Source organism: Talpa occidentalis, unplaced genomic scaffold (genome assembly GCF_014898055.3).
Source record: "Talpa occidentalis isolate TD23 unplaced genomic scaffold, MPIMG_talOcc4v2.1 talOcc4.17, whole genome shotgun sequence".
In the NCBI taxonomy this organism is placed as follows: domain Eukaryota; kingdom Metazoa; phylum Chordata; class Mammalia; order Eulipotyphla; family Talpidae; genus Talpa; species Talpa occidentalis.
In genome coordinates this window covers 45,503,929-45,644,432 of record NW_023601754.1, presented here as the reverse complement: position 1 = coordinate 45,644,432, position 140,504 = coordinate 45,503,929, and the positions used below count along the sequence as shown (strand labels likewise).

The 140,504-nt window shown below is 50.3% G+C and overlaps 4 protein-coding genes and 1 long non-coding RNA gene across 9 annotated transcripts; 4 read left to right on the top strand and 1 right to left on the bottom strand.

The window, feature by feature from the left end:
• The first annotated feature begins 31,295 nt into the window (after positions 1-31,295).
• Positions 31,296-68,962, top strand: ZNF541 (zinc finger protein 541). Of its 5 annotated transcripts, XM_037516868.1 has the most exons (18): positions 31,296-31,325; positions 32,354-32,499; positions 41,982-42,081; positions 42,807-43,206; positions 46,278-46,521; positions 48,364-50,221; positions 51,891-51,949; positions 52,211-52,370; positions 52,589-52,756; positions 53,569-53,893; positions 58,743-58,806; positions 59,338-59,480; positions 59,848-59,951; positions 61,089-61,164; positions 61,709-61,797; positions 67,410-67,550; positions 67,702-67,883; positions 67,978-68,962. In XM_037516868.1, the coding sequence occupies exons 4-18, from the start codon at positions 42,900-42,902 to the stop codon at positions 68,144-68,146; spliced, it is 4,089 nt and encodes a 1,362-aa protein (XP_037372765.1). In that variant the 5' UTR covers positions 31,296-31,325; positions 32,354-32,499; positions 41,982-42,081; positions 42,807-42,899; the 3' UTR covers positions 68,147-68,962. The 5 variants fall into 5 exon arrangements, with proteins under 5 accessions (XP_037372765.1, XP_037372762.1, XP_037372766.1 ...); XM_037516865.1 differs by lacking the exon at positions 41,982-42,081; XM_037516867.2 differs by lacking the exons at positions 31,296-31,325; positions 41,982-42,081 and adding an exon at positions 31,579-31,598.
• Positions 68,963-72,752: 3,790 nt separating this feature from the next.
• NAPA (NSF attachment protein alpha) lies at positions 72,753-96,533 on the top strand. The gene is made up of 11 exons (XM_037516864.2): positions 72,753-72,998; positions 82,576-82,655; positions 85,830-85,946; positions 90,822-90,868; positions 92,052-92,129; positions 92,311-92,366; positions 92,444-92,528; positions 93,190-93,294; positions 94,370-94,438; positions 94,944-94,994; positions 95,769-96,533. The coding sequence occupies exons 1-11, from the start codon at positions 72,901-72,903 to the stop codon at positions 95,868-95,870; spliced, it is 888 nt and encodes a 295-aa protein (XP_037372761.1). The 5' UTR covers positions 72,753-72,900; the 3' UTR covers positions 95,871-96,533.
• Positions 96,534-96,966: 433 nt separating this feature from the next.
• LOC119249494 (uncharacterized) lies at positions 96,967-100,402 on the bottom strand. Its single transcript, XR_005126150.2, has 3 exons — positions 100,091-100,402; positions 97,909-98,019; positions 96,967-97,323 (listed from the first exon to the last, which is right to left on the bottom strand). It is a non-coding gene; the product is annotated as an uncharacterized LOC119249494 (long non-coding RNA).
• KPTN (kaptin, actin binding protein) lies at positions 99,352-108,376 on the top strand. The gene is made up of 12 exons (XM_037516863.2): positions 99,352-99,630; positions 99,984-100,066; positions 100,186-100,270; positions 100,356-100,410; positions 101,580-101,655; positions 101,757-101,830; positions 102,142-102,251; positions 102,334-102,411; positions 103,154-103,229; positions 103,925-104,060; positions 104,149-104,310; positions 106,090-108,376. Exons 1-12 carry the CDS (start codon positions 99,408-99,410, stop codon positions 106,216-106,218), a joined length of 1,287 nt encoding a protein of 428 aa, XP_037372760.1. The 5' UTR covers positions 99,352-99,407; the 3' UTR covers positions 106,219-108,376.
• Positions 108,377-108,600: 224 nt separating this feature from the next.
• On the top strand, positions 108,601-137,677 carry SLC8A2 (solute carrier family 8 member A2). Its single transcript, XM_037516862.2, is given in 11 exon segments — positions 108,601-108,779; positions 112,713-113,403; positions 118,012-118,159; positions 118,162-118,675; positions 123,951-124,373; positions 128,625-128,728; positions 128,877-128,894; positions 130,237-130,361; positions 130,637-130,736; positions 134,703-134,981; positions 136,313-137,677. Coding segments are annotated over 10 exon segments (2,763 nt in total). The 5' UTR covers positions 108,601-108,779; positions 112,713-112,728; the 3' UTR covers positions 136,690-137,677.
• The last annotated feature ends 2,827 nt before the right edge of the window (positions 137,678-140,504 follow it).

Sequence of the window (140,504 nt, the reverse complement as noted above, 5' to 3'; positions counted from 1 at the left end):
TTGACAAGGATGTGATGAAATTGGAACATTGGTGCATTTTTGATGGGAATGGGAAATGATGCAGATGCTGTGGGAATCAGTAGATCTGTGCAAAATTAACACAGAATGATCCTCTGACCCAACAATTCCATTCCTAGGTATATACCCAAAAGGGATGAAAGCAGGGGCTCAGACAGATCTGTATACCCTGATTTCCATTCGACCAACATTTACAAAAGCCAAAAGGTGGAAATAAACCCACATCTCTCTCAAAAATGAATGGAGAATCACAAAATGGGGTATATCCAGACTGTGGAATATTATTCAGTCTTTAAAAAGGAAGGAAATGCTGATCTGATTAACAGCATAGATGAACCTTGAAGGCATTATGACATAAGCCAGACACAGGAGGGTACATACTGTGTGATTCCATCCATTTGAGGTCCTTAGAATAGGCAAATTCAGGGACAGAAAGTAAATTAAAGGTTAATAGCCAGTGAGAGAGGGGGACAGATGGTGCCTTATTACTGAATAGTATAGAATTCCTGTTTGAAATGACAAACCCATTCTGAGAACGGGTACATTCCCATTACATCCATGTAAAAATGTATAACATTACAAATATAACATCTTGCCATAGAATGTTGCACTTAAAAAATGGTTAAAACGGTCAAGACTATGTCATGTACACTTTACCATAATTAAAAAGACTGTAAAAGATCTCATTAACAATTTCTATCTTGGTCACCCGTTGAAAGGCCCAGCATTTAGGCAAGAGAAAACATAGTCACATGAATTAGCCCGGCTTCTTCCTATTGCAGATACTAGTTAATTTAAAATCACCTAAGTGGCTAGTATTTTATTTCTATAGGAGAGCAGTGGTCCCCACATTCTTCAGCTCAATTGTCAGACAGAGATGATCAGGCTCTGTGTTATATGCAAGTGACACCCTTGAAGAAAGACATACAGAGGGTCCTAGCAAAAACTGACACTAACGTAAAAGGAGAGCCTCTACTAGGGAGAAGTTACATAAATTATACAGTATAAATAAATGAATGAATGAATGACAGCATATACCCCTCAACTACTATAAGAATGATGATGTGTAAATCATTTGTTCAATTTTATAAGGAAGGCACAGAAAATTCATACTGTGTGCATGACCAAGAGGGGAAGACACACACTTGGTTAAGTAAGTCCACACCCCAAACCTCACACAGAGCTCCCCATCAGAGAGGGGAGACAGCAGAAAGACATTCATAATGTCCCAGCATGTCTTCCCCTGTATCAGCAACCCCAAAAGCTAAGAGCAAAAGAACTGTGTGTTAGCTTCAGCATTCAACGTCTCCATTCCACTTGCAGAACTCACTCTACACCTCACTTCTCAAATGTGTCCCCCGCAGGCCCCACCCTACCTCGAACACCAGCAACAGGCTCATCTGGAAGCTTGTTAGAAATGCAGGATCCAGGGCTAGCCCCAGACCTTCTGAATTGAAACCCACATCTGAGCCAGCTCCCTGAGGAGTTCATGTGCACATTGTAGGTTGAGACACTACTGATCTACAGGCCAATCTGTCTGCACCACTAGGTACAGCTAATGGCTGGTGAGTAACAGTAACAGCAACAGAGACAGGAAAGCCACCAGCATTTGCAAAGTGCTTATTATCTGCCAATCACTGGAGCTGTGTTATCTCAATCAAACTGCACCACAATCCCACCAGGGAGATTTTCTAGATCTATGACCCCATATTTGCAATTTCAACCTCCAAAGTATCTCTAAAAACTATCCTCCCTTCCCCATCAAGGGGGATGTGGGATGGGGGCAAAGCTGACCTGCAAGGACTAACCTTATATGTCCCTTTCAGCATCAACCATCACAGATGTATCAGTAGCAGGAGTATTGCTTGCTGCAGAAATCTTAGCTTATTTGAGGATGGGAGCCCCTGCCCCCACCTTGCTAAGGGTGTGCCCTATCACCCAGTATATCCTCTGGTGTGAGACATTCCTAATTTCAAAACACCTACAATGCTGGTTCCTATGATAAATGTAGCACTTCCATTGACATGGACGTCATTTATTTGACCTTCCGGAGGAAGGCCTTAGATACCCCCTAGCTGATAGGGAAACAGGCTGAGAGAGGTGGGGGTCCCTAGGTCTGAGTCCTACAGCTGGTTCCAAGCCAGGGTGCCTCACAAGTTCTGATCCTGCACTCAGGCCCAGCTGGATCACACAACCTTGTCACCCACCAGGATGGCTCCCAAACTCACAATCACATCCAGTGCAGTCCAAGGAATGGCTATGTTAATGAAGACACAGGGAGGGTAAAAAAGGGGAAGAGGAGGGAGGAACAGCCCCTGCTGAGCCAGGATTCCCAATCTCTCCAATCACTGAGCTGAGTCAAGGAGGATGGTGGTGCCAAAGGGGTGGGGGGTCCTACACTGTGGGCTTGAACAAGGAAGCAGCCAGCCGTTATGGCTAAATGCCTGGGCTCTGGGGCCAGATGGCCCTGGGGAAACCCCACCTGCCCTTCAGCAGCAGTGTAAGTGTGAGCAAGTCACTTAACCACTCTGTGTCTCCTTTTCCTCATCCTTAAAATGGGGGTGCTCTCTGCACCTACCTCCAAAGGTCTTACAGGGAGTAAATGAGTCAGTACTTGTAAAGGGTCTAGACCAGAGCCTGGGGCCATGTTGGCTGTTATTATTGTTGCTATGGTCACGATCTGAGGAAAAACTCAGAGAGCCATATTAACCCCACCCCCACCCCAAAGCCTTGCCCAAAATCTGGGATGCTAAGCCAAGTACGCATTTCTCTGGGGGAAAGGTCTGTGGCCTCTGGAGCAGATTCCCAAAAGGACCTGAGACCTCCTTCCCCCCAATTAAGAACTACCACAGGCTCTTCAGACCTTGGCCTGCAGAAGATAAAAGGCACCTCTCCCAGCAGGGATGGGACTGCCAAAACTCTCCCTCCCACACCAGCTGGCAGCAAGGCAGGCCATGCACCCCTCCCTCCCTCCCCTCCCTTCTCCAAGCAGGTCTGTGCTGGTCTCCTGAGCTCCAACTGCCTTCACACCCCCCTCCTCCTCCCCTCCATACCTGCAGGAAATTGTACTCAGAGCACAATGCGGTCCCTCCTGCCTCTTCTAGAACCTTCTTTCCTTTTCTCTAAGCCTGCTCAGATCCTAAAAAACCCACCCAAGGTGCTGCTCTCCCCACAATCTGTGAAAGGTCACCTGGCGCCTCATGACAGGTTTATTCCCAGGAAAGTGCTGGATAAATCTTTGTGGGGGAAATCAACCCCATAAAGGCAGGGAGCTGGACAGGGTCATCAAGGAAGGCTTCCCTGAGGACAGGGTACAGAAGTGAGGCCTGACAGATGGGAAGGAGCTAGGGAAAATCAGTGCAAGCAGGGGGTACAGCTGGGACAAAGGTGTGTTCGCAGGAATGAGCCTGGTAAAGAAGTGGGTGACATGGGCAGGTCACCAGACCAGTGGAGCTTTGTAAGGGGTCATGAGGGCTAGACTTTTACGAGGGCCTTAGGGAGCCGCAGAGGGTAGCAAGGGATTTTTTTTTTTTAACTTCTGGCTGTCAAGAGCTCAAGTCTGCCTTCCTTCTATCCATCCATCTATTCCATTCATTCATCAACTATCCATCCCTCCACCACATCCATCCATCCGAGATCAATTCATCCAACCACCCACCCACCCATCCAGCATTCACCACCATCCACCCAGCCTGCCAGCCTTTCCTCTCCCTCTCCTCTCAAGACTCCTCCTCATCAAATCCAGGAAGCCCAACCTTGAGTCCATTTAAACTAAGACTTTTCTGGAAACCCCTCCTACCCCATTTTGTCTGACTGCTGACCACACTTGATCCTGATCCTCCTCCCTCTCTTTGTTCCAACCAAAGAAGCTTCTGGCACTATGTATGATCAGCCACCTAACTGGTTCTCTGTCCTCCCCTGCACTGGAGTTCAGTTCTCACTCAGGGATATGGCCTCTCACTCTTGAGCCCTAAAGTCATTCATTCATTCTCTATCTTTCTCCTCTCTGCACTACTCCAGCAGCCCAGAGAGGGCTAGAGCTTGACTCTCTGGGGTCTGTGTCCCCTAAACCACAGTTACCAAGAAACAGCACCTGCATCTGCCCATTGCTCAGGCCAATGAGCCTGGATTATCCTGACTCCTTTCTCTTACATTCCAACAATAAAATCAAAGCATGGTCCCCAAAGTACCAGCTACTCCCTCCCCATGAAGCTTCAAATAGTTTTTGGGCAAAGCATCCTAGGTTTCCCTCTGCTGGGAATGGCATTGATCCCAAAGCCTGCACCCAGAAGCCCCCTCCTCCAGGAAAGCCTGCCCTGATGCCCCAACCTATCTCAAAAGTAAAACCTCTTCCTGGACTTCTGAGCTTGGCTGGCACTCCTAAGATACAGATCTCATCCTGCAGGGGGACTGGGTATGTTCTCAGGGGATCTTCCATACCCCATCCTTGAGGGCAGAGCTCTGAGTCCAGGCACAGAAGCCATTATGTAGGTCTGGATTAAAAGCCCTGCTGGGCCAGCAACCAGCTGTGTGACCTTGCGCCAGTCATTTCTCTTCTTGCTGTCTCTGTGACAGGGAGATCGTGGCAACTCAGGGGTCTGGTCCTGTGATGACTGCAGCCCATAGAGCACACACCACAGCCAGAAGCAATAGCCAAGACAGACAAGTAGCCACAGGGGTGGGAGGACAAAAAAGCATGGCACTGGGCAAAAACCAAAAACAACCAACCAAAAAAAAAAACCCAGCAGAAGTACAGCAGGGTCCTCTATACAAGTCAGCACGCACACACAAAGCATACAATGGGCCAGGGCACAGACCCCAAAGACACACATCAAATATGTGAGCAAGGGGAAGGGGATGGAAAGAAAAGGGAATTTTATATAAATAAATAAGCAAATAAAGAAATGTGTGTACATACGGATGTTATAAATGCTCCTATTTGTATTATAGTATCAAGTTATTATATAACTCATTTCTTTACAGGCACATCTATGTCAGGAGTTGAGTTCAATAAAACTCTCTATCCTGCCACAGCGTCTGACCAGGGGGTCTTTTTTTTTTTTTTTTTAAAGATTTATTTATTTTTATACAAGAACTTCAGTACAGGCCAGAGGTGTGGGGAGGTGAGAAGATTCACCAGAGACAGAGTGGGGAACAGAACAGGCAGACGGACCTAAGTACACTGCTGAGGGGAGCAGCAGGTGAGACAGGAGAGGTCTGCCCCGCCATGTGGGTATCTCCCTGGTAGGCCGGGAATCGAACAGGCACTGCAGAGGCTGTGACAGCTTCACAGCGCTGCACTCAACCCACTGCACCACCGGGGAGGCCCTGACCAGGGATTCTTTAGGCCCCAGAAGTTGGGCCAGGGTTCCCCCTGTGACAAATGATAACACACCTTCCTGCTTCTTAAAGGTCTGAAAGAGAATGCAGGACAGAGGAAGGGATGGGGGGTAGGTTAGGGAAGGGCAAAGGGCCAGCAGATGGGAGGGAACTTCATTCACCCACATGAGAAATGTGACAAAGAAAAACTGCCCTTCAAGAACAGTTTTGAGACTTGGGTGGCAAACCATGGGGAGCCAAGAAGGCCTCGGAAGCCAGAAGACCAGGATGGAGGCGGGCCATTCCCGCCTTTTTTATCAACTTCAAAACACATTTCCCCCCCAATTTCCTATCTCTGAAAAGGGGGCACATCTTACAACTGACAGCCTTGTAGATTCGACCAGCTACAATGCATCTGGCTTTCACCCCCAGCCAAACTGTGGGGGCCAACCCCTGTACTCCATCGAGCCTCAGTTTCCCCAATGAACAGTGGGCAGCCACAGGGGTGACCTCCACACAGGTTCCCATTCACTCATTCATTCCCCCTCTGAGGAGCACTCGGAGAGAGTCTAGGCTGCTGGTGAGGCTTCTAGGGCAAGAGGACAGGATGGGCCAGTTCATGGGGCAAGGGTCAAGTGCAGTGGGAAGACCTGTCCTTCTGGTCCATGGCTGCCTGTCCTGGGCAAAGGGCCTGCAAGAGGAGCTTTGCTGCTGAAGGCAGAGCCCATGAACTTCGGGGGAGGTGTGCTTTCGGAGCTAAGGAACAACTCAGGGATGGGGCTTGAGGAAATGCTGAGGAAAAGAGCCCACGGGAGCAGATGAGGGCAGCTGAGCCTGGCTGGGCTCAGGGGATTCTTAGGAGTCAGGTCTGGGTGTGGCCTTGGGATGGCATTTTTAACAAACACCTCTGGTGAACGGGAAGCAGGTGGGGCACGTTTTGAAAAACACAGTAGGGACTCCAAACCCTGGCTCCCTGCTCCCCTTTCTCCCCCCTGTGATATGTCCATCAGTCAGTCAGTCAACAAGTACGTACAGAATTCCTACTGTTCCCAAAGAGCTAAGAACAAGGGGCAGATCATTTCTCTCCTTCAGAAGTTAAGCAAGAAAGCCAGGCTTGAACAAAAGCTCAAGGAAGACCTAGGACCTCCCCTCAGGGCCATGAGGCAGTGAAGAGGGAGGCAGTCCCTAGACCAGGGGCCAGAAGGCTGGAAAGAGGATGAAGGGCAGGGGCCTAAGGATGATGAGACTTCATGGGGGCTGGGAGGAGGTGGACGATTTCTCGTTCCTGAGAGAAAGAGGTAAAACCCTTGCACCACTTCTGTCTGGCAAAAAGCCCTCCTGAGCCTCACAGCACAGCGGGATCTCAAAAATGATACTGCGGAGATGCTTGGCCCAAAGGACAACACACAGTAGGAGACCAAGTCTAGAAAACTCGCGGAAGGGCGAGGCCAGTCCACAACATCAGGGGGCAGCCAGTGGCTGCTTCTGGGAGCAGGTGTCGGCTGGGAAGGGGGTGCAGGGAACCATGTGGGTCTTGGTAGGGGTATGGGCTCCATGGTGCCCATGTTTGCCAAGACTCATGGAGATGCAAGCTTAAACTGGTGCCTCCGCTTTTTGTAGATTACAGCTCATGGTATACAGAAGTGTGAACACAAGTACATGTCCATGGACACACTCTGGAGGAGACAGATGAGAGTGGAGGGGCTAGAGCCGGCCCTTGCGGACAGGAGGGAGGTGACAGTCTAGCAAAGTGAGCTGTCATAAAGCAGGACTGTGTGTATCTGCCTACCCAGAGCCACAGGTGGACAAGAGGGAGCATCACTCTCTGGAAAGGGACCCCAGGAGCTTCAATCTGTGGGTGTCCTGAGGGAGTGACCAGCCTTGCCCTCCAGGCTGCGGAGCCCCCCCAAGTCCTAAGGGCCATTAACGAGGGTCACATAGGCACAGACAGACATCCCCCCCTCACTCTCTTCCCAGGCTGCCAGGCTGGGACACAGATGGCCGGGGTGGAGGGAGGGGTGTCACCTAAAAGTCAGCAGTCCCTTCCAGACCCTTCAAGTACAAGAAGTACTTTAAAGGGGAAGTATAGAGGAATGGAAGAGGAGGAGATAAAGGCAGCCCAGCCTGACTAGGGGCTCCAAGAGGGTCCACCCTTCCTCTGATTCTTAACTCTAGGAAGAGAATTTGGTTATACCCCCTGGGAGTACACACAGAAGAAATAACTAACAGCCAAAACAATAGGAGTGCTCCCTTCCGCTGGCCACTTATTCTGAGCCAGGCACTTGCCAAACACTTTTCCAGGCAGGACCTTATTTAACTGGGGAAAGAAACATCTATTATTATTCCTGTCCTTAACCTGGACTTCGAGAAGAGGGACGTCACTGGCCCCCAGGTAACAAGGTGAGAAGGGGCAGTTGACCCCGTCACCCCTCACCTCCAGGGTCAATCTGTCCACCCCCCTTCTACGGTCCAACCTCTCCAACTCCTCCTTTACTTCTGCACTGGACAATGTGACCTGCAGTCACATTCACACAGCCAGATGTGACTCCCCAAACCCTCAGCATGCGAAGCCTGGAGTGGGACCCACCCACGTCCCCAAAGGTAACACAGGAAAAGGATCTTGCCAGAACCTTGCTGCTCACTTTCCCCCACCAGTGAAATAAGCTCCACGCGCCTCCTGGACAGATCTGGTAGTGGTGAAATAGTCTCGATCCCCCAAATCAGAACAGCATCGATACCAACAAAGTAGCTGAAATTATATGATGTCTGCAATTGACCTAAAAATACTCTAGCAAAAAAAAAAAAGCAAAATTGAAAATGCGCAGTAAGGGAAGGTGGGGTGAGAGACAAAAAAAGATGAGCAGAAAATTGTCAAAGCTGGTGACAGGGACATGGGGGTTGATTATGCACCTTGCATGTCGTAAAAACCTTTGGAATCTTTACTCATTTAAGCCTCACGATAACCCCACTAGGAAAGTTCTTTTACAGATAAGGAAACGAAGATAGTCAAAGAGGTGAGATATGGGGGCAAAAGTTGGGTGACTTCAACAGGAAGGGAAGGATTTCCACAAGCGTGGACCTTCATCTGTTTGAAATAACATTGGGGCCTCCCTTGTGGCGCAAGGGGTTAAGACGCAACCCATGAAGCTTGCTGCAGCCACTGCAGCACGAGTTCAATCCCTGGCCAGGGATCTACCCACAAGGAGCAGCAGACCTCCCCTGTCTCCCCGCTGCTCCCCTCAGCAGTGTATTTCAGTCGATCTGCCTGTTCTGCTCCCCACTCTGTCTCTGGTGAACCCTCTTACCCTCCATAACTCTGGCCTATACCCCAGTTCTTGTACGTATAAATAAATAAATAAAAAATGTATTGACCTCTGAGGTTCCAAATTTAAAAAATAATAAAATAAAATAAAATAATGTTGACTGCCTAGGGGTGGGAAGGGGAGGATAAAAAGTCTTGGATGTCTGGTCCCTTCTTCTTCATCATCATCCCATAGGCGTTATCCACTCAACCTCCTTAGGCCTGCCCGAAGGGGTATCCTGACTGGTCATTCTCATTCCTTCAGTTGAGGAAACAGAGGCACAGAGCAGGGAAGCCCTGCCTGTGCCCTGGGTCACACCGCCTGGGCAAGACCAGTGTGGTCTACTCTGTGCCCTCTGCTGCCGGCCTCTCAACTTAGAATGCCAACATTGTTCCCTGTGTGCCTTTCAGGAAAACAAAGGGGACCTTTCAGAGTGCAGAAGTCAGCATGCGTTTCATGGGAGAACAGTAATCATAGTGAAAATAACAGCAACCTCGGTGGCTAGTTCCTGAAGGTACACTCCATGCCGGGCAGGGGACAGCATTGCCTCGTTTGACGCTCACCTGGGAGACCCCTCCAGTGGCATCATGTGACCCATTTACCAGCAAGGAAACTGAGACCCAGAAAAGAGATCACATGCCCAGGCACATGTGGCAATAAGTGGAGCAGCCAGCATTCCCACCCATGCTCACCAATGAGGGGGCTCATGACCCAGAATTAGGGCACTCCTGGCCCCAAGAGAATGAAATACCAAACAATAATAAGACTGGCACTGACCACCTCTACACTTTGTGGATGTTGAAGAACAACTCACTACAACCTTCTAAAAGGACGTTCTGAGATGAACTCATTTAACAGGGGAAAACCGAGGACCACAGCAAGTAGGGCTAGAGCTTGGATTTGAATCAACAGATAGTTGGCTTCCAGAGCCCAGGCTCTTGTGTGGTGGTACATGATGCCAGCCACAGGCAAGAGGAAGAGCGAGGCAGTTAGTCAAAGAGGTGAGATATGGGGGCAAAAGTTGGGTGACTTCAACAGGAAGGGAAGGATTTCCTTCAAGAAAGAGCTGCAAAGATGCCTCCTAAAAAGGATCAGGAGACTGATCCAGCAATTTCCATTTCCAGGAGCTTATCCCACAGGCATATCTATTTCCAAATAACACATGTCAACTTCTAGTTCTGCAGGTAGAAACATCTGGGAATGTGTCCACATCCATGTTAGCTAAAGAAACACAGTTTTACCCACACTGAGGAGTATCATGCAGCCAAGAAGGTTGAGGAAACCCTCATGTACAGTGCTCTCCCAAGGGATACAGTGAAAGAAGCAAGGTGCAAAAAAATGAGAAGAATACACTATAATCTGTGTAAAATAAGTGTGTTTAACAACAGACACATGTCTATTAATGTTTATGCAGAGAAGAGCAGGGGTGAGGAGCTAGCCCTGGGGGCCCAGCTGGGGAACTAGGGACGTCAGGGTGGCCAAAGGGTGAAACTTTATTCTCGGTATTTTGAATTTGTCCCATCTGCCTGTATCCCCTAGAAAAAAAGATGAAAAACAAGTTGCTTCTTCCTGGTGCCTTCTCAGACCACCCAGACAGAATCAGTCAAATCCCCTAGCAGCTATTCTAGCCCTAAAGGCGACATTTCTCTGCCCTCCTCTTGGGGGGGTTGCAGGGGTGTCGCAACAACAAAAGGAAGCCCGGGGTACTGGCACACAGTAGGTCTTCAAGAAGTTTAACTGGGAACAATTAAAGAAACAAAGGCATCCTCTCTTGCCAACAGCTCCCCCTCCACAAACTTGTACACAAAACTAATTGTCACCAAACTAGTGTGCCTTGGAAATATTCTCTCCTTGGGGGAACTTGCTTGTCACAGACACAAAGGCTGCAGTCAATGGGGACAAGGCTCTGATGGTGGTACCCTAGGCAGGGAAGAATCCTCAGGAAGGAATGAGGAGGGAATCCTTGGGGACAACTCAACCAAACATTTCCCCAGGGGTGTCCCTGATGTGATAGATCTGAGGCTGGGGAGTCAATTCAAGCAGGCCCTGTACCCTGGGGGTTGGGGGGAAGAGGACAAATTCAGATAGGAAAGGGGGGAAGATGTGGGGGGCATTCATTCTGAGGGGGGTTGCAGGGTGCATGTCTAGTCCCGATAGAGGGAGGCTGCCTGGTAAGGGAAGACCCTAAAGAGATCAGGGCAAGATCACCATGCCCCCATCCCTCTCCCCTGCAGGGGCAGGAGGGGGAAGAAGGCAGCCCCTCGCTGCTTTCCCAGCCCAAGCTGGCTGGAAAGGAATGCCTGCTTTCCTGTTTCCAATTAACTCCCCCCCCCCTCCCCACAAGGCAGCCCTCTGCATTCTTGAGAGCAGGAGTCAAGAGAGAGCAGGGGGAGCTGGGAAGGCTGGCGGGAAGTCTGCTGGTGGCTGGACCTGGGGCTAAAAGGTGGCCCCCAGGAAGTGGGAAACCCCACATCACCTCTGGACAGGCCTCAGGGCCTGGTGTTGACCCACTAGGCCCTTCCATAGAGTCTTGGAGGGGCAGGAGAGAAGCCCCCCACTTCCTGAGGGAAGGCCCCGGAGGCCTCTGGGAAGGAAGTCAGCAGGGAGGGGCGGGGCATGGGCCTGTCCCTCTAGGGCCTTACTCATGCTTCCCCTTCAAAAAAAATCAGTTCCTACTTTCAGGAAAACAGTACAGAGAGACCTGTCCTCCTGGCTCCCCACCCCAGGATTATTATGAGTTATACCTCTCATCCCAGGAAGGCAAGGAGAGGACAGCTGTGGGAGGGGGAAGGGGCTCCCTCAAAGTCTTGTCTCCCCAGTTCTGCTGATAAATAAGAGGCTTCCTGCCCACTATCCTGAGTCCCTGCAGTGTAGGCTATAGTCCCATCTCAGTTAAGGAACAGGCTTCCCTGGTCTGGACTCAGTTCCCTATTCTGTAAAATGGCAAGATCACCTATCTCAGCTAACACTCTGCGAGAGCTACCCCACCCCAGCTCAGCCTCTCTCCATCAGTACCCCACCCCACATTTACTCAGTAAGCACGAAAGAGGTAGTAGAGTCCCAGTTCAGAGACCTAGGGGAGGGGGGGGGGGCACGCCACTGAAGTTTATTTACAATTTATTAATAACACAAGGGGAATTTCTCCAGAGTAGATGCCTTCTGCTATTCACACTAGCCCAGGACCCACCTCCCATTCCACCCCACCCCAATAGGACTGTCATAGTCCTGTCTGCTGACTAGGAAATATAACTAACGCGTCTAAATAACACTTTCACCCACCTGAAGGTCAGTGAAGGGAACTTATCATTATACCCATCTGCAGATGAGGAAACTGAGGATTAAAAAGTTCAATGACCCGCTTAAGGTGACAGAGCAGGACAGTGGATCTGATACCCAGGTCACAGGGAGACAGGCCTTGGAGGGTCATAGAGCAGAGTGATGGCGAAGGTCCCCAACACCCAGTCTCTCCCAACAGGACTGAGTAGCAGCAAGCCAGCTCAGGGGAAGAATTAGGATATCAGTGTGGACTACTGCTGGGCCTGGGCCTGGACCCACCTTCCCCTGCTCCACACACCTTCAACTGTCTGCTCCAGCCTCAGAGAAAATGTTCTTTTCTCAACCCAGGTGCTCCTTACCCCTTCACAAAACCACCATGGTTCAGGTTTTAACCATATTTGAGACCCAGGTTAACTGAAGTCAAAAGGCCAAAGTGCCAACGCGCAGTTCTGAGTAGAGTTGGAGAAACTTAATTACGGATCAGGGCTGTGTGGTCCTGGGAAAGTCTCTTAACCTCTCTGAGCTTCCATGAGCCTAACTGCAAAATAGGAATAATATCATCCCCTACTTCCTCCCCCAGTTGTGACCAGTGAGTAAGGCACTCAGCAGTAGCCAAACCCTGATACTTCCTACATAGGGAGATGTTATTTCCTGCCTCTAGAAGACAGGGAGTTAATGGGGGGAGGGTGCAAGATGTAAGTATGTCCTAAAGTCCCACTGGATACAGGGCGATGGGAGGAGGGGTGATCCCTGACCTGTCCATCTCCTGATTTCCCACCATCTCTGTTGGTCAAAGTTGATGGAACCCCCCCATTCCACCCCAGAGGTGAGGGGACAGGCGAAAAGCAGCACAGAAGGAGCTTATCCTAAATCCCAAGCCTTGCATCTTCGGTGTTTCTACAGACCATGAAAGGGAGGTGTGAGGGTAATGTAAACAGTCAATACATCCCGGGCTTGTTATTGCACTGTGGGAGGGCTGGATGACAAGCGAGGCCGACGGGCCAGACCTGAGGTTGGGCACTGTCTGGGAACACCCGCGGACTGGGACCTGTCACCCGGGGCCTCCCCGGGAGAGCTGACACTGCGGCCTCTGACCCCACCTCCCGGGAAGTTCAGCAGCTCAGAACCACAAAGCAAAACAAAGGGGCGCGGAGAGGAAGGAGCCGCGGTGCCTTCCAATCACCGCCCGCGCCCCAGCCCAAGCCGAGCCCTCCCGCGGCTCCTCGCCCCGTTCTCCGCTGGCCGCCGACCAAGGCCTGGGCAGCCCCAGGTCCCTTGTCTCTCCGCGGCCGCCCATGACAGGAGCCGGGGAAGTGGCCCAGGGACAGCCAGGGATGGGAAAACCAGATGGCTCCATCCCTCCTCCTCCATCCCTCCCTCCGGGTGCCCGCGGCCAGGCCGCCCTCCGCAGGGGCCCGGGGAGGCCGCGGGCCCGGCTCGTCCGGGCTCACCCCTGGGAAAGGGTTGCCTTTGTCTAAAGGTCACCACCCGAGCGCCGTGCCCGGGCTGGGCCTGGTGCCTCCCATTCCCAGGCCGAGGGGGTGGAGATGGGGGGCCGCCCCAAATCTCGGGAGGTGACAGGGGTAAGGCTCAGCGCCCTCCTCCCCCGGCCTCGCCGCGGCCCCCTCCCGGCCAGGCAGCCCGCGGGGGAGGGGGTCAACTGCTTTCGTCGCGGGGGGGTGGGGGGCCCGAGTCAACTCCTTTCATTGTTTAGGGGCAGCGAGGAGGGGGAACCCCAGTGGCCTCCTTCCGCATCCCTCCCTCCCCAGCTGGCCCGAGGCCCCGGTCCTCCCCGGCACCCCGGGAGGGATTTGGGGAGGGGGCGCTGGGGACGGGGGAGAGCGGAGATGAAGGCTCGCCGCCTCCGGCCAGGAAACCACCATCCGCTGCCCCACTGCCCTCTTCTTCCCCGAAAGGCGGGGAGTACGGAGAGAGGAGGGGGGCCCGGGCCGGGGGAGGGGGGGTCTCTCCGCCCCTCCCCCCGTGGAACGTTAGGTCTCGTTTTTCCACCGCTCCATTGTATCCCCGGCAGCCGGCGGGAGGGCCAGGGAGGCACCGGGCGCCGGGTTTGGGCAGGGGAGCCAGGGGATGGGGGTCCCCGCAGGATCGGGGCGGCGGTAATGGTGGGAGAGACGCGGGGGTGGGGGGGCTGGTGGTGGTGGTGGGCGCCGAGCAAAAAAAGAGGCAGCGGGCGCTGCGCCCCGGTTGGGGGGCTGAGTGTGTGAGTGTCGGGGGGGTGGGTTCGGCCCCGGCTCCGGCTCCCCCCACACACACCCTCGCCGCCAACCCCCACTCCCCCTCGCTTTTGCGCCCTGTCACAGCCCCGACTCGCAGGTAGAGAGAGTTAAGAGATTTAAAGAGAAATTGCTACATTGTGAGAAACTCACCCTGATGTTTGAGCAGCCGTCGGCGCGGGGTCTCCGAGACGGCCCCGCACGGGCTGCAAAGGGAGGACCCAGAAGGGGCCGACCGGCCGGGCCGGTCAGCGCACTGCCTGATCGCATGGCGGCCGCCCGGCAGCCTCCGCCGGGCCCCTGCCGCCGCCCCGCGCCGCGGCCCGGGCGCCCCGGACCCGCGCCCGCTCCGGGGAGGACCCCTCGGGTTTGCAAAAAAAAAAAAAAAATTTTTTTTTTTTTTAATTAAATGCAAAAGGAAAAAAAACCTTGCAGGTTTTGTGTTCCGCCCCCCCTCTTCCTCCTCCTCCTCCCTCCGCCCTGGCCGGGGGACGGGCTTGGGGGACGCCCCGCCCCGCGCTCGGCAAACCAGCCCTGGCTGGGCCGCGCCGAGCGGCGGGCGAGGGAGCGAATGGGAAGCTGCGAGCGTCCCGGGAGAGGGCCCTCCGCGGCGGCGCCGCCCCCCTTCCCAGCCCCGGCCCCGGCTCCTCGGGTTTGGGGGCGCGCCCGCCCCGGCTCGCGGGGAAGTCAGCCGATTGCTGTGAACGAGGTGCCGGGTGGCCCGAGAGGCTAAAGGGATCCGCGCGCCCAGATCCCCTGCGCCTGGCCCGGCTGGGGACTCGGGCGCCGTGCGCCCTGGGCGCGACCCAGCGCGGGGGACGGTAGCTGGGCGGGAGGATGCGCCCGAGGCAAGCGCCCAGGGTTTGAAAAGGTAGCGGGAGTTGAGGAGGGAGGGGAGAGGAGCCTCTGCAGGTGGAATCGCGAAGGAGCTGGAAAGCCGGAGCTAAAAGGGTGGACGGCGTCGGGGGTTTTGGGGGGACGACCGGCCGGACCTCGGGCACGGCTGGGTCACTCACCCCAGGAGGTCTTTGCCAAGCTGCCACCACCCCGGGGAGGGCTCCGGAGACGCGGGGCGGCCCTGCCTCGGAACCTTCGCGAGGCTTCTCCGGCGGCGCTGATGGGATTCCCAGAAGCCCCAGAACGCATCGGTAGTGTCGGTCCGTTTCCGCCCCACCAGGCCGTGAACGCCTTGCAGGCGGCACACTTGGGTCCAGAAGTTCTTTGAGGGAATTCCTAGTGGGAAGCTACTGTGTGGCCTGTGCCGAGATGGGGGCCCAACCCGGAAACATACAACCCGGAACTGTCCCCCTCGGGGCGCACCGGCCAACGGGATTCATTCAGGTGTCTCCAAGCTCGGAGCATACAGAAGGTGCTTAATACATGTGTGGAATAAATGAGTGCTCAAATAGACATACCTGTGTTTTGTAAGCCTTAGCATTTACCCTGGCGTCTTGGTGATACTACCCAAATTACTTAAACACAGTTTTTCTTCCTTGTCCTTTCCATTTGTGAAAGACTATAGCGTTATAGCGGTTAAGAACCCTGAGTAGAATCATTTGGCACCAGCTCACTTCCGGCTTCTCCCACTTCCCTGCTGTGTGGCCTTGGGCAAATTACTTCCCCTCTCTGTGCTTCCATTTCCTCCTCTAAAACGCAGGCAATACTAGGCCTCAGGAGGAAATGAACTCCAGCACCAAACGAGAGGTACCGGATTGGTACTGGCTGCTATGATTATTTTTTATTATTATTATATATAAAAGGAAACATCTATTCCAGAAGTGCATCTGGGTTACCCCAAATAAGACAGTGGTAAACCTAGAACTCATACAGTCATCATCCACAGCCCCCTGGAGGTGTGTGCCGTTCCCTTCAGAGAACAATGCAAGCACAGACTTTATTTTGTGTAGCTTCCTCTTCCATTTCCTACCACGGAGTTAAACCTGCAGTCTTCATGAACTGGGAGCCCAGCACCCTGTTTCACATTCCCAGTACTGCCCACAGGGAAGAGATACACTAAACCCCCACCACATACACACCTCTTTGGTTTTCTCCCATCTTTGTACAAAACTAAATAGGTTCAGGGAGAATTGTTTTCTGTCCAGGGTGATGCAACCAGGAAGTGGGACCTGATCAGAGCTAGGTTCACTTACATCTCTGTTGCTAGCCCCTGGGACTCAGACTTGGGGATTGACTGGCTCAAATTTAGCAGACTTCAGGCACTGGGGGAAAAGAGGGAATGTACCAAATTTATTTATTCACAGGAAATATTGTTGGAGCAGTGGGTGCCAGAGCACCTTGGTTGTTGCCCCACCCCACATGCCATACAGTTCCCCATCCATTAGGGGGCACAGATAATGTATAAGGAAGCAAATAAGTCCCTGAGCCTCAGTTCCCTCCCTTCCACTCCCCCCATGGAGGACCCCACCCCTAGAAAGACACCTGGGTATTTAGCAAGTCCCAGAGAGAAGTTTGCTGAATTAAGAGATATACAATATTCACCCTCCCCCACGCACCCCTGATCTCTGGAGGAGAGGTTCTTGAGACCATGCCGCTTGAAACAGGTCTGGCTAGCTGCAAAGGAAGCTAGCAAAAGGCCAGCCCCCAACCTACCCCTATCTGGCAAAGCCCTGGGAGATCAAATGTCCAAGATCAGCACAGGGCTAGATATGGGCCCAAATGGAAAAACTTTCTGTCCTTTGGGGGTTACTCACCCCTTCTCTTTGAGAATCAGATGCAAGTCCAATGTTTGAGGTTAAGAGCCAACCTGGCAGTGAGACTTGCCCCAGGGGTACTGAGATAGTGTGGGGACTAAACCCAGGTACTGTCACCAACATGTGTGAATCACCAGATGAACCTGGGGCAAGCTACTTCTCCAACTCCTCCATTTGCTCTGTCTGTCTGATGGAAGAACAGAGTCGACACCGAAATCCAGTCTATCCCCCAACATTATAAAATTTCAGACCTATGGAAAAGCAGAATAAATATTATAGTGAGTTCATAAATACCCACCACTTTGCTTTAACCATCAACGTGTTACTCTACTTGCTTTATCACACATCTGTTCATCTAGCTACCCATGAAACTCATCTTAATTTTTGACAGGTTGCAGAATCTGTTTACTTCCCCTGACCATCATTAACCAGACAATCCTAACTAACTCCCCACTCCGATAAAGGTCCTGACATTGGTTCTCCATTAAACTCTCTCTCTGTCTCTCTCTCTCTGTCTCTCTCTCTCATTCTCTCTCTAAGGAGAAATTAGGCTCAGAGAAGAACCTGAGTCAAGGTCCCATAGCTGGAGATTCAAAACCAGTTCTGTCTGCAGAGGTCAGGCTTTTTTTTTTTTTTTTTAAAGATTTTCTTTATTTATGCATACAAGAATTGGGGTACCGGCCAGAGGTGCTGGGGGTGAGAGGATTCACCAGAGACATAGTGGGGAACAGAACAGGAGGATCGACTGAAATACACAGTTAAGGGGAGCAGCGGGTGAGTCAGGAGAGGTCTGTTGTGCCATATGGGTACCTCCCTGGACAGGGATCAAACTTGTGCTGCAGTGGCTGCGGACTGCCCCATACATTGCATCCCAACCCCTTGTGCCACCAGGGAGACCCTGCAGAGTTCAGACTTTATGAGGACTGTGGAGAGAATGAAATAGAAAAATGGACATAGTTCTTTGGGGACAGGGACAAAGCACACGTAGATGTGAGAGATAAGGACCAAATGTATCCCTAGACCCTGGACCAGAGGTAATTATGAAAACTCCAGGGCCCCAACGTGAACTTGGATTTCTGGACCCGATATCTCAGTGTTGACTGGACTGTTTGAATTTTAATTGTGTGGTTGGACAGGAACAGCAAGAGGGCCTCCCTGGTGGCACAAGGGGTTAAGCACCACAAGCCTCTGCAGCATGAGTTCAATCCCCTGCTGGAAGGCTAGGGAGCAACCCACATGGCACAGCAGACCTCTCTAGTATCCCCGGCTGCTCCCCTCAGCAGTGTACTTCAGTCAGTCGGCCTGTTTTGTTCCCCACTCTGTCTGGTGAATCCTCTCACCCTCCACACCTCTGGCCTGTACCCAGTTCTTGTATGCATAAATAAATAAATCTTTACAAAAAAAAAAAAAGAAAGAAAAGGAACAGCAAGAAACTTTCCGTTGGCTGCCGAAGGGTCCAGTACATTGGAGAATAAGCTGTCCTTGACCCTACGCCTTTTCCTCACTAACCCGGGGTGGGGGGGGACCCAATTCCCCCACCTCGCTCCCAGCCCGAAGAGCGCCCCTCCTCCCCAGAACCACTGCATTTTCTGTCTACTGACATTTCTACCTCTTCCCGTTCTCCCTGCTCCTATTAGCACGGTAGCCCCAGCTCTTACTCCGACCTATGCCATCACCCTAGGCAAAGGGGTGTCTTTCTTTTTCATTTTTCCCTTTTAAAATGAGTGGTGTGTGCCTTTGCACGTTCAAGTAATGGCCATCGCAGCTCCTCCCTCGCACTGGCAGCTGCGGGGTTGAAAACTTTGACAATCCAACTTGCTTCATGATCTGGGAAGACCTTGGAGCCACGGGTGTTTTTAGTTTTCGGTGGAGCCACAAACTCCTGATCCGTGCCATTTTCTGTACGTAGCATATAAATAGCCAGGGTAAACTAAAGAGAAAAAACAAAACAACCTTGCCCCATCCTAAAACATCCACGCGGCCCCTCCAGGTTTCGTTCAACCAGACAGGAAGGGATTGAATTTCCATTTAAGACCTGGATTTCCAGCGTCTGGGTTTTAGCTGCCAGGCAGGGGAAGGAAGGGGGGGATCAGAGGGCTCTAATTGCGGGGCGACCCCCGCCTTCTGGCTGCGCGCTTTCAACACGGCTGGCACAGCCGGCGTGCACTGCCCGGGTTCCCGGCCCGGCCCGCAGCCCCGCAGCGCGCAGCCCGCTGGCAGCGACCAAAACAGGCAGCTGCGAGCCCAGCCCGACCTCGGGTCCTCCGCGCGGCAAGTGCGCGGGGCGGGGCCTGGCAGCCCATTGGCTGCAGCATGAGGGCGTGGTCACAACCCCGTCCCGCCCCCAACCCCCGCTGGCTTAAATAGCCCTGGCGCCGGCCTGGGGAATTATTCATCGAAGGGCGGGGCTGGGTTTGTTTACACGCCGCCATTGGCTGGATTTGAATCGGGCCGGCTGCGGGCCGGCCGCGGGGCGGAGCTCCGGGGGGCCCTGGCCCGCGCCTGACAGCTTCGCCCGGGCTGCGCCCGAGCTGTGCGCGCAGGAGGAGCCCTGGGACCCTGGGGACTGGGGTACCCTTGGCTGATGCGAAAGGCGAGAGACTTCCGCTGGCTTCTTAATAAACGCGCCCCAAAGGATGGGGAACGTTGGTTTTTGTTTACCTAAAAATACGTGAAAGTAAAACAAACCCGGAAACAGCCTAACTGTCCATGGGTGGGGGACCCATTAAGTAAGATGGGATCCGATGCGCCACGAGACACGAAGTGACCATAAAATGAGAAACAATGCGTGAACCGACATGGAATGTCACATGCTTCCCAGTCAAGGGGGAAAGCTAAGAAGGAAGAAGGAAAATGTACAAGAATTTGAAAGAGAGGGGGTGTCCAATAATACAAATTGTTGCTCATTCAATGCACAGAAAAAAGCAGGAAAAAACTGGAGAGGGAGACTGGGGCAGGTGGAGGGCAGATCTTTTCGTAGTTTTTTAAAGTTTGGCTCTTGTACCAACCACTCAATGCGCAAACACTGAGTTCTGAGAATTCCTCCTTGGCACCCCCCTAACTCACAGCCGTGCGACACTGAGAAAACTCTAGAATTGGCTCTTAGACGTCATGGATCCCCAACCTGCTCACCCTGCGCTCTGCAATGGCGTTGGAGGAACGGGGACAGGGGCGGGGGCACACGCTGGGAATGAGTTTCTGTGCCTCTTAACGCGCCACCAGGTATCCAAACCCAACGAAGAAAGTAGCTTTTATTTATTTGTTGCTTTAAGGGAACTAATAATCACCGCTGATTTAAGACTCCAACTGCGGGTGGGGCCACTTCCTGGGCGTTGCTTTGGAGGATGAAGAGGAGAAACAGGAAAAGAAAAGAGACAGCCAAAACCAGAAGAGGCTCCTTTAAGAATTTGGGAGGACACCACCAGGCTGGCAGAGTGGATGGGCAGAGAAGCCTTTTCCAAGTTCGCACTTTTATTATTTCCGTTCAGGGCGATCTGGGGAAGAGAATGAGGACGACTCTCTGCAGCTAATGAGCTTTGGTCTGTTCGGGATCTTACTTGCAAAGCCCTCTGGATAAATTCCAGGGTTTGTGCAACATTGTTTAGATGACTGGAAAGTCACCCCCTCCTGGAGTGAACATTTGTCAGGCTACAAGATGTTGTGGTTGTCAGTAAGGCCTTCTGGAGCTGCTGCTGCTTCAGTACACAGTAAATACCCAAAGAGTCCGGTGCCTAGGAGATCCTGGTATCATCCCAGTTTACAGATGTAGAAACTGAGTCACAGAGAGGTTACAGAATTGCCCAAATCAGGCACCACCGGGATCGGCGGGGTCCAGACAGCCCTGCTCCAGAGTTCAGACTTCTAACCATCATGTTACACCTACCCCTCAAAACTTTACTGGCTTCTGATGGTTGCTTTACACATTGTTTTAGCAGTAGGAATGGAGATTCTTTTTTCAAAAAAGATTTATTTTTATACAAGAACTGGGGTACAGGCCAAAGGCACGTGAGGGTGAGAGGATTCACCAGAGACAGAGCAGGGAGCAGCACAAGCAGACAGACCAAAGTATTCTGCTGGGGGGAGCAGCGGGCGAGACAGGAGAGGTCTGCTGTGCCATGTGGGTCAGCTCCTTGGCCAGAGATCGAACCCCCATCGCAGTGGCTGGCAACAGCTTGAGAGTGCTGTCCATTCAACCCCTGTGCCAACAGAGAGACCCATCACAGAAGAAGTTTTGCTCCTGGTATCCCTTCCCCTCTCTGCTTTAACGTATAGTTGAGGCTTACCGTGTGATGGGCACAATCTTTTATATAGCTCATTTACTTAAAAAAGCACCCTGTAGTGAAAGTTATTATCATTCTGAATTTTTAAAAAGATTTTATTTATTTTTATTTTTGCATAGAACTGGGGCATAGGCCAGACATGTGGGAGTGGTGAGAGGATTCATCAGAGACAGAGGGGAACAGAACAAAGGGATCCACTGAAATATACTGTTGATAGCTCCCTGGCTAGGGATAGAACCCAGCCTCTGCCGGCTGACAAGGTGGGTGGCCTTGGTGATAGAGCTGTTTGCAGAGTACTGCCTCTACAGTTTTGTATCTTGGTAATAGCGTTGAGACTTAACCCCCAGGCCACAAGGGAGGTCCTCGTTCTGAATTTGACAGATGATGAAACTGAGGTACATACAGGAAGCCTTCTTGGAAGAGGAGAAAGTAAAAGGAGTTTTATAGGAACGGGGCATGTGAGAAGGGGTGTTGGTTTTCCAGAGTCTGGAGTTTCTAAAGCACAGAGAAACTGTGCTGTCACTCCCTAACTGAAATCCTTTCATGGCTCCCGAGTGCCCCCCGGGGGTTTGGGATGTGTGTGTGTGTTGGGGGGGGGGCAGTCTACCTCTGTAACTAGGCTTCAATTCACTCAATGACTCCTCCTCCTTGAGTGCCAGTCTGTGCCCCACCCTTCATAAGTGCCTGTTCAGTGCGCTACCCTGGGCAAGCAATGCTGGGGACTGGGCATGACAAGGACAAGGCCACACCCTGCCCTCCAGCGGCTCACACCCCAGCGTAGGGACAGACATAAAACAGACCATTTCCCATATTATAGTCCAAAGTCTGCTGTGGGAGGTCAGGTGGAGTTTGCCCAGTCCCTGGGAACTTCCCAACTCCTATTATTCCTAAGGGAGGATCTCACAATGTTTGCAGAACACTGACTCTACAGTTTTGTATCTTTAATTCATTCTTTCAATCTTTTATCTTTTTTTTTCCTTAAATGGGTTCACATGGGGCTACTTTGGGATCACTCTCAGCAACAATCATCATGAAATCACAAGTGTGATGGCTGATTACTTTCTCTTTTTTTCTAACATGCATGAAAGGAAGAAATGCATACCTATTAAAATAAGTCACCAAGAAGTCATCTCAAACACTACTCTGGGAATCCATAACTTAGACTCTAGGGAGCAGGGGAAACCTTCCTGAAGGATGCCAATTGTTAACTAAGACTTGCAAGGTGAATAAAGTTAGTCAGACAAGGGTGGGGAGAGAGCAGGTGCAAAGGCCCTGAGGTAGCAGTGATCGGGAATGAAGAAAAACCAGACTGCCAGGGTGTCTGGGAGCTTGGCAGAGAGCAGCCTAGAGGCCTGGCTGCTTAGTAAGTACATCAGGGATTTGGGGTGTGATCCCAGAGGTGACAGATACACAGTCATTGAAGGTTGTGTTGTTCTTATTATTTTTAATTGTTATACAATTCACATACCATCAAATAAAACTCACCTATTTAAAGTGAGTTCATTGGTTTTTCATATATTCACAACACCTTGCAACTCTTACCACCATCTAGTTCCAGAGTATTCTTATCACCCCAACAGGAAAACCTGTACCCATTAGTCACTCCCCATGATCCCTTCTCTATCAACCCTAGGCAAGCACAAATTTGCTTTCTGTCTCTGTGGATTTGCCTGTTCTGGATATTTCACAGATATGAAATTGTACCCGGTGGTATTGTGGCTAGGATTCAGTGCTTTCGTATAAGTGAAATTATACAATATGTGAACTTTTATGTCTGGTTCCTTGTTTTCAAAGTTCATCCAAGTTGTAGCCAGGATCAGTACCTCATTTCTTTTCATGACCAAGTAATATTCCATTGACTAGACTACATTTGGTTTCTCCATTCATCTGTTGGACATTTGGGTTGCTTACTTTTTGATAATTAGAATCATGCTGCTAGTTTTTGTGTGGATATATGTTTCCATTTCTCTTGGGCACATTCCTAGGGATGAAATGAAGTGTTTGCTTTGGTTGTTTAGTTTTACACCTGAAATAAGTCCAAGGCTATAAAAAACTAGCAAGAAGAGTAAAAAGCACTCCCCTTGCTTAGATTCACCAGTCACTGACATCCCACATCTCACCATATTGGTTTTCTCTCCCTCTATTCTGAACATTGGTGAGGTGGCTGCTGACATGGTATCACTCGATTGCTAGAAATATCTCAGTAGGAGGCTACGGTGCAAAGACATTCTCTTTAAAAATCCCAGGACAATTATTTAAGTCCAGAAACCATATCCTGATATAGCAGTACGACTGTTTAATTCACCAATTCAAATGTTTCTGTTCAGCTCAATCACATCCTTTGTTGCAGGTCTTTCCCCAGACAGGGATCCTGTGCTGAGCCAAATTGCCTAAGGCTCTTAGGAAGAGGGAGACTTGATCAGCATTATCCCCTTCCTTGCATCCCTTCAGTTTGTGTGGGGAGAGGAGACTGGATAGGGGAGAAGAAGGAAGCAGAGAGATCAGTAAGAGAAACTTAATGAAGCTGCTTCAGTCAGAAAGAGAAACTTGGGCATCTGGGGGACCTTGGTTCAAGTTGTGGCCCAGTCATTCAGCAACTGTGGCCTTGGGCAAGTGACCGAAGCACTTTGAGGTTTGGTGGTTTCATCAGAAAATGGGACTGGCTCACAGGTTGCTGAGAGGTCCAGTGGCGTGCTGAGCACAGATCTGGCACACATCTTCGTCCATTATTCCCATCAATCACTGGACCCTGAATGGTCCCAAGGGTTTCAGATGTTTACAGGGGGGTGTTTTTTGGAGCCTCACAATAAAAAACCTTATAAGCTGATAATATTATCATCTCTACTTCGTAGAGGAGGTGTTTCAGTCTGTTTGGGCTGCTATAACAAATACCATAAACAGGGTGGCTTAAAAATAACAGAAACTTATTCTCACAGTTCTGGAGGCTGAAAGTCCAAGGTCAAGGCACTGGCAGATTCATGTCTGGTGAGTGCCCACTTCCTGGCTCACAGATGTCATCTTCTGGCTGCGCCCTCATGGCGGGAGGGAGAGGGACCTCAAGACCAGATCACCTCCTAGGGACCCCATCTCTTAATACCATGAGGTTGAGCATTAGATTTTAACATGGATTTGGGGAGGACAAGCAGGGGAGACACACATTTAGTAATTAGTGACCCAGGTAGCAACTTGAGGCCCTGGCCTCACGTCCAGGCTGCAGCCCTGTCTGATATATCAGCTGTAATGAAACTTTGTTCCACAGGTGCTGGGAAAGGCTGGCAGGAGCAGGTCATTCACACGCTCAGCATCACCTCTCAGATGGCTGGGGCAAAGGAGGAGAGAATCCCTCACAGGCTGGGGCAGCTGAGTCTGTCCACCACTTTTTAGCCCCTCTTGCCACTGAGAGATAAAGGGTTTCCATTTGCCCTTTAGAAAGACCCCACTGGTGGAGCGTGGCCAGATGTGCAGGGAGGATGGGGGAGGAGGAAGAAGAGGAGGAGAGGAAGGAGAAGAAAGAGGAAGAGGGAGTGAGGAAGGGGGAAGGGAAAAGAGAAGAGAATGGGGAAGAGTGGGAAGAGAAGAGGAGCCGGAGGAGAAGAGGAAGGGAAGAGGGAGGGGGATGAGGAAGAAAAGGGGGAAAAATGAAAAAAGAAGGGAGAGGGGATGGAATCTGGGGGAGGGGGTAATTGAAAGGGCCTCTCTGCAGATGGCCAACCAGGCGCTTCCCATGTGATGGCTTGAGTTTGCCCAGGGAAGTTTGGGACGTGGTCATCAGCTGGAGGGCAGGCCTGGAAAGAAGTAGCAGAAAAGCAAGACCAGAGCCATCCGTGATTTCTCTGTTTCGGGCAAAACCTGTCTGTCTGGCTGGGTGGTTTCCTCCTGCTGCTTTCAGCCAGCACCTAAGAGCCAGACCTCTGGAGCTTGGCCAAGTATGACTCCAGAGGACCCAGAGAGGTGATGAGTTTAAGGGTGCTTGAAAGAAGTGACTCAAAAGATGAATCATGGAAGGTAGGATGGAGCAACGTGAAAACGTGGAGACGACAGGGAAGGCCAGAGGAGAGGAGAGGCCCGTGACCAGGGTTGCCAGTGCCTTGACCTTGGACTTCCAGACCCTCACTCCTGGAGTGTCTCTTTCCCCTTCACTCCAATAGGTCTTCACTTTCCATGTTTTTTCTTCCACTTCTCTGGTTCTTCTTTTTCTGTGTCCTTCCTGATTGTCTTCTTTCCAAATGCCTGCTATTTTCCGAGTTGAATCTGGAACTCCTGGCCTCTTCTTCTCTGGCTGGCCCTCCTGTGCATTCTCATATTTTCCAGGGTTCCCCAACCATAGAGAACCTTCTTGATCCCAATGGGAGAAGCACCGTCCCAATCTGCTGAAAGGATCTAGTGTTCTGTGTGCAGGAGAGCCAGGGAGGTGGCAGCTTCATTCCTCACTGGCCCAGGAGAACACTGGGAGGATATGAGTCTGAGTTTCTTGAGATTCCTATGGTCACAAGATTCCCAAACCTGGCTGCACACAAGGATCTCCCAGGAGCTTTCAAACAAAGAAATCTCTGGTCACAAACCTGCTCAACTAATTCATCAGCTTGGGGCTCGAGACTGCATTGGCTTGGGAAAGTGCACTTGCCCATACCATTCCTTTGGGGGCTGGGCTTTCTGGAAGTCTTTCCATTTTTACTTCGTGATCTTCCAGTCGGATGGATCGCTGTCCCTGATCTGTGGTGCAGAAACTCAGGATCCCCCGCAGACCACACAGCTGCTGGGTCCTGGACTTGGCTTCAGACGCAGATCTTTTCATCCTGACTTCTTTATTTATAAATTTTCTCATGGCCTCAGTTTACTCATCTGGAAAATGGAGATAATGCTAGCATCTGTCTCAGGTTGCTTGCAAAGATTCAGTGTGTTACTATAGGCAAAGCCCTAAAGATAATTTGGCACCTTTATCTACATGCTGTATGAATTCTTTTCATTGGAGAATGATGATTATAGGACATAATCTGCAGAAAATTTAAATTTAATCTAATAATTTCATTTTCATGACTAAGTTTTAATTTAAGTTCATTCTTAATTGAAGTCTAAACACTAAATTTTATGTCAAATTTAATTAATAAATTTTAATTTCAATCATAAAATTTTAACTTAATTTTAATCAACAGATTTTGATTTAATTTTAAAGAGCATTTCAATGAACCGATTTTAAATTAATTTTAAGAAACTTTAATATGATTTTAATTTATAAATTTTCTTTTCATTAATAACTTTCCATGCAATCTTAGTTAATGTTTTAATTTAAGCAAGTTTTTACCTTAATTGATGCATTTTAATTACTTAACGCATTTTTAGATAAATCTGAAAATTTTGTAGAAATGAAAATCTTTCTAATAATGCTAAAGTCCTCCTTGATCCATCTCCCACCTCAGTGCCCTTTCCAAAAGAAACCATCATTACTCCCAGGGCCTCTGAGATTCTTTTACCATTTGCAGGCATTTAGCCCCTTTCCTGCTCTTCTCCCACCTCACTCCCCCACCAGTACATCAACAGAAACTCCAGTCATCCTCAGGCCTTATCTTTGCTTAACAGAACCTTAGTTTTGTTTGGAGGACAATGGAACCATTCCCAATTGGTTGGCCCAAGTCAATCCACCCCATTTCTCATGCCAGTTACTTCCTTTCACAGACTTCCTTGCAGGTGCGGTTGGACATGTGCCCTACCTCCACTCTATCCAAGGCTGCTTGAGAAAAGGAATCCACTCTCTACTGCCACAATAATGCTGGCTATCAAATCACTACCAAACCTTCCTGGAGTTTGATGTGTTTGTTGTTCATACACCTGGAGTCAGGGATGGGTGGTTCCATGGCTCTGCTGATCTTGGTGGGGCTCACTTCCATGTCTGGTGGCCAGTGGCTGTTGAGTGATCAACATCAGTGCTCAGGTGACTAAGAACCTTGACTGTGTTCCGTGTGTCTCTACCTTATCCTCTTGGCAGGCCTGTCTGGGCATGTTCTCTTGGTGATGGAAGAGGCTCAGAAATGAGTGAGCGCAATCCCACAAACCCAAATTAAGATTTCGCTGATGTCACATCTCTTGATATCCCTGGTCAAGGCAAGCCCCATGACTAGGCCCAGAATCAGAGTGGGAGGGTACCAAAAGGTTATAAAGTCAAGGCCATGGATGAATATAGGGAGGAAAGAGAATAGGGCAGCTTTTGTGTCTTTCCACAGGAAACAATCCTCATAAAAATGCTCTTGAAAATGCTCTTGAAAAAAAGACTCTTGAAAATCTTATTATTTTCTGTCTTTCCCACTTGGGACAATGGCGTGAACATGTCATGCGAGGCATGATAGCTGCCATCTTGTGACCACAAGGAAATAGCAATGAGGCATACTGACATATTCAGTTATATACAATTCCAGTACCCAGTTTATTGGGTCCAAGCATGTCTCCCACTCTACTCTCTATTCCCCCCCCCCCTTGCTGGTGTTCCCATCTCTGTGAATAGCTCCACCATTCATTCACCCACATTCTTGACTCAAAAATTCTGGAATAGGCTTTGACTCATTTCATTCTTGAGCCCCAGCAAATCCCCTACCTTCAAAATCAGTCTTCCTCAACAAGTTAAACATAAAATTACTATGTGAGGGCTTCCCTGGTGGCGCAAGGAATGAAGCACAGCACTATGAAGCTATCTGCAGCCTCTGCAGCATAAGTTTGATCCCTGGCCTGCCAGGGAGCTACCCATAGGCTGCAGCAGACCTCTCCTGTCTCTCCCTCTGCTCCCCTCAGCAGTGCATTTCAGTTAATCTGCCTGTTCTGTTCCCCACTCTGTCTCTGGTGAATCCTCTCACCCCCCACACCTCTGGCCTATACCCCAGTTCTTGTATGCATAAATAAATAAATCTTAAAAAAAATAAAATTACTTCATGACCCAGTAATTCCAATTCTAGATAACCTAAGAATGGTTATAGGTAAGGCCTCCCCAGTGGCGCAGCGGTTGAAGCTGCGTGCAGCTTCTGCAGTGCAGGTTCGATCCCTGGCTGCTCCCCGGCCACCAGAGGAGGGTCCCACATATGGCATGCAGTCCTCTCCTGCCGCCCGCTGCTCCCCTCAGCAGTGTACTTCGGTCCTTCTGCCTGCTCTGTTCCCCGCTCTGGCTCTGGTGAATTCTCTCACCCTCCCGCGCTTCTGACTGTACCCAGTGCTTGTATAAATAAATAAATAAATAAATAAATAAATAAATAAATAAATAAATAAATAAATAAATCTATCTTTAAAAAAAAAAAGAATGCTTATAGGTATTCAAGCTGAATGTTTGCACATGAATGTTCACAGCAGCATTATCGTCATAGTCAAAAGGTAGTAGCAACACTTGGTTTTCAAGAGTCACCCATATTGTTGCATGCATGAGAAGCGCCATACAGCTTCGGTGTGTAGAAGGCTATGTAACAGAGGCAGCTCCACGTTCCTGCCCCCGTTGACTTGCAGCCACCTTAGACTAGCCACTGGGAACTAGGGAAGGGAGCTAAGCAGCCCAGTGAAACCATATAACAAGTGGGCTCAGAGTGAGAGACTAGAAGAGAAGGGTGCTTGTTTCTTGGCTTTGGACTTGGGGAACTTGGAGGAGTCAGTGGAGGAGAGACATGTAGAGACACTTGAAAGAGACATGTGGGGAGGCTGACAATGGCAGCCATTGTCTTGATTTGTAGTTTGAGTTTTCTCTTTGGTTCCAGCGTTCTGGGACCAGCTTCAGAAGCCCTTTCATATGGTTTTCTGCCAGAAGGTGGCTTATACTCGAGACAAGTTTTCAGGCCTCCGCAGCCCCACTTTGAGCCAACCCTATCTGGCTGGACATTTGCCCAGGAGGGGATGGATAATTTGGGATGTTTTATTTAGAATACCCTTTCTTCTTCTCATCTTTCTCCATGAACACTAATTCTACTAAAATTCTTTCACATTAAGCGTCTCCTTTGTCTTTATGTACAAGGATGGCTGGACCCCTTTAGAGTGTGCAAGTTAGGGGCTCCCGGGGTACCCCTCATTTGTGCATTAACAGCTATACCATCTAGGTTTGTGTAATTACATATACTCTGCGATGTTTGCACAGTGACTAAATAACCTAATGATACATTTCTCAGAATGTAGCCCCATTAGGGAACTCATGATGTTTCTCCAGAAACTGTATTTCAGCGTTAAGTCCTACTGCCCCTAAGAAGAATTTCACTGTTCAAGGTTCTGTCCCCTTAGCTACTTGTCTGCCCAGTTCAGGTGTGGCAGATGGGGAAAAGCTCAGTATTTAATATTTGCTAAATGATAGAAGGAATGAAATCTTTTAAAACTGTTCCTGGGATTTAAATCCTGCCTAAGGAGCACAGGGCTATATTTACCTTTTTGAATTAGTGTTTGCATATTCGATAGAATCCTTGAAGTGGAATTGCTGGATGATAAGGTAATTGTATTTTCATTTCCTTGAGGACCCTCCAGGCTGTTTTTCATAGTGAGTGCACCATTTCCATCCCCACCAACAGTGGATGAGGGTTCCTTTTTCACCACCCTTGCCAACATTTGCCTTTGTTACAGGACATTCTCACAGGTGAGAGATGCTATCTTACGCTCCTGATTTGCATTTCCCCACATCAAACTTCATAACTTCTGCACAGTGAAAGAGTGGGGAGCAGAACAGGTTGACCTACTAAAATATACTGCTAATGGGAGCAGCGGATGAGACAGGTGAGATCTGCTGCCCCAAGTGGGTCAGCTCCCTGGCTGGGGATGGAACTCAGGCCATAGTGGCTGGCAATAGCTTGAAAGCACTGAGACTCTAACCCCTGTGCCACCAGGGAGGACTCCCCCCAAAAAAACCCCACCCAGATTTTAAAGCTCCCCCACAGGGTAAATTATCTCATTAAAAAGGTTGTATTGGTTGTATGTTGAAATAACATAACACAATCAGGCACCTTATCCAGTTAATTTCACGTGTTTAAAAAAAGTCATTTTGGGCCTCCCCTGGTGGCGCAGCGGTTGAGTGCTGGGTTGCGAGGCTGCCCGCAGCTTCTGCAGCGCAGGTTCGTTCCCCGGCCGCTGGCAAGGGGCCCACACACACAATAAAAAAGTCCTTTTTTTTCACTTAAACACACACACAAAATGATATAGCTACTGGGAAATGTAAAATTCGATAGCATAGCTGGCATATTTTTATTTGACAGTGCTGCCCTAGATCGTAAGCTGCGGCAAGGATGTTTGCCGTGGGCTCTGCTCCATCTCAGAACAGACAATAAATAATATTTACCGAACAAAGGAATCTAAATGGACAATGCCTTCTCTCCCCTCCTGTCTGTGTCTCCCAGGGATGCATTAAAAAAAAAAAAAAAGTAAAATACACATCAAAGTCACCCCCATTTTTAGCACTTGCGCTGTGCCATCGCCACAGCAACCCAGTTTTGCCATCTGTTTCCGTCAGCCCAAGCCCCGGCGCGGGGGTCAGCGATGCCCCTTCCCGCCCCCCAAACCACCGCTCCCGACTATCTCCACAGGTTGTACGGGGTCAAGGGCCAAGGGCCAAGGAGGGGAATCCCCGTCGACTGGACCCGGGGTCAGTGCCCCGGAGGCTCAGTGCTCGCCGAGCAAGGGCAGCACTGTCCCCATCCCAGCACCTGCCCCACGCGCCGCCGCCGCCCCTCGGCACCCCAGACCCGAGACGGCGGCCCCGCTGCGTTCCGACGCAGCCCGGCTGAAACAATGACCCCAGGGCCTCCCGGCGGGTCGTGGGCGCCCCTCCCCACCGCGCCCGCCCCTTCTGGGCTCCGCCTTCACGCCGTCCCGCCCCCAACCGCCCTCTTCCCAAAATGGCGACCAACCGCCTCCCTTCCCGCCGGCCGCCGGTCACCTGACTGCGTCAAGCCCCGCCCCCTAGCGGCTCCGCCCCGCCGCGCTCGTCTGATTGCTGCCGAGCCTGCGCGGCCGGGAGGCACGCGCTGAGAGCCCGGGCGGCTCGAGGAGCGCTCGAGGCCTCTCTGGGCCGCCCGCGGCCACGCCCGCGCGCCCGCGCCGCGGGTGAGCCGGGCGCTCCGGGAGCAGAAGGGGCTGCTCGTGCGCGTGCGCGCCGGGCCGGCAAGCGGTGCGGGCCGGCAGAGGACCGCTGGGAGGCCCGCGAGGCGCGAGGCTCGAGGCCCGGCGCGCGAGCCCCCGGGGCGGGTAAAACCCGGTTGCTGCTGCCCCTGCCCCCTCCCCTTCCTCCCTACCCCCCCTTTCCTGCCCCTTCCTCATTTTCAACCCCTCCCCCCTTAAAAAAATCTAATTCGTTTATATATTTGCCTTTTAGGGTGCCCATCTCCCTTTCCGAGGGGCGCAGCAGGCGCGGCGGGCGCCCCTCACCCTGCGTCACGCACGCACCTTCTGCACCCCAACAGTTCCGGGCCCCACTGCACCCCCGCAACCCCTTCCCCCTTGGAGAAGACGCTCCCTGGGGTTCGCTGCACCCCTTTTTCTTTCCTACCCCCCCCCCAGGCCCCAACTGCCCCCTCGCAGCTCCCCAGCTCGCGCGCCGTGGGCCCTACCCGACCTCCGCACTTTCTGCATCTCGGCCTTGCATTCCCCTTCCAGGCTCCTTCTGCTAAAAATCCTCTTTCCTCCTGAATTGTTGTATTTTAGGGGACCCAGTTTTGTCTCTTTTTCGGATATTCGAGCAAAACCAACGTCTCTCCTATTTTCCTTGATTACCCCCTCGCCCCCTCCTTTTAGGTACTTCCTCTAGCAAGAAACTTTTTTCTTTCCCCGATTTTTTTTTTCTCTGTTCTCGATCACATTCCAGCAAAAATCCTTTCTTCTCACCTCGAAGTCCCCCTTTTTGGAAAATCTTTCCACTCAGGACAAACCAACTTAGTCCTTCCAGTTTCTCTCTGGTCTAATACTTAATGTTCCAACCCTAACCCCTTACTCGCCAACAAAAATCCCATTTCATCACCAGTTCCACCCCAACGAGGCTTCTCCCAGCAAAACCCTCCTCCAGATCCCTTAGGGAGGGGTGGTCGAAAATAAGGCAAGAAAAATAGTAACTTTCCCCTAACAACAAAACCCTTTGCTCCACCTTGATTCCTCCAGTTTAGGATTGCTTTTTTCCTTCTTCCAGAAATTGCCCATCTCCCCCAATTTCACACCCGTGTCCTTCCTTTTGGGGGGACCCAAGTTCTGACTGCCCCTTCCTTTCCACCACCTGCTTTCAGGGCAGAAGAAGTTGGATGAGTGTCTTGAATTTACCATCACGTCTTCCAAGAGGAAATACCCAATGATCTGTCACCTGAACCCCCCTCTTTGTGGGGCCTAAATTGAACCCTCTTCTTCCCGGGAGATTTATTCACTTGCTTTTCTGGTGAGTTTTGCCCCTTTGCACTGTCCCAAGACATCTCCTTTGTCAGAGGGTTTCTAATCTATCTAAGAATATCTGTCCCAATAGTGAGACTATACCTGTAGCTGCTTTGGGAAGTAAAGGCAAGAAGAGCATTATTTATGGTCTCTGTTGACCTCTCTGGAGGAATGTGGACATTTACTAGGTTGGTGTATATTTTATCGTTTATTGCAAAGACTTTTTCATTCTTTGGTTCAGGGTAGCAACTTAGATACCCACGGGAGATGGGCAGGAAAAGGAGGAGAGTATGATCAAAGATCGTGTGCCCCAGCTAGGTGAAGCCAACAATTGCAAGCATCTACAGGGAAATGCAAAACTAGTCTTGCCAGAACTGAAGTTATTTTTGAAAAGACACCAGAACACTGTTTCATGTAAACCTTTTCAAATGCTGACAAGGAATTTAATTTTTAAAGGCAATGTATAAAGTAATCATTATGTCTGCTGGTCCCCAGCTTGGAATTTTTGATTGAGGCTTAGTTCTGTGTTAGACACACACACACACTTGGGCATGTGGGACTATTTCCTTTTAGAGCAGCAGTTCTTAAACTTTGATCTTGGGAAACGCTTTACACTTAAGCATGCTTGAAGATCACAGAGTTTGTGTATGTAAACTCTACCGAGATATTTGCTGTGTTACAAGTTTAATATACTTTAAATATATTTATTAGTTCATTTAAAAAGAGCAATCATTGATTTGTTCTATATTAATAGCATTGATACTGTTATTAAAAAACTGTATTTCAGAAAACAAAAGTTTCAGTGAGAATAGTGGCATTGTTTTATGTTCTCAACATTAACCTGGATTCTCATACCTGCAAGCCTCTTGAGATATACCCTGTAACCTCTCGAAAGTTTTGCTGAGAATGAAAAAGGCAGATAAGATCTGAGTAGTAGCATGAAAATAACTTTGACCTTGAAGGATCCCTGAATGACTCTTGAGTACCCCAGGGTTTTCCTCCCTCCCCGTCCACTTCATTGTGAAAACTGCTTTTCTAGATTTTAATGCTTTTTTTTTTTTTTTTTGCATTTTCTGCCAGGATCACCTTTTAGAGTGAGAAACTTGGTGTCTCTTTTTCCTTCTTTAGATAATTCCATGTAAGAATTTTCTCTGGAAATTGCAATCCCAGCCTTCTCATTCCTCTATGTCTTTCTTTTTACCAATGTAAGCTTTAAATCTGTTTTGATGTATGATTAGAAATGAGTTAATTTTCTGGCTAAAATTATATCTTGGTTATATGGCTAGAGAAGGGTGTCTTCCTTCATTGTTCTACTTAAGAATGTAGGTGCAGAGTGGTGGCAGGAGTCTCTATCAGAAAGGTAGAATCATGGCAGGTGGAGTGCTTAAATGTGAGTCTCTGACATTAGTCTCATTGGGGCTTGGGCAAGTAATTTAACTTTTCTGGACTGTCTTTACCTCTTAGCAAAATAAGCTTGATCATATAATTTGGGAATTAAATGAGATCATTTCTAAGTGACTATGGTGGTGACTGGCATAGAATAAAGCCTCCATAAATGTTGGCTGCTATTGTTATTTTTATAATGATAATTAGAGGAGTCAGGCAGGAAGATAAGTGAGGTCTTTGAGAACTGGAGGCCATGGCCCTATCTAGACATGGCAGGAGTGTCTGTAGTTTCCAATACCATTTGGAGTGGGAAAATAAGGAAAGAATTTGCCTGGCTAGGGTAGCAGCTATAAGTCTCTCTTAGCTCCCAGCACCCAACAACCTGATACTAGTGAGAAGTGATCACACTCTCTCCCCAGCAACACGGGTGCTAAAAGGGAAAGTTTGAGCATGTGGTACTTATAGTTAAAAAAAAAAAAAAGCTGGCAGGACAGGACAACAGGTTGGGGACTTTTCAAAGAGAAAAAAGGTGGCACAATGGAATCCTGTCACTCATGGATGACAGGGAAGCTGAGAGCTTTCTTTGATCAAAGTCTGTGCCAGGAAAGATGCTGTGTGGAGCACTGACACAAAAGGCAGAGTTGCAGCCACTCTACAGCTTGTAGACTGGGAGAAATACAAGAACCTGAAAGACAGTTAAATCGTGAAGACAGTTGAAACAGGTGTCAAGTGCTTTGTCAGACAAGTGCTGATCTGAGTTCAGAGGTAATATCAAACTTTGTTGTGTTGAGAATATTCTCCATAGGGTAGGGGTATTCAGGCTCCATTTTATTTTTATTTATTTATTTATTTATTTTTTAAATTTTATTTATGCATACAAGAGCTGGGGTACAGGCCAGAGATGCGGGGGGTGGGGGTGAGAGGATTCACCAGAGACAGAGTGGGGAACAGAACAGGCAGACTGACTGAAGTAAGTATACACTGCTGAGGGGAGCAGCGGGCGAGACAGGAGAGGTCTGCCACGCCATGTGGGTTGCTCCCTGGCTGGCCGGGGATCGAACTCGTGCTGTAGAGGCTGTGGTTTGCTTCATAGTGTGGTGCTTAGCCCCTTGCACCACCAAGGAGGCCCTCAGGCTCCATTTTAAAGGGTTTCATTTGGTGAAACTGAGTGAAGACGTGAAGACAGGTCAACCAAGGGGAACAGTACAAATCACCATTATAAACTCAAATGTGTCCAGGATGGGCGGGGGGTGGGGGGGCGAAGCGGGGAGATTAGGGAGTAGTGGGGACTGTGACAAACTGGAGAATATAAACTCTGTCTAAAGGCAGCTTCAGCTGCTCAGCTCCAGCCAGTTGTTGCTTTGCAAGAATGTGAACTAGATGTTGACAGATTTCAAGGTTTTATTTTTCTCCCTGATTTTAAAATAGAGGTTGGAAAGCCTTAAGTTAGTGAGAAATTGGTATATCTGTGGTGTCCTGTGTGGCAGCCATGGGCTACTTGCAGTTGTGTGAATTTGAATTGAATTAAAATTTTAAAAAATGAAGAGTTTAGTTTTTCATATGTGTCCATTGCATTGTTAGGTACTCCTTAGCACTTGTAGTTAGAAGTTTGTACTGATCTAGACCATTTCCATTAGTACAGAAAGTTCTTTTGGACACGGATGCTCTGTCAAAATGCGCTCTGACAGATTTTTCAACTTGATAAAAAAGGAATTGAAAAATATTTACAAATGCCACTGTCTGAAAACACCACCTTTGTAGACCAGGTAGACTTTGAGATTGTTCTGGGCCTTTCCTCCAAACAGTGGCACAGTTGACAGTTTATCTCATTGTAGACTCACTGCTGTGGTCTAGAACTACATGGCAGGTGACTTTCTGAACAGGTTGTAGCATTTCAAAGGAGAATGCCTTTTTCCTCATACCTCCATAGAACGATGGGTCTTTTTGAAAAGAAAAAATTAAAATTGCTTTGGATCCCCCAGCACTGACAAATCATTCTTTATTAAACCAGGCATAAATGATGGTAAAATAAGGCATCCTTTCCTAAAATTTACAGCTTTTGTGCCACTGAAGAGACAGAATCTATTTGCAAATTAAATACACACAAAGCAACAAAGCCCATGAAATTCAAATTACAAACATTAATTTAATGAGAGGGATGCTATTTTGCTGAAACTTAACTGTTCCTTGGAACTCTTCGCCCACTGTACCACACTGTACCATTTTAGGGCTGGCAGGCCCGGTGATGTTTCCATTCTCTCATCCATTCTCTCAGTGGTGAACTACAGCAAAATCACTTGTGTGTTGGCTTTTTTTTTTTTCCTTAAGATTTATTTATTTATGCAAGAACTGGGGTACAGGTCAGAGGTGCGGGAAGGTGAGAGAATCCACCAGAGAGAGCAGGGAGCAGAACAGGCAGACAGACGGAAGACACTGCTGAGGGGACCAGCGGGCGAGGCAGGAGAGGTCTGCCACGCTCTGTGGGTTTCTCCCTGGCCGGCCTGGAATTGAACCCACTCTACAGAGGCTTTGCACAGCTTCACAGCGCAGCGCTCAACCCGCTGTGCCGCCGCTGGTGGCGGAGGTCAGCTTTTTTTAAAAAAAAAAAGATTTATTTATTTATTTATTTATGCATACAAGAACTGGTATGCATGCCAGATATGTGTTGGGGGGGGGGTGAGAGGATTTACCAGACTGACAGATTGACAACATTCAGATTGACTGAAATACACTGCTGAGGGGAGCAGCGGGCAAGTCAGGAGAGGTCTGCTGTGCCATGTGGGTCAGCTCCCTGGCCGGGGACTGAACTCGTGCTGTAGCGGCTGCAGATAGCTTCATAGATTGCATCTTAACCCCTTGTGCTGCCAGGGAGGCCCAGTATTGGCTTTTATTTGAGCCCATAGATTTTATCATGAGCTAAATCTGCCTCTGTTCTCTTCTCATTATCCTATGGCAGAAAGTGGTGTTCTCTGACAACCATGCATTTATGAACTTACCCTTGGCTTTGGAACCAAACAGTAATGGTAGGTTATAGGGTGGTGATCTAGTAATCCAGATAGTCTGCTTTTCTTCTTCCAGGCTATTTTTACAGTAAAAACACAAACTTGGAAAGAGTATTTTGGATCCTTGGGAATGTCCCCAAGGTCCTAGGGGACCACAAACTCCGACCTACAGGGAGCTCTGTACATAGAGGGTGCTAAATTTTGTTGAATTAAATTTATTTGTTGACACAAGACCAAGTTCAATATTGGTTAAGGGGGTTGCTTGCTTATCTGGGAAAAGATGTGAACATCAAAGCATGGCCTTTGGACTTTTTGGCTGGTCTGCCTGAGGTGGTAACAGGAGCAGTTTGTTCCCTGGGCTATGGGAGTACATCGGAAAGCAGGTGATTGGCATTTTGGGACTCTGGAGACATTCTGTGTCCCTCCTGGACCCCACTGAGCTCCTTCTGTGTTTTCTGTTTTAATTGGTGCAGTTCAACCTGCAATTTAATTCCTAGGGAACCAGTTCTGTGTGGTGGGTAAGAGTGCCAGCTCTGAAGTCAAGGTATCTGGGTTTAAGATCAGGCTCAGCTATTTGTTAGGCAGGCAGCGCTGTGAACCACTATACCACCAACGCAAAGCTACTTGTTTAGATATGTGACTTTGGACAAGGAAGCCTCCTGAAGTCTTTTTGCTGTAAAATGGAAATAACAATAGAACCTGTCTTTGGGTTGTTGCATTCACATGCGAGTGAATTAGCGCATGTGAAACACTCAGTATCGTACCTCTCAAGCAGAAAATCCTTAGTATTTTACATTATAAAATATTGTATTATATTTATTTTATTTTATTTTTAATGATTAAAGGGTCAATTTATAAAACATTCTAAGTGTGTTTGCATCTAATGACAAAACCTCCAGATACACCAAAAATAAAAGTATCAAGTTATAAGGAGAACTAGAGAAATCTACAACCAAGTGGGAAAATTTCACATTCCTTTCTTATGAACTGATAGAACCAGCCGCTTAAAACTATTAGTGAAGAACGATAATTTGCAAACTTGATCTCGTTAACACAGGAGGAAAATGGTACCTATCAACTGCACATACTCATCCTTTTAAGGAACACATGGAAATTGTTCCAAATATGATGCTGTGCAGAGGCATTATATTTATTTTGTTTTATTTTATTTTATTTTTTAAAAAATAATTGGCTTTTTTTTTTAAAGATTTATTTATTTATTTATACAAGCACTGGGCACAGTCAGAAGCGCGGGAGGGTGAGAGAATTCACCAGAGCCAGAGCGGGGAGCAGAGCAGGCAGAAGGACCAAAGTACACTGCTGAGGGGAGTAGCGGGCGGCAGGAGACGTCTGCGCACCATGTGGGACCCTCGCCTAGCGGCCGGGGATCGAACTGGTGCTGCAGAAGCTGCGGGCAGCTTTGCAACCCAGCGCTCAACCACTGCACCACCGGGGAGGCCCATATTTATTTTAAATAGTGCTTTCTACTTTATTTGCTTCTTTTTATTATTGGTAGATAAAGAAGATATAGGTACTTTCTCAACAGCATGGGGGAAGAAATTTTGGAATTGGTGGAGAAACTAATTTTGCCTCAGAATACAAATCCACATTCCCTTCTGTGCAGTTTAGAAACCCAGAAAGTTCTGAGGATGTGAAGGTGTCTCAAGCATGCTTTGGTGGTCAAACCTGACTGTACATGTTGCTGTTTGCAGTCTTATCACACTTATTCTAAGTAGGGATAGGTGTCAACACAGAACTGACGTTTAATCAGAATGTTATATGCATTGATTCATCTCCCTAAATCCCTCCAATTCTGAATTCTGAAAACTCACTTGCATCTCAGAATTGTACAGGATCTTGAAACCTGTCATCACCTTTAACTTGAGTTCCCTTGCTAGGCTACGTACAGAGACACTCAATGTGAGAATCAGACATGGAAGGGAAAGCTGTTCTAATATGTCTCAACACGAAGTATAAAACCAGTAGAAACTGATCACCTAGAAGTTGAGGCCCAAACTCCACAGTTATTCAAGGATAACTAGGATAATATCAAGCATTATCAAAAGTCTAGGTGTTGACAAAATTATTCACAGAAGTCTCCCAAATGGAAGCAACACAAGTGTCCTTCAATGGCTGAATGGATGACAGTGGCATCTTACTCATCCATGAAAAAGGAATACGGTAAAGGATACCCTACTACAGGGTTAATCTTGAAAATACTGTGTGTTTCCAGACATACAAAGCCACATGTTGTTTGATTCCATTTGTATCAATGGATGACCCTGTGAACAGGTCATGCTTTGCTGCCTCATAATTTTTTGTTGAAAAACTGGACATTCTGAATATTATAATATGGCGACTCCAGCAATTAGATGCCTCCCCCACCTCCACCCCTCACTTTGTTGTTGCTGCTTTTTATGAATTGTAATTGTTTAGTGGCTTTTCTAAGCTTTTTAAAAAAAATCAAGATGGTATTCTTTGTCAGGTGTGGTCAGTATAGTCTCATTCTGTTAGTTTTGTGGTAAGCTAGTGTATTGACAGATGCCTTAAATGCCTGGAGCAAAAAATAAAAGCCAAAACCAAAACACAACACACCAATCTCCCAGTCTTTGCAGTTGGGTTCTGAGCACTGGGACTGGCCTTTAGCACTCAGACCCTGCCTTCCTTTTCACTTCCTACTTGCACAGAATGAAGGTCGGTCAGGGGTGAGAACTGTGTCTTATCAGGTCTTGTCTGAGCATGTGGCTGCCCTGGGCCCATGGCTTTCTAGATTCCCTGAACTATGCAGGTTTCTCTTTTTCTCTCTGTAATTGACCAAAGTCCACAGTTTACTTTAGGGTTCACTCTTTGTGTTGTATAGTTCTGTGGTTTTCGACTATTGTATGATTTCATGTAACTGTTGTTAGAATATCTTACATAAGAGCTTCACTCTCCTGCCCCAAACCCTTCCTATATTTACCTCATTATCCCTTCTCCCTTCCCCAGAACCTTGACAACCACTGGTCTTTTTACAATCTCTAAGTTTTGCCTTTTCCAGAATTTCATAGAGTGACAAATCATATAATAGACAGCCTTTTCAGACTGGCTTTTTTCACTTAGCAATATGCATTTAAAGGTCCTCAATGTCTTTCTGTGGCTTGATAGCTCCTTTTGATCATTGAATGATATTCCATTGTATGGATGTACCACAGTTACAGCTTGTTTATCCATTCTTCCGTTGACACTCATTTGCTTCCAGCAGTTAGGAGTAAACTGCTGTAAACGACTTGTGTGCAGGTTTTGTGGAGACAGGTCTTCAACTCATTGCTGCAATAAATGTTAACATGTTGTTAAGCTTTGTGAGAAATACCAGTGTGAAAGCTTTTCAAAACCCCTGTTCCCCAAAGCACCTCACTCTCCAGCTATTCCTCCCCAGCTTTCCTGCCTGTTTTTGCCCCAGTTAATATTTTCTGTCCAAGCAGCAATGACTGGTTTATGCCCTTTGATATTTTCAGCAGATGCCCTCCCTACAGCTACTTTTCCCCATGAGAGAATTTTAAGTTAGGCAAAATAGAGGCAGGACCTTTGTATTAGACTTCAGGAATCATCTGGCTCAATGTCAAGACAAACCCCTGTTCCTGAGAACAGGATCCTATCCCTGTTCTCTCCTCCACCAGGAACCCACAGGGTTCCTGCTGTCTTCCAACCCACTGAGGAGCTGAGGAGGTAGTGGGGAACAGGGCAGGGGTAAGCTACAAGACCTCTGAGCTCTCCTATCAAATTTCATTCACCTTTTTCTTGATAAGCTTTCACTTGGTTGGTGTGAGCCTTTAGCACCTTTCCAGAGTTCTGATAAAGTTGACATTTTCAGTATTTCTGTGGTGCACAGATGGGACGTTTTCTAATTCAGGGCCTCCCCGGTGGTGCAAGAGGTTAAGTCTCAGCACTGTGAAGCTATTGGCAGCCACTGCAGCAGCAGCATGAGCTGGAGTTCAATCCTGGCCAGGGACCTGACCCACATGGCATAGCAGACCTCTCCTGTTATGCCTGCTGCTCCCCTCAGCAGTGTATTTCAGTCAGTCTGTCTGTTCTGCTCCCCACTCTGTCTCTGGTGAATCCTTTAACCCCCCTGCACCTCTGGCCTACACCCCAGCTCTTATACATAAATAATTTAAAAAATTTTTTAAAAATTACTAATCCAACCTTTATTCTTTTTATAGGTGTATTTCAGATAGTCTGTTTCCTTTTCTGTCAATTTTTTGGTGTTTTTTTATTCCCTCCTTTGGTATCTTTCTCAGAATTTGTATCTAAGTTATCTAATTTCTTGGCACCAGTAATCTCTTTAGGCCTTGCCAACATCTGTATTGCTCCTTCTGGAATACTAGTTTTCCTGAGTGTTGAGTTTTGTGTTGATTCCTGCCTTTCCTTCATCTGCTGCTGGTGTTATTCTGCTCTTCTAACCTCATTTCTGTGAGATGTTTGCCATCAGGCTAGTTATCATTTCTTTGTATACCATCTCCCTCTTCTTTCTAGAGGTTTTTAGGGTTTTCTCTTTGTCTTCAGTGTTCTGCAGTTGTCTGATTGTATCGGGGGGTGAATTCATTTTTATTTATCCCTGTCTGGTCTTGTAGAGCTTGGTCTTATTAACCATGTGTCTTTAAGGCCCACATCTTTATATCTGGGCTCATGTGTTTCTGCAGTTGGAAATTTCTCCACCACTGTCTCTTTAGATACCATCTCTTATGTTCTTTCCTTTTTCTCACAAGCTGTATCTTAGACTTTTGCATTTGCTCCTCCATTTGTATTTTCTCAACTTTTCGTTCATATTTTCCATTTCTTTATCTCTGTACTGAATTCTGGGGGGATTTCCTCAGCTTGTTCTGCCAGTTCATTTTCTTCCTCTTCAGCACTGTTTAATATTTAACCCTTCCCATGGGTTTTAATTAATTTAAATGTCTTTCATTTCTAGAGGTTCTCTGTGTTTCTGTTGTTAGAAACATATTTTTATCTCACAGTGATCTAGTCTTTTAAGTTTTGTTATCTCATTGTCCTATATATTTTTTTTTCTAGTGCTGGGATGCTTCTGTAGGTTTATGTGCAGTTTTTCTCTCCATTTATTTAGTTTTCCTGCAGATGACATGGTTCTTCCAGAGTCCCAGGTCTCCATTTCCTGTGAACACCTGGCCATATTCCCTTGATGGCCCCAGACCCCAGACTCCAGGGTAATGCTCTTTAATGGAAATATGATATGAGCCACTATATATGTTAGAATTTTCTAGTTGTTTAATTAAAAAGGAAAGTGGCAGATGCCAATAATTTTAATATATTTAATCTACTCTATCTGAAATATTAATATTATCATTTCAACATGTAATCAATGTAAAAACATATTCTTACTGTCCATAGTCCTCCAAATCCAGCATGCACTTCACACTCACAGCACATCTCACTTGGGGACCAGTCGCATGTGCTTCATGACCACACAGGACTAGCGGCCATCATATTGGATGACAGCTCCAGACTCTGCATCTGAATCTGACTCTCCCATTGGGACTACTTGAGTTCATAGGCCTGGCTTTGAGTTTTCTCAGTGTTGCTGGCACTTGGGGTCTTACCGCTGTTTTGAGCTTGGCTATGTATTAGAAATGTTCTTTTGTCATAAGTCTATGTGTTTATGGCTGGGAAAAGAGGTCAGTCCACCTCTTCCCACTGTTGTGGGAAATCCTTTAATTCCTTCCTTAGAAGTCTAATGATGGAGGTACCCTGATGCCCAGTTTACAGATGAGGAGGTAGGCTACTGGAGCTTAAGTGACTTACCATGGTCACATGGCTGCTGAGCGGCAGAGAACTGTCTCAGGAACAGATCTGCTTGATTCCAGGCCACTGTTTTTGTCCTTCATGCTGTATTCCCATCTCATAATTTTGATTCCTCATCATTGCTTTTCAGGAGTTCTAAACCTCAAGAGCACTTTCCTCGACTCCTTACCCAGCCTAGCTCCACGGGAGAGAGCTCTTGGTTACAACCTGGCAGTAGAAAGCCATGGACCAGTACAGCTTGGGGGATGAGGGCACCCTTCCATCAGAGATGCATCTCCCTTCGTTTTCTGAGAGCCAGGGGCTCAACTGCAGCGACACCCTCAACCGGGACCTGGGTCCCAGCACGCGAGACCTGCTGTACTCTGGCCTGGGTAGTTTGGACCTGGATCCCAGCCTTCCAACACCCGACGTGCCTAGTGAGGCACTGGAGGACAACTTAGATGCCCTGTCCCTGTACTCAGGAAAGGACAGTGACTCCGTGAAGCTGCTGGAGGAGTATGCAGATCCGGAGTCTCAGACTTCCTTACATGGTGAGCCTGTCTCCCTGAGCCCGAGGGCCTGGAGGGTTGAGAGGGAGTTCTGTGGTCACCAGGGGTGGAATCTGTTTGGACCGATTAAGGAAAAGTTTCTCTTACACAGGTGAATAGGGACCAGTCACTTTTTTCCTACTTGGGAATTGTTCCCAACTTACTAGTTCAGGAAACTGAACCCTGAGCCTCGGGGAAAATGTTGGGAAACTTGGATGTTTGGGGATATTCTAATCTTTTGTGGGATGTGGGTAGGCCTTTGAGTTGATGGAGGTATTGTTATTACCCACACCTCACAATCTCTTCACATTTCCAGCACTGGGCAAACGAGGAGTTTTTAAACAAAATTGTTAGAATTAATCTCAGATGTTGCGTTGATTCAGTGCCAGGTCTTTCTCTTCAGCAGTAGAGGAGCGAGGGGACAAAGGGTGGAGCAGGTGAAGAACTTGATATCCGTTTAGTTTGCCTTCAGACTTCCCACACACAATAAATTTTTTTCTTTTTTCTTTTTTTCTTTTTACTTTCTCCTTACATTGTCTGGTAAGTTGTTTAAGGGGGTTGACTGAGCCAGAACAGTCTGGTATTTATAACCACACCACGTGCATGGAAAGCCACATGTGAAACAACCCTGCAAAACAGATATTAACCTTAATTGGTACAGGCAGCTCAAGAAACATCCTGAGCACTTGCTAGAAAGAAAAACCTTCGACGACTCCCCCACTCCACACAAGATGTACTAGAAAAGTCATTAGCCGGGTGGGAAAAGGAGGGCTTGGGGTCAAAATAAGAGGGTTGTAATTGTATGGGGAATATAACAATAAAATTTATAATTTAAAAAAAATAATAAAAGTCATTAGCCTTGTCGCCTTGTGGGGGTAATAGCTAATCTGACACCCTGGAATCAGTGGGTGTGTCCAGAGCTTCTGTGCTGTCCTAAGCACTGGGCCAGGCCTCGGGGTACAGAAGTCAGGATGCTCAACCCAGGCCAAAAGAACTGCCTGAAAATTGCTGGTAATGTGCATATGTGCGTATTTTGACGGGAAGAGAAATTCATAGGAATTTCAATATTATGTATGATTCGTTAATCTAGTTCACTTTCTCCTAATTTGTTTTCAACTTAAATTGTTTATCTTATAAGAGAAAGGAATCAACTGAACATTATATTTTGTCACTTTATACTTCTCTAACTTAATTCAGATTCATATAGATGCATATGTTTATGTTGGTTTTTCAAATTAGAAGGGTAAATTAGAAAATAAAAGTAATTAACAAGAAAAATCCCTCTCTTGGCTCCCACACAGAGGTTTTTAAAAACATGGGTGAAACCACACAAAGGTTGTTTTGCAGAGATGTGTTAGTGCTATTCGAAGTTTTAAAAACCTATTTGCTTTCTTTACAAGGGTAGACCATTCAGCTTTACAATAAAAGCTGCTCCACTGTATTGTCAAGACACACTTACCCTGTTCACCAGGGAGCCTGCCCTGGTGGAGAGTGTACACACACTTACACACTCATATGTGTTAGAACTCTGTTTTCAGGGGACGATCTAGTGGCTTTTTGGGACAACTCTGTTTGCCTATTTTCAGTGTCCTTTCCAATTTTTGGAAAACATTTTGTTTTCTGGTTACTTTAATGAGCATTTTTAGAGTAACTTAGCAAGACTAGGACTTGCTCCCTGAGGGAGTTCTGTTTTTCCTCATTTAAAGCTTTTGGCATCATTCCACCACTTGTCACTGTCATTTCAAGCTGCTGAAGAACAGGCAAGTGACAGAATGCCCCAGGTCAGAGACACAGTTGGGATGAGGGTCGGGCCTCTGAACTGCCAGTCCAGCTTCCTCACTCAATGTCTCTCACACCACCTCGAAGCCACAGAGAATTAGAATGCTGGGCCCGGTGTTGCTTCCCTTCCCAGACCCTGGCCTGTTGGGTTCTTGGATGCCACTTCTGCAGCATCTTGGTTAAATGGTGGTTTGTAAACTGGCCCATGAGGCAGTAAACTCATGAGGCAGTATCAGCCATCATGAAGACCCACCAAGTGGCTGGGAAAAACCTGCTGTGACTCATTCACCCAACTATCCAATATTGAGTGCTCCTGAGTGTCAGCATGGGGTTCTAGGAGCCAGGAACCCTGCGGCGAGCGTGCAGCATCCTCCTGTCCATGGCCCTCGTTGTTTTACATAGCTCCCCTTTAGTCACCAAACCCTACTGTGTCTCTAGGAGCAAAACAGAAGAATCTGTCCCCTCTACACACTGGCCCTGCAGGCATGAGATCATCTCCCCTGTCCTGCCTGTGCACTCCCACATCCTTCACCTGTTCCTCAGGTGACATCATTTGAAGGAACACCTGTGAAACAGAAAACATGGAAACTTCCAGATACACAGGAAAAGGAAAATAAAAATGACCCAGAGTCTGAACTGTCAGTCCCATTCTCTCATTTTGTTTTCTTTCAAATTCATTTTTTGTTTCAAAGACTGGGGTCATTTTGTCTTGCAACAGATTTTTTTTCTTTAGTACTACATGAATATCCTTTCATGTCACCAGATATTTTTCTCCAGTTTTATCTAAAATGTTTATGTCCATGACCATTTACTATATAGTAACCTTCTTGTGGGATGCTAGGTGGTCTCCCATATCTCACCAGGAAAAGCAGTGCTGCCTTTAAAACTCCCTTGCAATGAACTCTTATTGCAAATTGACATTTCCTTCCTTAACTTAGAAACCCCAAAGTGGAAAGAATTGCTCGCAGAAAGGATTAGGCTTTTCTAAAGTCTTGGGTTGCATATTCCTGGATCACCCTTCTGGAAGTGTCCCTTGGATGCTGGAATCCAAGGGGTCACCTTGTCCTAGAATGTCTCAGACTGCTGCTGCTCCCTGACTGTTCCCCAAATGGGGTGCCATCCTGCAAGTGTTGCCTGGTCCTCCCAAGTCATGTTTTCTGTGCAGGACGAGCTGTCAACGTGGGAAGACACGCACTGTTCTTGGCCTCCCCTTCCCAAGTGTGAGCTAGTAGTGAGTGTCATGTGATAGCTCAGCGACTTCCCGCCCTTAACCTGTGCCTTTTCCTTCTGTTTAGAACTGGGACTAGGCTCGCTTAAGATGCCTAAAGAGGCTGATGAAGGAGGCAGGGCTGCCTCTGGGAGTGCGAGGAAAGGAAAGCGGCAGCACAGCTCCCCTCAGAACCCACTTCTGGACTGCAGCCTCTGTGGGAAGGTGTTCAGCAGCGCCAGCTCTCTTAGCAAACACTACTTGACGCACAGCCAGGAAAGGAAACACGTTTGCAAAATCTGCAGCAAGGCCTTTAAACGTCAGGACCACCTGTATGTAGGAGTCTGTTCAGAAACTGCCTGTTCAGGGGGTTGGGGGGGGCGTGGGTGTGTCCCTGTGCCTATCCCTCCCCCTGTGCCCCCATATGGGTCAGGTTTCCCACTTCCTCAGTCTCCAGATGTGTGTAGACACACTTGGCTGTGGACTCCATTCTTGCACTGCCAGGCCCCCAAATTCACTCCATCGAGGGAATCGCTGTTGGTCTTGTGGTTCAGCTGTACATCATGGCTCGCTCCCCCAGCAATTAATCATGGAGAGAATTGGGCTAATTTTCTGGAGAAACAGTTCCTGGCGCAGGTCTGAGGAGAACAGATCGGCATCCAGGAGGACCCTGTACTGAGATGATGGGACAGGGAAGATTCTGAGATGCCTGGCGCTAGACTTGGTGGTGGAACTTTTTTTTTTTTTAATTCTTCATTTTAGAAAGAAAACCCATCATAAGAAATAGGAAAAGAGTTCCATTTGTTCTTAATGTCTTGGGGAATAAGCTTTTTTGCTAGTGATGAAGGAAAGACAGCGTTTTATCAAACCTAGAGACTTGCAGGTGGGACATGGCACGGCTTGCATTCCACCATGCTTCTAGCCTTTCCAGAGAGCTTTGGTGAATCTGACTTCATCTTCTCTTCTGACCTCCCACTACCCAGGGCAGGAAAGTCATTTGCTCAAGTAACAGTTGGGAGATTATAAATTAGGTCTCATGATTCCTCCTCTGTTGCTTTCCTCAGATGGAAGCCAAGGGCCAACCTTTAGTGACAGGCTTTGTTAAATGGAACATGCCCCAAGTGTCACGTTTATTAGAACCATCCAGAAAAGGACAATAGGCAACTTAGGGATTGGTTTACTCACTTATAGCATACTAATGTAGGTATAAGCATGCTATGCATATGAAACGTATTTGTGCTCATTTGTATTTTCAGAAATTATGGGCACATTTAACGTTTAGTAGAAAGTTTTTGCTGATTAGGCATCTGTCAATTTTGTTTTCTTTCCCTGCTGTGGGGATCCCAGATAGCTTTCCCCGTAGAGGACTCTTAAAAAAAAAAAGATTTATTTATTTATACAAGAACTGGGGTACAGGTCAGAGGCGCGGGAGGGTGAGAGAATTCACCAGAGACAGAGTGGGGAGCAGAACAGGCAGACGGACCGAAGACACTGCTGAGTGGAGCAGCGGGCAAGACAGGAGAGGTCTGCTGCGCCATGTGGGTTTCTCCCTGACCGGCGGGGAATCGAACCTGTGCTGCAGAAGCTGCGGACAGCTTCACAGCGTGGCGCGCCACCAGGGAGGCCCCCCTTAGAGGACTGTTATGGAAAGGTGAAGACTCCTTTGTTCAAGGATGGGTCATCCCCAGGCTCGCCTTTCCTCAAGTGCATTCTGTAGATCTTTGGTTGTCAGGGATGCTGAGCAGAGCTTTTTGCAAAAATCTGTTCCATGGGCAAGTAAGTTTGAGAGACGTGGAGAGTCAAACAGAGTTCTGTCTATTCACTCTATGAGGCTTTGCAATTTGTTGTGTAACCCTCCAAGGAGCAAATGGTGTTTTCAACCTTATTTGCCAACTGAGCCCAAGTCCTCAGGGAGCAGCCCTGGAGGACTAGTGTTCCTTGGAAACCCACTTTGGAGAACTGTGGTCTGGCTTCCATAGATTTTGTTTTTCTCGCATGAGGGGTCTGCCTAAAAGTGAGGGAGAGGAGTCCGCCTTCTAGATTGCCCCAGCAGGGCCTTTTGGGGGGTAGAGCCCTGTTTCTGAATGGTGCTACTGAGGCATCGCTGCCCTGTGGTGTTGGGGAGCCTTGTGCTGGGGGGTGCCTGCTAACTTCCTTCTTGTGTGTGACTTCAGGACCGGGCACATGCTCACCCACCAGAAGACCAAGCCCTTCGTGTGCATCGAGCAAGGCTGCAGCAAGAGTTACTGCGACTACCGCTCTCTGCGCCGCCACTACGAGGTCCAGCATGGCCTGTGCATCCTGAAGGAGGCCCCCTCAGAGGAAGAAGCCTGCGGGGACTCCCCCCACACCCATGAAGCGGCTGGTCAAGCAGCAACTGGTGGTGTACGGGCCCTGGTCTCCCCGGAAGCCAGGTCGCCCGGCTCCCTATTACCCAACCGAGACCTACTTCGCTGTATCGTGAGCAGCATCGTCCACCAGAAGATTCCTTCTCCTGGCCCAGCCCTGGCAGGGCCTTCAGACAGCAGTGAAGGGAGGAACGTGGCCTGTCCCTGCCCACCCTCATCAGGGTCCTGCACCCCAGCCAGTGTTCCCATGGCCTCAGGAACCCTGGGCCCTGAAGTTCCTGAGGAACCCCATCCCCTGTGGAAGGAGTCAGCAGCTGATGGGCTCACCACTGTCCACTCCAGGGCAGCAGAGAATGGCGGCCCTGAGCGAGCAGAGTCGGAGCCTCCCCTGCTCCAGCTCCCATCCACCCTGGAAGGCTGGCCCGAGGGCAGCCCTCTGCCTGCCTGTCTGCCTCTGTTCCGAGGCCAGACAGTTCCTACTGGTCCACAGTCTTCTGGCCACAACTTCCAGTGGCTCCGAAACCTGCCAGGCTGCCCCAAGAGCAAAGGGAGCAATGTGTTCGTGGTCCACAAGGCCCCTGGCGTGCCACCCCGTGAGGGCTCTGAGTCTGGCCCCGCGCCCAGCAGCGCCTCTCCTGAGGGGCAGCTCTCACCCAGGTCCGGCCCCAGTCTGGAGGACTCCCTTCTCTTACCCCCCACACACCTGAAGGCACCCGGGGAGGCCTTGGGAGACCCTAGATATGCAGGTGGGGAAGACGCCATGTGGGCTTCTAAGAAAAGCAAGTTTGACTGCGACTCCTTCTCCTGGCAGAACCCGGGGGAGCCAGGGCTCCAGGATGCCCAGAAGTCCAGTGGGCTCCCATCGGATGCCACACCGCTCTTCCGGCAGCTGTTCTTGAAGTCTCAGGAGTCTCTGATGAGCCATGAGCAAATGCAAGTGTTCCAGATGATCACCAAGTCCCAGCGAATCTTCTCCCATGCCCAGGTGGCTGCGGCTTCCTCCCAGCTGCCTGGGCCGGAGGGCAAGCAGGCCACCTTGAAGCCACTGCAGGGGCCGTGGCCTCCGCAGCCCCTGCCACTGACTTCTTTGGCTGATTCTCTTCATGCTGATCCTGGAAACCCAGAGCTTGAGGGATCCCCGGCCCGCCGGAGGAAAACCACATCTGCGTTTCCCAAAGAGGCTTCTCCTGGCAGCAGCTGGCGTGATGCTAAGGGAGGACCAAAAGTGGGCCCTGCTCCACCATCCCTCTCAGCGTCAGCTCTGGACCCTCCCGGGAATCCCAACATCTCCTCTCTGGCCAAGCAGTTGAGATCCATGAAAGGGACCTTGGACCTGGGGGACATCTTCCCCTCCGGGGGCCCACGGCAGGCCTTGTTGGGTGGGGATGAGCCACCAGGCACCCAGCTCCCTGGGAAGCAGGCCCAGGCTGAGAATGGCTTGGCCTCTGGAACCATGAAAGGTGAAAAAGGCACAGCATGCTCCCGGGGAGGAGGTTACAGGCTCTTCTCCGGCAACCCCAGGGCTCAGCGTTTCTCAGGCTTCCGTAAGGAGAAGGTGAAGATGGACATGTGCTGTGCGGCTTCTCCCAGCCAGGTAGCCATGGCTTCCTTCTCCTCTGCCGGGCCCCCAGTGGATGCCCCCCGGGACTCCAAGTCCAAGTTGACGATACTCAACAGAATCCAGGTATCTGCCCTCCTGGGACCCAGCCCAAGTGAAGCCAGGCCCTCCTCGTTTCTAATGTCACCATTTACTGGTGGTCCAGGTGCTTCAGTTAAATCTCAGTGAACCCTCAGGTGCATTTTTATAGAGGAGGAAATGAGGGTTCAGAGAGATGGTGGAGTGGCCTTCTGGGTCTGGCTTCTTCCCCTAGCATCATGCTGTCATGGTGCATCTTCCGTGGGGCCAGGATCACAAATTTGTGCTTTTTTATTGTCGGATCATAGTCCTGAACATGCATCATGTTCTGTTTCTTCATCCAGAGGTCACAGACATTGGGGTGGTTTCCAGTTTTGGGCCATCACATATAAAACTGCTGAGAACATTGTGTTCTGAGGTTTTTGTGATGATGTGTGTTTTAATTTCTCCTGAGAAATACCTAGGAGAGGAAGCTCTCCTCCGCCCATTTTAGGCTGTTACACTGTTTTCCAGCACAGCAGCATTGGGTCACCTCCCCACCCACTGTGTGTGAGGCCCCACAGTGTCCTCAGTACTTGTTACTGTCCTTTTTAAATTCTAGCCACCTGGAGGGAGTGATGTGTCCTGTTCATGCTGGTTTGATTTGCATTTCCCTGGTAACTGGTGATGCCGAGCATCTTTTTATGTGCTTATTGGCCATCAGTCTGTGGGGAAGTATCTGTTCAGATCTTTTGTCCTTTAAATTGGGTTGTCGGGGCCTCCCCGGTGGCGCAGCGGTTGAGCGCTGGGTTGCGAAACTGCGCGCGGCCTCTGCGGCGCCGGTTCGATCCCCGGCTGCTCCCCGGCCACCGGAGGAGGATCCCACATGGCGTGCAGACCTCTCCTGCCGCCCACTGCTCCCCTCAGCAGTGTACTTCGGTCCTTCTGCCTGCTCTGCTCCCCGCTCTGGCTCTGGTGAATTCTCTCACCCTCCCTCCCGCACTTCGGACTGTACCCAGTGCTTGTATAAACAAAACAAACAAACAAACCAGCAAACAAATAAATAAAGCATGCCTCTATTAAAAAAAAAAAAATAAAAAATAAATTGGGTTGTCTTTTTTTTTTTTCCAAAAAATTTTTTAAAGGTTTATTTATTTATTTATACAAGCACTGGGTACAGTCAGAAGCGCAGGAGGGTAAGAGGATTCACCAGAGCCAGAGCTGGGAGCAGAGCAGGCAGAAGGACCGAAGTACACTGCTAAGGGGAGCAGTGGGTGCGCCATGCAGGACCCTCCTCTGGTGGCCAGGGAGCAGCCGGGGATCAAACCAGCGCTGCAGAGGCTGCGGGCAGCTTTGCAACCCAGCGCTTAACCACTGCGCCACCGGGGAGGCCCTAAATTGGGTTGTCTTTTAATTAGTGAGCTGTTGACATTTTTTAGGTATTTGTAAATAAATCTTTTGCCAGATATAAACCTTATAACTTTTTTCCCTCATTCTATGACCACTTTTCTTGTCATGTCTTTTGAAGTACAAAAGTTTTAAATTTGGATGAATCCAGTTTGTTCTGTCTTATGTTTGGTTTTGGTGTCAAGCAAGAAACTATGGCCAAATCCAGTATTGTAAGGTGATGTTAGCTTTTTTGTATTTTGTGTTTTTTTTTTTCTTTGACAGTCTTACAGTTTTAGCTTTTGCACACCTCATTTCCAATACATTTGCTCAGATGTGTTTTCATCTTCAGGGTGGAAGTATCTACAGGCTTCCCCATCAGATGAAGGAGGAGAGCGTGGCAGGAGGATGGTGAGTTCAGAAGCCCCTACCCAGCAACCTGGCAGCTCACCCCTCGGGAGTCCTCTGGTGGCTGTTCTCTGCTGGCCCTGAGTGCTTCGAGTCCTAAAGAGGCCTGCACCAGGCCATGAAGAACTGGGATATCATCTTCATGTCCTGGGGTTCATCAAGAGTTGTCAGTAAATCAGATTTAAAAAGGTAGAAGCAAGGCAACAGTGATTGGGGACGGGTTCCAACTTACCACTTCTTCCTTTCTGCCTTGTCTCCCTGCAGTAGCCAGCAAAATGGGGTCCCTCCAGACTGGGTGGAGTCAAGGAGCACTTTTGTCTGCAAGAACTGTAGCCAGATGTTCTATACGGAGAAAGGACTGGGCAGCCACATGTGTTTTCACAGCGACCAGTGGCCATCACCCCGAGGGAAGCAGGAGCAGCAGGTGAAGGGGGTGCACGCAATAGGTTCTCTGCTTACAGGGTTGCTGACAGGCTTTGGGGAGTACACAGCTGGTGGTTGTCGTGATGGGGCCGTTCTCCCAGGGGAACTTGGGGAGGGGTCCAGGGGTCAGGGCTATTCTGGCCCGGGCTCAGGCTGCAGAGGCCCTTCTGCTCCCTGCCTGCTGTTTCTCTTAAAGAGCAGTCTGTTCTCTGTGTTTAGGTGTTTGGCACAGAGTTTTGCAGGCCAGCAAGACAGGTACTGCAGCCAGAGGGGGATGGGCAGAGCCCCCTAGGAGCCAAGAAGGCCTTGGACAGCACAGCCACAGCCTCAGCCTCTTTGGTGATCCCTGTGGCTCCAGCCAGCCGGCCCCTGGGGAACTCGGCCAAGGTGGGTGCTCACCAGCCTGAGGAAGCTGTGGGAGAAGCTCAAACCCAGCACCATGGAGAATCCTGACTGCAGAAGAGCTTGCTTTGCATGTTTGTTCAGTTATTTGACATTCACTGAGTCACCTCTGTAGCTGGCCCTGTGCTGGGGACACAGTAACAGATATGCCAGCCCCAGCCTTAACTCCTGGGGCTCGCAAAGAACCAGGAGAGGACTGAGCCAGCCGAGGAAGTCAGAAAGGTATTCCTGGAGGAGGGATATTGGAGCTGAGACCTGGAGGGTGAGGAGTAGGATTGGCAGAATGGAGGGGAGCATGTGTAGAGGTGAAACAGAGGGTTGTCATTTATAGTGCTCAGTCTGTTCTCCTATGCTAAAAGATCCCACCCGGAGAAGGATGTGCTGACTCCAGGACAGGAGGCATGAATCCAAAGGGCTCTGTTGGTCTCACAGGAGCTGTTGTCATTTTGAGAACAGTTTTTAATTTTTTCACGTGGTGATTCTGCGTCTCTAACAGATGCTCTGTCAGTGCCAGGCAGTTTAACTATGGAAGCTGTCCTCATACTGTTCTAAAACCCCAACTCTCGGTCTCCGAGGGGGTGCGAGTGCATGAGAAGGCTTCAGGCTCGGTATCTTGGGTCTGGCAAAGGCCTCTGTGCTGAGGGCTTGGGGCACACACAGGCTGGGGATGCATGTCATGCATCCTTCCGCCTCTGAGGTCAAGACACTGGTCCTGTTCTGGTCCATCTTGAAGACTGGCCTGGGCGATCGGGGACCTCAAGTGAGCCCTGGTGGTTCTGAAAGCCCCTCTTCTCCAGGGACAAGAGAAAGACAGGGAGGAGAGAGACATCAAGGACAGCAACCAACATAGAAAGCGGAAGAAGCGGTCCCAGCCCAAGTCACTGTTCCTTCCTCCGGCACCAGTGACGATTGGGGAGCCAGGTCCGGGAGGATGCCACCAGAGCTGCCTGCGGTCCCCAGTGTTCCTAGTGGACCACCTCCTGAAGGGATTGTTCCAGTGCTCTCCTTACACACCACCCCCCATGCTGAGCCCCATCCGGGAGGGGTCTGGGCTGTACTTCAACACTCTGTGTTCCACATCTGCGCAGGCTGGGCCTGACCAGCTCATCAGCACCGTGCTTGGTGAGTGAGGCTGGGCTGGCACACTGATCTGTCACACAGTGGCCTGTTGGGAACCACCACCAGTTCTCTAGCCTATGACTGTGCTTGGTCTAGGGGTCCTTTTGCCATCTAGAAGTATCCCAGGACAGTCTTGGCACCTAGAATTTTACAGTCAGAATGTGCCTACCACCCTTCTACCTGTTCTGTAGAATTTTCAAAAAACCTCATTATTATTCACATACCTTAGGAGTCACTCATGTAAAGCATACAGTGCAACTACCACACAATCTTATTTTAGTGCATTTTCTTCACCTAGCAGAACCCCATAGCCATTACACTCACACCCCCCACCACCACCCCCACACCATGGCCCCATAGCTCCCATTCTGCCAACCCTGGGAACCATCATCTACTTCCTCGCTATGGAGTTTCCTGTTCTACACTTTTCATGTAACTAGAATCATACCACACATGATGTTTTATTTATGTCTCACGCTTCATCCAGCATTCTGGTTTCAAGCTTCAGCCTGGATCAGTGCCTGAGTCCTTGTCATGGTTTGGCCTTGACCTGTTGTTTGGACAGACCGTGTTTGTATTTACCCATTAATCAGAGGATGGACATTTGTCTCTGCTTATTGCCTTTTGTGAATAATACTGCTGTGACTACTCATCTACAGGTGTTTGTTGGACAGATGTTTTCCTTCCTCTTGGGTAAATACTTAAGAGTGGAATTGCTGGATCATACGGCAACTACTTTTAACTGTTTAAGGAACTGCCAAACTGTTTTCCAAAAAGACTGAGTCATTTTAAATTCCCATCAGCATTTGTGTGAAAGTTCTGATTTTACCAGTCTTGCCAATATTTAAATGGTCTTTATTACAACCCTTCTAGTAGAGTGAAATGGTGTCTCATGGTGATTTTGATTTGCATTTCTCTGATGGCTAATGATGTTAAGCATCTTTCTATTTGTACCTCTAAGAAAAAAGATCTCTTCAGGTCCTTGGCCCATTAAAAAAATTGAGTTATCTTTTTATCGTATTGTGAAAGTTTCTTATAATTCTGGATGCAAATCCCTGATCAGATACATGATTTACAACCATTCTCTCCTACGTTGTCTGTTGTCTTTTCATTTTATTTATGGTATTTTTTTATAGTAGAAAGATTTTTCATTTTGATGAAGTCCAGTTTACTGATCCTTTCATCAGTTGTGCTTTTGATGTTGTATCTAAGTCTTTACATGACCACGGGTTGCAAAGATTTACTTCTCTGTTTTCTTCTAAGAGTTTTACAATTTTTCACATTTAAGTTTTGACCTATCTCAACTTTTGTATGTTGTGTAAAGTAGGGGTTCATTCTTTTGCATATGGATATACAGTTATTGTAGCACCATTTGTTGAAAAAATTTTTTTTCCATTGAATTGTCTTGGAATCACCATATGTGATTTAAGATCTTTCTTTTCAGATACATTTACAGCAACAGATTGCTCTCTGAGTACTACATTAGCGGCAGCTCATAAATTTTATTATTTTGCATTCTTTTATTTACTCATCTCAAATTATTTTCTAACTTACTTGATTTCTTTGATACATTGATTATAAAGGAATGTGTTGTTTAATTTCCACATATTTGTGAATTTTCCAAATTGCCTTCTTATATTGGTTTGTTATTCGATTATGGTCAGGGAACATACTTTATGTGTATTCAGTCCTTTTTAAATTTATTGAGGTAGGTTTTATGGACTAGAATGTGTTCTGCCCTGGACAGTGTTCCATGTGCTGTTGAGAAGAAGGTGTTTACCTGGTGTTGAATAGAATGCTCTAGAGATGTCTGTTATGTCTAATTAGTTCATAGTGTTGTTCAAGTCTTTTATTTTCTTGTTGGCCTTCTACCTGCTTTTGTCTTATCCGTTATTGAAAGTCTTGAAATCTTCAACCATTACTTTTTGTTTATTTCATCCTTCAGTTCTGCCAGCTATTATTTCATGTATTTTTGGACTCTTTTCAGTTACATTTATATTTATAATTGTCTTATCTTTCCAATACCTTGATCTTTTATTACTTTGACATGATTATTATAACATTTATCATTATGATAATTTTAGTTTTAGTTATTTCTAGTAACTAGGGTAACTAGTTATCTCTAGCCTCAAAATGACCCATCTCTGTTATGGTGGTGGTTTGCTTAGTATATATTTCTTTGCTCTTACCGTCAGCCTATTTGTGCTTTAAAAATAAGTGCATCGGGGGCCTCCCTGGTGGTGCAGTGGGTTAAGTCTCAGCACAGGGAAGCTATCAGCAGCCAGGGTGGGGGACTGACCCACATGGCAAGGCAGACCTCTCCTGTCTCCCTACTGTTCCCCTCAGCAGTGTATTTCATTCGATCCGCCTGTTTTGCTCTCCATTCTGTCTCTGGTGAATCCTCCTAGCCCACCACCCAACACCTCTGGCCTCTACCCCAGTTCTTGGATGCATAAATAAAATAAATCTTTTAAAAAAAATAAAGTGTGTCACTTATAGACGCATTAATTGGGTTTATTTTTTATACACTCTGACAAGCTCTGCCTTATGATTGGTTTGTTAAGTACATTTCCATTTAATGTTATATTAATATAGCATAATATATTATAAAAAATATAATGATGTGGTTGGACTTACAATTACCATTTTTTTACCATTTTGCTTTTTATTTTTGTATGTCTCATCTTTTTCTCCCTTGTGTTCCTCCTTCCCTCCTTTTTTTTAAGTGAAAAATTATTTTATGTTCATCCGCATAATTTGTTCCTCAAGTAAATATCCATGGGTCAGTCACCCAGTGCCAGCAATGAACTGGTGAAATTTCCTGTGAGCAATATTTAATTTTTTCTGGTTGTACTTTGGGGAGAGGTTTATTAAAACCTCCCTATTCTACCATGTTGTAGGTGAGTGCATATTTTTAATTGTAATATTTCAATTATTTCCATTTCCCATTCTCCCCCTCCCCCACTGGCAACCACTTTTCCATTCTTTGATGATATGAATTTGACTGTTTCAGATACTTTACCTAAGTGGAATCATGCAATATTTCTCTCCTCTGTGAAAGGCTCCTTTCATTTCACATGATGTTCTTTAGCCTGATTTTGTCCCATGATGCAGAATTACCTTTTATTGTTTCCAATTTTCTACTACTGCTTCTAGAATAAATCCTGGATGCTATTCAGGGGCCTTGCAGCTCCTTGTCCTGACATGTCTTTTCCTCCACCATGCTTTTATCTTTCCTGCATGCCCTAGCTTCCCCTCACAAAGTTACTTCTCCCCCAAAATGCAATGACACTTTACATCTCCACAATTTTTATCCCATACCTCCCCCTTCATCCCTGCTTTAAAAATCTCATTCCAAACTGCATCTTACATAAAGTGTCTTGCCCTCTGTGGAGTTCATGTTCATTGTCCTCACTCTTTTTATTTTTTATTTGATGAAGTGACTTTTTAAATTTCTTTCCCCACTACCCATCCCAGCCTTTCTCCCTCCTCCCTTATTCTTAGCGTCAGCAACCTCACACTTTGGTCATCAATGTCCACTGGTTTATTATTATTTTGCTTTGTTGGTTCATCCACTTTGCCTCCTTATTGTGAAATCATACAGTATTTGCCTTTATGTTTTGTTTTACTTTGCTGCACCTCCTACTCCTTTGCTACTTTGCTACTCCTTCCATTTTGCTGTAAGTGGTAACATTTCATCTTTCTTTATAGCGGGACAGTATTCTGTTGTGTATAGACCACATCTTGATTCAGTCCTCTATCTAGTTGTATCCTCACTATTATTTGTAAATAATGCTGCAGTTAACACTGTGGAACAAGAATTTCCCTTTTTATTTTAAAAGGCTAAGTTGTATTCCGTGGAGTGTATATATCATATTTCCTTTATCTTTTCATCTGTCAGTGGACATTGAGTGGGTTTCCGTGTCTTGGCCATTGTGAATAGTGCTGTAATGAACAGAGGAGAACAGGGGTGTCTTCAAGATTTTGATTTTAGTGCTCTTGGGATAAATGCCCAGGGGTGGAATTAATTGATCATATGGTAGTTCTGTTTTTCATTTTTTAAGGGCCTGCATACTATGTGATCTTTTTTTTCAATTTTTTTTTCATTTTATATATTTTTACATCTTTTTTCATTTTTGAAAAATGTATGCCTTTTCATCTTGGTTATAGTCCCCATACAACCCCCCCACCCCCGCCGTTTTTAATCATACTCTCTCCTCCCTCCCCCCACCCATAGTGTGTCTCTGGTTTATAGTTGCTTGTTGATTTTGATTTTTGCTTTATTATAATTAGTCTTTTTCCTGGTCCCTTATTTAGGTTTTCTAAATTCCTGCTATGAGTGAGACCATCTGGTATTTTTCTTTTTCTTTCTGGCTTATTTCGCTGAGCATGAGCCCTTCCAGCTCCATCCATGTTGCTGCAAATGGCATGAGCACATTTTTTTTGATTGCTGAGTAATATTCCATTGTGTATATGTACCACATCTTCTTGATCAGGTCATCTGTTTTTGGGCATTTGGGTTGTTTCCATAGCTTAGCTCTTGTAAATAGTGCTGCTGTAAACATAGGGGTGCAGGTGCTCTTTTGAATTGATGTCTCTATGTCCTTTGGGTAAATACTTAGGAGTGGAATTGCTGGATCATATGGATGCTCATCTTTAGCAGGTTGAGGAGTCTCCACACAGCTTTCCATAGTGGCTGAACCAGTTTGCACTCCCTCCAGCAGTGCAGGAGAGTTCCTCCTATGTGATCTCAAGGAGGCAACTTTCAGCTGCCCTGTGAAGGTAGGCAGAAGGGGCTGTGTGGACCATTTCAGATCAGTCTCCTTGAGGCTTTTTGCTGTGTGTTTTCTAGACCAAGTGGATGGCGCTTTTGGCATCTGTGTGGTGAAGGATGACACCAAGATCAGCATTGAACCGTAAGTTGGAACAGACTTAGAACTGAGGGCTCTTCCACAGTGGGGGTGCTTTCCAGGATCAGTTTTTTCCCCAGGGCTCCTTCACAGAGGGGTCAGGTCTAATTACAGAACCTCCCAGGAGGAAAGGACTGCATTTCTCCTGGTATATGTGGGATGATTTCTTCTGTCCCGATGTACCATGGAGGGACAGAGTGTGCAGGACCTTGGGGTGCTGGGTGAGACTGGCTGTGTACGGTGTGAGACTCATGCATCTCTGTGAAATGTGGTTGGTTGGGTGTGGCCGTGGAGGTATCAGCTGCTCCCCTGTCCTAGCCCCTAGGACAGATACTTGAGGCAGAAACCTGGAAATAAAGGAAATCAGAACCTTAGAGAGGGTTCTGAAATGCCTGCCCATATCCGTCAAGGGTGAAAGCCTGAGGTACCTGAGAGATGGCAGTTTTCCCCAAAACAGTGCTGTGGCCTAACAGCAGGTTCACAGCTCACCTCTATTTTATTTCTCATCTTGGTCATGCGTGTGTGGCCTCATTTCAGACACATCAACATAGGAAGCCGGTTTCAGGCAGAGATCCCAGAGCTTCGGGAGAGGTCGCTGGCCGGAATCGAGGAGCATATAGCATCTCTGGTCTGGAAGCCGTGGGGAGATGTGATGACTAACCCAGAAACACAGGATCGAGGTGGCTGAGACTTGGGGGGCAAGTTCCCCAGCTCCCTCCTACCCCCATTTCTGCTCCCCCATCTCCAAGGAGTCTCTACTCCCAGTTTTCACTGTGACCCAGATCTGCCTCCCTGGGGGAAGTTAGCCCATCTGCTTTCTGCTCCTCCTCTCCTGTCACACAGTGGCTGGTCAGGTCATCCATAGCAGGTGCCAGGAGCAGGGGGTCTGCCCTTCTCCCTGTCTCTCAAACCTCACACAGTCTGTAACTGAGATGGGAGGGAAAAGGAGCCCCTCTCTGTGTTTTTGGGGAGCCCCCCTCCCAGTCCTTGCTGACTCTGTGTGTCCTCTCCCTCGCACTCTGCCTGGGCTGCTTGCTGGAAGCACAGTGACCGAGCTCTGCAATGTGGCCTGCTCTAGTGTGATGCCGGGTGGGGGCACCAACCTGGAGCTCGCTCTGCACTGTCTGCACGAAGCCAAGGGCGACATCCAGGTGAGTGAATGGGCAAGGGCAGGCTCAGAGGAGCCTGGGGATCTCTCTGCTCCCCTGGGGACATCTGCATGGGGTTCAGCAGCTTGTGAAAACCAAAGGCAGGCTGCCTACTTCTCCCCAGTGGCTTTAGGGTTAGTGGTGTCCTGGTGAGCTGCAGGGGAAATGCACAACTGTGGGCTTGATGAATCAGCTATCTCTCTGGCGTGCATGCTTCCTCCCGAGGTGTATCCAGGCACTGTGGCAGGTGGCCTTGGAGACTGGATTCAGGTTCTGCATTAATCCACTTTATTTATGGAGCTCGATCTTTCTGATAAGGATTCCATGTATGAAAACCTCTGATGCATCAGAGACGTTCCTGCCTCCTTCCCGGACCCCCTCTATCCTGAGGTCTAGAAAGGAAATAAAAAGTCTAGCCCTGAATCTCAGCACTTGAGACAGGGACCTAGGACTGTTTTCTTAAGCTGAGAGGCAGTGATTAGCACATAGTAGGTGTTCAGTAGAATGATCAGCACATAGGGTCCTACCTGGACCTGGTCACTGGTGCTGGGCCATGGCTGACTTAGGAGCATCTCTGCATTTCATGATCTGTGGCTGCTGTCTTGAAATTGTTAATTTCTGAACAAGAGGTCCCAGGTTTTCATTTTGCATCAGCCGCCGATCCCGTAGGTTACACAGCTGGCTCTGACTAGGCTTATGCTGGTGAGCAGGACCAAACCCCTCTCTTTGGCAGGCTTCTTTCATAGGAAAGTCAAAGCAGATGATGGTTAAAATGGTTAAAAATAGGTAACGATGGTTAAAAATAGTTAACGATGAGTGTCCTGAAGGAAGTGAAATGGGCCACTGACAGGAGGTGGTACTCTTTTAAAACACTAGTCCTTGATGAAATAATAAGGGGCTTATGACAGGATGAATCCCCACACATACAGAACCCCCATCAAGAAATCTAACTCTGAAGAAGATAATGTCAGCTGTGCTCCACAGCTGGCTTAGTGACCAGCACTCCCAGTGGGGCCAGGCCCTGCACTGGCCAGTAGCCTGGGGTAGTAAAGGCTTAGGCGCCGTTAGTGGTTTTCTAATGAGAGGGTGAATGCAAGTGTCTCCCCAACCTCCTCTCTCTGTGAGTACCTGCCGTTCCAGGTTGCCCTGGAGACCCTCTTACTCAGAGGACCCCAGAAGCCTCGGACTCACCCCCTGGCTGACTACCGCTACACGGGTGAGCAGGAGAGGGCTGCCAGGTGGGGACTGTCTGTGAGACTCCAGGGAGCCCATCAGCCCACATGGGCTTGTGCCTCTGGGCATGCTCCTGGGGGTTTCATGCTTTTTCCAGGAGGGGCCTGTCCTCTCCAGGGGGACCCAGTGGGCATTGTGTTTTTCTCATTGGTTCCTACTGTGCCCTTTTTTCCAATGGTTTCTGGGCTCTTTTTAGCCTGGCCACAGAGAGGTGGAGGCGGGCCCAGGGCAGTGCTTGAGCACAGCAGCCCTAGAGTCAGGCAGCTGGACCCTACACCCTTGGCAAGATACTTAACACCAGCAGAAGCCTCACTTGCTGTGTCTGTAAAGTGAGGTCTTTACCTGCTAATGTTTTGTGGGGGTTGTGTGAGACAAAGCAAGTGAATGGCTGAGCAAAACACTTGTCACATAATGGGTAATGCTGGGTGCTCAGGGTGATCTGCATTTCAGCCACAGCTGAAGTAGCAATGTCCTGCACCCTCCCCACCTGCCTCCCCCCCCCCACCCCCTGGGCTATTTCTACACAGGTTCAGACATCTGGTCGCCCATGGAGAAGAGGCTATTTAAGAAGGCATTCTGTGCCCACAAGAAGGACTTTTACTTAATACACAAGACGGTAAGGTGGACACAGGAGGGCTGATTGGATATGGCCTTGCCTTGCACGGCTCAGGCTGAGGGGCCTGGTGCTGCTGGCACCATGGGCAGTGTATAATTTAGAAGGCCTTTGTGGTGAACAGCTCCAAACAGCACCAAAATGCATCACATACTCAAAATAAAGCCCTCGTCCCCTCCCACAGCCTGCTTGTACTCATGACCTCTGAGTGCTTGGTGGTAGACATAGAGGCATTTACTGCTCGTGTCGATCTCAGACGTAAATGCCTGTGCTTTAAAGAGATGAGATCATACGACCCTGCTGAGTTTTTTGCTCTTTTTTGTTTTTGACTGGATGTGCACAAAAACGCACATAATCGGGCCTCCTCTGGTGCAGCGGTTGAGCACTGGGCTGCGAGGCTGCGCGCGGCCTCAGCAGCGCCAGTTCGATCCCCAGCCACGGGGCGAGGGTCCCACATGGCGCGCAGATAGCAGTGTATTTCGTCAGTCTGCCTGTTCTGCTCCCTGCTCTGGCTCTGGTGAATTCTCTCACCCTCCCGCGCTTCTGACTGTACCCAGTGCTTGTATGAATAAATAAATCTTAAAAAAAAAAAAAAAAAAAAAATTCTTAAAAAAAAAAAAAAAAACGCACATAATCAACGTATGAGAGTCAGTGTTTTAACATATTGGTGCACTGGTAAGACCTTTACCATGATCAAGAGAAAAGAAGCCCCCAAAGTAATAATTACCATGTTAAATACTTTAAATGAATATATTAAAAGTTAATATAAACTCAAATGAGAATGGTTCCTCCCCAAAGGTTCCTCCCCACCCCACAGTAATCCTTCCTTCCTGCACCCTGGTCCTTAGTCAATTCCTTACCTGCTTTCTGTCACTGTAAATGTGTTTGTATTTTCCAGCATTTTCCAGATAGTATTCCCTCTTTATCCACAGTTCACTCTCTGCAGTTTCAGTTACTTGTGGTCAACTATGGTTTGAAAATACTAAATGGAAAATTCCAGAAATAAAGTATCCTTTATGCTCCATTTTGAGTAGCACAACAAAATCTTGAGCATCTTGCTGCCTTCTGTCCTGGATGCGAATCATCCGTTAGTCCATCCTGTACACCCTACCTTCCCCTTAGTCACTCAGTCCTAGTTGTTTTCACTTTTTATACTTTTCTGTAGTGTCTTTATAATTGTGCTATTCTATTATTAGTTATTGTTGTTAACCTCTTTCTGGGCCTAATTCATAAGTTAAATTTCATTGTAGGTGTGTATGTAGAGAAGAAAGCGTTTATGTAGGGTTAGGTACTCTGCAGTTTCAGGATCCACTGGGCTTCTTAGAACATGTGCCCCTTAGGGTATCTTAGAACCTGAGGGGGACTGCCGTAAATGGAATAATCAAACAGGATGTGCCCTGCTTTTGGCTGGCTTCTTACACTCAGCATTAATTTGAGACTTAACCAACAGGCTGTGTCTACCAGATTTTTTTTTTTTTTTAACTGAGGAGTATTCCTTTGTCTGAGTATACTGCCGTCTGTTCAGCCATTCACCTGCTGAGGGACTTGCAGTTGATTTACAGTTATTGGCGATTATAAATAAAGCTGCTGTGAATTTATACATCTTTGTACGTGTACTGCTTTTAGGGAAGTAAATGACTAGATCTTATGATAGGTATATTTTTTAATTTTTTAAGACACTACCCAGTTGTTTTCCAAAGTGATTGTACAATTTCACATCCTACCAGCAGGAGAAGAGTTCCAGTTGCTCCACAGGCTTAACAATACTTAGTGTGGTCAGTTTATTTTTTGTTGTTGTTTTAAAGATTTTTTTTTGTTTGTTTGTTTGTTTTTTTGTTTTAAAGATTTATTTTTATTCATTTATGCATACAAGAACTTGGGTGTAGGCCAGAGGTGCAGGGGGGTGAGAGGATTCACCAAAGACAGAGTGGGGGATCTACTGAAATACACTGCTGAGGGGAGCAGCGGGAAAGACAGGAGTGGTCCGCTTCACCATGTGGGTCAGCTCCCTGGCCAGGGAGTGAACTCATGTTGCAGTGGCTGGCGGTAGCTTGATAGTGCTGAAACTTAACCCCTTGCGCCACCAGGGAGGCCCTGGTCAGTCTTTTTGACTAGACTTGTAATGGGCACTGCATTTTCCTAATGACTGATAATACTGAGTACATCTTTTCTGTGTCTATAGGTAGGCTGTATCTAGAGGTGACCATGATGTCACCTCTTGCATTCCTGATACTAGTAAAAAAGGGATGGCTCTTTATTCTCAGCAATCTGTCTCAGCAATTTCATTGTTTTTCTCAAAAGCTTTTGCGTTTTTTGATTTTTTTCTATTTAATTGATTTCTGCTCTGCTATTTATTATTTTTATTCATCTGCTTATGTTGGGTTTCATTGCTCTTCTCTTCTCAGTTTCTGAAAATGGAAGCTGAGGCCATTCATTTGAAATACTTCTTTTTCCCTAAGAATATCACTTAGTGTTACAAATTTCCCTCAAAAATACTGCTTTGATAAGTCTTGGTATCTTGGGTTTGCATGTTTATTCAGGTCAAGATACTTTTTAAATTTCCCTTTTGATTTCCCTTTTGACCCATGAGTTATCTAGAAATGTGTTTTTTTATCTCCAGATATTTGTGGATCCTCCAGAGTTGTTTGGTTATGACTTTTTAATTTACTGTCATTGTGGTCAGAGAAAAAGTTTTTGGGAATACTTTCAACTTAGTGACCTTCGTTAATGGCCCAGAACATGGCTCATCTACATCTTGGTAGATACTCTGAGTATGCTTAAAGAAGTTTGCTGTGCTGTTGGATGGCATTCTATAAACATCAGTCCAAGATGTTTAGTGGTGTGGTTGTAGTTTTCTCTGCATTACTGTCTACTTGTCCAATTATTGAGAATGGGGTTGGGGTCTTAAAACATTTGACACTAGCTATGGGTCTGCCTGTTTTTCCTGCCATTCAGGTTTTGCTACCTGTGTTTTGGAGCTCAAATTTAGATGCATAAACATTTAGGATTCTTATGTCATATTGATTATTTTTTTTAATAGAGGCATGTTTTATTTATTTACTTATTTGTTTGTTTTGCTTGTTCATACATGCACTGGGTACAGTCAGAAGCGCGGGAGGGTGAGAGAATTCACCAGAGCCAGAGCGGAGAGCAGAGCAGGCAGAAGGACCGAAGTACACTGCTGAGGGGAGCAGCGGGCGGCAGGAGAGGTCTGCGCGCCATGTGGGACCCGCCTCCGGCGGCAGGGGGCAGCCGGGGATCGAACCAGCGCCGCAGAGGCCTCGGGCAGCTTCGCAACCCAGCACTCAACTGCTGCGCCACCGGGGAGGCCCCATTATGTCATATTGATTAATTGACTCTTATCATTACGAAATAGTTTCTTTTTCCATGGTATTATTTTCTTCTCTGAAACACACTTTTCCTAATTGTGTTATTTATTTATTTTTTTAAAAATTTATTTATTAATGCGTACAAGAACTGGGGTACAGGCCAGAGGTGTAGGAGGTGAGAGGATTCACCAGACACAGAGGGGGGAACAGAACAGGCAGATTGACTGAAATACACTGCTGAGGGGAGCAGCAGGGAGACATGAGAGGTCTCCTGTGCCATGTGGGTAGCTCCCTGGCCAGGGATCGAACTCATGCTGCAGTGGCTGCAGATAGCTTCATAGGTTGCGTCTTAACCCCTCATGCCACCAGAGAGGCCCACTTTTTCTAATTTTAACAGAGCCAGCCACTCTAGCTTTCTTATGATGGGTGTTAGCACAGAATATCCTTTTTTCATTTTCTTAGTTTTGACCTATTTGTGTCTTTATATTTGAAGTACATTCTTATAGGTAGCATGTGTTGGGTGTTGCTTTTTTATTCCATGTGAAATATTCAGTCTTTTCATTGAGATGGTTAGAACATTTATTTTTAATGTGATTACGGATTTGGTTGGCTTTAAGTCCTTCATTTTGCTGTTGGTTTTCTATTTGACCCATCTGTTCTTTGTTTCTCCTTTCTACTTTTTCCTGCCTTCTTCTAGATTAACATAATTAATTGTTGGTTTAGTAGCTATTGCTCTGTATGTTTTTGGTGGTTGCTTTGGGTTATAGCCTGCATCTATAAGTGATGCTGGTCTACCTTCAAGGGGTTTGCTAACACTCCACATGTATACTCCCATTCTCCTCCCTTTATACATACTGCTATTGTGCATTTTATTTTATATCATGAAGCCCAGCTATACATTGTTATATTTATTTGAACAGTTATTGTTAAAATATAGTAACAAGAAATCTTACCTGTTTACCCACAGGATTACTGTTCACACTGCTCTGCATTCTTTTGTGGAGATCTGTGTTTCTAGCTGGTATCATTTTTCCAAAAGGAAACAATATAAACCCTTTAACACTTTTGATAATGAAGGTTTGTTAGTGACTGAATTCTCTCAGCTCTTTCATTTTTAACCTTTTTTTTCAAGAAAGATACCTTTGCTAAGGATAGAGTTCTAGCTTGACAGGGTTTTCCCCCTTCAGTAATTTAAAGATGTTCTACTTTCTTGTTTTTCTTTCCAACAGCAAATATACTGAATTCTTTGTCTTTGATGGTCTGTACATGATGTGTCTTTTTTTTCTCTGGCTAGCAGATTTTAGGAATTTCTCTTTATCATTGGCTTTGAGCAATTTTATAATGTGCATCTAGTCTTTTGGTGTGCTTTTTTCTTTCTTTCTTTTTTTTAAAAAAGATTTTATTTTATTTATACAAGAACCAGGGTACAGGTCAGAGGTGAGGAGGGGTGAGAGAATTCACCAGAGATAGAGTGGGGAAAAGAACAAGCAGATTGACTGAAATACACTGCTGAGGAGAATAGTGGGCGAGACAGGAGAGGTCTGCCGCGCCATGTGGATATCTCCGTGGCTGGTGGGGATTGAATCAGCACTGCAGAAGCTGCGGACAGCTCCACAGTGCTGCACTCAGCTGCCTGCGCCAACAGGGAAGCCCTGGTGTGCTTTTCTTAATGCTGTTGTGGGCTTGGGTTCTGGTGAGCTACTTAGATCTGTGGGTTTATATTTATAGTTTTTATTAAATTTAGGGAATTTTTTCAAACATTTCTTCTAACTGTCCCCCTACCCAGGATTCCACTTAATGTGTTTTCAACTTCTCATGTGGTTTTTACAGAGGCTGTCATTAATGGGTTCACTTTTTAGTGACGGGAGGAACAAATAGCCAGACTGTGAAGCCCTAGGATTATATGGTGACCTTGACACTTCCTCCTCCTCTTCTGGGTCTCTTTCCCCATACTGTGGGGCTCTTCCCAGCTCCTGCAAAGGTGGTCATTAGTCCTGCTTGGTTAGGCCTAGCTTGCACCAGTGTTCCTTCATGCACGTCTTCCCTTAGGGAGGGGCTTGCTGCTCAGAGCCTGTAGGACTTGGATTTGTTGCCTACAGTGGCTTCACTCCAAAGCCCTCTGGAAGATATTTCTGCCCCTTGTGGCAAAGGGACATGTCCAAAGGGACTGATGTAGGGACTGATGTTTTGGTGGCTTGGCCTCATGTGGAGGGAATTTAAGGCTCCATGACCTCCTTACAGCTGCTCCTGAGGTTGCCCTTCGCCCCTTTTGTTTTCTTTCACTAGATCCAGACAAAGACTGTAGCCCAGTGTATTGAGTATTATTATATCTGGAAGAAAATGATCAAGTTCGACTGTGGCCGAGCCCTGGGGCTAGAAAAGAGGGTCAAGAGAGAGCCAGATGAGGCAGACAGGACAGAAGCGAAGGTAGAAGTCCCGGATCTGGAGTTCCCAATGGGGGAGGAGGGTGGAGGGCAGAGGGAAGGCTTCCTTGCAGAGGACATTTGTGCCCTGGATCTCTACCTCCCCCTTACACGGATGAAAGATCATCCTAATGTCATTTTCGTCTCCTCTGCAGGTCACTTGCAGCCCTCGAGAGAGACCCAGCCACCGACCAACTCCTGAGTTAAAGATAAAGACCAAGAATTACAGGAGGGAGTCGATCCTCAACTCCAGCCCAAACTCAGGCCCCAAGAGGACCCCTGAGCCACCCGGGAGTGTGGAGGGCCAGGGTGTTTTTCCCTGCAGAGAGTGTGAAAGGTACTAGCCCTTTACCTAGACATGCTCCCACCTCCCCTCCCTCAGGACCCCATGCCTCCCCTTTGCTGACCTGTGTCCTCTGATGACTCCTCAGGGTATTTGACAAGATCAAAAGTCGAAATGCCCACATGAAGCGGCATCGGCTCCAGGACCATGTGGAGCCCATTGTCAGGGTGAAGTGGCCTGTGAAGCCCTTTCAACTGAAGGAGGAGGAAGAGGATGAGGAGGAGATAGGGTCAGACATTGGCCCCCTGCAGTGGTGATTCCCTAGTGGGAGCAGAAACAAAACAAGTCTCTCTTCATCCTCTCCAGAGTACCTAGGGTACCCCTCTGCTTCCCCCCTTCCCATACCCCATTGGGCAGCTTACTTTGCAGATAAAGCGGCATTTGACTGTGAAACAGGCAGGAGAAGAACACGGTTATGGGATCCCCATTCCGGGACCACCGAGGCCCATTACCAGCACCAGAGGCTCTGTTCTCTTAGTTAATAGTCTTTCATCTGTCCCAGTTCCACTCCTCAATGGGCAGGGAGGCTGGAGAGGGAACAGGTTAGATCTGGATAGCTCTTAAATCTTCGTCTAGGTTTGGGGGTTTGGTTACATGTGTTAGATAAGGCCAAGACATAGAGAATCAGTGGGAAGATACCTTCAGATCTCCAGCATTTGGGGGGGGGTTCCTCCCTAGGGGTCTCTCTGCATTCCAGTTTCAGTCCCTAGTCTTGCAAAGACTTGTACATTGTTAGGTTTTTTTGTACACCTCTACTTGTAAATCTTATTAAATTGGGTTCTTGAGCCGCTGTCCTCTGGTTTCCCTGACCCATTGATCCAGCTGAGTAGCTCTGACCAGTTGCTGGAGCCATGGAGATGAGTAAGCTCTGGAGGAGCTAGGGGCCTGGTACATTTGTTCAGCCATCATTTATGAAGCATCTACTATAGCCTGTGCCAGACAGTGCCCCCTTCTTGCCACAGGGATCAGTGATCTGTGATGGGCAAGCCCTCTCCTCCCAGGACTTACATGTTAGGAGTAGAAATAAGTGAACGTGATTTAGATACTGAATGTGGGTATGCTTTTGGCCATAACAAAAGAGTCAATACAGTTAAACCATCAGATTCTATGGTGGTTCCAGTGGCTCCACCCTGAACAAGGCCCACCAGCAGCAGTAGGAATCCCCTCTTAACCAAAACCCAAATATGCGTGCAGGCCAGGAGGTGGGCAGAGAGTGCATCCCTCCCTCCCTAGTGTCCCTTTTCATAGTGAGGACAACTTGTAAGCCATCTCCCACGCCTCCAGCCCCCACAGACTGTCCTTCGTATCTCATCAGCCAGAACGCTAGCCCATGCTCACCTCTAGACCAATCCCTGCTGGTGGGAAGGCAAATGGCCACCATCATCCTGGATGCTCAAGATTTGTCTCCAGAATTTGGGGGAAAACCAGTATGTCACCCCAAGTTTGTTGCAGTTTGGCCGAAACTACAATTCTTGGCAGGAAGAGAAGGGGGAGCAGAAATGGCTACTGAGTACACCTTGCATCCAACACAAAGTGATATGAAGGAGATAAAGCAGGGGAGGGGACCAGGTGCTAGGATGTGATCAGGGTGTGGCCAACAGGGAGGGCCTCCCTGAGGGAACTGTTCAGGCTGAGGTCTGGACTCCAGACTGTAGAAAGTAGTAAAGGGTGCCTGGCTGCTGTGTGGACTGCATGGGAGGCAAGCTGTGCAGCCTGGAGAGCAGAGTTTTTATAGGGCAGCCCCGATATAAAACGGGTTGCCTGGCTGTGGGTCCTCACCCGTGTGCTTAAAAGGGACTTATTAATACTCTATTGCAGGCACACACAAAAGGTTAATAAAAGGTTTATTTACAAGGGAAGGGGAAATGAGGAAATGTACAACTCAGGGAGAATATAGGGAAATAAAGTCTTAAATGTGTCCTACCCGTTCTGCCGATCTGGAAACCCAATGGCACTCTGAGAGCTGGCCGTGAGCCAAGAGCCGTGAAGCCAATAAGCACCCCCAAGACCCACATGTCTGGTTTTTATACCAAACCTGGCTGCTTAACTCCACCCTCAGGTTCCAGCAATCTTCCCTTTGGTGGTGATGGGATTTGTCTTTTCCAATGTCCTCATGGCTTTGGTCTGGAGTGGGGGTGGAGTCCACAAAGCCTGTATGGAGTTAACTTAGGATATCCTTTTCCCCCTAACAGAGTGACGGCCCTAAGGTCAAGTGATGGTGGCCTGGACTGGGGTAGCAGAGCGGAAAGGCGGAGATGCAGATGCATCTTGGAAGTAGATACCACAGACCAGTTGATGGGTCACACGTGGGAAGGGAAAAAGACAGGTCAGGGTCGACCTAGTAGGTTTGTGGCTTTAGCAGCAACTAGGAACCATGAACTCAGATGGGATATGGCAGAAGACTTGATGATCTCTGTGATTGTGTCTGTACTAGTGCCTACTGGATTCTGGGGTGGGGCAGGAAGGGATCTGAGTGGAAGGTAGTGTCAGAAGGTTTCACACAGGGGCCACATTTCGAATCTTAAAGACTGGGAGGGAGTCTGGAAGGGAGGAGGAGCAGAGGGGGAAGTTGAGCTTGAAGCCCTTTGGACCTTGTGGTTAAGGGAAAGTGACCAGGTATCAAAACAACCAGAATTTACATACTGGCTCCTCATCCTCTGGTGTGACCTTGAGTCACTTTCAGGTTTGTAAAATAGTGTGGAAAATACCTGTATTTTCATATTCTGTAAAATATTTTCATATTCTGTAAAGTAGTGTGGAAAATACCTTCTTTTCAGTGAGAAATTAAGAACTTGCCTGACTGCACTATAGGAGAGACAACTACTTGAAAGCTCTCCTGCCACTACAGTTAGGGGTAGGTCGCACCCTAAATAACAAGTTAAGCTCAGTGACCCTGAAGATGAACGATTGTCTCAAAGGGTTGGATATATATTCATTTTCTGTTGCTGCATAACAAATAACTCTGAAATTTAACTAAACAAACTTTGATAATAATGCTTACATGGTCAGGGAACTGAAACTGCTTGTGGTAGTCCAGACTCATCTCCACCCAATCTGTGGTAAGAATACAGTGGCAACCACAAGTGGGTGGTCCAGGAAGTCTTTGGATCTAAGAAGAGAGTAGGGCAAAGATTTCCTGTGCCTCATTCCACCCCCCAGCCAAACTCTACCTCACCCCCACACAACAGTGTTTTTTACAACCAGTGGTCTCTAAATTGCCTACATCAGAATCAGCTGTTAGCTCCTATAAATGCAGATCCCTGTGGCCCTCCCCTCAACTTTCAGAGTCAGAATTATTGGGGGTAGTGACCCAGAATCCAAAATTTTAAAAGCTTTTTTTTTAATAGAATAGCTTTTAGATTTACAGAGAAATTGGGAAGATTGCAGGGAACCTCCCCCACCACACACACATACCCAATACCCTTCGTTAAGAACATCTTAGATGGCACATTTGTTAGAATTAACCAACCACTGTTACAGGTTATCAAACCCATACTTTATTCAGAGTTCTTTAGTTTCTATGTCATGTCCCTCTTCTGTTTCAGGGTTTCACGTTACTTTTAGTAATCATGTCTCCTTAAAGATCCTTCTGGCTGTGACAGTTTCTCAGACTTTGTTTTTGGTCGTTTGACGGTTTTGAGGAGCCCTGGTCAGCTGTCTTGGAAACTGTATCTCATTGGGATTTATCTGGTGTTTTCCTCATAATTAGCTTGGAAAACCACAAAGATGAAATGCCATTTTCATCACATGTTATGAAGGGTACATACAATCAACATGACTAATCACTGTTGATAATGACCTCAGTCACCTAGCTGACAGTGTCAGGTTCCTTCCTGTTCTGTACTCACTGGAAGGAAGTCCCCAGTGTACAATCAGTGTACACACTTGACGAGTGAGAAGCGTCATGCTCCACCTTCTTGAGGGCAAAGTATCTAAACAAAGTTATTTGGAATATTTAATCTATCCTATTTATTTGCCAAATCATTCATTTATATCAGTGTGGCTTGTGGATATTGTAAACGTTGGATTATCATTGTTTCAACTTTTTGGCCGTTGGGAGCTCTTTCAGTTGGTTCCTTTATCCCTTTGTCATACTCCCAGTGTGTGTGTGTGTGTGTGTGTGTGTGTGTGTGTGTGTGTGTATGAGGGAGAGAGAGAGAACGAGAGGGCAAGAGCCGTAGATCCTTTCTGGCACAAGATGCTGACCGCTCACAATTTCTGCCCTGTTGTAGAACCAGCCATTTATCTAAGGAGAATGGTATTAAAATCCAAGGTCTGAAATTTTAGCATTCCAACTTTTTTTATGAAGCCAGAATTGGAAAACCCCTGTTCTCATTTTTGTTTCCAGTCTCTCAAGTACTTCGCGTGTCTTCCCAAACCAGTTTCACCAACAGAGGGCGCAAAAAAAAAAAAAAAAAGAAGGGCTGGTTTTCTTAACTCCTTTATTTTCCGGGAGGCGGAGATCAGGCGAAGAGGCAGAGACTAATCCTTACAGGCGAACTGTCAAATCCAGGCGTGGGCGAGGCGTGCCTTCCGGCAAAGGACTGGAGCTGTCACGTGAGGGTCTGCGGTCAGCTGACTAGCTTCCCAGTTCCGCAGGGAGGGACAGACCAGCCGGCGACTGCTGCTGATTGGTGGAAGAGGATGCAGAAAGGGGACACTTTGAGGGTTAATCCTTGACGGTGTCACGTGGGCTACAGTGAGGACGCACCCGGAAGAGAGTGGCGAGCCCAACACTTCTGTATGCGCATGCGCTGAGGCTTCGGGTCGGCTATTGGAAGCCGTGAGTCACAGGGCGGCTGGCGGAGGCGTGTCCGGAGGGGCGCGCGCCGCTCTCTGAGGCCGCTGGTTGGCTAGCTCCGATCACGTGGTGCGGGCAGCGGGCGGCGCGCGCGGGTGCGACGTCAACGCAATCCGCTGAGCTTCCCCGACCCGTCTACCGCGGCCCGGCCGCCGCTGAGTCCTTCGAGGGCCCGGGTCAGGCGGTTTGCTGGTTGCCTTCGCGGTCGCCATGGACAACTCCGGGAAGGAGGCGGAGGCGATGGCGCTGCTGGCCGAGGCGGAGCGCAAAGTGAAGAACTCGCAGTCCTTCTTCTCGGGCCTCTTTGGGTAACATACGCGCCGAGGGCCAGCGGGCACCTAGGCTGAGAGGACGAAGGGGTGGCGGGGTGGGCGCCAAGGGCTGGGCCCACGTGGACGGGGGGGTTCCGGCATGAGATGACCTGGTGACCTGGCGTTAGAGGGGACACAGGCTGAGGCCCCGGGGCCCCCGCCAGACCATGGCGACGCGGTTTTAGAAAAGACACCCGGAGATGGTGGAAGGGCGAGGAGATCCTGGCCGAGGCGATCCTGGGGCCGGAAAGGGGACCTAGGCTGAAGACAGCCCGGGAGCCGGAGAACATGGCCTGAGGCCTTTAAGGAACCCCCGGGCCCGAGCCATAGAGCTGAAGGCCCCTGGGCGAACAGCCAAGGTGAGAAGCGGTTGGAGCCCTAGGAGAAGCCGTGTGGAGGCTCCCAGAGGGGCGCCACGGGGCCTGCCACACAGGACACCTGCCCGAGGCATCGACCTTTTCAAGGACCAAGGCGGCGGGTTTTCGAGAGTGTTGGATGATGGGGATGAGGGGGTCAGGGTTCATGCCGTCCTGGGAGGGGTGAGCCGGAGCCTGAGTGTGAGTTTTGCCTTGGTTAATGGGGACCTCAATCCCCAGTGAGAACTGAGCAGAGGAATCCGGAGGTAATGAAGTGAAGATTGAGCAGGCCTGAGATGAGAAACTAGAGATTGATGTGGGGCGTGGGAATGAGGGATGCTGGCTTGTTTAGGATTGGAGGGTCGGAAGAGAGAGATGAAGGAGAGGAGAAAACCCAAAGGGTGCTGTTGACCTGTGTGTTCCTGGAATCACGACTGGGAAGTGTGAGAAGAGGACCTGAACAGGGATGGGAGACACAACCGAGGCAATGTGACAGACATTTCACATTAAGTTCACCTTAAGCTCTTAAAAGTAGCTTTGATGACCATCCTTTGAGGAATTTCAGTGGCTGGGCGTGTCAAAAGCCCAGGTTTGAAATGTGGCTCTGTCCCCTACTTCTTGATCTTGTTAAATAGGCCTCACTATTAATACTTGCCTCAGCAGTTTGTTACTAGCATTGAAGAAGAGTGCTTAGAATTGAGTCTGACACGTGCTGAATGCTTTGAAAGTGTTAGGTATTATCAACGTTACTTTTGTCAAGGAATTTCCAGCCTGTAAGAAGCTGAGCGGGAGCCTGAGGGAGAGGTCTGGAAGGGTACAGAAGAGGGAGAGACTGAGCCATCAGGGGGAGAGGAACAGAGTGGAAGGAGTCTGGAAAGAGGGCCTTGGGACTGGGAAATAGTATACGGAAACCAGTTGGTGAGAAATGAAGGGGAGGTTCTTTCCTGGAGAGGAGATGGATCCACCCATTTTTATTTAAGGTTAATGTTTAGCAAAAGAACTTGAAAAACACCACTGAGAATGGAGAAACATGCATCAAAGGATTGGATGGATTGGGTTGATTAGGTGATTAATGTTTTATTGTAGAGGCTGAGAGTACTGGAAGGATGTGTATTTCTTCACAAGGGGAGAAGTTCAAGCACAGAGTTTTGGGGGTACGGCTGAGAGCTCAATTTTTGGGAGTAGTTTTTTTTTCCTGGTGGTTTTTGGTGGCCCTTTGGACTGGGCATTAGTGTACTGTTGTGTACCCCATTTAGCATACTGTTGAGTGTGCTTGAAGGGGCCAGTTAAGGCAGACCCTGGGACACTTGCCACCTATTTGGGAAGGCAGGATTAACACTCGCCCAATGCTAGTAAGGAGAATTGTCAAATGCTTCTAAAGCTAGGTTATGTTTTTCATGTGAAATTCCTGCCATCACCATGATCTTGGATACCTTGAGAGGAAACTGCATGAACTGGAGGCTTTTCATGGAGGAGTTGAGATGGGACCCCAGAACTCTAGGACTTATTAAGGGGTGGGGAACTAGGAGGGTATTCTAGGCAATGGGAATTATACAAGCAGGGGTGTGGCATCAGGGGAGATTCTTCCCAGAACAATGGGAAATGAGATCCAGAGGGTCCAGAGATGGGTGCCCTGGAGGAGAGGCGTCCCCCTGGAAGATGAACTGGGAGTTGTGCCCTCTGGTTGCTCCAGGCAGAGGGACAGCTTGAAGATGTGTGAAGCTCGGGATCTAAGGTTCCTTGTTAGCATATAACGTTAGAATGTGAAGAAGGCAGAGGTGAAGATGAACAAGGGTGAGGGCCTTTCAAAAAAGGACTTGGACTTAAGGAGGGGGGAGGCAAGCATTGAGTTTTTTTATGAGCGCTTGTCTTAGCTTGGGCTGCTATAAGAAAATTCCATAGCAGAATTTTGTTTTCATAGTTTGAAGGCTGGGAATCTAAGATCATGGTGTTGGCAGATGTTTGGTGTGGACCTTCTTCATGGTGAAGAGGCCAGGGATCTCTCTGGCCCCTCCTCCTCCCTTTCCAAGGACTCACTGAATACCAGTCACATGAGTTCTCCACTCCTGACCTGATCACCTCCCAACTGCCCCACCTCCTAATACACATCATCTTGGAGGAAGAATTTCAACATGTGCCTTTGGGGGCCAGGACCACACACACATTCATGCATAGCAGACCCAGTCCTAGAGGTCCCCACTTGCCTTTAGAAAGGACTGCAACAGCTGGTGTGGGGAGGGTGAAGGAAGTGCCAAGAATCTTAGCAGATCATGTTTATTAAGTGCTCACTTTGACTCCAAGTCAGGCCTGGGCCAAGCACTTTACCTGTGTCCTTGCATCCAGTCCTCAAAAAATCCCTGTGGAAGTAGACAAAGGAACGCTTAGAAGAGTTGATGGATTGCAGTTTCCCAGTAAGTGGGAGATTGGCGTTCTGACCTGGCCTGTCCCAAAGCCCTCATGGGCACTGTGTTTAGGAAGGCTCTTGGCCATCTAGGGAGCACCCCCATCCTCCCTCCCTCCACATGGCAGGGTCTCCAGACATTTGAAAGAAACAGCAGGTGTATTCATCCCAGGCCCTTCTGGCTCCAAGAGATGTTGCTGGTGCCCAGGGGATAAACAAGGCCAGAGCAAGAGGACAGGGGAGACCACAGACACAGATGGGGCCTGTCTGCGGGCTGGCATGTTGTGTGAGGTCAGCCCAGGACTGAGGACTCAACTCAGCCAGTGTCACCACTCCTAGCGCCTCCTCCCCTTGGAGCTGGGGTTCCCTGTGTTCAATGTCACACCTTTTTTCAAAGGCCTTGTGGCATCCGGAGACTGGGAGAGGGAGTGTGAGAGGGAGTGTTGGGGCTCAGCTCTGAGTCCCACGCCTTTCAGGGACCTCAATGTGGCCTACATTCCAAATTGAGAGGTCTCTATCAAGGCAAGAGTCAAGTGGGACCCCCGCTCTCCCCTAATTGGGGCAGCCCCACATCCTTGGGTATTACTGCTGCCTCCTCTGCTTGTCATGAGTTCTGGCCTGCCTGACACTAGGGGGCTTTGGAGTGTCAGTCACCTTCCTGGGAGCCCAGACCAGCTTGGTAGCAGCTCAGAGCCTATTCTGTGACTTCCCTCCTGCTCTCTCCTCCCCCTCAACTCCCCAGCCTTTTCTCTGGCCCGCGGGTGGGGAGCTGTGGGGGAGTGGGGGCGCAGCCCGACTGCTGCTTTGGAAACAAGAAGGTGGCACTCTCCCAAGTGAAGCGCTGTGATGCTGCAGAGAGGGCAGAGACAGGCACACTTTATTTCTCCTTCCTGCTCCTTCCTGCTCCAGATGATTTGGCACACCTGTGCTTGTGCCCCTTTGGGGTGGAATGGGGTCTAAGCAGTGGTTGCGTTCTGGGCTTTTCCTCACCCCTTATTTCTTCCTCCCTCCCCCTCCTCCAAATCCAAAATAAAAACTACTTTCCACTTGAATGCCAGCACTTGTAGAAGTTTCCTGATCTAGGAAATGACTGTCATGGTAATACCCACTGAGCAGATGAGTTTGCTCTGTCAGGTGGTGAGTGCACAGGGCTCCACTCGGTCCCTACTGCTTCACTCCCCACGTTAGTTGTAGGCATTGTTGTTGGAAGTTGAGCTAGAGGTGCTAGAGAAATAGCGATGACCGGCTGTTCTGTGTGCAAACAGCACGTTCCTGAAGAGCAAATATTGACAAATCAGTTCTTGCTTGAGTCACTCAAAGGCACCAGCAGCGCCCCCCATACCCCCACACTTCCCCAGACCTCTGGGGCTTTCGTGAGGGAAGAATTACTGCTACCATCTACCAGGGTGGAAGGCCCTTAGCTTGGTCAGGTGTAGGAACCACAGCTCCAGCTTTGCTTTAGGACTACCGCCACCTGCAGTGCTCTAAGTCCCTGGCACGGTCTTCAGTGGGACCAGAATGACTCAGTGTCCTGCCAGCTGCCAAGACCCATAGTTGAAAACTTGACTTCTCTTGCCCCTCGTCAGAGTGGAGTTTCTCCTGAGGGGACACTAGAGGGCGATGGCCCTATCAGTCTAAATTGCTAAGGGGTGGGATTGGGATGGGAGAGCCAAGCCCTGTGGAAACCGAAGGGGCAACACTTAGCTCATCTGGGGGTGGAGATTTGGAAATAGGTGAGCATTTCTAGAATCTGCTCTCTGTGAGCCTGATAAGAGCTGAGAGCGAGACTCAGGCTTGCCGAGCACTTGCTGTGTGCAGGCCCCTCCCTGCCGCCTGCTCCTGCTCATCGAGCAGCCCTGCTGGTGGAGGTCTTACCCGCCATTGCTGAGGAAACTGACGCTGTGAGCCACATGTGAGCCCAAGCCAGTCTGACTCCATCCCCACCCCCTTTCCACCTCTGTGACTCAAGAATCCCCATTGCCAGCTGACTGGTACCTTTTGGCGCCTATTTCTCCTCCTTCAGACAGTAGCAACCATTTGAGCACCTGCTCTGAGGCATGTTTTGTGCCAGGTACTATCTCTCCTCTTCAGGGGACTTCTCCCAGGTGGACTTCATGGTTTCCATTTCGCTTGCATCTTATCCTCACGGAACTCCTCCCAGATGGGCTTCATGGTCTCCATTTTACTGAAGCTCAGAGATACACAGCCCATAGCAGGCTGGGACCTTGTCCACTTCCTTGTATTAATGGGATGGAAGCTTTTCACATCACTGAGGGAGTGAGAGTCCCAGCAGGAGTGGGTGGCCCAGCCTTCAGCTTCCTGGCAATGTAAATGTGTACAAGCCCCTCCGCCTCTCTGAGCCCCAGCTTCCTTCTCTGTGAGGCAGGGATGATGCCCAAGGGGTTGAGTGAGGAGCTCTGTGCTCCTTCCACAGAGGGCTAGGAGGCCGTCATTGTGAGGGATGGAGATGATCACATGTGGAGAGCTGCGCTGCATCTGCAGACGGGAAGCGGCTAGGCTGCTGGGTCCGATCTCCCTGGTGCCTTATGTACTGACTGAAAATAGCGCAGGGCCTTCAAGTCTGAGGAGAGGACCAAGGGCTTGTGGCTATGGCCCGGCAGAAGGACGGGAGGCACAGGGATTGTAAGAACCAAAAATGTCCATCCGCCCATCCGCCCAGTCTCTTGAGGTGCTTAGGAACTACAGGTGGGGTGGGTGGGTGGGTGTTGCTGGGAGCCAGGAAGTGCCCGGGGGACGGAGGAAGGAAGGAGGGAAGCTGAGACTGCCCTGCAGAAGCCCCTGGCCCTGGTCCCACATTCCTGGCATGCTTACTTTTCTCCATATGGTTGTTGCTGGAGGTTTGGTGAATTGTGCCTGGGAAGACCTGAGACTTTCCTCCACCAGAGGGGGAGAGCAAAGCTGAGCTGGTAATTATAGACAGCCCTGTACCAGGCCAGCCGAAACCAGTTCCCTCTATTCCCGGCTCTGAAGCACCCGCTGCCTGTGGGATGGAAGAGCTAAGCAGAGGCAGCTTGGGGGAGGTCAGTGGGGGAGGGACAGTCAGCTGTCACATGAGCTGTCACCCAGCTCTTCAGAAGAGCCGGGCTCAACTAGCTTTTCTGGATCCTGTGCAGGAGGCAGAGGGAGGAGGCCTGGTTTCTCCCCCTCAGAGAGGCCACCCTTACAGCTTGACCCAACCTGACCTAGGTGAGAACTGATACAGTAAACTACGCAGGTTGTCAGTGTGGGGAGACAACTGGTAGAACAGGGAGGCTAGGGGCTTTTTCCATCCGATCATTCTTTCCCTGGCAGAATCCCTCCTTTTTCATCACAATAGGGCCTAAATCCTACTCTTGGTCTCCAGCATGGGCTGCCCCCACTCTTGCCTGCCTTATGGATGCCAGCCCCTGTGCTATAGCCACCCTGGCCCACTGCTGGTCCTTGAACTGGCCAAATTTATTGCTGTTGCAGGACCTTTGCACCTGCTATGACAGCTGCCTGGGTGGCTTCTCTCTCCATGGATGGCTCCTCCATCATCCTTGAGGACCAACCTCCCTCAAGAGCAGCTTTCCTGACCCTTCCACTCCAAGAGCCCTCCATTCCCCTGGTCTCTCCAGTGCTTCATCTCCCTGAAACTAACTTGCTGATTATCTGTTCACTGAGCACTAGGTCCTTCTCCTTTGTTTACTCCTTTGTCTCCAGCGCTGGGTACATAATAAATGCCCAGAAATTTGTTTACTTAATGAATAAATGGCCTTGTGAGTGGCTTCTCTTTCCAGATCTGTCACTGACCTTAGGCAAGTCACTTTCCCCCTTTTAGATGTCCACTTCCCTCTATGAGTGAAGAGGGTGGAACTCCAGAGAGTCCCCTGTCAGTGCCAGCAAGGAAATGGGAGTATTGAGGGGAAGGAGGAGGCAGACCCAGAGACTTGAACAGCTGTTAATTCCTTTCTGGCTTTTCTGCCTAACAGTTAATCGCTCACTGAGCTCCAAGTTGGCCCTGCCTAGTCTGGGATCAGTCCTGGCAGCTGACAGACTTGTGTTCTGAGTCTGCGCTTTCCCACTGAGCTGAAACAAAGCAGCCGGACCAGCTCTATTCATTGTCCATCCCCTGACTCTGGGCCTCTCTGTGGGCTGAACTGGCCTGGGCCATTTCTGTTCATAAGGGAGCTGATATATTTTCAGAGAATGGGGCCAGATAAAGGATTCAGTCACACCCACAAAGAAGAGAAGGATGTGCTAGGGGATCCATGGGATAGGTAGAACTGTGAATGGTCTGTGGATGCACCCGTCCCCTTTAAGAGAACATTCCAGAGGGAGTTCCCCAAGGATTTTTGCAGCCAGACCCCAAGGCTCTGTTATGAAACTACTTTAGCCAGAAGCTTGTGAAAGTTCCTTACCTCTCCAAGGTCGGAAGTGGGCTCTAGAGAAGTCCCTCCAAACAGAGGCCCTAAGCCCAAGGTGTGCTGGGCCAGCTGGGTGAGAACCCAACAGGCTGTGTGGGGAGGAGCTTATTCCTCAGAACCTCTTTCTGGGAGACAGCAGAGTCCCAGAAGGCAGGTGGTGGGTTTTTCATCTGAAGAAGAACCTCACCCAGTAGCTTTGGATTCATGAGGCATGATTCCAGTCCCAGCAGCTCACCCTGGGGGTAGTTGCCAGCTGACCTTGTGCAGCTTGGGACAGGTGTCTCTGGTGGTGGTTTTCTAAGTGAAGGCAGATCAGCTTTTTTCTTCCCAAATACACCTCATCTTCTGCATCGCCTGGGACCATTCAAAAACCTGGTTGGGGCTGGGGATAGGAGTGGGGCAGACATACTGAGTGCAATCTCCAGGAGAGCGCTCTAGGGCTCTGGCTAGATGTTTATAAGAAGCACCACTTGTGTGTCAAAGAAAGGGGAAGGTTGGCCCCCCCTGCACTTAGGCACAGGTGCTCCTTCAGGCCGAATGACACTTGAATGGGGGTGGTGACAATGATTCACGTGGTTTTTAATTGGAAAATACTTCCTCCCCCTTCATTCCTTCAAAACACTGTGGATGTCAGTGAAGAGAATCTGAAATCGTGTGTTGGGCTCCTGAATGTGGCACCAACTCACTGGTCAGGAGGGCAGTGGGAGCTTGAATAGTACCAGGTACCCAGCCCTGTGGGTACCGCCTAGTTGGCTTATTGGCGGTTGAAGGACTCAAAGTCTGAGGTGGTGACTCAGATGAGGTACTCAGGAGGGGTGCCTGATTCAGGAAGAGGCTTGGTTACATCACTCAAAGATTGGGACGGGCGCCCCACCCAACCGAACCATACCCCTCTCTGTCTCGCAGGCCTTTACTGTTTCTTTTTTTTTTTTTTAATTAGAGGCATGTTTTTATTTATTTATTTATTTATTATATTTGTTTGTTTTGTTTATACATGCACTGGGTATAGTCAGAAGCGCGGGAGGGTGAGAGAATTCACCAGAGCCAGAGCGGGGAGCAGAGCAGGCAGAAGGACCGAAGTACACTGCTGAGGGGAGCAGCGGGTGGCAGGAGAGGTCTGCGCACCATGTGGGATCCTCCTCCGGTGGCCGGGGAGCAGCCGGGGATTGAACCGGCGCCGCAGAGGCCGCGGGCAGCTTCGCAACCCAGCGCTCAACCGCTGCGCCACCGGGGAGGCCCAGGCCTTTACTGTTTCACGGCAAGTGTTTTGAGAGTTGCTTTGCCGTTTGAAATTATGTTGTGCTGGACAACCTTGTAACTTCTTCCGTGAGTTTTTGAGGGTAAATTGCTAGAAATGTAATTCATTCCTGAACCACAGGGCCAAGTATAAATCATATATGCTTATTTTCTTTTCTTGGATAAAATAGACAAGTGGTTAAAAAAAGGAAAGTACATAAGAGGGCTGTGTAGAAAACTATCTTCAACACCCATTTCTCCACCTTGGAGACAAATGCTGTAACTGGCTTTTTGTGTAACCTCTCAGGCTTATTTTCTGTCTGCATGACATAGCCTTTATATATATACGTGTATGTTTCTCTACTTCTTCCTCTCTTTTTTGTTTTAACCAAAATTGGGGACATTTTTTGTACACATTTGAAAATAGCAATTCTTTGGCTGTACCACAGTATAGGCATACCTCAAAGATAACATGGGTTTAGGGCCAGACTATGGCCATAAAGTCACACAAATCGTTTAGTTTCCTGGCACATATGAAAATTACATTTACACTGTACCGTAGTCTATGAAGTGTGCAATAGCATCGTGCCTGCAGAAAAACACGTATCTTATTTAAGCTGGGGGAAAATGGCGTCAACCAACTTGCTGGACTCTGGGTTGCCACACACCTGCAACTTGGGAATTCCCTGCGAGGTACACTGAGGCAGTAAAGTGAGGCGTGCCTGGGTACCTTCCCAGCCCTGAATTGGTGATGACCTACTTTTGGGGTGGAAAGGTCTTCCTTGAACAACTGCAATGTGCCGGCATGAGAGGAGATAAGGGGTCCAGAGCTAGGCCCCTCCCCTAGACTGCTTTGCTGTCTCCTGGGGAAAGGGAGTTTGCAAAGAGCCTGGGCACAAAGCAGCCCAAACAGGAAGTGGAAGAGGCTGTGGGGAGAGTGCCCACCAAGTCTTCCCCAGGGAGGACTCAGGCAGCCTTTGTGTGGTGGGTGGGGGTCCCCTGAGCCTGTTGTGAAGGCCTGGGCTGCATCTGGCCTTGGGAAACCTGACTTCACAGGGAAATGGTGGGTGACGGGGCCAGGGACACCTCCACTGTCACGGCTGGGGTGAAATGCTTGCTTGCTTTCTGAACCAGGCTAGATCATCTCATCTTCTTCCCCCTTTTTCTCTCCCCAGAGGCTCATCCAAAATAGAGGAAGCATGCGAAATCTATGCCAGAGCAGCGAACATGTTCAAAATGGCCAAAAACTGGAGTGGTACGTGATCTTTCCAAGAGCCCTTCCATGGCTCGCTCTTTTCTCTCCCCTCAGCTTCCAGGCCTAAGAGCTGGCCAAGAGGTCATCCTAATAGTCCTCTCCTTTTATAGCATCTCTGGCATCGGAAACCTCTTGGCCCATTGCCCGGTCATTTTGAACCCACAGGCTGATTTTACAACTTGCGCCAACAGGGCCTTTGAGAAGGATAGAAGAGATAAGGATAAATAGATTATCGAATCCAGATGAGTGGATGGATGAGCTCCTTGAGGGGGTTTCTCCTTAAAATCAGGATGTCATGTTTCCCAAAACCGTTCCCGCCTGCTACCCTCTGAGTTCTGGGCTGGGGGAAGGCAGGGGGTCATTTGGATGGTCACAGCTACCATTCAGTGCTCACTCAGTTAAGCCTGGAGCTTGTGTTGTTAACCAATCAGAAATTGAGGCTTGGGGCCTCCTGGTGGCGCAGGGGTTAGAGACAGCACTATCAGGCTATTGCCAGTTGCTGCAGGCCAGGAAGCAACCCACATGGCACAGCAGACCTCTCCCTCTCCTGCCTTGCCCGCTGCTCCCCTCAGCAGTGTTTTTCAGTAGATCTGCCTGTTCTGCTCCCCACTCTCTCTGGTAAATCCTCTCACACACACCCCCCCCCACACACACCTCTGGCTTACACCCCAGTTCTTGTATGCATAAATAAATAAATCTTAAAAAAAAATAAAGCCGCAGCTTGTCCCAACCCCTGGCCCAAGAGGATAGAACTATTAAGTCACAACCTTGAGAAACCAGAGCTCTGACTCAGGATCCCCGAATGCTTAACCTGCTGTGCTAGTGGCTTCATTACATCATCAAAGCCAGAGTGACTTGGGTTTGTTTGTGTCAGAGCTCAGGCTGGCCGGGTGACTCTGGGGAAATCATGTGGCCTCTTCTAATGTGTTTCCTCCTTAGCACAACAGGGACAGTAAGACTTCTGAACCCTGGGAGCCCTGGAGGTCAGCCCACTTGGCCAAGGGCGATTCCTCAACGGCTGTGAGCACCATTCCTTGTGTCTGTCAGCAAGGTCGCCTCCTGCTTTGTGGTGGGAGGAGAAGCTCTTAGTGGCCTGGGTCACCAGATCCGCTAACTGGAGGAGTGCCTCCCTGGTGCCCAGCCCCACCTTCTGGTGCTCTCAGCCTGAGAGAGAACACGCATGGAAGCTCACACAACTCCCACAGTACCTCCACCCAGCCACTCATATGCCGCCTGAGACTCCGACCTCTACTGATGGGCAGCTGTTTGGTGGCCTTTCTGACTTGACCATAGGGGTGTGGTTAGACTCTGGCAAGGCTGGAGCTGGGTGGGCAAGGAAAGAGAGAGGTGGCCTGGGTGGTGGGCCTGCAGGGAAGGGCACAGAGGCAAGAAATCTGTTTGGCAGCCACCTGAGGGCTTGGAAGAGAGGACTAACCCACAGGGCTGGTTTCTCAGCAGGGCTATTAAACATCAGCTGGAAGGATTAAGGATGTGTGATTATTAGTGGTTGTCAGATAAACATAAGTAATTTCATCTGTCAGTTTGTCTTATATGAGCAGTGTTTGACATGTTGAACTTTGACCATTAAATCATTTGAATGTATTTTTGTTTTTATTTATATTCAATTTTTATTTGTAATTGACAAAGTTAAGTGGGAATTCTCAGTGTTTTTGAACCAATGTCATGCTTTGGAAAATTCTGAATATTAGTTTTAATTTACTAAACGTTGAAAGAACTGATGGTTGAAAAATGATTAATATATGGTAAGATCTATAGTTCTATTGAACAATAAAAATGTACTCTTCTTTCATTTAAAAAAAAAAAAAAATAAGCCAAGACATGGCTGGGACCTGGGCAGGACTTTCTGACCAAGAAGTAGATGAGAGGTGGGATGGGACAGTGGGGGCACAGGGTAAAATCCGTTTGCATCTTTCTCAGGGAATATTTGAGCTTTCACAGCATATATTGTGCAGCAAGCCAAATGCTGTGTGTATTTTTATACTCCCACCCTGAAAAAATTGCTTTAGAGAGAAAAATAAATAATTTAAATCACATGAATGTTGCTTTTTCCACAAGATTTGTGCCCCCCCCCACACACACACCTATTCACACAAAAGTCCTAGTCTTTTTTCCCCAATGATACTACCTTTCTTGAAAATTTTTAACTCAAGTATGGAGGCCTTAAAAATTATAAAGAAATGCTACGTGATGAAAACCCAGGTGTACTGCCTTATAGTCATGGATGCAGCTCCCTTTGAGTTGGAGGTGGCTGTCAGTGCTCCCTGAGAGAAGCAGAGACAACACGTATGATCAGAATAACTGGGGACTCGGGGAAGGTGGTGGGGCTCAGCCGCTTTCAGGACAGACTGGATGTTAGGCCTGGTCTCCACTCCGTCAGCCCATGGGCACTTGACCCCCCCCCCCACTAGAATTCATGATGTCCCCATCCTGCGTCCCTTTCTGGAAGTGAAACTTCTGGAGGGAGCAGATCTTTTGTCCCTCCTTCCTCTTCCCCTAACCCCCACCTCCCTCCCCTACCACTCCTCACATGCCTGTGGTTAGTATGGCTCCTTGACTGGAATGCAGAGAGAGAAGTCAGGAGAATTAGACAGGAAAACCTTCTGGAGACCAAGGAGAGAGACACCAGACTTGGAGGGGGCGCATAAGAGGGGAGTGTTGTGTAGTTGAATCCTGAATGACCCTCTTCCTCCATGATTCATCCTGTGCAGGCACTCTGCAGTTCCATATTCCACCCTGGCCAGGACATGCTCAGCCTCCTCAGCTGATGCACATAATATGCTCTGTGGTTCTTGGCCTTGTCTGCCTTCTCCTTCAATCTTTAGATGTGGTGGCCCTGGAGATGTTGGCAAAGACTTTGATCAGGGACATGGGACTAGCTGGGCTTACTCTGACCCACTTTCTGTACAGCTGGGGCTCAGGAGATTTCCCTGAGGCGGCGGCCTCCTCCATCAGAGACCCCCGTATGGACCACCAGAGCCTCAGTGCAGGGGCCAGGCAGGGGCCAGCCTCTACCTGGACCTACCCAGTCCCACCCCTTCCTCTTTCCAGGACTCCTTCCACACACTTGAGAGCTCGCCCTCCTCCAGGCCTTATCTGTGGCTGTAAAGCATGAAGCCCAGCTAAGGCCAGGATCCCTTTTTCTTTATTTTCCAGCTGCCGGAAATGCTTTCTGCCAGGCAGCCCAGCTGCACCTGCAGCTCCAGAGCAAGCACGATGCAGCCACCTGCTTTGTGGATGCCGGCAACGCCTTCAAGAAAGCCGACCCCCAAGGTGAGGGCCCTGGGCCACTGGGCTAGCTGCCCAGGGCACCTGCTGAACATCGTGTGGGGCTGTCCTCAGGTGTCCGAGTGGCTGTTTCTCTGGTGGCTGACACTCGATAGGCTGGCGGGCAGGGCTGGTGATCTCACTTCAGCATTGGCTCCCTTCCGCTGGCATTTGCATCCCGCCCAGAGCCTCCCCCTTCTTCGTGCGCTGCTGATGGCTCCCCTCCCAAAACCCAGGAGCATTTGGGAGTAGGAGTTAGATTTCAGACCCACCGCGTGCCAAGGAGAGAGGAAAATCTGTTCTGTAGTCGGAATTAACATGCAGAAGGGGGGTGTAAGGGGCTCTAAGACCAGCCAGGTAGGAGTGCAAAAGGAGCGGAAATGATCCTCACCTGACCCCCAGTCCCCGAAATCTGAGAGCAGAGTCCAAGAGGCAGTTTTCAGAAAACAGTTCCTTCCAGTGAGAGAGCAGTGGGGACAGAAGCCCAGTTGGGCACAGACTCCATGAGAAAGCTCTCTCAGGGCCTGAGATGGAAGCCCAGTGGTTCAGTGGGTTTGGAAGAGCTGGGCTTCTAGTTGACATTTTCATCTTGGTGCAAGATAAATAGGTACCTTCTATTTTAGCAAGCAGTTTCTTAAGAGTGGCCTTCTGCAGTCACTGTTCTCCCACACCATGATGGGAAATAAGTGAATAGTAATTTTTTTAAAAAAAGAAATGCCTGGGCCTCCCCAGTGGCACAGCGGGTTGAACACAGCTCTGTGAAGCTGTCCACAGCCTCTGCAGTGCAGGTTCGATTCCCGGCTGGCCAGGGAGATACCCACATGGCGCGGGAGACCTCTCCTGTCTCGCCCACTGCTCCCCTCAGCAGTGCTTTCAGTCTGCCTGCCTGTTCTGCTCCTAGCTCTGTCTCTGGTGAATCCTCTCACCATCCCGCGCCTCTGGCCTGTACCCCAGCTCTTGTATAAATACATAAATCTTAAAAAAAAAAAAAATGCCTAGTCTTGGAATAATGGCCTGCCCTTCCTGAGCAAGGCCAGTGTCCCAGGCACATTGAGGCCTTCGAGAACCACCAGCCCCTCATGTGCCGGCACTAGGCCTTACTGTCATGGGCATGTCATTGCTGCTGTCGAGGACCTCGTGTCCACAAAGATTTGATCTCCACATAGACTGAGCAGCCAGGGTGACTCACAGATACAGCCTAAGTGGTCACATGGTAGGCTTGGCCAGCCTTCTGCTGCGGCATTTGGCTGTGGCCCAGCACAGAGTGGAGCACCCCTGAGTGCTCCTGGGCCTTGGGCTACAGTTGGCTGTGTGGGAAACATGATGATGACCCAGGTCAACCCTGGGTCTTTTCAGTGCAAATTACCCAGAGGAGTCAGCCTCCCTCATGGAACCCTGTCCCCCAACCTTCCCTCTGTTCCTGGGGGATCTGGTTGGCCTGGAGATGCTGCCCTAGCACCTGTGACATTCAGTGGCTGCTCCAGAGGGACTGGCAGGACTTGTTTCTGGGCTGGGAGTTGAGTAGCAGGCTGTGTGACAAGTGCCCAGTGCCACTTGCTGTCAACAGCCCCTGGATGTCCCTCAGACAGGCCCACCTAGTATCATGATGCGGTCAGGCGGTGAATCTCTGCAGGGTGCATGTTGGGTGCTAGAGTCAGGGATGTTGCCCAGTGCCTGTCCTTCGGAAATACCGAAGGTGGGGAAGTCTAGGAATTAGATGCGGTGATGTGCCATTGCGGGCACAGACCAGCTGTTTCCTCTGGGGATCAGTATCCATTGGTGGGGAGGGGCTGTATGTGATAGGGGTGACCTTTCAGGAAACAGGAGGAGAGCCTCATTTGGGTTGAGCCAGGAGGGGTATTCAGTCTCCCAGCTTTGTAGCCTCACACCTGCTTGCCCCAGTTGTCATCTGGGGTCTAGGAAGTGGCACATTTGCACTGTGGAGCTGACAACAACTTTGTTTTGGGATCAGGCTAGCCTCACAAAGGCCCTTGGCAGTCTCAATGTGGTCTGGAGGATACAGTCTCAAGCGCTTGACCCTTGGGACTTCCTTTCCTGTGGGTGAAGCACACACTAAGTGAGACAAAGCACAGCCATGCCCAGTGCAGCCCAGGCCTGTGGTAACTGCCCAGGAAGGGATGGCCCTTGGCTCCCATAAGAGGGAGTCCTGGCCCCAGGTTCCCCCTTGGCCTTGTGCCTTGTGAAACAACTTGGGGTGATTTGGAGCCAAGCCTAATTTCCCCCAAGCAGGTGGCCAGCTCTCTGGCACCTTGGCTGGTAGCCTCACCTAGCACAAAGGCCTCTATCTGATGTCAGCACTGCCTACTGGATTCCTGGGGGGTCCTCCCCTCAAGAGGCAGCTGTTGCTGACTTACCTGGAGGCCTGCCAGATCCAGCAGGGGCGGAATGAAAGGATTTGGCTCTCCTCAAGGAATCAGCCTTGATTGAAGAAGGTGGAGCCTGTGGCCATCAGTGTCCCCTGGGGTTTCCCAGTCGCTGCAGGCTGTTCTGTGGACTCAAACCAGGGAGGTCTCTTACCTGCCTGCCTGATAGCTGGACCCAGGTACCTGCAAGTGCGTGTGAGTATGAGGCCCCCCTTCATGCCCCACCCCATGTTACCATTCTTAGAGGCCCACTGTATACCAGACTTGTGACCTCTTCTCTCATCCATTCCACTTCCATGTGGAATTCTGTAATTTGCCCCTATGTTACTGAGGACCGACTCCTGGGAAGTGGTGGGGACCCCTGCAGTGGGATGGGGAGGCAGCTGAAGCCCAGAAGGTAGGTCGAGGCTCCTGGGACACCCAGTCTCCCTAGGTTGGCACTTTCCCCTTCCTGGGCCTCCCCCTCAACCTGGGCTGGATCTTTCCCAGAGCTTCTTCCTGACTCCAGCTTTCTGTGGGTGAATAGAGGAGGAGGCAAGTGCACTGGGTTTTGCTCTGCTTGACCTGAGGTGACCAGGGAGTGTACCTGCTGCTGAGCCCTTGGTCCTGGTGACTGGAGGAGATAAGCTTGGTGGTAAACAGTGTGTCAGCAGCTCGTTTGCTAGTGTGCTTGCTGAGGTGGTATCTGGCAGCCTGCCACTTTCAGGGACAGCTGTCCAGGACTGAGGAGCAGGTGTGAAGGGAGTGTAACCCATGAATCCGTGTTGTTGCTGCCTGGGGTAAACAACCCCCCCCAACCCCCACCGCTGCCCCTGCCTCAGCCTTGCTAACAACCCTCCAACCAGGGTCTATGCCAGCAGGCCTGGGGCAGCAGCTGCTCAGAGCTTGTCCTGGCAGGGATCTTCCAGCCTCTTCCCCCTGCGGAGCTCTAATGTCCCTGGGATCAACCTTTGCTGTCTCTGCCTGCAGCTGCCAGGGCCAGGCTGGGTGTCCCAGGCCTTCCTGCCAGAGAGGGAGCCGCAAAGTCACTTGGGTGGAGCTGGATAGGTGTGGGAGCTCACTCCTCATCCTTATCATCCTGTGGCAACCCTACTGGCTCATCAGTCACTTCTAGAAATGCTGTTACAAAACGTGTGTGTGTGTGTGTGTGTGTGTGTGTGTGTGTGTGTGTGTGTGTGTGTGTGTGTGTGTGTGTGAGAGAGAGAGAGAGAGGGAGAGAGAGAGAGAAAGTAACTGTTTTCTGATTGTTCTTTGGCCTCCTTTTTTTCCTTCCTTTCCTCTTCCTACTGTCTCAGGCTTCCAGCTGCAACCTTAGAACCTTAACTGACTGAAAAAAAAAAAAAAGAACCTTAACTGACTGATGTGCAGTCTCCAAGTCTTCGGGGGATTCCCAGAGACCTTTCAGAATTGTCCAAAACCTACAGATTCCCCTCCCCCAGAGTAGCACTCACAGACACCCACTTTTTGCATCAAATCTAGGGCACTGGTGGACTCCCAGTCTAAGACTAAGCACCTCTGTTCACATGTTTCCTGGGAAGCTCCTGGAGTGCAGGCTGACTAGGGACCCCGGTGTTGGGCCAGCAGCCTTGCCATGCCCTGGACTGCCTCTTCCTAGCTCCAGCTCCACATCCTGCAGTCTGTCCAGTCTCTCTCTGCAGCCCCCCTTATCTCCCCCAACAACCTTCTTCTCTCCTGAGATGTATTAAAACAGTGTTAAAAAAATTCCGCCCCAAGAGCTCATCTCTATCTGCTAGAAAATGCCTCCCACTCGTGCTTCTCTCTCCTCCAAATAACTTGTCAAAAAAAAAAAAAAAATGCCATTCCCAAATTTAAAATCTTGCTAGAGATAGTACAACAAAGGTAGCCCAGTTCTTCTCAGGTGCCATCTGGGGCAGGGAAGTGGGAACAAAACCTATGGTTTGAGGGCCAGGGTCACAGTGCCATGTGGAGGAGGGCATAGGGGCTCTGCAGTGCCGAGGTGTGGCAGGAGAGAATGTGTTGATGCCAGCTGAAGGGGCCACAGTGTCAGGGCATCAGCCTCCTCCTGCCCTAGATGGAGGCCAGACATGCAGGGAGCAAGGGCTGACTCGGGTCTCACAATGGAAAGGGTGGCAGTGGTGTAGCTGGCCAGCAGCTCTGTCCTTTGATGACAGTCCCTGGGTGATGCCATAAGCCTGCCCTGTCACTGGCTACACTCTCTGGGATGGCTGGGAAGGGGGTCGTATAGTGGAGTCTGAGGGTGAGGACCACCACATTGGCAGGGCTGGCGCCTAAAGCACGTACCCAGTAAGCCACAGTCTGACCAGGTCTCCTGGATTTCAGGGCTTCCTGCACCTTCCCCGCCCAGCACCAGAGAGGGTAGCCTGGGTAGCCTGGCAACTCTGAGTGCCTATTGATCTCCCTGCAGGCAGCCTCGACAGCCTCTTCCTCTCCTGGGCTTCCGCAGAAATGACTTCACTCTCTCATTTCTCCTTCCACCCCCCTTTTCTCTCCCCAGAGGCCATTAACTGTTTGATGAGAGCAATCGAGATCTACACAGACATGGTGAGGCTCCCTGCTTACCCTGGCTCTCAGCTGAGGCCCCTATTGTCTCCCAGCCTCTCCTTTCATCCCCCCGAGTACCAAGGGCAGGTGGGGAGAGGGCGGGTGGGGGTGCTGGGAAATTTGGGTCCTCATCCAGCACCCCATCTGCCTGACTCCAGGTGGCAGCTCCTAGCACAGCACAGATCTGAGGCTCCCCCAGGTTCCTGCCTCTGGCCTTCCAGGGCCATCACCAATCTTATTTGTAACAATTCAGTTATTGCCTTGCCGCACTGTCTCATTTGATCAGCAGCTCACAGCAGGGAGCTGGGACTACGGACCCTACTCACTGGCAGGGCAACGCTGCAGTGCTGTTGTACAGTAGTGACAGCAGCTCCTTCTGTTGAACCAGGCCCATCAAGCAGAGTGCTTCTGTCCTCTGGCAGAGCCCTGTGAGGGCTCTCACTGCCCGCTTTGACAGTTAGGAAGGGGGCTTGGACCTCTGGTGGCTTGCCTGGGACAGATGACTGTATGCAGAGTTAATGAGGCCCAAACTGGGTCTGGCTGAGCCCAGGGCCCTGGGGGGGTGGGGGTGGGGAACAGAACTGTGGGCCTGGACCCCCGCTGGGTGGAGGCAGGTTGGGGATACCCAGCCCTCAGAGCTGGAGGCTTCCTTGGGAGAAGCTGTGGGGAGGTGTGGACAACGGGCGGTGTGGAGAGTGGGACATGGCCTGGGAGAAGGGTCTCCTACAGGGCCACACTGGGGAAGGGGGAGCGAGAGGGAGGCTATTTCTGGGGCGGAGGGGGGCCTTCAGGCCCTTGGCCTGGTTTCTCCAGAGCTCCTGCCAGGTGATGGTGGGCTTGTCCATGCTTCTCAGAGCCATCTGTCAAATGCTTCCTGAAGGCCAGGGCTTCTGCCAAGCACCTCCATACACATTGGCTATGGTGACTCCCCAGCAGCCTGAGCCCTGGGAGCAGGAGGGAAGTGGAGACAGGAGGTGGGGGGGAGACTGGCCTAGGGGCAGCAGTCAGACCCTCCTTGTTGGAAGTCCTGCATCCCTCTGTCCCTGTTCTCTGCCCCCCATCTTCTGTATATCTCACCTCCAGGTGCAGCTAGGGAGCTGGGAGGCCACCAGCTTCGGGGCGGGATGGGGCAGTGCACTCAGGTGTCACTGGTCACAAGCGACCCCTTCCCATGTCCCACCAGGGCCGATTCACCATCGCGGCCAAGCACCACATCTCCATCGCTGAGATCTATGAGACGGAGCTGGTGGACATCGAGAAGGTGGGTGGCTGGAGGGGGTCCTGCCTGGCCGAAAACAGGAAGGGCTGCAGTGACCAGTGCCCTGGGACCGGTGCTCCTCTGTTCCTTCCCCTTGGAGCTTCTGAGTACTGGACCAGGGGTGTGCGGCCCATGGCTGCCTTGGTGCTGCCGCCTCACCCTCCTCCTTCCTGGTGTCTCCCAGGCCATCGCCCACTATGAGCAGTCTGCAGACTACTACAAAGGCGAGGAGTCCAACAGGTACCCAGGCGCCCTGCTCCCCTCTTGCCTTCCCAGCCAGCATGAGCCCCACCCACCTCCCTCTCTACCCCACACAGCTCAGCCAACAAGTGTTTGCTGAAGGTGGCTGGCTATGCGGCACAGCTGGAGCAGTATCAGAAGGCCATTGACATCTATGAGCAGGTGAGGAAGTCCCCGTCCCTGTCCCCCCCACCCCACCAGCCCTGCCCTGCAGGGGCACAGTGCTCCAGAGTTTGGGAGGGAGTAGGGAGAGTGGTTGAGGCCTAAAGTAGCCATAGGCAGTTGAAGATCCCATCAGAGGGGGTAGGGCCGCAGGGTCCCAAGCCACAATGGGAGGGAGGGAGGATCACATGGGTATGCAGGCCCCCCTCTGCTATGTGCAGTGGGCTGGGTGGGCCCTGGCTTCTCCGTGGGCTCAGCCTGGCCAGGAGAAAGGCAGGCAGCTGGCCTTGGAGGAGAGTGGGGCGGGTCTTGCCTCTCATGTTCCCACAACCTGCCACCCCTCTGCCCACTGAAGAGCCAGCCTGCTGTTGGGCCTGACAGCGGGGCCGCCTACTCCCTTCGTCTCAGGCACATCAGGAGGCCCACAGACACCTGGCCCTGTGGCAACACCCCCCACATTCCCTGACCCTTGATTACTTACGCAGAAGTTACCCACTTTTCCAAGGCTGTGTTCTGGCTTCTCTGGCCTCGGAGCCCTGGGTAGCAGGACCCTGCTATGGCCCCAGACTCAGTTCCCAGCTCACCCCCAAGTGTCTGGCAGTGACCTAGACCCTCTGGCTGCCAGCTCTGAGCTCATAGTGCCACTTCCCTGTGCCAACAGGTGGGAACCAATGCCATGGACAGCCCCCTCCTCAAGTACAGCGCTAAGGACTACTTCTTTAAGGCAGCCCTCTGCCACTTCTGCATCGATATGCTCAATGCAAAGGTGAGCCCACTGAGATCTTCCCACCAGCCAGTGACCACCCTAGAGTACCATCAGCACCTGCCACCTGCCTTCTGGCCCCTTCGAGGGCCAGCACTCTCACCCTCTGGCTGCTGACAGTCAGCTTCTAGAGCAGAATGGCTGTTCTCACTGGGACCTTTCTGTCCCTGTTGTCACCTGCCTTCCAGCATTTGAGTTTCCAGCTCCCAGCTAGTGCACCCGCTGTGGGCTCTTTACTATGTGGGGGTGCTTTTTTAATCCTTTACACCATAAGGTTAGCACTGCTGTCACCCTGTTTTGACACTGAGGTGAAGACACCAAGGCTGAGATGAGTCCCTTGTTCAAGGCTACATGGCTAGTAAACTGCAGCCTCGGGATCCCAGAGCTTTCTGACTCCCCACCCACCCCACCTCCACTTTCAGATCTTCTAGGCAAGAGAGGGAGGGTTTAGCAACGAAGTGGGAGAGTTAAAGGGCTGATGCCGCAGCCTGCATTGGCCAGAGTTCCCTCACTGGTCCGGTCTGGCCCACAGCCATGGGACTCTGCTCACTGGGATTTCTGGGCTCTCCAGCTGCCACCCCCAATCTATAGATTATCTGAACCATAGATCCCCTCCCCCTTTGTGCAGGCTTCTGGCAGGCAGGTGAGAGCAGGGACTCTGGTGCCAAGCTGGTTCAGATTGCCACCCAACTGTGCCCTGGGCAGGCCACTGCTCTCTCTGGGTCTGTGTCCCATTTTCAAAAGGGGTCATCGTCATTGGACCCTCCCCCGGGATCTGTAAGAGTCAGGTGTGACTGCATGTAGGATATACTTCTGTGGGGCCCTTGTTTTTTGTCCCCCACCCTGGAAGACCAGGCGGGGGGGGGGGTGTCACTACCCCGCATCCACCTTGCACCCCCTCCCTCCCTATAGCTGTCCCTGCAACCATTCTGGTGCTCAGCTCCCTGAGGTGAGCCAGGCACTGAGGCTGGGGGTGGGGCACAGAGCTGACTCAGGGCCCAGTCCCCTCGTCTGCCAGACCAGCGGCTCCCAGGTTGCCTAATTGCTTCTCCCCTTCTTCCACCCTCCCCTTGCTCAGCTGGCTGTGCAGAAGTATGAGGAGCTGTTCCCTGCCTTCTCGGATTCCCGGGAGTGCAAGCTGATGAAAGTGAGTGTATCACCCAGGCCCCTTCCCTCCCGGGGTTGGGGTGGGGGGTGTTTGAGGTGGGGGGTTTGAGGTGGGAGGGGTGGAGGTCTGGAGATTTGGGCTCCAATTCGGATGATCACCAAGGTGTGTACAGAGTAGTTCTCAGGGGTCTTGTTTTGTCTTCCCTCTTCCACACTCGGTCTCAGTTTTCTATATGAGACCTAAGATTTCATAGATCTGGCACTGCTGGGCCTGGGGGCAGAGCTGGGAGACCATGTGATCTCTCTCTCTCTCTCATACACACACACACACACAAACACAGACACACACGTGTGCACACATGCGCACAGTGTTGTCAGTGAGCTTGAGAGTGACTTCTGATGCAGACACGTCCCTTTCTCATTCTTTCTCAGTCTGGTTCCCACCCTCCCCCTTCACTTCCACTCACCCAGACAGTGTATGCCTGCATCTCATCCGGGTCCTCAGCCAGCCTGAGCCCTGAGCCCTTTCTGCCACTATCTTGCAGAAATTGTTAGAAGCCCATGAGGAGCAGAATGTGGACAGCTTCACTGAGGCGGTGAGTGACTGGCTGTCTCAGATACTTTCCCTGTGAATCTCACTCTTCATTTCTGGCCCCAGCCCCTAAATGATTGTCTTCCTCCACTCACCCAAGAATCCTCACAAGAAGAAGTGCAGGGAGTATTCTCCCCGTTTTAGAGATGATGGCACTCTAAAGGAGGCTTGTCTTGGGCCTGCCTTTGGGGGCAGAGCTGGGATTCAGACCCACACCAGATGCTCCCGAGGCCAAGGTCATATTCCACTGGAAGCAGCAGTTGAGGGCTGTCCCCCCTCCTCAGGCACTTGGGGTCACCCAGAAGATATTGGGGAGGAGAGAGGGAAATGTGTTGTGTCATCTCTGCTGGAATCATAGGTCCTTAAATAATGGCAGACCCCCAGCTCCCTCCTACCTGGACCTTGGGTGTGGAAGGGAGCAGTGGGCTTGCTCTGGCCTCCCTCTCCCTAGGGCACTTGGGACAGGCCTTTTCACCTCTCCAGGCCTCTCTTTCCCATCACACAAGGAAGTGGACCTCTTGTCTTTTGGCTACAAAATCCTTTTACTCCCCCCAAGGAAGCCTTATATCCAGCCTAGTAAAGACAAAAGGGAGCCACACACATAGAGCACACCCCACCCCCACCCCCGCCTGGCTTCTTTCTCAGGATGTGCCTGAGACATATCTAGAGAATGCTAAGGCCAGAAATCCTGGCTTCAGGGTGGGGACAGTGAAGGAACCAGGCCAGGTGTGGGACACCACCCCTCTTGTCCCCGCCACCACCACCGTGTGGGCTGCAGGTAAAGGAGTACGACTCTATCTCGCGGCTGGACCAGTGGCTCACCACCATGCTGCTGCGGGTCAAGAAGACTGTCCAGGGTGAAGAGGAGGACCTGCGCTAAGCCCTGCTCTTGGTTTTCCTGCCCATCTGCCCTCCCCTGGCAGGCCCCTCCAGCGAGGATCTCAGGCGGAAGCCGGGGCAAGGTGGGGGCCTGAGACCTTGGCTGTGAGCCCTTCCTTCCTTCCCACCTGAGGAGGCTCAGGAGCCACCGTGTGGGCTCATCTTGGCTTCGGGGACACCCTAGGCCAGGGCCTGCTGGCCAGTCACCTCTGTTCTTGCTATGTCCCTCACCCCCACCCATTTATTTAAGCTCCCAGAGGTGCCCTTCCCCACCCAAAGAACAGAATCCTTGACACAGACATACCTGCTGTGGGTGCTGTCGGGGTCTGGGTCAGCTTCTGGCCCCCATCTCCCGACCAGCTGAGTCTTGAACTGGATTCTCTCCCCCACTCTTGTCTCCCAGCCCAGCTCTGAGCACATGTAGCCACTGAGATTTGCTCTCACCACTGGGGGTGGCCTCCTTCCCCCCAGCCTCCCGCAGCCCCAACCTCTCAGGATAGACCCCAGACCCTGGAGCTCCAAGGGTGGTTCTGCACCCGCCCATATCACCTTCCCCAGTGCTTTGAGGTTTGTCAGTCAGAAGCTGCAGCTGGCCCAAGAAAGAAAATTAAAAAACAAAACAAAACACTTTTGCATGAGTCTCTTCCTCTTTGCCTCTGCTCCCCACTTCATCCTTAAGGGCTGTTGTCTATCTTCCTGTCCTTCCTAATCCATGTCTCCTTGGGCTCTGGGTACACTGTGTGGGGAGTGGAGACTTGGCTGGGTCAAAGCAACTAGGGGAGGGGATGCCTAGGGATGGTGGGAGTCCAGGATGTCAGATTTGATTTGACTCTGGGCCCTTGGGCTGTATGGCCTGGTTTTCTCAGCAACCCCAGGAATGCTGGAGAGGACAGGCCTCAGTGGTGTAAGCATGACTGGAAGAAGCCCACGGATCTCCCAGCCTCACACCATGCCCACATTTCCCTGAAAGCTGGGCTGGAAGCCCTAGTGGCGTTTGTTCCATCTGTTGCAGGACGGGGGAGGAAGCGGCTGGAGGGGGGCGCAGAGCATGAGGACCAGCGGGAATGGGGAGTGGGAGAGGAGATGAAAGGTGCCCTTTCTCCAGAAAAGGCAGGCAAGAACCACCCACCATTCCATGGTCCACCCTGTAGATCTGTATTGCAGGTGAATGGACTGATGGGTGCTGGAGGGGGGCACAGGGCTGAAGAAGGCTCAGCACCTAAGGCAGGCAGTATCAGGAAGTAGATGGCCAGTGATGCAGAGGAGGGGTGGCTCCTTGAGGCATGTCCCAGCCTAGAGCCAGGGATTTGAAAAGTTCTGGTTCTTCAGGTAGAAAGTGACCACATAGGACTCCGTGACCTGCTCTTCTGTCTCCTTCGGCTCCTTCCACAGCCTAGTCAATTGTGCTGAGAGCTTGGTTAAGACTCCAAAGACCTGAAACGGATTACCAATGCCTGCATTGGCACAGGTGGGAGGATAAATAGTGTGAAAATCTTTCTTTGCCATGGTGACCTTAAAACAGTGATTTTCATCGCTGCCTGTGCTCTCAAATCATGAAAAGCACTCAGGCTTGGGCCATGCCGTAAGTGGTGCTTTGATGGATGTTCTTCACTCTTTTGGATTCAAGTGCACAGTGGGAGTTGGAAACCAGTGCACAGTGCAATTCTTTTCCATTCTAACCCACAACTTCCTTCACTCAACAAACATGAAGTGAATATGGTTTAGTGGTTACCGCATCAGGTAGAGGAAGCCTGAAGAAAACATGGTTCAGAAGTGGCAGATCAGACCCCACTTCTGGAAGAGTCAGTGAATGCTAAACACCTCCTGTGTGCTGTGCCCTGGTCTAGACCCTGAGAGTACAGTATTGAACAGCTTAGCCAGACCCTGCCCTGGAGCTTTTTCTTCCAATAACTCCAGAAATGAAGATGTGACACACAAACTCCTTCCTTTCCACCCGCCTCCAGGTCCAATCTGCCCTTGAGTATGTCCCTCTTAAACAGTGTCCTAGCTGTTTGGCAAAGAGTCTAGCACATACTTACTAAATGTTTGCTTTATGTCAGGCCTCATGGTCCAGGTGCTGGGTATCTGACCAAGGGAGATCCAGTCACTGCCTTCTGGGATTCTAGGTGCATGCACGTATTTTGTTCTGCCTGGAAGGGAGTGACACCTTATGGCTGGAACAGTTGACCAACTCATGTTGGAAACAATAGGTTTAGAGACCCCAAGCCCCTCATGCCCTTTTGAGGACAAAAAAAGGCCAAAACATTATAACCCCTACATAACTCGAAGTCAGAAACGTGCCTCTCTCTACCCGTCACTATGGTATCAGTCCAGAGACTTGATCTTCCTGAGTCTCAATTTCATCTATAATTGGGATCATCTCTTTGCACGGTTGTTGTAAGGGTGTACTGACAAATGTGTCAGGGTGGACCTGCGCATTGTGCTCAATCAATGCAGAACAAATGAATTTGGGGTAACGACGGAGTGACTGAGAATTTGATGAGATAATCTAGTCAACACAACCCTAGTTTTTACCAAAATGTAGGTGATAAAGAAGGTGGTTTTTATTACTATTAATATTTTTGGCCAGGACAAATAGCTAGATCTTTTTATTTGGGGGCAAGAAAAATGGATTTCACTGTTTTTAAGGGGTGCACTTAAACTATGGAGCTATCTCGTTTGGATCCCAATACTGACAGCTCCTGATTAGCTGTGCGATTTTAGACAAATTACCTCTCTATGTCTCGATTTTTTATTTATTTTTATTTATTTATTTTTTCTTTTGAGTGGCTCATAGCCACCATTTTTATTTTTATTTATTTATTTATTTTTAAAGATTTATTTCTATTTATTTATACAAGCACTGGGTACAGTCAGAAGCGCGGGAGGGTGAGAGAATTCACCGAACCAGAGCGGAGAGCAGAGTAGGCAGAAGGACCGAAGGACACTGCTGAGGGGAGCAGTGGGTGGCAGGAGAGGTCTGCGCGCCATGTGGGACCCTCCGCTGGTGGCTGGGGAGCAGCCGGGGATCGAACCGGCGCTGCAGAGGCTGCGGGCAGCTTTGCAACCCAGCGCTCAACCGCTGCGCCACTGGGGAGGCCCTCGATTTTTTAATCCAAAGAACATTACTGGAATACTTACAGCTCCCTATCCCCACCCCCGCTGTTGTGACTTTTTGATAAATTGATAGGTGGAAAGCGCTTAGAACAGTACCTGGGCAGTATTAAGAGTATTAAGTTGTGTGCTTCTTATTACTCTTCCACACAGCCCACAGCGAGGGCCACCACCTCCCATCTTCATGCCACAATCCTTTCAGGGCCCTGACAAGGACCAGGGAAGTGGGGCGCAGGCGCATTGGGGCAAAAGCGCCTGACTGCCCGACTGGCCGCCATATTGGTTAAGGGCATGGGCAGCAGCTTCCGAAAGTCATCAATCCGCGCGACAGGCAGGCAGCCGGAGATCCAGGTCGCTTCAGTAGCTGTGGCTGGGTAGGCCAGGCCGTGGCGGGGGTTGCAGGGGTGAGTGGTTGAGGGGCTTGATGGGGGAGGCGGCCGTGGCCGCGGGGCCCTGCCCGTTGCGCGAGGACAGCTTCACGCGCTTCTCGTCGCAGAGCAATGTGTACGGGCTAGCGGGAGGCGCGGGCGGGCGCGGGGAGCTGCTGGCCGCCACCCTTAAAGGCAAGGTGCTGGGCTTCCGCTACCAAGACCTCCGACAGAAAATCCGACCCGTGGCCAAGGAGCTGCAGTTCAACTACATTCCCGGTGCGTGTCGCCACGGCGCTGGGGGGCGGGGGCTGAACTGTGTTGAGAAGGATTCTGAGGTTCTGAGTCGCAGCACCGTGATGGGAGAAGGGGGTCAAGGTGATGAAGGGGATCAAGACTCATCATCAGGAGGCTTCGGGGTCAGGGGCCAGGGATTATAGGATTCAAGATCCGCCCCCCCCCCCAACCACCCCCACCACGGTGGTGCTGATCAGGGCTCACTGGAATGCAGAGGTTGTGTGATAACTGTAGGGGTCAGAGGTTACAGACTCCTAGAGGTCAAGGCTCACTATCATTGGGGATACTGGATTCAGCGCTTCCCTGAATGAACATTTTGAACTATCCCCTCCCAGTGGATGCTGAGATTGTCTCCATCGACACCTTCAACAAGTCACCCCCAAAGCGGGGCCTGGTTGTGGGGATCACATTCATCAAGGTACCCAGAGCCCCCTCCACCTACCTTTATCCCTGTTCCCTGCTCTCTTCATGCACATGGTGCCACCCAGATCCCTTTGGCAGCCCCTCCTCTCCCCTGAGGCCACTTTCCTTCCCCAGGATTCAGGGGACAAGGGCAGCCCCTTCCTCAACATTTACTGTGACTACGAGCCTGGCTCTGAGTACAACCTTGACTCCATTGCCCGTGAGTGTGGCCTGGAAAAGAGGAGTGGGGAGGGCAGGGGAGGACCTCTAGTCGCCAGATCCATCCACCTGTGCTCTCCCTACAGAGAGCTGCCTGAACCTGGAGCTCCAGTTCACTCCCTTCCAGCTGTGCCATGCAGAGTAAGTAAACATGGGTGTGATGCAATAATGGAGTATATATAAAAGGCAGGGGATGTGTCAGTGGGTCTGAGTGTAGCGAAATGGGCATCACAAACCTGCTCCATAGACAGATCATAGTGGGGTTTTGTTTTTGTTTTCGTTTTTAAGCACTGTTAAAGTGGCCATTGACTGATTGGCTACCATTTTGTTTTCCCTGAACCATATAAATCATTTGAGAGTTAATTGAGTACTAAAGTTCCAAACGTCTGACTTCTCACTTCCCAGATCCAAAAATGTTAAAGTTGTGAACTCTGAGATTCCAAGATTTAGAAGTCCCACAGTTTGATGATTCTGAGATCCTATAGTAGTGATGTCCTAACATTCTCATATTTTAAGGATATAGAATATAGACTGTATGGAATGCTGAGGTTCTAGAATCCCCATGTATGTGAATTCCATTTTAGAGCTTTGAATTAAATTCTCAAACATCAGTGTTCTGACACAGGGTTTGGAAGTCCAGACAGTCTCTGTCACAACCACTCAAGTCTTCCATTGTAACAAGAAGGCAGCCATTTACACCATGTAAATGAGCGGACGTGTCTGCATTTCAAATTTTTACTTACAAAAACAGGTGGTGGGTCAGATTTGACTTGTGGGTGATAGTTTGACAAACTCTGATCTAGCAGGGAAATGTTCTAGAAACTGATGTTCCGGATTCTAGGAATTAGATTTTCTACCATGCTAAGTCTGGATATCCATGATTACAAATTTCTAAAATTTCAGATTTCTAGTTTTGTCCAACAAAGGAGAAGATGGAGCTTCTAGAATACTAGGGTTCTAAATTGGAGAGGGTCTGGTATTCTGAGGTTCTGCAGTCTGTTCTAGAGCTCCATGTTCCATTCCCAAATTCACATCCAGACTGGAGAACTTAGCAGGTAAGGGCTCTGGAAATGGAAGGTTCTAGCATGTCAAATTTCTGCAGTTCTGAGATTGGAAGGCTCTATAGTCTGTGAGTCCCAGAGGCTAGAGGACTTGTTTCTACAACTCTGCACTCTGCAGTTCTAGCTCTGGATCCAAGAACTTTAGCACACTTGTAGGCAAGGGTTTTTGCGGAAAGGTCTTAAAACACATGGACTCCCTCCCACACTTGGGTTCTGCCACACTGGGATTCTAGATTTCTCTGTTTGTAGGGTCCAGGTTGAGGATCAACTGGAGACCGTGTTTCTCCTGAGTGGGAATGACCCGGCCATTCATCTCTACAAGGAGGTGAGGCAGGGAGAGGCTGGGTGGGCAGAGCCAGACTGGGGTCGCCAAAGGCTGGCTGCTGACTTCAAGTGGGGTTGGGGGGTGGGTCTTGATTCCACCAGAATGAGGGACTGCATCAGTTTGAGGAACAGCCCGTGGAAAACCTCTTCCCAGAGCTCACGAACCTGACCAGTAGGTAGGAGAGCCCCTACAAGTGGCCAGCAGGGCCCAGTCTAGTGGCCGCCAAGAGATCATGTGGTGGGAATAACCTCCAGTACTGTGGGGAGTAGCAATCACCTTGAGAGAATTGGAAGACTCGAGAAATTGGTCCACAGTGGTGATCCCAGAGAAAATGGGAAGTGGCCACAGACAAATCTGGTGGCAGACGGTGGAGGGTGGCAGAGGGAGTCCCAGGGCTATAGGGAAGGGGGTAGATGTTCCTGTGGAGGCAGAGGTGCAGGGCTGGGGCCAGGTGATGGCCCTTCTGCCTGCCTGCCTGCCCCCTAGCGTCCTCTGGCTTGACATCCGCAACCTGCCTGGCACATCCCGGCGAATCTCGGCTCTCGGCTGTCAGAGTGGTTATGTCCGAGTGGCCCACGTGGACCAGCGGCGTCAAGGTGATGGCAGGGCTGCGGGGGTCTGGGTCTGGGGGCATAGGGCAGCACCCTGAGTTCTCGCCACCCCCCTCCCCACACACAGAGGTTTTGCAGACGTGGACAATCCTGCAGGATGGCCCCATTTCCCGAGTGATTGTCTTCAGCCTCTCTGCCCCCGAGGGTGAGCAGCTCCCTAGCTCGGTTTCCCTACCCAGATTTGGGACCCTTTCCCAAAGTGTCCAGCTCCCACCTCCCCCACTTCTCTATGCCCCGCCAGCCCCTGATTGATGGTGCGCCCCTTCCTTCCTTTCCCTCACCCCTCTCCCCCTCACTTACCCCATGGCCCCATCTCAGGCCATTACCTGGAGTTGAACTTCTGCCATGCCCCCATGGCCTAACCGTTGCCTGTCATTTTGTGGCCTCCTCTCTGGCCTCTTCACTCTGTCTCTGGCTGCAGTCGAACCCCTGGCTTTTCTGGTGGACGCAACATGGTCCCACCACTCCAGGCCTCCTCTTCCTCACCTCCCCTACATGTTGGTGCTCCTGGTGGGTCTACCCTCACCTGATGTGTCCCTCGGCCTGGCCTCTGCTATCAGTATCTGTCCCTTGGGTGGTTCTTGACTGTCTTCCTCTGGTCACTACGATCTAGCCTGAGACTTTTCTGCTGTCACCCAACCTTTGTCCCTTCGACACCAGCCTAACCTTTGACTTCAGAAACTGTCATCAGCTTTGTGCTCTTCCTGGTGGCTGTCCTTCAGCAGTCTCTCATGGTCTAACCTCTAACCCTCCCTCTGGAGCACAACCCCAAGTCTTTCTCCTGTGGTCTGACCTGCATTCCTCTCACTGAAGGGAGGGTTTTAGATGGGGCTGGGAACCTGTACCCTCAGACTTTCCCCCACTCCCTGTTCTCGCTCCCTCTCCAGAAACCACGGACAGGTCACAGCCAGAGGAGTACAGCCTGCTGGTGGCCAGCATGTTGGAGCCGGCAGTGGTATATCGGTGAGGGGGGTTGGGGGTGCTGTGTGGGTGTGGTCTAACCTTGTGCTTTTGGCCCGTGGTCTAAGCTGATCATTCTCAGCAGAGAGATCCCTCGGGTGAGGTGGTTCAGGACTGGGCAGGTGAAAGTGTGCCTGTCCCAGGGACAGGGGTATGGGGTGGAATTTCAAAATTTGCAAGGACGATGTGGAGGCTTTGAAGTAGAACCATAAGTCTAGTCCTCCTGGAGCAGTTGGAAGGAGCGTGCCTGTCAACCAGCTCCATGTATATAAAAGCCCAGAATCTTGGTGTTAGCTGATTTCCAAGGTGTAAGTACTCAGCCCCCTCCCTCTGGTGGATTCCAAGTCACCAACACATGCCTGCTGGCTTGTGGAATTTCTGGAAATTTCCCATTTGGCTCTAGTGAGCCAGTGCCAGCTAGCTATGGCACATCTGGTAGACAGTGAAGAAATCCAAGCTGGGGTTGAGCTCTCTAGGCTCCAGGGGCAGTGTGGGTGACCAGACTGAGGACTAGGGGGCCCGCAGTCTGCAGTGAGCAATTGTGAGTTCCTCTGGGTGGATATGAAAGATGACCACATTGTATCTGGGCTTCAGGAGGAGCAGGGTTGAGACCTGAGCAGGGCAGCAGGATGGGCACCTGGCCCAGGGTCTGCCACTCAGGGTGGCAGGCCCTGCAGTCTGACCCCTGTCTCCCTCAGGGACCTGCTGAGCCGGGGCCTCAAGGACCAGCTCCTCCTGCCCGGCAGTGACCAGTTTGACAGTGTCCTTTGTGGCCTGGTCACCGATATAGATTTGGATGGGCGGCCAGAAGTCCTGGTGGCCACCTACGGACAGGTGAGAACCAAGGGAAGGGGCCTCCACCCACGGTCCCTGCCATGGGCCCCGTCCCCTTGTGTGACCGGGCCCCTTGCCACCCCTGCAGGAGCTGCTGTGTTACAAGTATGGGGGCCCGGAGGCTGGATTCCGCTTGCTGTGGCAGCGCGGCTTCTCCAGCCCGTTACTGGCCATGGCTCACGTGGACCTGACTGGGGATGGGCTGCAGGAGCTGGCCGTGGTCTCCCTGAAGGGCGTGCACATCCTGCAGGTAGCCAGGGTGCTCTCAGCAGAGCCTGAGAGGGGGGTTTTGCACACCTGCTATCTTGAGGTGGTGCTGTCATGGGGCAGGGGCAGGGCAGGGGGGCCATTCAGCCCCACCCTGGGAAGGAAGTAACCCATATCCGGGAAGTGGTTCTGTTGGCCACCTGTCAGGAGAAGGGGATGCTGGGCACATTACCACTGAGGGTCAGCCACCAGCATGGGGAAGGGGATTCTGATGGGCCATCTGTCACCCTTCATGGCCCCCTGGCCTGCCCTCACCCTTCCTAAATTCTATCCTTTCACGGTGGCCATGACTTGGGGCTCACCATGCTCTAAGCTCAGTCTTCACTGGTGGTCTAGCCTTCGCCGTCCATGTCAAGCAGTGCTGTGTCCTCCTTAAGACTTTGTTCTGGCTGAGGTCGAACCTCCAGTCCGCTTTGATTGCTGACTTTCCAGGTCACACGCCTGCCCCATCCTTAAACCTGCTTCTGACCTTGAACCCTTCTACTTCGGTCTAACTTTGAAATTTTCTCTGGCGGTCAGGCCCTTGAACTGAGATCTGATGTTCAGCCTCTTCCTGTACTTTGACCTCTGGCCTTTCCAAAGCAGGCTAACTGCCATTACCCCTTCCAGTCTGGTAGCCTACCCTCCCAGTAGTCCAAGGTCTAACCTTGAACTCACCATTGCAGCTTATCCTCCAACTACTAGAGTCTCATCTTTGACCATTTTCCCTCTGGCTCGGCCCCTCCCCTTAAGCTAAGGGCATGCCTTTGTTTCCTAATCTGGGGTTTGCCTCCCCCTTCCCTCTGGTCTAGCTTTGGGGTCCTTTCTGTTCTGGTCTAACCCAGGTTCATTCTACCAGAGTCTCCCCTTAATGCTTTCTCTACTGTCTTTGTCTGGGTCTTTCCCTACAGTTTAATTTTCAGTGGAGTGGTCTAGGTTAGACTGTAGGAGAAAAGATAGAGCTTGGACCCCAATGGAGAGGTTTGAGGTGAACCACAGTGGCTAGGACAAAGGTTAGACCCAAATAAGATGGCATGTGGTTAGCCAAGTGGAGAGATCTGAGATTAGACCCTGGTGGAAATGACAGATAATTCCTCAACCCTGTTACGAAGGACCTAGGGTCAACCCCAGTGGGGAGGTCTGAGGTTAGACCCCAATGAAAAGGACAGAAAGCACTGAGGTTAGACCACAGTGGAAGAGATTATGTCCAACCTGGGGAGAAAGGACCCCCCTTTCATTGTCCTCTATCCATCCCATCATCCCTCTTTGAGATGTGATTCAAGGTCCCATCATCATAGTGTGACCTACTCTCTGTCCCTTTTGTTAGGAGTCTGACCTCAGCTCCTCCAACTAGCTCTAGGGACAACTAGCTCCGTCCCTCGTGTGGTGACACATTCCTCTCCCTTTCATTCGCTTGGCTCTGTCTCTGTCCTGTTGGTCATCCTTCTCTGCCAGGGCTCCCCCACTGTGGTCAAACCTCATTCACATGCAACTTAATCTCTCACTCATAGTTTGATCCTCCCTGATCTAACCTCAGACCAATCACTTGGGGCTAGGCTTTGTTCCTCTTATTGAAAACACATGTAAGGCTGCTTAAGTCCCCCCCCGACCCCAGGTCTCACCTTCACCCCATCACAGGACCCCTTCTCAACCCGCACACTGCAGTCTTCTTCTATGTCTCGCACAGCCTTTGAGGTAGTCTAACCCCAGACCCTCCCACTGGTCTCCCCAGCCCCCTCCAGCTCTGTCTCAGCCCCACCCTCCTCCTCTTGTTCCCCCACAGCACAGCCTGATCCAGGCCTCGGAGCTGGTCCTGACCCGGCTTCGGCATCAAGTGGAGCAGAGGAGACGTCAGCCACAAAGGCTGGGGGACAGGGTGGGTCCAGGGTCTGCTGGAACCCTGAGCTCCTGAGTACCCACCCACTGCCCACCCCCAGCCTGAGGTCCCTTGATGTGGGAGAGGCCTGGTGAAGGCAGGATGCTTTCCCTCAACCTCCCAGCTGTGAGTTCCTGTTCTGGCTCCGTTCCAAGTACCCTGTGACCCCAACTTCTGTACTGTGCTTTGAGCCTCAGTGTTCTCATTTGAAAATGGGATGATCTTCTAATCCCAACAAGCAATGGTCAGCCAGCAAGTATTTATATGTCCAGAGGGAAACCAAATTCTCAGTTGTCTTCATTCTTTTGTTCAACAAGCATTTGATGAGCGCCTGCTATGTGCCCTGTGCCATGTCAGGTGCTTACCTCACCCAGAAGAATGGAGGGGGGGTGATGTGAGGGAGAAACACTCCCAGGTTAGACCCAGAAACTGGATTAGGTGAGGTCTTAGTACAGACCCCAGAGGAAGTGAATTAGACTCTAACCGAGAGGCTGAAGAAATTAAACAACTGTGGAAAAGACTAGAATGTAAGACAGAAGACTGAAGTTAGACCCCAGGGAGTGAACAGAGGTTTAACCATGTTAGAGAGAGCTGAGGTTAGGCCTAGGCCTACAGGGAGGACTCAAGTTAGACCCCAGTAGAGAATTCTGAGGTTAGAACCCTGCAAAGGAGGTCTGAGGTCAGACGCCAGTAGAAAGACAAAGAAATTGGACCTCAGAGGAAAGGATATTTGAAGGAAAGGAAAGGACTGCTGTGGGAGAGCTTGGGTCAAATTGTCGCAGAGGGTCTGAGGTGGACCCCTATGGGTAATGCTGAGGTTGAAATGTAACAAAAATTACTTAGGTTCCACCCTGTGCCAAGGACCACAGGTAGACCCCCAGCGGGAAATAATTGAGGTTAAATCCCAGTGGGGGAGTACGGAGATGAGACCAGGCAGACAGGACCCAGGATGTACCGTGCTGGGAAGGACTAAGGCTAGACCTAATCTGAAAAGCCCCTGGAGTTCGGAGACCAGGGAGTTAGAGACGAGGCTGATTTCCCCAGTCTATGGCTGTAGGAACTGCCCCCTCCCGTGGTCTGGTGGATGGCAAGGAATCAGAGGCCTATATCTCAGGGACCAGTGGAGGGCGGGGATGATGGAAGAAATCTGGCCTTCCCCCACCGCCAGCCAGGAATAGAATCCAGGTCAGGAGGGGTAGAGAGTAATTCCTGAGCAGGCTCCAGGCTTGTGGGGAGGGGGGGACTCCTGCACCCTGGGGGAGCTGGTCCGCCCCCATGGTCATGCTGGCCACCCATCTGCCTCCTCCCTTGGAAGCCCACCCAGCACTGACCAGGAAGACCAAACTGCCAGTTCTCCAAGGGGGGTTGTGGGTGTGTGCCCACCCATCTCCAGCCCCTCTCCCAGAACCCGTGGGAAATTGCAGGGAGCTGGATCAACGCCCTCCTCTCCTGGCAGTGGGCCTAAGGGTGTCCAGCCAGGACTGGCACCATGTGAGGGCCACTGGTGGGAGCAGGGTGCCCCCTCCCGCATACCGCCTGCTGATGTGGTGCCTCTATCACTTCCCATTCTGGGGGAGCGTGGGAGGCTGGGCGGGATTTGGGGTGGTTAGTTAGTAACGGTGTGGGAGTGCGATCACTGTGTACACTTCCGGGCCCACAAGTTTGCACCTCCAGGAGCCACCTGTCTGGTCCTCTGCAGTCACTTCCTGTCCTTGTGCCAGATCCCTGGTCTGGGCCAGTGTGTAGTGGAGCTGAAGCCACTTATGCCACGGTTTCCCCATCTGTAAAATGGGGCCGATAATACCAAGGGGTGTGAGAGTTGGTCGTGGCAATGTGTGTCAAGTGCTTATAAAAAGCTGGATAACCGTGCCTGGCACTGGCAAAAAGCAGTATGAATGGCGACTTGTTATTATTATTAATGGGAGCCTTTGTGGTTGTTTCTGGCTTGCTTTGTGAGGTTCCGTCTGCAGGCACTGTTTGTGAGTTTGGATCTGACTCTGGCTAAATATTCTCGCCCTCCCCCCAGTTCTGTGAGCCTGTAACTATTTCTAGCTGTTTTTGTGTCTTTTGGCCCTTGTGTGCATCAGGGCTTGTGTGTGTGTGTGTGCGTGTGTGTGTGTCAGCAGCCTCCAACACACACACACACACACACACACTCTGTGCCCTCACCGCTGTCCCCAGCCTGTGGTGCTGAACTGGGGTGGGAGGTGTGGGTTACCTCTTCCTGCTCCTCCCGCGCCTCTGTCCAGGCCCCTCCCCAAACCTCCCCCGCCCGCTGCCCCTCTCCCCGCCTCCTCCTCCTCCCCTCCCTCTCCGGCTCCTCCTCCCGCTCAGTCCCTCCTCCTCCCTCTCTCACTGACTCCCCCTCCCCTGTGTCCCTCCCCCTCCTCCTCTCCTCCCTCTACCCCTCTCCCTCCCCTCCACCCTGGCTCTCCCTCTCAGTCTCCGGCTTCCCTCTCTTCCTCTCCTCTCTCACTCTCTCCCTTTCTCTCTCTCTTTCTCTCTCTCTCCCCCTCTCTCCTTCTGTCGGGAGTCGCCCACCACTGCCAGCCCAGTATAGGGGGGAGCTGCTCCACTGCTCCAGGCTGTAACTGCAGGTAAGAGCCCCCCAGTTACCCCAGGCGGACTGAGGGGGGTGGCTTTGAGAAACCGGGAGCTGCTTTTCCCTGAGCTCGTTTATGGGGAGTGGGGGGCTGCAAACCCGGGGTCCTTCCTCGGGGTGGGGGGCAACTCCAGCAGCCAGAATGTTTAGCCCCCCCTGTGATCCAAGGGGGGGGCCTCGGAAGGGGGCACGCCTGGGCAGTGAGGGGGCGAGAACACCCCACCCCGTCTGGATGGGGCAGCCCCCGCTCCGGCTCCCTGCCTCCGCCCCCGCCTTCCTGTGTCTGGGTCCCATCTTTCTGTGTCCACATCTCTCAGGGGTCCCTGTTCTGCGGAGTCTGGCAGCTTCTTCCGTCAGTCAGGCTCCCTGAATCCCTGTCCCCGACTCACTCGTGTCTCTCTGCACCGGGTCTGTCTGTCAGTCCACGGTTTCCCTCTGCCTTCCTCTTTTGCCATCTCTGTGTTTCTCTATCTCTGTACAGTCAGCTTTCCTGTGTCTCTTCCAGTTGTTCTCTGTCTCTCTCTGTGTCTCTGTCTCTCTCTCCCCTCCATCTCTAGGTATCTGATCTCTGTTTCTCTCTTTCCTCTTCCTCTCCCTGGGAGCCAGTTAACTCTCCTCCTACACACCTTTGTCTCCGCCCCTGACAGGAGGGAGACCAGGAAGAAAATTATCCCCTCCCCCCCACAGAGTGGGCTCCCCCAGAAGGTGCGGAGTCCCCAAACTCTCCTGTGCTGGAGCTCCCTCCCGTCCTTCTTGCTGGCAGCGCCCCATCCCCGCCCTGAAGAGAGCTCCCCTCAGCTCCCCTGCCTGGCTTCTGCCATCCTGGGGCCAGCGCTTCCTGCATTCTGACCTGTCCTGTTTTGTAGTAGCCCTGATTCAGTCCTCTCTTCAGTCCGACCTCATGCCTCTTCGTCTAGGCTGAACTGGTCCTGCCAGGAGTCTAACTTCCATCCCTCTCTTGCTGTTTATCCATTCCTTGTTCGTTCCTTTGGCAATTACCGAGCAGCTTTCTGACTCCACTGGTCCTTGGAGGTTCTGAGAGGGCTCTTCTGAGTCTAGAGGTCCCTAAGCAAAGCACTCTCTTTCTGGAGGGAAGGGGGCCCTGGAGAAGGTGGGCGGGAGTGAGTGACAAGGGGAGAGGTGTGAGCCTGTAGCCCACGCCTGCTGTGATGGGTGCAGAGTGAGGTCCCCAAGTGCCCACGTTCGGGTTTGGAGTCCCATGCCTTGAGTTTGCATCTCTGCTCTTGCCCCTGCCTTGAAGCTGTGGACTTGGCTAAGCTCTTTCCCCCTCCTAGCCTCAGTTTCCACATAGGTGTGCCACAGCCCTGAGCACCAGGCTCTGTGATCCCAGACTGGGATGTGCATGGTTGATGGGAGGGCCTGGCTCACCTGGGGCAATGCATGTTTAGAAATCTGTGTCCCCCACCTCACACATTACTGAGCCCCCTGGTGCCCCAGAAGCAGAGTCCGGAACCACTGGCCCCTGCCAATATGAGGACCATGAAGGAGGGAGTCCCACCTGGCATGCCAAACAGGAGCGTCCACACCCCAAATTTGCAGCCCCCCTCTATGGAGGTCCAGTGAAGTCTCTGAGGCCCCAAGAAGTGTGCAAAGCAGGACTGGGGTGCTCACCACTGACCCAGCTGGCCCTCAGCCCAGCACAGTGGGTAGAGATGGCCCCAGGAGATGCTGTTGCCATCTGCCCTCCCAGCTCCCACCCCTCCCTCAACCTGATCCTTCTACCCCTGGATTCAAAACCCAGATTAGGTTTCAGGGCTGCTGGTGGACCAAGAGACGCAGAGGCAGGCGCCTCAGCAGAGGGAGCCCAGCTGTCTCCAGTGACATGGTTCAGACCTCTTGTTGGTCGTTCATGTCACAAATATTTATCTAGGGCTTTCTCTCCCTGACCGCCCCCCCCCCTTCTCGCCTACAGCCTCAGTAAGAGGAAACCAGATTTTGCAGAAAAAGGGACTTGAGCCAGGCTACTTTACCCAGGCCTGACCATTAAGTAACCCTGGTTCCCCTGGAGCACTGCAGCTGGAGGGATGGGTGGTTAGACTTCAGGGAGGACTTTCAGGGACAGTGGCCTCTCCATGGGAAAAAAGATGCTTCAGATGAATTCTTGACTCCCAGGTGGCCCTGGTTCCCCTCAAAGCTGGGGAGGAGGGGGGAGGGAAAAGAGAGCACTGAGTCTTTGCTTTGGAGCCTGGTGGGTTTGTAATTATGCCTAAGTTGTTGCTAATTAGGGGGCTGCTAATTAGATGTGTCATTAGGGGCCTTGCTGAGGGGGCTAATTGTGCGGTGGTCCTTTAAGAATCACCCTCTCCTCCCCTTACCCCCCCACTCCCGCCTACACACACACATATACACACACACACACATTCCTCAGGGACTTTCTGCCAAAATTCTGCCTCCCTCCCCCGGCAAACCAGCTCCCAACCTGTGAGTTCGTGGGTTTGTGTTGGGGTGGGCTGTGGGTTAGACTCCAAGAAGAACCTTTCATCCAGATGTGGAATTTACAAAGGAAATGCAGCCTGTGGCCAAAAGGGAGGTCAGAGAGGGGGAGTGTCTCAGGACCCATCCCTTTCTCTCTTCACCCCCTTTTTATAGGCTACTGGGTAACCAGGGCAATACTTGGGTGGGGCAGAGGAGCTGGAAGATTAATTTGCTGAGGCGCGGTGAGCGTTATTTAACCTCTCTGAGCCTTGGTCCTCTCCTCTCTGAAATGGCATTCTGAATACAGTGGTCAGGGAAAGTGAGAGCTGAGTTGAGATGGAAGGGGAGAGGGAGTGGATATGTGAGGGAAGAGTGTTCCAGGAAGAGGGAACAGCAGGTACAAAGGCCCTGAGGCAAACACTTGGCTGGTGTGTCGGAGGAACAGCACTGAGGAAGTGTGGCTAGGGCCAAGGGAGCAAGGAAGGTGAGGCCAGAATGGAACGGGAGCAGAGAAATTTGTTTCTCTGTATAAGACAGAGCCCGGGAGGGTGCTAAACAGTGAAAGGAGACCTGAGCCAGACAGAAACAGCCACTCAAACTCAGCCCCAAAGGTAGTACTGAAACCACAGAGACCCCACACCACAAATAAGAGAAAAAAGCCTAATGGGGGACTCATCTCACAGCTACTAAGGAATTATGTACCTCACAGAGGCCCAGGAAATAGCTTGGATACCTGAGGATGCTAGGGAGATATGTACCATTATCGTGGGGAAGGTATGAATGAGAAATCCTCCGTCAGCTCTTCCTCAGACAGACACTCACCATAATGCAAATCTCTAACTGGAACCAACTGAAGGGCAGGTTGCAAATCAGAAGAATCATTTAATGATTTTTGGGGCTCACAGTCCCTTGCCTCACCCACTGTTGTGGCTGGTTTCATTCATACATTAAATATCTTTAAGGTTCAACTGTGTTGGGATAATCCACAGCCACTCCCTTTTCATGGCTATATAATATTCCACGCGAGTACTCTGCAATCTATTTTATTTGACTGCTCACAGGTGTTGGAATTGTTTCAAGATTGGAACTATTATAAGTAAAGCTGCTGTGACCATTCCTGTACATTTCTTCCAGCAGACACAGATTTCTTTCACTTGGGTACATACTTAGTTGCAGAATTGCTGAACTGTCCAATACATGATGTTTAGCTGTAGTTTCCCGCAGTGACTATACCATTTTACACTCCCATCAGCAGTGTGTGAGCTTCCCTCTGTCTATCTTTATCTTTACATGTTTTTCTTGCTTGGTCTTTAGTGCTTTCTGTGTCTTTTTATGTCCCTGTCTCTGTATCTGTGTCCCCCTGAGTCTATGTCAGTTTTCATCCTCCATTTGTCCTCAGTTGTCTCCCCCATTCTCCACCCCCAATAAGGCTTGACTTCTGTGTGACAGGGAGGGTTTACTGCCTTCATCCAGATTTCCTCCTTCCCCACAGGCCCCTGCCACCCTCCATGGCGCCCCTGGCCTTGGTGGGGTTTGCACTCCTCCTGGGGACTCCCCTGTGCTCAGGGGCAGCCACCCCGACCCCTTCCCTGCCACCTCCCCCAGCCAATGACAGTGATACCAGCACGGGGGGCTGTGAGGGCTCCAACCGCTGCCAGCCAGGGGTCCTGCTGCCCGTTTGGGAGCCCGATGACCCATCGCTAGGTGACAAAGCCGCGCGGGCTGTGGTCTACTTTGTGGCCATGGTCTACATGTTTCTGGGCGTGTCCATCATTGCCGATCGCTTCATGGCATCCATTGAGGTCATCACGTCAAAGGAAAAGGAAATCACTATCACCAAGGCCAACGGTGAGACCAGCGTGGGCACTGTCCGCATCTGGAACGAGACTGTGTCCAACCTCACACTCATGGCCCTGGGCTCCTCAGCGCCCGAGATCCTACTGTCTGTCATCGAGGTCTGTGGCCACAACTTCCAGGCCGGTGAGCTGGGCCCGGGCACCATCGTGGGCAGTGCTGCCTTCAACATGTTTGTGGTCATTGCTGTGTGCATCTATGTCATCCCGGCTGGTGAGAGCCGCAAGATCAAGCACTTGCGAGTCTTCTTCGTCACCGCCTCTTGGAGTATCTTCGCCTACGTCTGGCTTTATCTCATCCTTGCTGTCTTCTCCCCAGGTGTGGTCCAGGTGAGCAAGGACACATGGTTGCCTCCTTGGTGCATGCTTGTCTGCAAAATCCTTAGGAATAGCTCCTTGGGTTTGGAGAGTTCATTCAGATATTTGCAGAAATGCATGCCCACATCCTAGAGGGCTACCAGGTACAGTTGTGCAGATCACACACTGCACAAGGGCATTGGGCCAGAGGGGGCATGTCAGGGTTGAAGTCCAGTGGATGCTCCTAAGCCATATGTGAATGGTGCTGTAGACCCTGGAAAGGGCTCCTCTCCTCAGGGTAGGGGGAGGATGCCATCTTGCCATATATTCATCTAGACGGGTTGCGTTTTAACTATGTGTTAACAGCATCCTTGTGGTCTGTGTAATGCATGTCAGTCTAGCCAGGTATTTGCCAGGTATGTTCCCATGTTTTCCTGCATCCCCTGCCTTTTGCATAATGTATTCTCACTTTTGCAATAAGACATCCCCTGTTTGCATAATTCATGTTATACTTGCATAATCCAGCCTTGTGTTTTCTGACAGTGCTAACTGGTTTGGGTAACTTGGTGTGATTTGCATAATTTATCCATGGGCTTGCATAGACACATGACCCCATCTACATAATCTAGCTCTGCCCTTGCCAGCTATGCGATCAGGATTTGCAAAATACATTCATTATTCATAACTGATTTCTAATGTTAGGATAATTTATGTCACATCAGTATAATTTATACTCACATCCAATCTAACAGAAATATAAACCCAAACCACTGTAAACACTGCTCTGCCTAATTTATTCCAACAGACAAAATTTACACCCACAGCTACATAATATACACCAAAAGCCAAATAATCATTTGCCTCTCGTTTGTCCAGTGTCTTAACTGGCACACTCCTTAATCTTCCTTTAAAACATTTGCCTAATTAATTTACCACAACTCATGCCTGCCACCCACATTTGCCTAATTTATTTATGGGCCTGGCCTAATTCATTCACTCACATGCATAATTTATTTGAGGCAGCCGAGTATTCATTCACACATGTGTATCATCTATTCATGCATATCTATCAGGTTTTGCCAGTTAAAGTTTCTCTCCATGAAGAATCTGAAGCCAGGAGTATAAAAATTCTTTGCTGATGGTAAAAAGGCAAACCAAGGTATCAGAAATCCACAGTACAGAAAGGGGGATGTAGTGGCGCCAGAAGACAGGGAAGAGAGAGGGAGACAGTCAATTACTGTGAGTGACTTAACTACAATTCTGAGTTTCCTGGCTGCCATGACAAAAAGTGCAGGATGTTTCATACAGTTCTCAGGTGCTATTAAAAAGGATGACATCCTGATTTAGGTTTTTAAAATGGTATTTGACAAGGATTTACACCAAGACTGTGAAAAAGAATTTGAGACACTATGGGTGAGTGATGGGGAAGGAGTGGGGGTAGAGAAGACACTTCCCTGACAGGGAGCTGGCTAAAAGTTCAGAAACAGAGGGTCTAAAATGCCAAGGCTTTGGGTGGAGAAGTAGCCACAGAGGGACCCTTCAGGAGTAGCTTGGACACCAGAACTTGGGACATTTTTACAAAAGAACTGGCATGAGATAAAGATGATGCTAATTTCTAGACACAGTGAATTGGTAGAGTGAGAAGATGGCTCTGGATATTCTCCCCAAGTGTTGTTGTGACCTCAGGCGAAGCCTCTTTCAGCTTCAGTTTTCACATTTGAACCTCAGAAGGAATTGACTAGACCAGTGGTTTTTGACCCTTCCTACCCATGCTTCCTCTTTATGACAGCTATCCTGTTACATTTCCTTTATTCTGTTGATGTGAAATTTTCAGTCCATAGGAGAGAGTTCTAGCCTCAGAGTTTATTTAATGCATGAACCCTGGAGCCAGAGCTCTGGATTCAAATCCCACCGCTGCTGTTTTCTGGTTGTGTAATCTTAGGCAAGTTCTCTACCTGCTCTGTGCCTCAGTTTCCCCACCCATAATCTGGGGTTATCACAGGATCAACTGCCTAGGGTGCAGTGTCTCTGCTCTGGTAGGGTGTAGAACAGTAAACCTGGGACAGAATCCTTGTTACCTATTCTTCCTATTAATGAACTCGCCTACACAGCTGGCTTCCCAAAAAATCAGTATAATGCCTGAGCCGGAATGTAAAGGAAAGTAACCTAATGGGACCAGCTGCACTTCACGTGTAAATACTTTGGCATAACCACATTAAAAGTGAGGAAGAGGGAGCCAGATGCTGGCACCCCATTATTATGAACAAGTTTGGATTTAAGAGAAAGAAGATCAGAAACCATTGCATGCAAGGAGTCCAGCAGAAAAGCAGGTAGCCCTAAGGTTATAAAAGAGCACATTCGGTGTGTAGTAAATCACTTGGGAAAATACATCCTATGTCCATAAGACAGAGTTGGTGTCATGGATGTGAATATCCAATGGGTGTTCTGAAATCAGGCAGGACACAGAATAATTCTGTATTGTGTGGGATGGTTCCATGGGACTCTGGATGTTACCATGCCGGAACCATACCCCCTCACCCCAGTCAGAGTGGCAACCCCTGTACACCCAAGATTTCTGCAACCCCTCTCTCTAGATGGTGCTCATCTCCACTGCCCTGAAAGGGTCTCACTGACCTCCCAAAGTGGACAAGTCCATGGATCCATTTGCAATGGGTGCACTGGAAGGTAGATAAAAATATACTCTTACTTACCTGCAGGGAGGGAAGCAAATCTTAGGGGTTTGAGACTGTTTTCCAGTGAAGAGAAAATTCCCCTGCAGTATACGAAGTGGTTGGTTCAATGAATACAAGGTAGAGAGTTCACGTTACAGCTTGTGCTAAGAATCTGGCTTCTTTCCACAAAGCTGCCTGGAGGCTCTGTGCGGTTTCCGTTTCCAACTTCTGCCTTTTCTCGGAGCTGTCAGTAAACACGGTGACAGGTGGATGTGGCGATTGGATCTTAAAAGATATCTTCCCTTCTTTCCAGGCTGATTTTAAACATGCCTGTGAGGCGATCGGATCACAAGTGCTCAGTAACCTTTTCTTCCTTGTCTTTAATAAGAAAGACAACATGTGAGTCTTTACAGGAATATTTTCTAAGGCAAACTGGCAAGTGTAGGTGGATGTTTTCTCTATGTGCCCAGACCACGAGCAGACAGTTCTGGACCTCAGTGGGCTCCAGGTCATAGTACTACTACTGATACGGAATGACAGTCTTGGTTTCCCATAACCAATAAAAGGAAACAGAGTTTGAGGAAAAGGAAAAATACTGGTGATTGGAAAAGTCATGACTGTTTTTCTGTGCAAAAATGCGTCATGACTTTTCTACCAACCCAATAGTTTAATTTGTCAACATATTGAGGAGGGCAGAAGACTCGCATCTGAAAGACCACTGTCCTGCTCTTTGGCAGTGGGCAAGGGTATTTATCCAGGGTGACAAGGGAGCAGAAGGGGGGAAGTAGGCAAGAGTTAGCATGTCTATCCTTGTGATGTGGCATCTGGAGATTTTGGAGAGATTCAGGTTGGCATCAACCTGAGAGTCTGGTGGGACAGGAAGAGAGACATGTCCTTTTATCACTGCATCATTCCTGTCTCACTACTACTGATAATGATAATGATGATGGTGATGATGATGGTGATGATGATGATGATGATGATGATGATGATGATGATGATGATAAAGGTAATGGTGTTTTCACACCTGGAGTATTTTCTGTGTGTCAAGAATCAACAGTGCCCAATGGTAGGGGCACACACGCTCATTCAGTCTTGGGCATGTCCCCATTTTACAGACAAGAGGCTGGGCCACCCATCTCTCTTTTAGAACTGGCTTCTGGACTGAACCTTCTCTCTGGGGAGGTAGCATGTAAACAGGGGCACCACCTTTGTGTCGAGCCAAACTTGCCTCTCATTTGGAGTGGGGCAGACCAATTCTAAGGAAGGAGAGTCTGATTAGAGCTGTAGCCACTGGTGGTGGTGGGGCATCAAGGGAAGTTGGAGATTTGCTGGGCAGACAGCAGACCCTGGGCAGGCAGAGAGTGGGGTCTGGAAAAGTGGATGCAGCCCAGGTGAAGAGGGGTGCAGGGAAAGAGAGCTGGGATACAAAAGGGGCAGCAGGGATCTGGACAGGGGCTGGGACCATGGTGTGGTATGTGACTTCATGGATATCTGGCAGGTGGGAGTGGTTCTCAGGGTGATGAAAGTTGGACATGTGTGGGTGAACCCAATGAGGAGGCCAGGAGAGAGAGAGATGGGGGGAATCTCACAAGGGAGAGAGACGGGTATCTACAAACAAAAAAACTTCACAAGGGAGAGATTGGAGACAAGGAGGAATGAATGGGCAATGAGAAAGGCGGGGAAAGATCTGAATAAAACCCAGTTGACAGAATGAGACAGAGGCAAGAAGAGAAAGAGACAACGCACCTAGACAGAGAAGCAGACGTGAACAGAGACAAGAGCGAAACAGAGGCCAAGAGAGGGCAGAGCCAGACGGAGACAGACGCAGGACAGGGAGGGAGAGCGCGCAGGAGGCGGTGGGGACCCAGCCGTGGGGAGGTGGGGGCGGCTCGAGACGCCCGCGGCGGGCGGGCTGGCGAGCGCCCCCTGCCGGCTCGGCGGTCCTGACGCTGCGCGGCGCCCGCAGGTGTGGGAGGCGCTGCTGACCCTCGTGTTCTTCCCGGTGTGCGTGGTGTTCGCCTGGATGGCGGACAAGCGGCTGCTCTTCTACAAGTACGTGTACAAGCGCTACCGCACCGACCCGCGCAGCGGCATCATCATCGGCGCCGAGGGCGACCCCCCAAGAGCATCGAGCTGGACGGCACGTTCGTGGGCGCCGAGGTGCCGGGCGATGTGGGCGGCCTCGGCCCGGGCCCCATGGAGGCCCGCGAGCTGGACGCCAGCCGCCGCGAAGTCATCCAGATCCTCAAGGACCTCAAGCAGAAGCACCCGGACAAGGACCTGGAGCAGCTGGTGGGCATCGCCAACTACTACGCGCTGCTGCACCAGCAGAAGAGCCGCGCCTTCTACCGCATTCAGGCCACGCGGCTGATGACCGGGGCCGGCAACGTGCTGCGGAGACACGCGGTGGACGCCTCGCGCCGGGCCAGCCCCGCCGAGGGCTCCGGCGAGGACGAGGACGACGGCGCCAGCCACATCTTCTTCGAGCCCAGCCTCTACCACTGCCTGGAGAACTGTGGCTCCGTGCTGCTCTCCGTCACCTGCCAGGGCGGTGAGGGCAACAGCACCTTCTACGTGGACTACAGGACCGAGGACGGCTCGGCCAAGGCGGGCTCCGACTATGAGTACAGGTGCGTCCTGCGCGGGGCTCCCCCACTGGCCTGGGGGGAGGGGGTGGGAGGAGGCTGGCATCCTCCACCCAGCTGCCTCCATGCTCTAGTGTCTCCTGGCTTCTGGGATCCCCATTCTTCCCATTAGGGGCAGGTTCATATTATTCTTCCCTTCCTTCACACATCCACTCCTGAGCGCCCACTCTGTGCCAGGCACTGTTCCAGGCATTCCGCACATAGAACTGGAGATGATGTAACCATTCACCAGATGCCCCTCCCAGGGTCGTTGCGCTTGAGACCATGCTGTCTGAATGATTACAGCTCTATGAGGTGACTGCTACCTGGTAGAACATGTACCTTCTACACACCCATGGGTCCCTTCACAGCGTTTTAATCAGGGACTGGCCACATCGATGGCACTGGCTCCTTAAGACGCACCGTGCAGCCTAAGTGTGGAGCTGTACAGATGTGCAGGCTGTACATCTGGGTTGTGTGATCACTCTCCATGACGTGGGCCCACGATGAAATCCCTAGGGATGTGTTCCTCAGAATGGATCCCCATGGTTAAGTGACACGTGACTGTACTGAAGTAAAATGTTTTTGAGCACCTACTATATGCCAGGGGTAGACTTATGGTGAACAGCACAGCCAAGGTCCCTACCCTCAAGATGTAATAAGGTTATAAATGATTAAATATGTAAACATCAGGTGATGGTGTTATGTAGAATAATTAAGTCGGTTAAGAGGACGAAGATGGTCCCCCAATTGTCCCCAGGTCCTTGGTTCCACCATAAGCAAACTACCTTTTGCATTCTACTATGTCTCCCTGCCCCCATCCCACTTTTCACCCCCCCCCAGCAGATTGGCATCTCCCCTCTTTCAGCAATTCCTACTGAGTACCTACTACATGCCAGATGCTTTTCTTTAGGGGCTTAACAGCAAGCAGTGAACAGGATACTAACTTCTCTGTCCTCACATGTCCCCTAAATTCTATTTGTAGTTCTTCTACAAAGATTCCTTAGCACGCTCTTAAAATTATAGCTTTACCATCGATTTTGTTACCTGGTATGCAAGTCTCCCAGAGCTCCCTATAATGATGGCATATCTGTCCGCTCTGTGCCAGAAACAGATCTGGGCAGTGCAGCATAGACATGAACAAAACATGCAAAGTCCCTGTCCAAATGGGGACAACCTTCTCTCGGGACAGACAGGCCAATAGCAAGTCCATACTGAGTACAAGAAACTGACGGGAACTGGGAAGAGCCGTGCAGAGAAATGAAGCAGAGGGTGGGAGAGTGTGTTGGCGGCTGGACTTGTCTCAGGTTCCACCCCCTTTAATCCTCTGCCTAGGACAGAGCTGACACTGAGGTGTTCCCAGATCTTTGGTTTTGCCATCAGGCAGCAGCCGGACCCTTCCTCCCTTTTACCTGTCTCTTTCTGAAGCTGAGTTTTCTGTTGCATATATCTTTAGGTCCACCATGTGCCTCAGCCAAGCCCTTTAGTAGCCAAGACCTCCCTCTCTGCCCCTATCATGTCTTTACCTATTCCCACTGCTGTGGACATTTGTGGGTCTTTTCCTCCACCTTAATCAGTCCAGGATCCTTTTCTGTGCCCTTTCCCATCCACCTGTCCTACCTGCCCCTGCCCACCCTTCCCCAGGTGTGGCACAACTATTCACGTAGCTTTGGTCTGTCATCCAGTAGCCTGGGATCTGTTGGCCATCCATAGTCTCCTCCGTCTTCATCTCACACCTGCCAGACTCCTTTGATTGAAAAAACAAAATGACATTCACCATATGGGGGCTTGTCACGCCATGTCTTCTTATTTCCAATCCTGCTCACACCCCTTATCTGCACTGCCTCCACGTAAACACTTGAGCCTTTGCATAAAGACGTATGTCATTACACACCAAGGTGTCACTTGCTGGGATCAGAGGCCACCTTCTCATCTGCAAATGACCTCAGAACTGAGATGTTTGAAATGAAGGAATAAATGCTGTTTTGTGGTGGAACCCAAGATCTAGGAAGAGTTGACACCTTCCTACCCTCCCCTGCTCTCCATCTGAGTTGAGATTCACAGGCCTGGCATCTCTTATCAAGGCAACTTAGTGCTGGACTGGGAGAGAGGACACCTGGGTTTAAGTTCAAGTGTAACCTGGACCCTGTTTGTTGAGCAAGTTCCTGCCTCAGTTTTGACAGGTAGGATTGTCATGTACAATCGCCGAGGTTGTACACTGCAAAACAGCACCAGATCTAGTCATATAGTGGATTAGTAGATTTGTCTATCTATTACAATAAGCCTTTTTCTAACCTTCCCATGGATATCACATGGGCTAGGGTGGTCTTGTAGGTCTCAGATTCTCCAAATTAAATATCTCTGAAGCCCCCCAAACAGCACAGATGTTCCAAGATTCTGATATTTAAGCCCCTATAATCCTAACATGGTAAAGATTTAAAGCACTAAGATTCCAGGATTCCCACATTTTGGTATTCTAAATGTTTCTAAAATCCTCCCTGTTCTCCCCAACATTTTATTTTGAGAAGTTTCATGCCTTCAAAAGGGCCATAAAAACAATCTGATGAACCTTCACATAGCCTTCACCCAGATGTGCCACTGTCTGTGTTTCATCCGCTTTGTATTCTTTCTATCTCTTTAATAGACGATAATATTAATAATTGCTTCATAGTATGAAACCGAATTGCAGACAGCAAGACCCTTCACCCATGAATATCCAAGCATGCGTCTGCTAAGAGTAATGACATTCTCTACATAACCACAACCCAATGATCACATGCAGGAAGTTTCATACTGCATCAGTGTCATTATCCCATTGACAGTCTGCATTAGCACTTCTCCCAGTGCCTCTGGAACATCCTTTATGGCTATGCTTTCAAGCCCCCTACCCCTTTCAACCAGTCCAAACCTCATGTGGCATCTGGTTGATGACCAGTGTCTCTTTAGTATCCTCCAGTCTGGATCAGCCCCTCAGCCTTTCTGTGACTTTTGTGACCCTGCCACTTTTGAAGATGACAGACCAGTGTTTAGAACAGGCCTCAGTTCGGGATTGTCGAATGATTCCTCATGAATGGATTCGGGTAATGCACTTCTGGCAGGAATCCCTGGGACTCTGGTGACGCCATGTCTTCCTCTGCAACAGCAGCCTGTTCCTGTATGGGGGCTGTCCAGTTTAACCACTGGGTAATGATGGTGCTCAGATCCCCACATACTTTTGCCCTCTAAGTTTCCATCTCTTTAGGATTCTAATATTAATATGCAAATATTGCTATTAGGCTTCAGTTGAGTGCTCCGCCTGTGTTAACTCAGTCCTCACAACAAGATGTAGACACTATTATTTACTCCACCTTACAGATGAGGTAACTGAGGCTCAGAGGGCTGCAGATGCTAATCGCCCCAAGATCACATAGCTGGAGGGTGGTTATCCAGGCCTGGGGCATGTCAGCCAGCCTGGCTGGTACAGAGCCAGTATAGACAGCACCTTCAAGCTGGTCACTTCAGCAATAGGAAGTGCCTAATCCTTACCCTTATCATCTGGTTCTACCTCTTTGCCAGAACTTTGTGGTCCCTCTGCCCCTCCCATAGACTGATCCAGACTGAAGGAAACTAAAGAGACAGAAGGACTGGAGTGGGGGACAGGGGAGTTATATATGTTCAAGATTCATTAACAGAGTCATTTTGGTGTCTGCTGCCCTGCCTGGGAGAAGCCCACACATTCCCTGATCCTTTAGAATTTCTTCCCTGACTAATCTAATGTCACTGCCTCATCCCTTCCCTGACCCTCAGGGGTGCTCCTCTTTCTCTGCTCATGCCACCTATGGTTCCCAGCTCACTCAAAGCTGAGGTTACCCATCCTCACCAGGGCCAACCAGATCCTACAAGATCTGCCCGTTTTTGTATGACATCATCTCTCCCCCGCTTGCTCCCTCTGCTGTGGCCAGACTGGCCTCGCCATGTTCCTCAAGCACTGCAAGCCTGTCCCTGCCTCAGGACATTTGTACTGGCTGTTCCCTTTACCAGGAAGATATACTTCACAACATTTCATCAACAACAGACAATATAGGCAATGGTGGTCCCAATAGGCTGTACAGCCAGCCTAGGGGTGGGGGAGGCTGTCCCAACTCTGTACAACTACCTACACTCTGATGTTTGCCCAACGATGCATATTCAGAATGGATCCCGTGGTTAAGCAGCACACGGCTGAGTTGTTCCCTAGATGCTTTCCACATGGCTTCCTGCCTCCCCTCCCTGCTTAGGTGTTACCTCTTCAGAGAAGCTCTCCCGACCACCCTAACCCGCCGTCCTCACTTCTCCACCCTCTCGTCTGTGCTTGTACGGTCACCACCTAGCATTGTAGGATGTTTATTATTCGTCTCCTGCACTGGAACAGAAACTTCAGGACAGGGTTTTTTCTCTGATTTGGTTTTGCTGTTTTGTTGTTTCCAACACTAAGAACAGTGCCTGGTAGACAGGAGGCATATTTGTTGAGTGGATAAACCGTGATTGAATCATTAAGCTTGTGATTGTCACGGTGACTTGGCTCTCGCCTGGGGCTGTGAGCCCTGTGAGGCCAGGGCCTGTCCACACGGGCACCACCCAGCACCAGGCACACAGCAGGTGCTCAGGGAGTGTGTGTTGACTGAATGATTCCAGTTAAGGTGTATGGACTCTCCCTTGTGGGTACAAGGGTACTCTTCCCTTGGAAGCACAGAGGTTTTATAATCAGAAGCATGACAAAGTCAGCTCCTACCCTACCCTCTGGTCCATATACCAAAACTATCCGTATCCCTTGGGCACTAGTTACACATGCTGAATCTTGAAATTTGGCGGCTACTGGGCCAGAATTTGCATTTTAACAAGATCACGCTGGAGATTCCCGTGCACATTAGGAGTTGAGAAGCATGGCTGTGGAACCTACCCTGTTCCCTCTTAATTTGAGACATTGTATGTGCTGTTCCCTCTGCTGGATCCCTCCTGCCCACTAAAGCCTCCCCCAGGAAGCCTGTAGCAGGCTTCATCATTGTCTGTTTAAGGCAGGCCCTCCTCATCCTCACAGGTTCCAAGGTAGGAGACACCAGCTGTCTTGTTTCCCTTTTGCATCCTCTTCCCGAGTGAGCCCACCCTGATTCACTCTCAGTAGTATTTGTGTAATGTATGTCCACCCTCCTACCGGCGAGTTCCCAAGAGGGCCTCGCCCTTCTCAGGGAAGCCCCCCTGACTCCCCTCCGAGCCACTGAGCCACTGACTGACCCGAGTTCTCTTCCCCTCTCCTCCGCCGCAGCGAGGGTACGCTGGTTTTCAAGCCAGGCGAGACGCAGAAGGAGCTGCGCATCGGCATCATCGACGATGACATCTTTGAAGAGGACGAGCACTTCTTCGTGCGGCTGCTGAACCTGCGCGTGGGGGACGCGCAGGGCATGTTCGAGCCTGACGGCGGCGGGCGACCCAAGGGGCGGCTGGTGGCGCCACTGCTGGCCACCGTCACCATCCTGGACGACGACCACGCGGGCATCTTCTCCTTCCAGGACCGGCTGCTGCACGTGAGCGAGTGCATGGGCACCGTGGACGTGCGCGTGGTGCGCAGCTCGGGCGCGCGCGGCACCGTGCGCCTCCCTTACCGCACGGTGGACGGCACGGCGCGCGGCGGCGGCGTGCACTATGAGGACGCGTGCGGGGAGCTGGAGTTCGGGGACGACGAGACCATGTGAGCGCCCGGCCTGCGACCTGCGGGCCGGCGGGGACCGGGAGGGGCCGGGCCTTGGAAGGGGCGGGCCCGGGAGGTGGAGGTGGGGTCTTGGAATGCGTAAAGTGGACGGGATCTGGGGCTGAGGAGGTGAGATTGGGGGGTGGGAGGGGTTGGAGCAGGGGAGAGGAGGGAAGAGGTAGGAGTGATGGGGCATGCCAAGAGGATGGTGTCTGGGAGAACGGTACTGATTTGGGGGAGACCCGAGGAGGAAGGGCTAAGTGAAGTGGAAGGGCCAGATCAAGAGAGGAGAGGAAATAGGAGGGAGGCCGGGGGAGAGACTGGGGGAGGGTTTAATTGGTGGCGATGGAATGTGGTCTGACTAGGGGTCTCAGGGGAGATGAGGGGAAGGTCCTGTTGAAATGGGACAGGTGTGGAAATGGAGGGCGAGCTGTGGAATGGAGAAGGGGAGACCCTCAGGCAGTGGATGAGGACTGGTAGGGACACAGGAAGTGGATGAGGGCAGCTGAACAAGGCGGGGTCTAAAGAGATGGGGTGGGGCCCGAAGAGGTGGGGCTGGGTAGGGAGAATGGGTTGATTTGTGGGTACAAGGAAGAACCTAAGGGGAATGTGGGCGTGGCTTTGGGGAAAGCTGTGGTAGGAACCTGGGGACAGGACCTGGGGAAATTGGGGGACTGGGGTTTGGGAAGGTGGAATGGGATCTGAGGAGGTGGGCTGGATGCGGGATAAACGCACCACTGGCACACAGACACACATCCCAAAACAGAGTGTTGTTCTCATGCACCAACACCAGGCCACCTCCTTGCACAGATGCCCCAGTCTCCCCCATGTGCGCTGGTAGCCTCACATCCCCCATCCGCCTGCCAGGGATGCAGAAGGCGCCTCCCCCTTCACTCGCTCCCTTCCAGCTCCCTTCCACCCCCACAAGCCCGTCTGTCTTCCGCCTCCTGCCGCCCACGTTCCTCCCACCAAGCAGAGCCCCCACCGCGCTCCCCTTTTCCCTCCTCCCAGCTTCTGTGCCAGCTCCTCACTGCTCTCCCTGTCTATCTCTCCCTTCTGCATCTCTGCGTTTCTCCCTCCATGCAGTCTCCCTCTGGGTCTCTCTACCCCTAATACCTACATTTGGGACTGGGGTGAGATTTCAGTCATGAACTTGCCATGCCTTTCCCTCTCTCTGTCTCTGACTGGCTTGGGCTGGGAACTTGAGTTGGGGCCTGAGGGCAACACTCCAGGTTCCATCTGTCACACCTAATAGGCAGGGGGAATGAGTATTCCTTCTGTTTGTTCCAGTCTTTTCTGTAGTCTAACCCTCCTCCTGCCTGCTGCTGGGACCCCCACAAGCCTTCTCCCCCACAAGGCTTCCCCAGGCTGAGACACCCTCTCTCCCCCGCCCAAGCCTCCAGCTGTGGCTTTTGTAGACAGAGAACAGGAGGCTAATTAGCGTTTAGGGAAACACATCCGTCCTCTGACGGGCAGGCGCTAATTAGAGGAGCCAGGATGGAGGGGCGGCTCCAGGCAGGATCAACACAGAGATAGAGGAGAGACACTTAGATGTGGGGTGGCAGGGAGAGAGTGCAAGAGAGAGAGACAGGTACCCAGAAGCAGAGGAGACCTAGAGAAAAATAGGAAGGAGACAGAGTAGCAGAGAATCATGGAGTGAAAGAATGTTAGAGATAGTCAGACACAAAGGGGGAAAGAAACTGAGGGAGAGATGAGCCTGAGTTGGAGGACTGAAAGGGAGAGAGATGCGGAGGAGAGAGACATTCATCTCACTGAGAGAGACTCAGGGAAGGAGAGGCCCTCCTGCTGTTACAGAGAGAAAAACAGTCAGTGAGAGAGGACAGGTGACAGGATGAGAAAGAGTCTGAGACCGGAGATCACGAGGAATGGGAGAGTGGAGTCTTCTGGAAACAGGGAAGGCAGGCTTGAGGGTGAGGGAATGTGAGGTGGGGGAGGAAGGCTTCTTCCTTTCATCTCAGGAAGTTCTGCCCTTGTCTAGCTCGAGTGCCTCTTGCTGTCCCCTGCCAGTTGAGTTCCTCCACTTTCTGAATCCCCCGAGGGTGTGTCAGTCACCACATGTCACACAGCGTGTCAGTGGATTATGGCGTGTCTGCGAGAGTGAGCGTCGGAGGTGTGTGTGTCATCCTGTCAGCATGTCACTGTGTCGGCAGCCGGCTGCGTGTGTCAGGGTGTGTGAGGAGTTCCTCTCAGGAACCCCCAATCCCCTTCCACCAAGGCATTTCAGCACCACGGACAGCTCCCAGCCCACTCCCATGTTGGGGGGCCGCCATTTCTTCCCACCCACGGAAAATTTAAAATATCCCTAGGCTGGGAGGGAGTGAGGGTGGAGGTGGGCGTCTGTCCCCACATGACCGTCGTGTGCACAGCTGTCTGCTTGGTGGTGCTGTGTCCTGTGTGCATCAGTGTACTGAGATGTGTCTGTTGAGTGACTGACTGAGACCCTCCTGCATGAATTATACTTACTTTGGTTAGTCCATTTTATGGACGCTGGGAGACAGATGGGGAGAAAAAGCAGAGTGGAAGAAAGAGCCCGAGAGAGACTGGGATAGAGAGGCGGGTGTAGACAGGGAGTCAGAAAGATAGCAACACAGAGAAGCTGAGAGATGGGCAGAAAGATAAAGGATGACTGGGGAGAAATTGAACTGCAGAGAGAGAGCCACTGAAGGGAATAAACATGGACACCAAAAGGCACCGAGAGCAAGGTAGAAGGAAGGGGAGTCTACCTGGTGCCACAGTGGGGGGCTGAGGTTGGCTCTGTCCCTGAGGCTGGGGAGGGATTGGGTGGTGTTAACAGGCATCTGGTCCATGCAATTCTGCCACTGCATGGAGAATGGCTGCAGGGTGTGATGGAGTGTGGGTGTGGGTGGTGTGATTGGCTGCTCTTCCTCTATTGGGTGACTGTGTGGGCTGGGTGTTTGTGTTTCTGGGTTCTGAGCCCCGGCCTTGTGCTTCCTAAAGCAGAAAGTGCTGCTGGCGGCAGAGCTGTGGACTTTCTGGGGTTGTGGGTCTTTGTGATTTGAGGGGGGCCGCAGTTGTGTGCCTGAAGGGACAGATGACCTCTGACTGTTGCTTTCCTGCCGTCCCCAGGTTGCCATAGCAGCAGGGATGCTGGGAAAATCAATTAGCACTGGGTGAACCCTCTGAATATTGTCAGGGCAGAGGGCAGGGTGTTGAGAGTGTCTTGCGCTGAAGAATTTGAGTCACAAATGTTTATGGAGGGCAGACAACACACCAAGTGCTGTTCTAAACATTGGGGATACATCAAAGAACACAAGTGAGCAAAATTCCACCAGGAACTTACGTATTAATGTGAGGAAGCAATGGTAAATGATAAACAATAAATAGACACATTAAGGGATGTGTTAGAAAATGGAAATGAGAAGACATAGAGCAGAGTAAGGGAATCAGGCATTCTGGAGTGGGAACAGGGGTAGATTTAAATTTTAAGGAAAGTTTTTATTGAACACTAATACTTTCAATATTAAGGAAGGGACCACTTTGATTTAAAAAAAAGTGATATTTGAACAGATTGCAGGAGGAACTGAGGAAATGAGCTGGGGGCAGGAGCATTCCAAGTGATGGGAACAGCCAGTGCAAAGGCCCTGAGGCATGGGCAACCTGGTATGTTCACGCAACAGCGAGGGGGCCAGTGTAGCTGGAAAAAGTAAACCCTGGGAAGAGGGGTGGGTAACCAGAAAGGGAGCAGGGCCAGATGGCATTGGGCCATGGGCAAAGGACTTTGGCTTTCATTCTGGGTGAGATGGGAGCCAAGTGAATGTTGAGCTGAGGAGGGGCCACCTCTAAGTTATGTTGTATCCAGATCCCTCTGGTGACCATTGGGTGAAGAGATTGTGGGTAGTGAAGCTGAAAAGTGGAGAGTGTCTGGGAAGCGACTACAGTCATATACATGGGAGACAAAGGTGTTTGGGGCAGAGTGGTGATGCACACTCAGGGTGGGATGGGGGAACAGTTAAGATACAAGTTCAAGTCCTGTCTCATCCCTGAGTTCATGCTGCTTCCCTTTAATGACCCTCCATTTCCTCAACTGCTTTGGGCTTGTTTCCAATGGGGATCATAGTGCCTTCCTCCCAAGCCATGCGGGAAGTAAATGAATGAATTAAAAGACAGCTTGGGATGGAGAGGGTGCTTGGAAAACTGGGTGACCAATAGACTAGTTGGCCGGTGGTTCGGGGAGGGGCCCTTATGCTCTTTGTATTCTGCCTCCCCCAGGAAAACGCTTCAGGTGAAGATAGTTGATGATGAGGAATATGAGAAAAAAGATAATTTCTTCATCGAGCTCGGTCAGCCTCAGTGGCTTAAACGAGGGATTTCAGGTGAGGGGTGATGGGTGGACTATGGGAGAGGTAAGGGGTCCAGGGTGGGGGGACCCTTGAGGGCACTTGTGGGCACTCCTTCAATCTCATCAAAGTGAACTTCCCAGGGAAACAGTCTCACTCTCTCCCTGTCTCTGTCTCTCCCCAGCCCTGCTACTCAATCAAGGTGAGTGGAGCTCCCCCTGGGCTTGGGTGGTGGGAGGGTCGATGCAGGAGTCTTGGGGAAGGGTCACAGCCTCAGCTGCCCTCTTCCAGGTGAGGTTCAAGGCAGGTTGGAGGTGAGATACAGGGGCTGACCTTATTGCTGGTGAGTTGTTACAGTTAGGGATTTAGAGATCTAGATATGTTTTGTTTGTAGTTAAAGCTGGGGTGTAAAATAAGTCATGGACTGCCATCTGGGTTGTGGTGGGGCCAGGGAGAATCAGGTTTGGGGTTGACTAGGCCTGGAATGGGGTTGGGGTTGGGGATTAGGAGTTGACTGGGGCAAGGTTTAGAGTGAAGGTGGAGGTTGACTTTTGTACTTACGGTGGTGTCAGATTAGAATAGGGTCAGGTTTAGGTCAAAGCTGAGGCTGGGATTTGAGGCAAGTTTGAGGGATTTGTGGTTGGATAGGACCAGGGTCAGAGATTGGGGTAAGAGTTGTGGCTGAGACCAGTGGCTTGGGGAGAGGGACAGAGTCATTTTGGAATCAAGAATAGAATTAGGGTTTAGGGTTAGAATGAGGGTTGGACTAGAGATTGCCTCAGTCAGGGCACATAATACAAGCTTCTGTAACAAGTTGGCCCCCAAGCCTCAGTTGCCTAACATATAAATCGTTACTTGCTTGAGCAGTTTCTGAGATTCTTTCTGGCCAGTAGGTGACTTTCTTCTGAAAGTTGAATGGCTTGGTGCTGGGCTTGGAGTAAAAACTCAACATATTTTAGGGACATAATGAGCTCGGGCTAGGTATAGATGGGTATGGGTTCAAGAATTGTACCAAAAATGGGTATCCTCCCTCTTTTCTCACCACCTCAAACATTCTTTGGGATGTTTTCAGAGCTTGGCTGTTGAGAGCTGGCCTCCTCTACATGGGTGATGATGGTGAGGATGGTGGTGATAATAATAAAGAAACTAACATTTATGACTATTTTTTTGTGTGTGTGTGCCAGGCATCATGCTAAACATTAATTCCCTTATCTCTCACAACTACCCAGTGCAGGTTGTTCACACCTTACAGACATGAACACTGGGCACAGAGAGGCTAAGGTATTGCCCAGGGGTCACACAGCTCTCAACATATGAACTCTATCAACTGAACTTCATGGGCCAGCCCACAGGAGCTGGGTCTCAGGTTGGGGAAGGTGATGGTCAGGTGGAAGCCGGCTGCAGGCTGGGGACATCACCACAGAGGCTTCCTGGAGGAAAGCCGATAGTTTTTCTCTATCTCTGAGCACAGCTAGTAAAGCTGTTCCCGCCCACCCAGTGAGTTAGGCCTCCCTGGAGTGTAACTCCCACCCCTCATGCCACAGGGGACGGGGACAGGAAGCTGACAGCCGAGGAGGAAGAGGCTCGGAGGATAGCAGAGATGGGAAAGCCAGTTCTTGGGGAAAACTGCCGACTTGAGGTCATCATCGAAGAGTCATATGATTTTAAGGTGATTTTGGGGGGTCTCACCTTCCTGCAGTCTTGCCTCAGCTATTTCCTCAGTCTGGGAGTGGATTGACCATGAGGGTGCCAAGGGAGAGGCAATCATGGGTCTGAGGCCATGGGTGGAAGGGAGGGGTCCTCTATCAACACCATGGGTAGTGCACACCACCCTTTTTCTTGCTGGCAGACTGGGGTATGGAAGTATGGGGTAGTGACTTCAATCCCAGGACAACTCATGGAACTGCCCTGGGCTGATCATGGGCAATGACTTCTCTTCTCCAGAACACAGTGGATAAACTCATCAAGAAAACCAACCTGGCTTTGGTGATTGGGACCCATTCGTGGAGGGAGCAGTTTTTAGAGGCTATTACGGTGAGCGCAGGTAAGTGGGGAGGGAGGAGAAAGGAAGAGGGGTGGAAAGACCAAGAAAGAGGTGGGGGACCAGAGAGAGACAGGGAAGTGGTTGGGAAGACAAGAGAGCGGGAAAGAGGAGGACAGAACACAACAGAGAAGGAGAATGGGAAGAGAGAGAGAGAGAGAGAGAGAGAGAGAGAGAGAGAGAGAAGAGATAAAACAGATACAGAAAGATAAAGAAAAGTAAGATACAGATAGGAAAGATAGACATACAAAGAGGCATTCAGAGAATCAGAGAAAGTGGGAAAGATGTAGAGAATGAATAGTCAGTAACCTGCAGAGGGCCAGGGAGAGACATGGAAAGGCAGAGGGACAAGCTGAGAACTTTAAGGAGAGGGGGTCTGAGCCCGGGATTTCTCCCGGGGTCAGGCAGGCGAAGGTGGGAAAAGGTTAAATGGCGTCCCCTACCCAGACAGCAGCTGAGCTCCTCTGTTGCCATAGAGACAGTTACCACCACACCCAACTCTCCCACCTAAGCCAGGTCCCACCCCATTAGGCCTCAGATGGGCCTACACTGCCCCCCTGTGGCCAGAGACACAATGCTGCTTGGGTTCACAGACTCCATTGTGGAGACCAACAGTGACCCTTTGTGATAGACTGGGGAAACTGAGGCCCAGAGACAGAGGAGGGACTGGCCTGAGGCCCCAAGGGGAATCAAGAAAGGGCCAGGGCCTCCCCGGTGGCGCAGCGGTTGAGCGCTGGGTTGCGAAGCTGCCCGCGGTCTCTGCGACGCCGGTTCCATCCCCGGCTGCTCCCCGGCCACCGGAGGAGGGTCCCGCATGGCCCACAGACCTCTCCTGCCGCCCACTGCTCCCCTCAGCAGTGTACTTCGGTCCTTCTGCCTGCTCTGCTCCCCGCTCTGGCTCTGGTGAATTCTCTCACCCTCCCGCGCTTCTGACTGTACCCAGTGCATGTATAAACAAACAAACAAACAAATAAATAAATAAAATATGCCTCTATAAAAAAAAAAAAAAAGAAAAAGAAAGGGCCAAACTGGAACTTCCTACACAACATCAGGCTTCCTTCAGGGAACTGACAATATAGGAGGAATTGTGATTGAAAAGAAAGTAATCAGTGGGGTCTAAAGCAGGCAGGCTGTGGGATGGGAGATACCAGACAGCAGGCCTTGGACACCATATTGTAGCCTGATAGAAACCAAGTGGCATATCCCCCTGAAGCCACTTTGTTTCAGTGTCCATTTCTGAAGGGTCCTCTGAATCAGGCCAGTAAGGTCATGGCTAGGGAGAAAGAGGTAAACATGACAGCTAGGACCTTATCTGACAGAGCTCACTGTCCAGGAAAGTGGCAATCCAGAGTGGACAGGGCTGGAACAGAGGACCACAAGAATGACCCCAACCTGCTCTGAAGGTCAGGAGGGCTTCCTGGAGGAAGAGGCTTCTGAGCTGAGTCTTCAAATGGAAATAAGTTATCAGGGGAGGAAAGAGGTAGGGAGAGGGAAATCCAAGGCAGAGGGAAATCCAAGTACAGAATCTGGAAGCATTTGAGATTGGTGCAGATTTGGGAGGAGGGTGGTTCGTTTGGGGGGTGAAGAAGACATTCATGATGAGGCTGCAGGAGAGCACGGTCCAGACAAGATAAGCCACGGCAAGGAACTTGGGTGTGGTTTTGTGTGCGCTGAGAAACTGATGGTGCATTTCAAATGGGGGAAGCTGCTGGAGCTAAGCTAGAGACATCTGGGGAAGGAAGACAGAGAGGGTGGGGTGAGGGGTGAGATGAGGCTACAGGGTCTTGGAGGATGGGGTGGGCAATTTGAATCTATTCCAAGAGGGGAAATGTGGGCTTGCTGAACTTCAAAACTTCCCTCGAGAAGCTTGGTGAAAATTAGAGGGTGGGCTAAAGCTGAAACTGTGAGGTAAGACAGAGGAAATACTGGAATAAAGGGAGAATAAAATCACAATGGAAATAATGATAATAATAATAGCCATGCTGGTGAGGACAATGATGACTGTGAAGATGTTTTGAGAGCCAGGAAACTTTGAGGTCCCTTTCCTGCAGGGACTGTGAATTAACAGATCTTGGACATCTGGGTTGTTGTTTGATCCAGTTGCACTTTATTCAGCAAATGCCTTTTGATTCTTCACGTGAGTACAAGAAGGGCAGCCCTCACTCTCTTAGGAGCTGAGTCACATCTTGCTATGCACTCGGGGGTACTTTGTATTTCCTTTACCTCCTTTCCTTGACTGTAAGCTCTCTGCAGGCTGGACTTGGTTTGGACCATCTTTGTAAACACACACAAGTGCATGCATGAGTGTGCACATACACACACACACACACTCCACCTCTGACACTAAAGTGCCTTTCAACACTAACAATCACAAGCACCAAGGAGAGCACTTTACCTTCTCTTGAAGCAGGTACAATTATCATTCCCCTTTCTCTGATAGGCATTTGGAGGATCAGAGAGGTTAAGATACTGGTTGTAGATCACACAGCAGGGTTTGACACTAGAGAAATGACTCCCAAAGCACAGGCATAACCAGGAGACTCCCTCTAGATGGGACAGGCTGGAAAAGTAAGTTGAAGGTAGTGGAGAGTCAGGGCAGGATTTAGAGCAGGATGTAGTGAAGGAAGAAACCCCAAGAGTTATAATAATGGCAGCCCCCTCCCTTAAGAGTATAACCTCCCTGCCCTGACCTTGGCTATGTCTCACTGTGGTGAGTTATGGATGTATTTAATGACAACAGAAAACCTGACCACCAGTGACTTCAGCACAATAGAATTTATTTTTCTCACAGAACAAAAAAAAAAAATCTGTAGGAGGTAATAATAGTTAGCAGCAGCTCAGTAATGTCATTAACGCCGAAACTTCTTTATTTCTCCTCTCTATTCTCAGCTTTTTGCCCTCATGTTTGCAAAATGGCTGCTGCACCTCCAGGTGTCAAAATCCACATTCGAGGCAAGAAGAAAGGATGCAGGGAAGAAGGAAGGGGCAGCATGCCTGTTGCTTTTGTTTCCTGTTTTAGTTGAGAATGCAGCAAAAGCCGTATTCTTTGAGATGTAGCAAAAAACACAAGCCACTTAGTTAGACATTTGCAAATTCAAGCACTTAATGTCTTTAACAAACCAAGTGGCTTAGTGAGCTGGAAAAGCAGGAAAGAGATATGTCGCCTGAATCCCCTGATCCACCAGTCTCTCCCCTGCTGCCACCAGATGTCCTCTGCTCTGCTGACATTCCAAGGAGCCCATGGGTGGAATGCTGGAATGGTTCTGTAACTTGGTGGCTGACCTGCCTTTCTTTCCCTGACTTGCTCTGGGTGACTGGGCAGGAGTCACAGAGTTTATTAGTGTCATTCCAGATGTAATGCTTGGCAAAAATAAGTGTGTTGATTGTTTCTCATTTTATGATAATCAGCTGAGGACAAGATAGATAAAACACGTCATTTGCACTTGCCCATGACACCTCACTGCAGGGCAAAAAAACAGGTCAAATTCGGTCATAGTTATTGACACAAACAACTCTAGGGATGAACGAGGCATTCTTTACAAAAACATCCATAACACAGGCCCATTTCAGGAGAGCTAGAGCTTTCTAGAAACCCTCCATTTTTGTCTCCTTGCCATACTGGGTCACATGGTCACAGCTGCAAGGGGCTCTGGGACAGTAAGTGTCTAAGAATGTGACTGCTTCTAGCAGCAAGGGGTTCTGGGAACATGAATATTTTTATCTGAGAGAAAAGCTGTCGCTGGTCTCAAAAGATTCTGGGAAAATAACCAATGTTCTCTTAGTATATGGCTGGTTAGCTACAGCCACAAGGGATTCTGCAAAGGTGAATATCGTTTACCTGGGTCCATATGGTCTCCTAGCTGCAAAGGATTCTGGGAGAACAATGAGTTTTGTGGGACTGTGTCTGGAAGTTGGATGGAATGGGGGCTCTGTAGGCAAGTGTGCCCCAGCTGGGTCGTGTGCCCACAGGGGACGAGGAGGAGGAGGAGGACGGGTCCCGGGAGGAGCGGCTGCCGTCATGCTTTGACTACGTCATGCACTTCCTGACGGTGTTCTGGAAGGTGCTGTTCGCCTGCGTGCCCCCCACTGAGTACTGCCATGGCTGGGCCTGCTTCGGCGTCTGCATCCTGGTCATTGGCCTGCTCACCGCCCTCATCGGGGATCTCGCCTCCCACTTTGGCTGCACTGTTGGCCTCAAGGACTCTGTCAACGCTGTAGTCTTCGTGGCCCTGGGCACCTCGATCCCTGGTAACCCCCCGTGACTGCTTGTTGGGGGAGGGTCTCAGAGAAGTAAGGCAGGTGGAACCTAGGAGGGAGGTCCTACAGAAATAAGATGGTGGAGTCATGTAGAAACCTGGATAGGTGGGGTGGGAGGAATAGAAATGAGGCAGGGGGTCCCCTAGAGTGATAATTGACTCCCCCTGCCACCCTCAACAGCATGCAGGTAGAGTATTCATGGAACTAAGGTGGTGGGAAATGGTAGAAACCATGAACTCTATGGAGAGAAGGTGGCAGGGCACTGAAGAGGCAGGTGTTGGGAGAAAAATAAGGAGAGCCTTGTTAGGAACCATTCAGTGGGTTTCAGGGAAACAAGATGCTCACCCCTTCCCTCCAAGGGAAGATGGACGATTCCACAGAACTATGTTGGCAGGCAGAAGAGGAACCAGGCCAATGAACTTCAAAGTTTTAACCAAGAGGGAGCAGAGTAGAAGCCAAATGTTGGAGGAGGGGGTGCCATAGAAATAAGGTAGTAGGACCTTGGAGCCTGCAGCATGTGTCCCCCCAGTGAAACACAGTGGCTGTAGGCCCCTCCTTCCAAGTAAACCTGAGAAAGTTCCCTTAGAAGGCAGATGGGGCGTACTGAAAGGCCAACAGTGGGGAGACCCTGGTGTGGAGACCCTGACACTTGTTCTTCACATCAATATATTGGCCCTGCAGGTCTCAAAAGCAGAGCAGGGAGGAAGGGAGTGGGGGTGGTCCCTATTAAAGAAGCAGCCATGGGTGATCCGTCTTCTGATGCTGGCCCTGTAGACTAGAGACTTGAGTTTGTAGCAAAAAGTTCTGGAATGGCGGGAGGAGGCCATGGAAACCAGGCTGGGGTGGGGGGGGCGGCTGCCAGAAACCAGCATGGACTCCACTGGAAGTGGGGCAGCAGGTAGAGGGCGTCTGATGCTTGTGTTGTCCAGCCAGGTAGAGACAGGGCTGACAGGCCCCAGTTAGGGATTCCCATGGAAAGCAGGCAGAGGCCCCGTGCATTGCCAAGAGTGGGTCCTACCAAAAGCGGGCATCGAGTTCCATAGGAAGCAAGCAGAGGGTCCTGTCGCTAGCAGATAAAGGGATCGGTGACAGGCTGTTCCGTAGATTGTGTGTGTGGGGAGGGGGGTGCTCCCGTTACTGTCTGCATTCAGCTACAGGACTGGGAGGCGAGGCCTAGAGAAAGCCAGCGGGCGCCAGGGGTCTGGATCACCCGGCTTGTATACTGTGGTGGGTCCTCCAGCAGAGTGGCTAGGCGGTGGGTGGCCTCACCTGCGGGTGGCCCACGGAGGCCTTCTGACCCGCCCATGTCTCTGCCCACACAGACACCTTCGCCAGCAAGGTGGCGGCGCTGCAGGACCAGTGTGCAGACGCATCCATTGGCAACGTGACCGGCTCCAACGCAGTGAACGTTTTCCTGGGCCTGGGAGTGGCCTGGTCTGTGGCCGCCGTGTACTGGGCGGTGCAGGGCCGCCCCTTCGAGGTGCGCACCGGCACGCTGGCCTTCTCCGTCACGCTCTTCACTGTCTTCGCCTTCGTGGGCATCGCGGTGCTGCTGTACCGGCGCCGGCCGCACATTGGCGGTGAGCTGGGCGGCCCGCGCGGCCCCAAGCTCGCCACCACCGCCCTCTTCCTGGGCCTCTGGTTCCTCTACATCCTCTTCGCCAGCCTCGAGGCGTACTGCCACATCCGAGGCTTCTAGGGCGCCTCTGCAGAGACTCGACCTCCCCCCGGAGCCCTGTTTCCTTTGTGGCCTCCAGAGATGCAGTTTCCTCTCCTGGGACTCGGCCTCCCTTCGTCTGGGAATTGAACCCCCTTCTGTCCTGTTCCCAGTAACAACTCCCTCCCTCCCTTCCTCTGGACAACCTCCCCAGTTACCCACAACTACCTGCCCAACCTGCCACATCCCTGGGGACATTTCCATCTTCATCCTCCCCAGAGAGCCTCCTTCCCAGTGACCCTCTAGAGAGTTCATCAACCATCTCCCTAGACCCCCAGTCTTGCTCTGTCTCTTAAGACCCCTTTCCTCAGAGGACCCTCACCAGCACCACCACCACAGACCTGTGTTCCAGGGTCTCAGAACTTAGACCTCCCTGGGGGCCCTAGAAGGAGGCTGATCCATCCCAGGGTCTCCACTCTTCCCCCAACCCTCAGGGACCTCCGTCCAGGCCCGTGGGAAGGTGGGGAGAGGAGCAGGTGGGTGCCTGCATAAGGGGGGCACAGCTTCCCAATTTCTCCACTCAGGCCCTTGGGAGAACGCTAATTCTCGAGGCTTGGAGAAGGGAGGGGAGAAGTTTGGGGTTTCAGAGCTGGATGAGGCACACTTCGAGCCTGCAACTTCTCACATTCCAGCACCCCCACTTGCCTCCACTACCTCTGAGACCCCAGCCACACCTTGGAGGAGAGAGGGGGCCTGTGTGTGTATATAGTGTGTTTGGGGGAGGGGGGACGTGGGAGGGTGCATGTCCTGGGGAAAGGGGATGACAGACTTTACTTTTGAGAGGGCAGCAGAGTCCCCCAGCCATGAGAATCGACTTTGGGGAGGAGGCAAGAATACTGCTGATCTCCCCCTGACAATCTAGAAGGTTCATTATGCCCTCAGTGCCAGCCAATCCAGGCAGGACCCTCGAAGAAGAGACCGAGGGTTCCAGAGGACCTATGCTACAAGCCAGCAAATGCTGCCACATCTCTGCCTGCTGGGGAGCAGGGGTGGGTGGGAGGGTGGGACTGGGGTCAGGGGCATTTTTAACTTTGGAGGCCGCCCATCTGACGGTAGGCCATCTGCATTTTCTTACTGTTGGTGTTTCCTGCCCAAAGGACAAACTTGGGGTGTGATAAGTGTTACCCACATCTTGGGACCCCAAGGATGACCCTGCAATCCCCATAACTCTGCTTCCCACAGGTTTCTAGAGTCCTGTTGTCTTGTTGTGCATCAGCTCCGACATCCCAGACCTATTACCCACTCCCTTTCTCTACTCCTAGCTCATCAACACCAGTCGCTGTCTCTTTTCAATGTGATTTCTGTAAAAGTTGCCATAAAACTTTGAAATTCTGCCTGATAAACAGCCTTCCTGTGGGAAGTTGGTATTTAGAAAGAGGAAGCCAAAGCGTCTCTGAGATGTGGGCACTTGTGAAATAGACCAGGTAATCTAGGGTTTTCCATGCCCTAAGTCCTCAGCAAGATGCAGCCACTGGCTCCAGCCACACTACAGGTCTTCAAGAGCTTCCTTAGCCACACCCCTTTCTGTCAGTCACAAACTATTCCTAGAGCATCCTGGGAATGCAAAAAAGGGGGAGGATCCTAATTCCCCTAAGTAGAGCGTCCAGCCTGTTAGGGCTTCATAATTTAGCAGGTAATTTTCTAAATCCTGAAATAGAAGGAAAGTGTCAGAGAGCGAGTGTGAGAGAGACTCCTGATGAAGGGCACAACCTGTGTAGATATGTGAAGATTTTTTTTTTTTTAAGATTTTATTTTTTTATACAAGAACCAGGGTACAGGCCAGATGTGCGGGAGGGTGAGAGGATTCACCAGAGACAGAGTGGGGAACAGAACAGGTAGACTGACAAAATACACTGCTGAGGGGAGCAGCGGGCAAGACAGGCGAGGTCTGCCTCGCCATGTGCTTTGCTCCGCGGCAGGCGGGGATTGAACCGGCACTGCAGAGGCTGTGGACAGCTTCACAGCACTGCGCTCAACCACGTGCGCCACCAGGGAGGCCCCATGTGAAGATTTCTGGGTGGCTTTTTGTGATTCTGCAAGTGGTTAGCATGAATGGAATGTGGGGTCCAGGGGGGCAATGTGGAGGATTTTCAGCACAGAGAGTGAGACCTCGCCTGGGCTTGGTGCAGGAAGGTGGGACTATGTCGGGAGAGCAGGTTCTGAGCATCTGTGGGTTCAGGACATCACATGTTGCGGGTGAGGTCCCTCTGAGATAGCCAGGGTGTCAGGGAGGGAAGACACACAAGGCGTCTGGAGAGCAGGAGAAGGGGCTGCCTTGAGGGATAGAGGGGATTTGTTGACAATGAGACTCATCACAACTGGAGAGGGGTCTGTGGCATGAGCACAGGGCATGAACAGTGCTTGGAAGAGCCCCAACCCCTAAAGGGCACATGGAAGATGAGAGACCTGTGATAGGTGGGAAACCATGAGATGTGGATGCAAGGAGGTCCATGCATATCAGCCTGGGAGAGATTGAAATCCTTAGTCATGGAAGGCAGGCAGCAAAGTATAATTTACTTTCTCTGGGCCTCAATTCCCTCATCTGGAACATGGCGACCAAAAAGTGGGGACTAATGATACCTATTTCACAGGCTGTTGTATTAAATTATATACATTAGCATAACATCTGTGTTAGAATGATACCTATTAGAATTATCTAACACAATTAGAATTAGCTAATATATGTTAGAATAACACATAGTAAGAGCTCAGTAGATGGGAAAAGTCATACTTTCCAGATATTCTCAACTTGCTCACTTTCATATTTCTCTCTTTCTCTCTCTCTCTCTCTCACACGCACGCACACACACACACACACACACACACACACACACCCCATGCTAAACCACACAGCCTCAGAAGGACAGAAAGTCTTGGCCACTGAGCTCTAGATGCTAAATCACCAACTCCAGGGAGAGGATGGAAATGGAGGAGGGGGGCCATACCCGCTTCTCCCCCTCCAGTCTCCGGGACTCTAAATCACATTCTTTTCTCATGCTTGAGCTGTGTCTGGTGCTTCCCTGGGAATGCTGTGGTGATCAAAATGCCCCTGGACCCCACCCTCCCTCAGCTCACAGTGCAGTGGGAACAAGAGGTGCTGGTCAGCTTGGGACTTGTAGGGGCAAGGGATTCTGTACCAGGACATAGATGGCACTGAGCTGGGTGACAGGTGTCAAGAGATACTAGTGTGCAGGGTGGAGGAAAAGGGACAAGGGAAAGCAGGTGTCACACCCTGGGGCTAGCAGAGGTGGGCGCTATGAGAGGCCGGATGAGGCAAAGACTTCTGGAACCTGAGAGGGTGGCAGAATGGCCAGCACAGCATCCCTGACCTCATACTCACGTAACCAGTGGCTGAGCTCTCTGAGAGTCCATAGGACAAAGAACCCTTGGGTGCATTCCAAAACCACAGTGGGGGGACCCTGGGGAGGCTGAATAACAACTCCACTAAGATGTCCAGATATACATGTCCTAATCCTCAGAACCTGTGAATTTGTTCCCTTACGTGGCAACAGACACACAGATGTGATTCAGTTAAAGGTCTTCGGGTGGGGACATTATTGATTACCCGGGTGGACCCTAAGTATCCTTATAAGAGAGATGCAGGAAGGTTTGACTATAATCAGTGATGGAACAATGGAAGCAGGAAATTGGAGTGACATGGGAGCCCAGAAAAGCAGGCTGCCTCTGGCAGCTGGAGGATGCAAGGGAACAGGTTTTCTCCAGAGCTTCCAGAAAGGACACAACCTTGCTATCACCTGGATGTTAGACTTCTGGCCTCCAGAACTATAAGAGAATAA

Bases quoted from the DNA above. Each gene is read 5' to 3' on its own strand.
- ZNF541 (XM_037516865.1), top strand. From the start codon at position 42,900: ATGGACCAGTACAGCTTGGGGGATGAGGGCACCCTTCCATCAGAGATG. The intron at 52,371-52,588 runs GTGAAGGGGGTG...CTCTGTGTTTAG, and splicing joins GAGGGAAGCAGGAGCAGCAG to GTGTTTGGCACAGAGTTTTG. The intron at 67,551-67,701 runs GTAGAAGTCCCG...TCTCCTCTGCAG, and splicing joins CAGACAGGACAGAAGCGAAG to GTCACTTGCAGCCCTCGAGA.
- NAPA (XM_037516864.2), top strand. From the start codon at position 72,901: ATGGACAACTCCGGGAAGGAGGCGGAGGCGATGGCGCTGCTGGCCGAG. The intron at 85,947-90,821 runs GTGAGGGCCCTG...TTCTCTCCCCAG, and splicing joins CAAGAAAGCCGACCCCCAAG to AGGCCATTAACTGTTTGATG. The intron at 92,130-92,310 runs GTGGGTGGCTGG...GGTGTCTCCCAG, and splicing joins AGCTGGTGGACATCGAGAAG to GCCATCGCCCACTATGAGCA.
- KPTN (XM_037516863.2), top strand. From the start codon at position 99,408: ATGGGGGAGGCGGCCGTGGCCGCGGGGCCCTGCCCGTTGCGCGAGGAC. The intron at 100,271-100,355 runs GTGAGTGTGGCC...CTCTCCCTACAG, and splicing joins CAACCTTGACTCCATTGCCC to AGAGCTGCCTGAACCTGGAG. The intron at 101,831-102,141 runs GTAGGAGAGCCC...CCTGCCCCCTAG, and splicing joins CTCACGAACCTGACCAGTAG to CGTCCTCTGGCTTGACATCC.